This window comes from Lygodium microphyllum, chromosome 5 (assembly GCF_053477565.2).
Source record: "Lygodium microphyllum isolate KBCC chromosome 5, Lygodium_microphyllum_v1.1.10, whole genome shotgun sequence".
NCBI lineage: Eukaryota > Viridiplantae > Streptophyta > Polypodiopsida > Schizaeales > Lygodiaceae > Lygodium > Lygodium microphyllum.
Genome location: NC_141139.1, coordinates 145156291 through 145300469, shown reverse-complemented (window position 1 = coordinate 145300469; position 144179 = coordinate 145156291). Strand labels below are relative to the sequence as shown.

General features: G+C 40.2%; 1 protein-coding gene across 1 annotated transcript; it reads left to right on the top strand.

Annotated features, from left to right (window-relative positions):
• Nucleotides 1–47958: 47958 nt before the first annotated feature.
• On the top strand, nt 47959–112655 carry LOC148036493 (uncharacterized). The gene is made up of 8 exons (XM_087678485.1): nt 47959–48293; nt 61870–62019; nt 85511–85592; nt 86053–86107; nt 106250–106358; nt 107392–107595; nt 107912–107988; nt 112133–112655. The coding sequence occupies exons 1-8, from the start codon at nt 48171–48173 to the stop codon at nt 112212–112214; spliced, it is 882 nt and encodes a 293-aa protein (XP_087534611.1). The 5' UTR covers nt 47959–48170; the 3' UTR covers nt 112215–112655.
• The last annotated feature ends 31524 nt before the right edge of the window (nt 112656–144179 follow it).

Below are 144179 nucleotides of genomic sequence, written 5' to 3'. Positions count from 1 at the left end.
CCAACTATGGGATAACCACGTGGATAACCTTATTGCGCATAAGAGATCTCCAAGCAATGGTGAGATCTACCACACTGCAACCAACTCACTAGTCATGAATAATGAAGCTTTGTACATAATAAAGTATGTACCCATGACTAACAATCTATTTGGATGGAGGAAGTACTAGGGAACCAAATATCAAATAGAGATCAGCCCATAGTGATCAATGACTACAAGGACAAGCTCTCATAAACCAAAGAGCATAAAGAGAGATCCCATGGGTTCCAAAGACCAGAAGCTTTGTAATAATAAATTGCAAATACTCCCACTAGAAGCAAATTGGAGTGTCAAAGAGCAAAGCAAGCTCAATGAATATACATCATAACATCCAAAATCCCAATAATGCCAACAAGTAATACATCTAGGAGCATATAAGTGACACAAATATCCAAACGTGTAAGTGGTAAAACATAGACCAATGCAACCTCTGCTAAATATGAATGAAAAGGAGCTTGAAATCAGAGCTCAAAGCTCAAGCAAGATCTTATCCAATATAACCAACAATGATAAGTGTGTATATGATCCAAGAGCATTGCCAAGTAGCATAAAAATATGTATTTTACTAATATTCAATACATAAGCTTATTGTCCACTATTTATGACAATAATAAACCTTCCAATGTGGCTAAGAAAAACAAGCTCTACTTGATCCATAAAGCCTTCTTAAGCATTAATACATCATCCCAACATTGAATTTTCAGTGCATAAGCATCAAAGAAGCATAATAAATTAATGGTTGATTAGCTCTAATTGGAATGATGCCCCAAAATGGAGTTCAAATTGCCACAAAAGGACCCCCAAAGGCTAGGCAAAGCATAAGAGAGAGTGGCTATAGCAAATGTCAGGGAAATGAGTAGTAGGTCAGTCCCCTAAAAATGCATCGAAGAATGCAAGGGTTTCTCCAAAGGGTCTAACTAATGTGTGGCTGACCTCAATGGTCATTGAGAAATAATTGAAACACCCTCCTAGAGTTTATCAAGAAGCTGAAGAAGGTGGGGAGCTATTGTGTACCTCAAATGGAAGAAGAAATGGCTCTCATGGAAGCTCAATTGAAGCTCTCTTTCTAGGATAAAGTAGAATGTGTGCAACTCCTTGAATGCCACTCTGATACTAGCTGAAAGGGTGAGCAAGAGTGAGAGTAAGAGAGAAGCACAAGTTGACACAAGAGAGCAATGGCTATGGAGGTTTGAACTCAAGAGACCAAGACCAGTATATGTGGAAACTCCAATAGTCATAATGTGTGATGTGGCTTCCCTTTATTATTCCATAGTAAAGAATAAAGAATAAACATGATAGTGATGGACATTTGCCACCTAAAGTATGCAAGTGTGTGGGGCAATAAGTACAAGATAAATATAGGTTGCTAGGCATAGGCTGCCTAGCCTTTAATCCCCACTATTTAGTATACCTTTACAAATAAATAAATTTTATGATATCCATAAATAAATGTGAACAATCCATATTTATGTATCATTGCATATCTCTACATGTCAACCAAATCTAAGAACAAATAAGTTGGTCTAAGAATCATTATAATCATTTTCTACAATACTAAAATATAAAAGATTAAACATCAGTTGCCACCAAAATAAATAGTTAAGTAATACTCCAATAGCACCCAACAAATAACATGCCTCAACACATAGAGGAGAATCCTTTAACTGATAAATGCCCCATATGGGCAAATAAATATGCCTCCCATAGGCCAATAAAGACACCTCTTATGGGCATATGCCTCTCATGGGCTAAATAATACACCTCTCATGAGTGTAGTCCTCTCGTGGACTAAATAAATGCCTCTTGCAACATACCTCTAGGGTTAAGTTTTTGTATAATCTTGAATGATCCATAAAATCAAAATACAAGCTTTACATTTTCTCAACTAATTTAGTCCATGTTTTTAAATCCTTAACCACACAAAATCAATCTTCTTAAATTCAATAACTAACATTTTCATATTGACTTAAGCTATGTATGATTGTTTCACTTTAGCAATCATTTCTTTCACTTGTTAAAAAATCACAAAATGATTTTGCATCAATTCATTAGCAACAACTAGTATGAGATTAGATAAATGAAATGTAGATGTGGGCATACATCTATCATAAACAATCTGAAATGGTGCATTTTAAGTAGCAATGTGTCGTATATTTTCTACACAAGCTAAACTAAATCACTGTATGGGTTCCCAAGTGTCAAGACGTGATATGATGTATGCATGCAACAAACTTAAAATTGTACTATATGTGGCTTCAATTTGCCCATTAATTTTTGGATTAAATGTAGAACTAAACTCACTTTTTGTGCCTAACTTAATAAACAAAGTGATGCAAAAACCATTACAATAAAGAATCAAAGTCAGAAATGATAACCTTAGGCAAACCATAGTGGACAAAAATAGTCTTCAAGAAAAGGTGGGTACCTTTGGGAAGCAACTAATGTTTTCTTCAAGGCAAGAAATTAGCTTATTTACTCAAATGGTTAATAATAAAACCAAATCAATTAGAGATAGGAAGTGGCATAAGCAATGCATATTATTTCCCATGGTATCTTTTTACCTATTGAAAAGCTTTTCAAAAACAAAAGTGGCCATATCCTTATCCATATTTTCCCAATAGAAAACATATTGTAAGTTTCAAAGGGTGGAAAGAATAATTGGATGACCCCTATAAGGAGGATTATGCACATCTTGAAGGACAAAAGAGCTAAATGGTTGAGTGACATAAACATGGTCCTTAAAAAATAGGGAACCATAACAATGAGAAAAATTATTAATAGGGATCCCAATTATTATTTGAGATGTGCAACCAAGGATTATGGAAATCAAGATCACACATTTTTGTTTTCTTCAAAATCAAGTGAAGAAGAAGTAATCAAGCAAATTTTGTTCATAGAAAGTCCTCAGCTCTCAAAGCATCACCCATTATATTTTTATGACCAGGTTGGTATTGTATAAGTGGATGAAAAGATCGGATAAAAGCAACACATCAAATGTATCAATTAGAGATTTGGGACTGAAACAAATGGTGCTTAAGAATTTGTTGGCCAGTTTTAATCATCAATTCAAAATCCATAATATAATGCTTCCAATTGCATAACGCATGTACAATCATTAACAACTCTTTATCATATGTGCTATATTTTAACTCATTAGGTTTAAGTTTATAGTTGGAATATGCAATTGGATGTAAAAATTGCATCAATACGACACTAATAATTGAATCACTTGCATTTACAATAACTAAGAAAAATGGATTATTAAAATTCGGCAATAATAAAATAGATGCATACCTAATTGCATATTTCTATAAATCAAAATACTTTTAACTTTCACGCTAACAAAAAAAAAGGTTATTCCTTTAACTATATAGTCAAAGGCAAAGAAAATAAAGAAAAATTATAAACAAATTTGTGATAGAAGAAGGTAACTAACTTATGAAATATCAAACCTCATGTACATATTCAGGTGGGCCAATTTGGAATTGCTTCTACTTTCTTAGGGTCAACTTTAATTCCTTCACCTAAGACTATGTGTCCTAGATATTGAATTTCAATTCCAAAAAAAATCACATCTCTTAAGATTGGTATGCAATTGGTTTGTTTAAAAAATTTTAGTACCATGGACAATGTTATTTGTGTTCTTTTCATTTTCAAAAAGATATGGTTCATCATATGACCTAAAATAAAGTTGCTAGATTTTAGTGGTGTAACAAGGAAGTTTTCATTTTCTACATATGATTCCATATAGATTTTCCTTTACTTCTTTTCTTTCATTGTTTTTTGTTTAAGAAATATAGCTTTGATTTTATAGTTTGAGTGCATAATTTCTAGGTTTGGTTTTCTTACAACGTGTTTGAAAATGAAATCATGCATACTACTATCATTATTGTGAGAGCTTCTCACTCAACTGCCAAGACCCACGGACCGCTTATTGTTTCAAGTGTTTCAATCCCAAGTGCAATGACTACCTCTCACATAGCTGTATGCGCTCTGACACCTAACAAGTGTAATGAGCTTACCTCCATGGTCGATGGAGTTTCCTCCTCCCACAATAACTCTGATAGTTCCATGATCCAAGGTGCAAGCTCAAGCAAGCTCGATCCTCAAGCTCCAAGCTCCAAGCTTCATGCTCCATTACTGCACGCAAGAGAAGAGAAGAGAAGAGAATAGAATAAGAAGAGAGGAGAAGATAGAGAGCTTCTCCACCACGGTCCCTCACCCTCACACACTCACTCCCACACACTCCCTCTCTCAAGCACAAGATCAAGCAAGCAAGCAAGAAGAAGAAGAGCGCTAGTTTTAGCCACACACAAGAATGAGCTTCTTTATTCACTTTTTGCCTTTTATACAAAACCTTAATCCCCTTTAAATGCCCATCCCGTTTTTACATGACCGGCCATTTTAGCCTAGGTCATATTTTTCTATTTGTGTTGTGCCTTCACCCATGCCCTCTACATTTACAAATCGCACAGGAGGGAGCTTAGTGCTCTGTTACAAAAATTTATGGTGCACCTTTGCATTTAAATGCGACTTTCCTCTTTTACACTTGCCCTAAACTTTTAAGGTTGTCCTTGCACTTTTGGCCTTTTATCCTCCTATTTCTTTAGTCGACCCGTCTTTTTCCACTTTGTCTTGCATTTTTTTAATTTTATTTTTGCTTTCTTTGCAATAGGATAAAGATTACTCCCCTCCTAGCCAAGTGTCAGTCCCATGGCACTTGAGCGTACTTGTTGATGAGTGTTGGGGTGGTTAAAGGGTTTCCTTGTGGATCAGTGTGATGGGGCTTTGTGGAGATTGGATAGGGACAAGAATCACCACAAAATGGGATGAGAGATACCAGAGGTCAAGGATATATTTGAGTGGTTGATGGGGACCTCAAATGTTAGGCCAATCGCAGTCATTGAGTGTACCTAAAAAAGGAAAAGGAAGTGCACTACGTGGGTAGCATGGGTGTCCGTGCCAATGAAACTGGGAGTTGGGTCAAGCCTCAGGGAAGCTTGTGGCATTGTCCCACACTGGAGGACCCAGTTTGTGTATAGGGGAGGTGTTGTGGGTGTGACTTAGGGAGACATGTTTAACCATAAGTGAGCACAAACTCCCTAGGTGTGTCCTGCCCTTGATGTGCCTTAAGTGTGAAGTGGGAAAGACAAGGAGGGCTAGGGGGTTAGGCACACAGTCAACCGACTGAGGCCACAAAACTCATCTAACTTGAGAACCCCTAGGTGTAGTCTTTGTGACACTTTGATTTTACATGAGAAAGCTCTTTGTTCCTTTCTTTTTACTTCATGTAGGTCTTTTCTTTGTTTTCTCTTTTCTTTTTCTTCTTCTCTTTTTTTGTTTTTTTTCTTTCTTTTTCTTTGTCTTTTCTAGACATCATGTTGATGCTTTTTAGTAGCCACATTTTGATGGGGCCTAAGAGACTTGGTAAAAAAGGGTCTACTCTACAAGTAGCCCTTTATGTTGACACGTACATTCAAAGGTGTTGTTGATAGGAAAGGCTAGCTACACTTGGTGAAACAATTGTCGTTCATATATTTGAGGATAACCATACATCGTACTATGTTGGGCTTGGCCCTTGTGCTCTTCTTTATCTTGGCAGTTCCGTCGGAGCTACAGTGGATGGTTGAGCTTGTTGTTTTGGTTCGCCAAACCCTAATTCTTCTAGCTCCTTGGTCAAGAGTCTAGCTTGCTCAAGTATTGTCGTTGTTGGTCTATGCTCAGGTTGCTACTCTCTTTTGGTACTCTTTCATGGAGGCCGTATCTCAAGGCTAGTCTTATAAATTCTAGTTTCCTCCGTAGCCATTCCATGGTATCTTCACCCTTTGTTTGGGTCACATGCAAGGTTATGTTTAGAAAGGCCTGCTGTTGGAGCTCAAATACTGCCTCCACTACTTCTGCCCTTGTCAATGCCATGATTTGTTCACTCACTACCAAGATGAGGTGCAAGGTGAGGTCTCTGAGTCTTCCAGCAATCTGTTCCTCCCACACCTTGGCCTTTTCACTCATCCTCTCTATGCCCTAATTCTAGCATTGAGTCACCATCATTACCATACGTTCTTACTCTTTTCAGATTTCATGCATTTTTTATTTCTATTGTTTGAGGTAGTTCAGTTGCTCTGGTAGTTGTTCTCGCTCTAAAAGGCCACTTGAAGTTGGTTTTCCACCTTTGTCAGCTTTTTGGCTGACACTTTGTCTCTTTGTGCCTTAGCCTCACATAGTTCCATGAGCAACTCTTCCTTTTGTAGTTTCCCTTACTGCACTCTATGTAGGCTTGGGTTCTCTTACATCCTGCTTGTTTTGCTACAGAGAGGACTGAGAAGTTCCCCTCTTGCATCACCTATTTGCCATTGGACTCTTATGCAACCTTCTCCTCCGTTTTCCTTTCTATTGCATGTTTGGCTTCCAGCTTTTTCCTCGAGTCACTTATTTTCCTTTGTTTTGGGTGGCTATTTGGCATGTTTTTTTGAGTTTGTAAGCTAAGAATGTTTCTTTTCTAGTTTTTGGCCCTGCCAGTGTTTCCTTCCTTGCTCACGAGCTCTCTCAAATTGTTGATATTGTGGTACTTTAGCTGGTTGTAGACTTGTGTTTTAGTGGCCAATCAGTACTTATTGTGCCCTTCCCCTAAGAATGGGAGTTGGCGTGACTTCTCAAGTTTCTATTGTGGCACAACAAACAATAAGCTCCTTTGAGAGTACTTTTTGCCAAAAAGAAAAGAAAAAGTTTAAGATCGAACATTATGGAATGGTGTGATGTTCCACTAAGGAATGAAAACTTTTTATACTTCAAGCAATCTAAACATTCCAAGCACGAATTTCATAAAAGATTTTCTTCAAGTACAAGTTTTCTTTATTCATCCTTTTTTTACATTTTGAACTTTTTTTGCTTTTGAAATTCGGTTTGAAGTTCTAAAGTTCAAGTTATGTTTTCTTTTCCACCTTACCCCCTCCCCCCCAGGAATGATGGAAATCTTTTCAAGGATTTGAGGACGAAGGGTTAAGGGCATGAAGCACATGCTTGTGGTGCTTTATTTCTTCATTAGCCAAGCATAGAACTATGGGTTATACTCTAAGTGAGCATACTATCCATGTTTTGAGGCCTAATGCCTATTTGTGTAATGTAGGTCAAGACATTAGTTAGGAAGTCTCCAGAGTTCATCTTGCCAGTGTAGTTCTTCCTCAGTCATCAAGAGTTGATCCAACCATGACATGTTCCTCTAAAGGTCATTTGTGCATGATGGCCAAGACTGTGAATGAGGTAGGAGCTACATAGGTTGGGTCGTACCCGGAGGTTTTGATTGCCTCTCTCTGCTATGCATTGGTCATAATTTGTTAGCCCTCTTGTTCCCATTGGAGATCCAAAGCATGCCATTTGCACAGAAAAGAAGAGTCAGAGTCGGCTAGCTTTGTCAACTCTTCTAACTCTTGGCTTGTTGTTGAGACTTTGCTTCTGCGATAGGATGTGATTAGCCGTTGTGTGCGAGCTTGCTCTTGAGAGATCTCACTGTCAAACAAGTCGGCCATTTCGGGAATCTTGGCAAACACAAACTCATATTCCTCCCAAGTGCATGGCAAGGAGTGCACTTCCATTGCTAATGTCTCATCGAGGAGGCCTAAGTCCCAGCCATTCATAGCTCTTAGCTACTGTAGTGAATGTGGCATCCAATCATCTAATGTAGGTGACAAGGTTGTCCCTCGTGTTCATGGCAAGGTCTGAGGCCAAGACAATGATAGATCTATACTAATAGGAGGGTCTGAGGCCTGTGGCAAGTTGGGGTTTGGTTGGTGGACTGGATAACTTAGGAACTGATGCTTGCACCATGAATTGTTCAATGGGGCATTTAGCGGACACTTGTGTGATGGGTTGGTCTTGGAGCTCAAATGATGCACTACTTTCTACTTTAGGAGCTATTGGGATTGGTGCACAAATCAAATGTTGTATGCATGTGTAGTGAACGCCGAAAGGTCCCCAAGAACAAAGAACTCTACAAAAGCTCATAAAGCAAGAAGAGAGGTTTGCACGACATGAGATAAAAATACAAATTGGGTACAATCTCCTCCCATGACTTGTGTGAGTGCTTCACAAGGCATGTATTTATAAATTTATTAATCTCCAAGCTCAAAAATAGCCTATTTTACAATTAGCATGCTTTGGCTTTTGTGTTTTCTTTTTTCCAAATAAAGAATAAAGTCCAAAAAGTTGGGTTGTGTCCAAATACAATGTCCAATAATGAAATATTTAAATCAAGCGCCTATACATATACAAAAATAATAAATGTTTGTCAAGTGCTTTAATAAATAAGCACACCTAAGTAAATATTGACGCCACGCCTTTAGTGATAAGATGCACGCCCATCAAAAATAATAATTCTTCTAGATAATCTGAATACACACCATCGCCTGGTGCTTCCCAACGCCATCGGTGCCTGCTCTACACATTAGTTGAAGCATTTACAATTGTTAGAAAATAATAAGATAAAACCTACAAAAGTAAATACGTAGCAGTCTTCAGCTACAAAATAAATAAATAGGTTGGAACTCTGTCCTAACCTCAATTTAATGCGCGTGCACTCTAAACTCATAAATGTCTATTAATTTAAATATCTATTTTACGAAATCGCCCACGTGCACATTAAATTAATCTGACGCTCGAAAAGGATAGGTGTCCCTATCAACTTCTGGCACAAAAGGAATCCACCTTGTGTACAAGCCCTGGCAAATAAATATAGTTTTATGCAATCCACCAAAAAACCTCATAGAATCCATCGTGGAATAGGCATCATACCCCCGGGGTGGGATAACAATTGTCCTCAATTGCTATTAGCTCAATGTGGAGCAAGCAATGAGGGGTAAGCACTTAGGTCGCAGGTGTACATCCATTGGGCCTCTTCAACAGGATGATTTTTAAACTTAACCAAATATCTAGAATATCTACGGCCAGTTCTAGTGGTCATAAAGTTAGTGTCTAGAATAGTTTCAGGTTCAAGGATTTCAATTTCTTCTTCTAACAAAGGAGGGTTTTCATAGACAGGGTGGCCATGTAATTGGCCTCTAAAAGGTCATAGTAAACTAATATTAAAAGTATTATGGATTTTCCAATGATGGGGTAGTTCTAATTTGAATGCATTGTCCTTGATATTTTGAAAGGTCCATAAAATCTAGGTGCTAATTTAACAACAAGGTGTTTCTCAACACTTTGCAATCTTCTCTTTTCAATGCGTAACCAAACATAATCATCAATAGTTAAACTCATGGCTTTTCTTTTCTTATTAGCTTGTTTGGTGTATGATTGCTGGGCTTTCTCAATCATATCTTTAACTTTAGCAAAAATAGTAGTATGCGTATTGGCAATATCATCACCAACTTTAACTTTGTTCGATAATGATGCAACAGGTGTAGGAAATCTATGTCCATAAATGATTTCAAAATGTACTTTTTGTGTAGCTGTGTGTGGTGTATTATTGTATGTAAATTGAAGTAGATGCAAGTGTGTATCCCATGTTTGTGGTTTTGAAATTGTGTATGCACGTAAGAGATCTAGAATTGTACTATTAGTAGCTTCTATTTGCCCATTGGTTTCAGGATGGAATGCAGATGAAAAATTAATGTTAGTACCTAAATTAGCAAACAAAGTAGTCCAAAAATCATTGCAAAATCTAGAATCACGATCAGAAATAATAACTTTTGGCAAACCATGGTAAGTGAAAACAGTCTCTTCAAAAACAATTGTGGAGCTTGAGATGCAGTTAATGTTTTCTTGCATGGTAGAAAATATGCTTGTTTGCTAAATTGATCTAGTATAGTCCAAATCATATCATGATTAGCTTGTATATAAGGCAAACCAGTTATAAAATCCATTGAAATATATTCCCACGGTCGTTCAGGAATTGGTAAAGGCATTAACAAACCATATTGCTTAACATGGTGTCGCTTGACTTGTTGACAAATTAAATACTCAGAAACAAAGTTAGAAACATCAGATTCCATTTGTGGCCAATAAAAATCTTCAACCAATATTCTTAAAGTGGAAATAATACCTCTATGGCCTTGATATGGATGACAATGAATTTTGTGCAACACAAATGATCTAAATGGAACAGTGACACAATCTTTTCTCATAAAACATAAATCCATCATAATAAGACAAAGAATTAATTGGAACCCAATTATTAGCAACCAATTTGTTCCACAATCAACTTGGAAACTGGGGTCATGGTCATAGGTATCATTCATAGAAATAAGAAAATCAAAATATATAATGAAAATATTATGGATACTTGGTCTTCTACTCAATGCATCGGCAACAACATTCTCTCTTCCGGGTTGATATTGGATAAGTGGATGGAAACTTTGAATGAAAGCAGTCCATTTAATATGACGATCAGAAATTTGTGGCTGAATAAGAAGATATTTGATACTTTGTTGCCCACTTTTGATCATAAATTCAGATCCCATTAAATAGTGTTTCCATTAACGTAAGGCTTGAACTACAGCTAACAACTAGGTGGAATACATTAGTTCAAAGAGTTTAAGTTTGCAACTAGAATAGTTTCTGGGATGTGAATCTTGCATAAGGACAGCTTCTATTCCTAATCCGCTAGCATCAGTGACTACTAGAAAGAATGATCGATTAAAATCAGGTAATTGCAAAACAAGTGCATGGTTAAAGTATATTTCAATAAATCAAAAGACTTTTGTTGGTTTTCGAACCAATGATATACAACACCTTTCTTTAACAATTTCATCAAAGGCAACATAAGCAATGAAAAATTTCTCACAAATTTTCTATAAAAGCTGGCAAGACCTAAGAAAGAACATAACTCATGCACATTTTTAGGGATTGAAAAATTTAAAATTGCCTCTATCTTTTTAGGATCAATACGAGTACCATCAGAAGAAACAATGTGACCTAAGTATTCAATTTGGGTTTGAAAAAATTCACTCTTGTCAGAGTTAGCATATAATTGATTCTTTTTCAACAATTTGAAAACCAAAGATAGATGTTCACAATGCTCATTCTCATTCTTATTGAAAACCAATATGTCATCAAAGAAAACAATTACACAATTCTGATACTTCAAAAATATATGATTTATCATACAACTAAATGCAACTGGTGCATTAGTCAAATCGAAAGGCATAACAAGGAATTCATAATGACCAAATTGAGTTCTAAATGCAGTCTTGAAAATGTCAGGTGTATCCAATCATACTAGATGATATCCAGATTTGAGATCTATCTTGCTAAAAATAGTGGCTCCTTGTAGTTTATCCATGAGGTCGTCTACCCTAGGGATGAGATATCTATTCTTAACAGTGATATTGTTTAGGGCACAATAGTCAATGCACATCTTATAGGTATTATTTTTCTTCTTAACTAATAGGACAGGTGCACCAAAAGGAGAACTACTGGGCCTAATGAGTCCTCGGTTTAACAGTTCTTTAACTTGTGCTTGGATTTATTTCTGTTAAATCTGATTGTGTCTATAAGGTGCTTGATATGGTGGCTGAGAACCTGGGATTAAGTCTATTTTATGATATTTAGGATGTGTAGGTGGTAAACCAAGGGGCAAATCAGCAGCAGCAAAACAATCTTTAAATTGTGAAAGAAATTATGCATGCTTAGGATGCATCTGATTTTGCTTAGCTTCAATTTCATTCACCCATACTAAGTATGATTTGCTACCTTTTCTCGATGCAGATTTAGCTTGTGTGTGACTAAGCAATGGAAAATTATTAAAGTTGTGTGTCTCATGTAATGTAATTTTGTTTTCCGTTAGAATAAATTTTCATGGACTGTGTGAAATAATCTATGTCAAGATTATATTTGTGACACCAAGGCATTCCTAAAATAATATCACTAGCTTGCAAAGGCACAACTAAGAAATTTATGCGCTCAACATAATCACCAATGTTAATTTCTAAGTCATGAACTTCTTGTGTACCATTGTATCTAGTGCCTAAGAATGCAACCTTTATGCGATGATGAGTTGGAACGATAGATAAATTCAATTCTTTTACCAACTTTGCAGAAATAAAATCATGAGTGCTTCCATAATCATGCAAAACAATCTTTTCTTGACCATGCACAAAACATTTCATCGTTAATAATGAATGAGGATTTGGCATACTTAGTAAAGTATCTAAAGCATCGTAGATATCATCATCATCTTCAGTGAAGACTTGCATATCTTCATGGTCTTTGTCTTCAATCGCTTCCAAGTAGTTGATTTGAATAGCTAGCTTCTTGGATTGATAGTTCACTGCTAAGTATCTAGGTTATTGACACTTGTAGCAAACTATAGGCATTGCTTTGGATACATTATTGGTAATGACTGGAAATTTGGATATGTTGGGATTTGGCTAGAGAGAAGGCTTAGGGTTTGAATTTGTGTTTGATGGTAAAGCAGGGTGTCGAGTCTAGGGTTTACGGAGGAAAGACGAAGGAACAAAGCAATTTTGATTGAATCTTCGAAAGTAAGAATTGAATTGCTTTGTACCAAAATTACCATTAGTTGGAAATTGTTGCGGTCGTTTTTCTCATCCAAGAATTTTATCCTCAACATCATGTGCTAAAGAAATCACATCCTCCATATTCTTTGGCTTGAACATGTTTACTTCCACATAGAAGTGACCAAGCAAACCGGACATATACTTGCGCTTGTGGATCACCTCAAGAACATCTTCAAGCATTCGAAGTTGTAGTAAGGCACTCCAGAAACGCTTAGTGTATTGTGGAATGGATTCATGATCTTTTGTTGTAGAAGATCCCACTATTTAATTGCTTTTTCATGGAATTGAGGTGGAAGAAAATTCTGCAAAATTTTCTTTTAAAAGGCCTCCCAAGTAGAGGGACAATCAATACTCTTGCAAACAGCATTCCACCATAATGATGCTCTGTCTGTTAGATGGTTAGTGACACATTTAAGTTTATCTTTTTGAGCATATTGCTCTTCATGGAAATAATCATCAAAGTGGATGATGAAAGCAACAATAATTTTTCCATCATGTTGCCCATTAAAAGTACATAATTTGAATTTTCTTTTACTTATCTTGACTTGTTTCCTGATAGATTGTGCATCAAGGATCGCATCAATCATACATCAAATAACATCTTCAGGTTGCCCTTTTTCTTGATCAACACTGGATCATTGAAGTGTAGTCCATTGTGCTTGCAAATTTTGGCGTGCTCTTCACGCTTCTTGAAGCTGCATCATAATTAGGTCCAATTTTTGCTCCATAATTGCCTCTAGCAAATCATCTTCGCCCATAAAATCTTCCATGTTTTGATTGGACATCCTGCAAAATCTCATACAACCTCACACACTCAAAATCTCGTTAGGAGGAATGAGCGTAGCTCAAATTTGGATTTACAAGGCTTGCTTTTTTTTTTGTAAATGGCTTTTGCGATCTTGCTTCTTTTGTGGGTATGGTAATTGATGAATACGGCGGTCTTCTTCCAAGTGGGAAATAGACTGCATGTGACAGTCTACTTGTTGGAAATCGGCTCTGTCAAAGTGCAGGTGTGATCAGAGGCTTGTTGGAGTTGCGAAGTGGATTCGGGATTAATTCGATGGGAACACTCACTAAGGAGGAGATTTAAGAGTGAAATTTTGAAGCTTTAATAAGCTTAATAGCCTTAAGCTTTTTAAAAGCTTAATGATTTTTATCTAATCAACCAGGACGGCAGCATATCATGGATGACGTCAACGACCATGAGTACATCCTTGCACCGTCGACGTTGAAATTTGAAGAGCTTAAGCTCTTCCTTAAGCTTTTTAAGCTTATAAGCTCAAACTAATTGAAATTCTATTATCCGTTTCTCTAAGAAGAAACAACTTGACAAAGGAGCTTGAGAAGTGGTCCTCTGCCTCCTGGGAGTGGTCCTTGCCGATCTGATAGCACAGCAAGGGGTTCTTTATCGCCAGGAACATGCTAGTATTGACGACTCATCACGAGAATGCCTGTAGAGCCCGTTCGTTCTAGGAGCTTCGCCTTCATGCGAGATGGTAAGCGATTAGAAGCCCTTGATCTCAGTTTCACTCTGATACCACTACTATGCAAATCGGATGTTGTATATGCACGTAGTGAACACCGGAAGGTCCCCGAGAACAAAGAACTCTACAAAAGCTCATAAAGCAAGAAGAGAGGTTTACACGACATGAGACAAAAAGACAAATTGGGTACAATCTCCCCCCATGCCTTGTGTGAGCACTTCACAAGGTATGTATTTATAAATTTATTAATCTCCAAGCTAAAAAATAGCCCAATTTACAATTAGCATACTTTGGCTTTTGTGTTTGCTTTTGCCCAAATAAAGAATAAAGCATTTGGACGTCCAAAAAATCGAGCTATGCCTAAATACAATGTCTAATAATGAAATATTTAAATCGATTGCCTATGCGCATACAAAAATAATAAATGTTTATCAAGTGCTTTAATAAACAAGTGCGCCTAACTAATTATTCACGCCACACCTTTAGTGATAAGACCCACGCCCATCAAAAATAATAATTCTACTAGATAATCCAAATACACGCCATCGCTCGGTGCTTCCCAACGCCACCGCTAGCTGCTCTCCACATCAACTGAAGCATTCACAATTGTTAGAAAATAATAAGATAAAACCCACAAAAGTGAATACCTAGCAGTCTTCAGCTACAAAATAAATAAATAGGTTGAAACTATGTCCTAACCTCAATTTAATACAAGTGCATTGTAAACTCATAAACGTTCATTAATTTAAATATGTATTTTGTGGAATCACCCATGTGCACATTACATTAATCTAATGCCCGAAAAGGACAGGCATCCTCGTCAACTTCTGGCACAAGGAATCCACCTTGTGTATGAGCCCTGGCAAATAAATATAGTTTTACGAAATCCACTAAAAAACTGCACGGAATCCACCGTGGAATAAAAACCTCACGGAATCCATCGTGGTCTCATGAATCCACTATGGACTATGCCTCTTGGCATTAGGAATGCTGGGGGTGTTAGGTTGAATTGGTTTAGGAGCAGCTGATTGTGGCTCTAGTTGATAGACTCATTGAGGTTCTATGGGTTTGGTGCTTTTTGGATCAATTGATTTCTCATTTCTCTCTAGCTTAGCATTTTGTTGAGATGAGCTAGAGGGCCCATATCAAGGGGCATGTATGCCACTCATAGTCTTGGACAACCAAATCCAGGTGTTACCTTTGTAGTAGCCTTAGGCATGCAACAAGGCTTTGGGCACCCATCGTGGCTTGACCATTCATCTAATTCCATAGCGCTAACTTTGTTTCCTAGGCCTAGGGTGTGAGGATCCTTGGTTACAGGTTCGTGCGATTTGGCTTCTAAGAAGCTATGGTTGGCCATTGGGATGCCCATTTGAGCTATTGCTTAGCGGTCTTGGATGTGGCTCCTTTAGGTGTGGCGAGGGGTTTGCCTTGATAGGGTGAGACAAGTTACGACCCCCCTCCTTAGACCTTACACTTGGTTTCTCTACCAATGGCACTACAGGTTACTACAATGGAGCCACACTGCCCTTGCTGTTGAAAGCCATCACTATCTGAGCATTGCCAATGGTGAGATGAATGCACTGTGAGTCATAGTTGACATGGCAGTGTGCTTCTTTCTTGAATGTGCATCCTAGCAGTGATTCCTTACCAGCGGGCTTGGTGTTTGACATTGCATAGAAGATCATAAAAAGGATTTCAGTCTTGATAGAGACCACTATTTTGCACTTTCCCAATAGTGAGTAGAACTATCCCCCAAAATGGATTGAGTTTAGCGTTCGTAGATTGCAATTGGGGCTGACCAATGAGGGTCCAATGATCATGTGTAATGACATTACAGTCAGCTCCCTCGTCATTAAAAGTGCATCCAAGATGTGTGTTTTTTGGGCAGCCATTGATATGCATAGGTAGGCACATTTTGCCATTTCCTCATCCTCTTCCTCAATCTCAATGATGGTGAATACTCTTATGTTTATAGGTAGGTTCAACATTGGAGGCTTGTGTGGTAGGTGCAGTGATGTTGGTCGATTGCTAGAGCTCCTAGCCATCATGTAGAGTGGTGCTAATGGTGGGACCCTACTCTTTAGCAACAACTAAATGGTGGGACTTTGTGGGACTCACCACCTGCCCTCGTAGCCTATTTATAATCCTCCTCTTCATTTGAAAATATCAGATCAATGGTAGCTAGCACATGCATCCAATCTTGCTCATCCTTGAGGCAAGGAATATACTTCATTAGTGGCCCATAGGAATTGCTAACTTGTGAGTCTCCTTTCAACATAGCCGAGATGGCATCTAGGTCAACTAGAATGGTTTTCTAGGTATACATCTCGACTCTTACAGCCTCCAATCTGTTGCCTAAGAATATAGTATCGTTGCCCCAATCTTCTATTACTCGTGATTTTTGCATTCAAGGTCGTCCTAACAAGATTCATAGTCCACTCCCTTCATAACTATGAAGTTCATTGAGAACTGGACTTCTACTATCTTCAAGGGCTAGTCTTTTAGCACTCCAAATGGTATGACCTTCATTCCATTAGCTAGCATTACATTAAACCTTGTGGTCTCGACAAGTGGGCTACCCCAAGAAGCCTGCAGGACTATATGGTTGAGCACACTTACTCCAACTCCTATATCTACAATTCCCTTCCTTATAGCATCTCCTAATGCATTGACATGCAAGACTATGTGCATCTCTGTGCCTTTCCAAAAGCATTAGGAAAAAAATGAACTCGCAAACAGGCCCTTAAAAATAATATAGTTTAAGATGTGGGCCTTTTGGATTGTCAAATAAGAAGGCTAGATGTTGACATCCATGGAGGGTGAATCTTCTCTCTTCAAATCTTGGGTTTTTTATTTAAAAAAGGGGTAGTGGGAGATTTAAAAAAGGGAGGATGAATAGTACACAAAATTTGAGTTTCTCTCACCTTGTATTTCTCCCCTTATTTTGGAGAATTTTCAATTTTGGGTTTTTTCCCTCTCACGAAATCAGTTTTACCCAAAAGTTGAGCAATATACCACTTTCCCTCTCTTCTCTATAGTCGTGAATTTTCGTCTCCATTGAAGCTCCCTACTGAGAGTAATTAGGGTTTTGAGCGTTCTGCTTACCTCTGCACTTTCTTCTCCATACAACTCCAAATTTTGGGCAAAACACAGGTGCCCATCTCTCTTTGCATTTTCTCTTGTTTGCTATTTTTTCAATAGGGTTTGATGTCATTTCTTACTGTTATTGTTGTTTTATTGTAGAGGTTGTTTAGGGCAAGAGACAGAGGTGCTCATATATATATATATATATCTCTTTGTGTTGTTTCTCTTTTATGTTGTGTTTTCAATAGAATTTGATGTTGGTTCTAATTGTTATTTTCTTGCAGAGTTTATTTGGAGCAAGAGGCAAAGGTGTTAATCTCTCTCTCTGTTTGGTTTTTTTTTTGCTAATATCTTTTCAATACAACATAATGTTAGTTCTAACCCTTGTTGTTGTTTTATTGTAGAGATCATTTTGGGTGACATTGCATAAGTGCTCATCTCTCTCTTCCTCTCTCTTCCTCTCTCTTTCTCTCTCTGTATTTGCTCTTTTGTACTGTTTTTTCAATATACCTTCATGTAAATACTAACTCTTGCTATTATCTTTTGTAAAGATCGATTTGGGCAAGATTGGATAGGTGCTCATTTCTTTCTCTCTCCCGTGTACTCACACACTCTCTCTTTCTTCCTCTCTGCATTATCCCTTTTCTACTATCTTTACAATAGGGTTTGATGCTAGTTCTAACTTAAGGATCAATTGTTGTTGCAGCACTTAACACAAGGTAGAGCAGAGATTCTATAGCTCAGTTTATAGGTAAATCTGTCATATTTTGTGGTGTCAAAATTTATTCATTTAATTAGTGACTTTTATGTTTTATGGGATTGATATTTTCTTATGTCCATCATTTGCAATGGGTTTTGATTAGCAATGATTCAATCCTATCTTCAGCAGATCAACTTATAGGTAAATTGGCCCTGTTTTGTATTGCTTCTATTCATGCAATTATCTAGATATTTTTTGCTAAAAGAGATTCATGAAAGTATTTTTGTTAAAAGGGATTCATACATGTGTTTTTCTGTACATGCAGGTATTGTACAAGGTTTAGGTGAAGCATATAATTCTCGATCAACTATTTTGATGTGGTGAGTGATTCCTTTATGCTGGATGATATGGATATGCTAAAAGTCGAAGGTTCAAAAATCCTCTGCTTTATTGGTCCTATGTGTCCATTTGAATCTCCATGCCAATTGGCAATGATCCATGAAACTCTTGTATCATATTATCCATATAACACACAATGTGTTGAGTCTTAGAATATCTCATGTGTCAATCCAATGTGCCTATTAAGATTTGCATGCCATGTGGCTGCTATCCTTGTAACAACTACTCTATAATACCCACATTTCATACAATGTATTGAGTCAAATCAGACTCCTCTTCATTATAATAAAATTTATTTTGGCGAAATTCTCTGAGTTTCCTTGTACTATTCTTTTCATTATATTTCATGTAAATGGTATGATTAAAGTGATGCCTTGAAATTGAATCTATACTTTGTGTTGATGTATATATCCACAAGCATTTCAATATCGATGTTTATGTCTATTTACAAAAGTGTAAACATCTCTTAATGACATGTTGATTTGTATGGCATATTGATGATTACTAGACAGACTTAAAATGCTTATTATTTAGGGGTCAATACATACTTCTTTACATCTAATGTGTAGGTTATAATGCATGAGAGAAGAACAAGAATTCTCTCGATAGAAGTACATAACAGAAAAGATGAAGAAGGGAATTGGATCACTGATACGTATCATTGCTCGTCTTGGGTACTTATACATCCAAGTATGAAGGGAGCTTTCAGGGTGAATGCATCTGCAATTGCAGATGTATCAAAGCACTGGAATGTTGATTCTCACCTTGTAACAGAGGCGTTTATACAACATGTATTCATGCAAAAATAAATACATATTGCGCCCACTGTGCCCTTTCAACAAAACATTGCAAACATTAAGTATTTGCAACTCATTGAGAATGAGAAATTTCATGATACCTATGTAACAACTTGTCTCGTATTTACAGAAGTATACCCTTCGGATTGCTGTGAGTGGCAAAATGTTGAGAGTTTCACTAATTCTTGTAAGTGTTACCACCTCGAAATCGGTAGATTGCTCTTTGAGGGGCGTACAACTAAGTAGCTTGCAGAAGACCTTTTTTTTCTGTGACTCCAAGTACATATTGCCCAAGGGGAGTCGAGAATATGGAGCCCTTGAGTCTATGCACATATTGAATCTCAATAGCATAGAATGGCCATTATGTAGGAGTAACATTTTGCACATGTGTAGCACAAAAATTTCAGCAGACATATTGAATTCTATGAAGCCAAGCACTCGCTCAAAGAATGTACATCTAAGCTAGTTCATACCAATTGCAATTTTTGCATGCATATTCAAGGAATGTAAGGGTTTGAGACATACCAAAAGCATGTACGTCATAGAAAAAGCATCAGAGGATTATGTAACAAGGATTCTAGGTAAAACTTGGACATAAAAAATAACTCACAGTCCTGACACAGTGGAGTGTCGAGTCACAACAAGGGACATGGTTTTCAGGTAAAATTTCTCTCTTAGTTGACTATTATCTTACTTTGGGATGAATCGGCTAATTTTCATTTCCAATTATAGGTACTTTGTCACACGACAGACTTCATGCCTAGTGTTCAAGTATCATAGATGGAGGATGCTCAAGGGTAAATGGTGTTGGGGTAAAGGCGCCTCCACCGTGCCGCCTCGTGTATTACTACACTGACAGTACCCGCCACTGCACATTGCAGGTGGCGGCGGGCGCCCGTCACATCACTTTATTCTTTACATTCATTTTTAGTGACTAGTAAATAAAGGAAGGCCCGGTCACACATTGTGACTGTTGGAGTTCCCATTTCTTATCTCTCTCTTTCTTGCTCTTGCTCTCTCGCCATAGCTCGTGTGCAAGCTTCGATCCTTCTCACCTTTCAACTGGTATCAGAGCTTGGCTTTCTCTTGCTCGAGCTCGACTCGGTGATTCTCTACCTTCGCATCGACTCCCTTCACGCATTGGATCTCCATCCCGGCAACCATATCCGATCTCCCTGAGCTCCCGTCACTCCCCGACTTCCCGAGCACCTGCCCGGCCTATTGAGGCACCTTCAAGGCATTGGTACTGAGGTATTTGATCATTCTTTCAGGGTTTTATTTCAGTCTACAAGTTGCAAATAGCAAGGGCAGCCATGGCTTCAAACCCTTGAAGCTTATTCCCCTCATATTGTGCCTTACACTTATCAAGGCTCAAAGAGGCTTGTCATAGGCCTTTGATAGGCCCTTCTTGAGTCCCCCATTACCCCCTTTCAGCCCAAGTGGAGCAGCAGCAAGTTCAGCACCAACAGGGCAGATTGCGCCATTTTTTTTCAAGCTATTAGCACTCGTCTACTTCAGCTCCACACTTGGCCATTGCTTCTTGCTCTCTACCTTGATCAAGAGGGCTATTAGACTTCATGTTTGATGTCATTCAAGCTTTGGGCATTGGTCTTGATCATTCGGGGCTGATTTCTTCAAATTTGGAACTGTCAAAAACTGTCATAACAGGCTGAAAACAGGGCAGCACCATTGGCATTAGCATTTGTTGCTTACACTCAATTTCGATTGTGCTATTTGATGCCGGTATGCAGTCTACTTGATGCCCGAATGTCTTGGAAATGTATGCACATGATTATGCCATGATTTTGGCCTAAAATATTGGCTGAAATTTCTCAATTTTGACTATCAAACTTGGCTGTAATAACAGTGGGCTGAAGGTACTTTGGATGCTTTGTCACTTACCTATTGGTATCGGATGTATGCTTTGGGATTTGCCATCATGTATCTGACATTTGGGGACGACTTTGAGCTCATGTTTGAATCTATGGAATGTATTTGAGCTACGCATAAGCTCCGCCTTGGTTGGTATTCACTGGCATTTGGACCGACTTGGCATGCTCTTGGACCGCTTATGCCTCATGTCTATGCTTGACAGTTAGGCTTCATACATTACATGCTTTGGTTCGTGATATATGCCGCTTGGTTCGTCTATGCTTATGAGCTGAGTCTCAGTTTTGGATCTGCTTTCTTTTGAGCAGACACCTATTTGTGTCAGGTTTTGGCAGTTGGTTCTACATTTTGCCTCGATTGTCTGGGGGTGTGCCTCTTACTGGCAGATGCTATTTGACATCTCTCGGTGTTATGCTCATGTATTTTCATTGTCATTTGGCTTTGCTTTGTCCTCTTTATGCCGACTTTGGACCTAGCATTGTTTAGTTGACATTAGATCCAGTTTTGGGACAGTTTGCTCTCATTATTGCAATTCTGAAATTTATTACAGCAAGCATTTATTGGTGGACTGAGCAGTATTTTTTATGCTAAAATATCCTGATTTGGTGTACCGCACCTAGTACTAAGTGGGCAGCATCTTTTGGCACACTTTTCTCGCCATTTGGAGCTCATTTTAGTGGATTTTGGGCATTTTCTGCAGTAAAACAGCCAGCAGTTTTACATTGTCTGTGCATTTCTAGCCTGCATTATGGCGTCCTCTTCGACTGATAATGCCATATTTAACATCACCAAGTTGGATGGTACCAACCACTCTTATTGGAACAGTCAAATTTGGTAGGTCTTGGTGTAGAAATCTCAAATTAAGCCACTTCGGTTGAGCGGGGAGCAGCTTGAAACTATGGACAATGACGACTGGCTTGAACTTAATGAGCTATGCAAGTCCACGATTGTATTGTCTCTCACTAAACATGTACATTATAATGTATTTGAGGAAGCACAGAGTGCATGGGATCTATGGAATAAGATCAAGAATCTTTATGATAAGAAAAGTCCGGCGAGTCAGATGTACTGGTTGAAGCAGCTTATGGATCTACGCATGAAGGATAATGCGACTATGTCTGCTCACTTGAGCCAATTCCATGCTATACTGAAGAACCTGACTTCACAGGATATCACCTTTGGAGAGGAAGTAACTCCTCTTTTCTTCCTTGGGACTTTGAATGAGTCATGGGATGTATTCAGCACTGCCCTATGTGCCTCTAATGCTACTCTGAAACTGAATGATGTTGAGAGTGCTCTTTTGCAGGAAGAGGTTAATCGCAAAAACTTGGATGCCTCTCGTGTTTCACATGCTTTGACAATCTTTGGCATGCCCGTTTGGGCCATATGTCTTTGAAGGGAATGAAAATGTTATCTGGTTTGCAGTATCTTCCGCCTTTGGACTATGCACGTTTTGACTCGTGTGATCATTGTCTTTATGGTAAGCAGAATAGGTCTACGCATAAGAAATCGGGTAGGCCATGCATGAGTGAGCCCTTGGCTTTGGTGCATTTAGATGTTTGTGGGCCCATGCCGTGTATGCCTATGGGTGGCGCGAAGTACTTTGTTACCTTCATTGATGATTTTTCTAGGAAAGTGTGGGCTTATCCCATAAAGCAAAAGTCTGATGTCTTGGCAGTCTTTCAACGTTGGCTTGCTCTTGTTGAGAACCAGACTGGGTATAGGCTGAAATGCCTTAGGACTGACAATGGGGGAGAATATGTCTCACGTGCTTTTGAGCAGTTTTGTGATGACAGGGGTATTAAGCGTCAATTGACCACCCCTTACACCCCCACCCAGAATGGTTTGGCTGAGTGCATGAACAGGACTATTCAAGAGCGTGTCCGCTCTATGCTTAGCCATGCAGGCCTACCACCCACACAGAGCTTTTGGGCCGAGGCAGTTAGTACGGCAGTGCATGTCATAAACCGATCGCCTTCTAGTGGATTGGATTTCCAGGTTGCAGAGGAAGTTTGGGCTGGTAAGCCACCCTCTTATGCGCATCTCCGTGTCTTTGGATGTGAGGCATTCTGCCATGTGCCCAAGGACAAGAGGAGTAAGTTGGATCCAAAGAGCATTAAATGCATCTTTCTTGGTTATGGTGATTCAGGAGAGATGGGCTATTGCCTATGGGATCCACAGGCGCGGAAAATAGTACGCAGCCATGATGTAGTCTTCCATGACTTATGATGAGGCTATGCGCAGGGGTGACAGTCACTCCTGGGAGAGGGCTATGCAGTCTGAGATCGACTCCTTGCATAAGAATGAGACTTGGGATTTGGTTGCCTTGCCTAAGGGCAAGAAGGCTTTGCCATGCAAGTGGGTGTACAAGCTGAAAAGTACCCCTGGACACCCCAAGCCGGCATACAAGGCTAGATTGGTAGCAAAGGGTTTTAAGCAGGAGCATGGTGTAGACTTTGATGAGGTCTTTTCTCTTGTGGTTAAGATGACCACCCTACGCTCGATCTTGGCTTTGGTTGCTCAGCTTGACTTAGATCTATATCAGATGGATGTCAAGACGACTTTCTTACATGGGGACTTGCATGATGAGATCTATATGGAGCAGCCTAAGGGCTTTGCAGAACCTGGCAGGGAGCACCTAGTGTGCAAGTTGAAGAAAAGTCTTTATGGCTTGAAGCAGGCATCTAGGGAATGGTATCATAAGTTTGATGCCTTTATGCAATCACAGGGCTACAGCAGAAGTGCTATGAATCCGTGTCTTTACAGAAGAAAGCCCGTGATGGTTCATTGCTTATTTTGGTACTCTATGTGGATGATATGTTGATAGCAGGGAAAGCTCATGATGAGCTAGATGCTCTTAAATCTCAGCTGAAGAAGAGCTTTGAGATGAAGGATTTGGGACAGGCCTCTCACATACTTGGTATGCGCATTAGATGCAACAGGCATCAGGGACTCCTCTACTTATCACAGAGGGAGTATATTCATAAAGTCCTTGAGCGCTTCCGCATGCATGACGTAAAGCCTATTGGCTGTCCATTTCCTTCTTATGTGAAGATATCACAGGCCGATTGTCCGCAGACAGATGAGCAGAGGGCCGAGATGGCCCAGATCCCTTATGCTTCAGCCTGGGCAGCTTGATGTATGCCATGATATCCACTCATCCAGATATTGCCTTTGCAGTTGGTGTTGTGGCACACTATATGGCTACACCTGGTAGGAAACATTGGGATGCCGTGAAGGGTATCACGAGGTACCTGAAGGGCACAATAGATATGTGTATTTGCTATGGCAGCCAGGATACAGGGGTCGTGGGGTACACTGACTCCGATTATGCAGGACATGCAGATAGTAGGAAGTCCACTTCTGGCTATGTATTCACCTATGATGGAGGTGCTGTCTCTTGGATGTCCAGGGTTCAGAAGTATATGGCTTTGTCTACCACTGAGGCCGAGTATGTTGCAGCCACTCAGGCTTGCAAGGAGGCCATATGGCTAGTCCGTCTAGTTGCTGACCTTGGGATTGATGCTATACCTACACTGCATTCGGATTCTATGAGTGCCATTCAGTTGGCTAAGAATCCGGTCTTCCATGTGAAGACGAAACACAATGAGGTGAGGTATCACTTCATACGTGGTGTCGTGGAGGACAAGTCTATTGACCTTGTCAAGATCTCCACTGACGAGAATCCTATAGATCTGCTCACAAAAAGCCTCACTACTAAGCGCTTTGCCTTCCTCAAGAGATTGATGGGCGTTGGATGAGATGTTGCCTTTCCTCATCCCTTGTACCTATGTACAGTTGTACTGTCTTTTTCTTTTCTTTTCTCTCTCACTGGGGCAGATTCACCTTTAAGTGGGAGGTTGTTGGGGTAAAGGCGCCTCCGCCATGCCGCCTCGTGTATTACTACACTGACAGTACCCACCACTGCACACTCCAGGTGGCGGGCGCCCATCACGTCACTTTATTCTTTACATTCATTTTTAGTGACTAGTAAATAAAGGAAGGCCCGGTCACACATTGTGATTGTTGGAGTTCCCATTTCTTATCTCTCTCTTTCTTGCTCTTGCTCTCCCGCCATAGCTCGCGTGCAAGCTTCGATCCTTCTCACCTTTCAAATGGTTGTGCCTTGATCAAGACATGTGTGAAAGTGCAGCTGTGGATGTTACTGTCATTTGTGAGGGCCGTGAGCCCCGAGTGTTGCAAATGGAAGATGATTGGCCCTTGAGTATAATGCGGCAGGAAATTACAATGTTAATGTAGAATCCACATGTTAGCTTCTATTTTAAACTAGATGGCAAGAAAATTAGAAGCCAAGCTGAGGATATTGTTACCAACGAAAAGTGTGTGGCTTCACATATTTTAGAAATTTAAGAGTCTCCCTAAAAACCCCAATACCACAAGTTGTAATATCCAACACCTATCAATTTTCAGATTTTTTTGGCCAATAGAATATTGTCGCTTACAAACTTGCAATATTGAAAAATTATGTTATTTATGCAAAATCATACGCTTGTTATATACTTTCCACATCAACACATTTACATATGCATGTAAACTTTACAAAGACATAAGTAAAGCCATAACTAAATATCATATGTGAACAACCCTTAATGGTTTAAAACTTAAGGTTTTTAACGTAGAACTAGTTTAGTTTTTGTTTCATTGTTTCATTTCACACTCTCTCTTCATCTCTTTATATCCACCGCATCCATCCTACCTGCTACGATGGATACTCGCGCACACTTTGATGAGTGGATCCACGAGACTATCTTTGCCAACCAGGGTGACGAGATATTCCAGGTTTTCTCTAAGAACTTCAACTTTGAAAGCGTGCTCTCATTGCTGGATCCCCCCCTTCAGGTTTTGGAAGGCTTTGTGAGCACCATTACTACCAGCACATACTCCATTGAGGGATCCGACATGACTTGGGTGCCTCTAGAATAGCTCATGGTATTTCAAGCATGGAAGAATCACCAACAAGTGGTGAATAGGTGCCTGGCCTATGTGGATCCTTCCCACAGGGTATGCATTGTTTCCATGGGAAGTGCACCAGGTACATCACCTTTGGATCTCGTGGAGTGTGATTGCGCATTGGCAATTTACCTCCTTGCATTAGATACACCCCTAGAGGAGGAGAGCGATGAAGATATAACTCCACAGGTTGTTGCTATTACATACACAGGAGAAGAACAGATTGAAGAGCTCATAAATGTTGAAGAAGAACATCGGGTGGTGGCAAAGCAAGGGTTAGCTCTCATGGTGCCATCTTCTTCACAACAGCCACCAGTCGACAAGCCCAACCTTGCCTCCTTGAATCCCATTAAAGTAGATGGTGTACAGTACTTGCTTCTATTAGATGTGTTGCAATACTTGGAAATGAAGGAAGAAGAGTTATTTTCCATCCTAGTCACGAATTCGATGGAAAACCTGATCGATTATGATTACATGGATGTGCATCCGACGATGGTAGAGATTGGAAGATATGATGGCACAAGCTTAGATACTGTAAGTGCCATCATAGCAGTCACATGAGCATATTACCTCGATTGAAGAAGATTACCTTGTGCCGGATGCTAAATTTGAAGCACTATAGCATGATTTGTTCAGACCAAGGCCCCATCTTCCTACCAAGGAGTTTGTAGATCCCTCTGCCCAAAGAGTTGTCTCCCTGACACACAAGAAAATGAAGATACAAGATGATCTGGAGAAGGTGAGATTTCTAACTACCATATATTTTTATGCGATAAAACTTAACAGTGGGGTGCGTCGGGTCCCTCGAAGTCCACCGATGAAATGTTGGAAAAAAATGATACCTACAACAGCTGCCTTGTCCGAAGTCTGGTGTTTGGGGCCACTTTCTGGACCTGCAAAAAATAATGCTTGTGGTGTCTCGGGCCACCCAAATGCCAAACTTCGGTATCTCGGGCCACCCAGATGGTAGACTTCGTGTCGGGGTGGCCCCAAATTCCAGACTTCGGACAGGGCATGCAGGACAATCTGGCGTCTGGGTGGCCCCAGATGCCAAACTTCAGACAAGGTAGCTACAAATATCATTTTTTGCCAAGATTTTACTGGTGGACTCCGGGGGACTAGACACACCCTACCGTCAAGCTTCATCACTTTCTGATAACTCTAGGTTAGTCGCTAAATATATTGTTTGATTTGACTTTGTCATTGTCAAGATTGTGGGAGAGAAGGAAGGAGTCTCACTTGTAGCTTTCTTGCCTTGCAGAATGGGGGAATACACACATAGGTGGAGACTAAAAACAGTTTTCCTCTACTTAGTTGTGTAAGCCAAAAGAACTCACATACAAAGAAATAGAAGAACCCTATATATGGGTCTCAAACCAAACTCAACTAACTAAGGTGGCATACTAACTGAACCACAAACTAGAGTAGATAAGGATAGCTATCATGTAGCTATTATTCATGGGCAGTGTACCAATCGCATCTGCAACTAACAAGTCGGTGACATAAATGCACAACGGTCACCCTGGCATATCACGAGTGGAGCTCGATATCTCAACACTCCCCCTCGAGCTCAATCCCAATTCATGCACACCAAGCAGGTCTCTGAACTTGCGCAGCTTCGCTGCACCCAATGCCTTCGTAAATATGTCAGCTACTTGATCCTCTGTGCTAACATAAACTAGATCAATAAGACCTAGTAAAACCCTCTCCCGCACATAGTGATAATGCATTTCAATGTGCTTTGTTCTAGCATGATAGACTGGGTTATTTGCCAAGTGTATACTACTCATGTTGTCACAATAAATGACAACTGGCCCATCTGTAGGTTGAAGCATATCATAAAGTAGCTTATGCAACCAAGCTACCTCACATGCAGCCATTGTTGTACCCCTGTACTCAGCCTCTGTGCTCGACAAGGCAACTGTAGGTTGTTTCTTGCTGCTCCAAGTGACTGCAGCACTCCCAAAGGAGAAAGAACACATATCCACTGGTAGATCGTCTATCAAAAATACTACCAGCCCAATCAGCATCAGCGTATCCATGCAACTGTATCTGAACCCTAGTCTCATAAAATAGTCCATACTGCAATGTGGACTTCACATACCTGAGTATGCGTCTAGCCGCATCCAAATGCGGTTTCCTTGGAGCCTACATAAACTGACTTACCAATCCAACAGCATAGCTCAAATTTGGCCTGGTAATAGTCATATAAATCAAACTTCCTACTATGAGTCTGTACATAGTAAAGTCTTCGAGAAGCTCACCTACATCTGCACTCAGCTTCACATTCTGCTCCAAAGGAACTAAAATAGGCTTACAGCCTGTCATCCCATATTTGGACAGCATGTCTAATCCATACTGCCTCTACAAGAGCCGTATCCCACTTGGTGATCTAATCACCTCAATGCCCAAGAAATAACGCAGCTCTCCCAAATCCTTCATCTCAAACTTCTGCTTCAATAGCATTTTCACATGAAGGATATCTTCATCACTATCACCTGTGATAATCAAATCATCAATATAAATGACAAGGAGCATAATACCTTTCTCTGTTTTTCTCACATAAAGTGAGAAATCTGCCTTGAAAATCTAAAAGCCAATAGTGACAAGATATTGTTCTATCTTGTCAGACCATGCTCTAGGTGCTTACTTCAAGCCATACAAGGCTTTCTTCAACCTGCAAATAAACTCACGATGAATAGCATGCACATAACCTAGTGGCTCCTCCATATATACCTCTTCTTGCAAATCACCATGCAAGAAGGCATTCTTTACATCCATCTGATGTAAAGACCATTCCTTTGATGCAGCCATAGCAATGGCTGCTCTTACGGTTGCCATCCTTGCAACCAGACTGAATGTTTCTTCATAATGAATGCCATATGTTTGTGCATATCCCTTGACTACTAATCTTGCCTTGTATCTGTTCACAGAACCATCTACATTGTGCTTCACCTTATAAACCCACTTACAACCAATTGCATTTTTACCTTTAGGCAAAGGTACCAATTCCCATGTAGCATTTGCTTCCAAGGAATCCATTTCTTCATCCATGGCTTTCTCCCATTTTTCTTTTCCCATGGCTTGCTCAAAAGAAGTGGGTTTTGGTTCCTGTATCACTTTGACCATATATACATAGTGAATGGCTGTAAATCCATTATATTTCAGCCTATCCACAGGATACCTAGCTTTGGTAGACCTGTGCAAAGTAGGTTCACTCCCAGGTGCTCTCAAAACATCCCTGGTCTTCCTTACTCCAGGTGTAACAATAGAAGGAATACCCAACTCATCATCAATGATCTGTTCTGAGCCACTGGATTCACCATCCACATAAGAGTGACCTACATTCACATCAAACATGGGCTGATCTACCTTCTCTTTTCCTTTTCGTGATACCTGCATACCACAATCTGCATTGCTATGAGAAGATTCTCCTAATCTCAATCTTCCTGTCCATGGTGAAGAATGTGAACCACTGCTAGAGGACACTCTAGATCCACTAATATCTTGTGACTGCTGCTGTGAATTCTGTGCAGCATTACCATTTTTTGCATCTACATTATCAATCACATTTACTGGTTTATACCAGCTACTCATCTAATAAAAAACAACATCTCTGCTCACTGTAAACTTACGAGTAGAAGGGTTATAGCATCTATACCCTTTTTGCTGCAGAGAGTAACCAATAAAGATGCACTTCTCAGCTTTTGGATCCAACTTGGATCTCAACTCATCTGGCACATGAACATAGGTAATGCAACCAAAAATTTTCAAATGAGAAATATCTGGTTTCCTACCAGTATACCTCTCCTCTGGAGTCATACCATGTATTGCTGCAGTGGAAGTCATGTTCATTATGTAGACTACTATAGCAATTGCCTCAGCCCAGTAAAAATCTAACAGGTCTTTTTCATTGAGCATGGCACGAGATACCTCTCCAATATGCCTGTTTTTTCTTTCTGCAATTCCATTTTGCTGTGGGGTATGACTACATGAATATTGCTGCTTTATGCTATGCTCCTGCAAGAACCTTGCAAACTCATTTGAGAGGTACTCTCCCCCTCCATCTGACCTTAGGCATTTTATTTGCAGGCATGTTTCTTTTTTAACCATAGCTTTAAGAGTTTTGAAATACCCAAAAACTTCACTTCTCTTTTTCATAAAATACACCCAAACTTTTCTGCTATAGTCATCAATAAAAGTGACAAAATAATGACAGCCTCTAATAGATGCAGCTTTAGTAGTCCACACATCAGAGTGGATTAATTCCAATGGCTTCTTACTCTCTTGAACATGTCTAGGAAATGGTTTCCTTGCCTGTTTTTCAAATTGACATGCTTCACATATCTTATGCATTTCTACAACCTTGAATTTAGGCAATCCTGCAACAATATTTTGGGCTTGCATTGATTTAAGTCACTGTACATTAACATGACCAATGCATTTATGCCAGATATCAATATCTGCAACTACACTAGTCCCATGTGCAAACATTGCTACACTCAATTCAAGCATGTCTACTTCCAATGTAAACATTCTACCTTTCTTCTTTCCTTTTGCTATCAAGCGACCTTTATTTTTCATATCCTCAGCAAAGCATCCATGAGAATTAAATCTGATCTGCAAGCCCTGCTCAACCATTTGACCAACAGAAACCAGGTTCTTGGTGATATTCGGGACATGAAATACATCCGACATGTATTTCTTTTTTCCATCCTGCATAGACAAAGGAATTTTTCCAATCTGCACAATAGGATGTGCAATATCATCACCAGTCTCCACAAATCCTGGTTTTTTCATTTTCCTTGTATCCTCCATCCATTCTGCATGACCTGTCATGTGGTTTGATGCACCTGAGTCAACATACCACACATCGTTGCTTTCTTCTACACTTGTCACAGAATTGGTCATGTACCGCACCATAAACAAATGCTCATTTCTGTCATCACCCTGTCTACTATAATATGCATAATTCCCTTATTGCAATTTTCCATTCATGATGTCATTCTACTTTTTATAGCAGTCTTTAGCCATATGACCCATTTTACCACAGTAGTAGCATTCAACATTGTTGTTTGCATTATGGCCTCTTTGCCATCCACCACGACCTCTTTGGCTCCTCCTGCCTCTAGAGTTACCACGTCCTCCTCCATAGGACTGGTTTTCTTGAGTTTGCTGCATATCTTGATTTCTACCACGGCCTCCAGATCGGCCTCCTCTACCTCTGCCTCTACCTCTTCCAGCATTTGAGTAGAAGGCAGCTTCTTTTGAAGTTCCTCCTGAAGAAGATACACCACCATTTCTCTGCTCCTCAGAAATTAGAAGAGCAATCAACTCCTCAAAATCAGGAAACCTTTCACGGACGGAAATCGATGTTCGTAACTGTGCATAATCCTTTCCTAGACCATTCAAGGTCACAGAAACTAAATCATCATCTTCCATTGGCGACCCAATGGAAGCAAGTGTATCTGCAATCTTCTTCACCTTCATGTGGTAGTCATTGATGCTCATACATTCTCTTTGCACATTGTGCAACTCTTGCTTGAGCTGCATTTTCCTAGCTTGTGTATTTGTGCTATACATTTTTGACAAAGTATCCCATGCCTCCTTTGGCGTACTTGCATCCTGAATATGTACAATCATAGAGTCTGAAATACTGATAGATAGCCAATACATAACTTTTCTGGCTCTCTCATGCCATCCTTTAAATGCTTGCATTTGTTGTTGATTGGGAGCATCAGGAAGAACTGGTTCTTCTTCATTTCCTGCAACAAATTCCCAATATCCTTTTCCCATAAGGAAATTCTTCATTCTAAACTTCCATGCTTGGAAGTTGTTATTGTCAAGCTTTTCAGTGTAACAATCTGTGAAAGAGAATCAGATGCCATTACAGAACACTGCAAAGAATTCTGTCACTGCAAAAAACACAACTTCAGCCTCACAAGGGCAAATCTGCAAAACTAAACAAAAGTGGTATATGACCACACAGTCACTTCCTAGTGACGATTTTGCATCAATAGGCAACAAGGATGATTCTATAACTCCAAATGTCTCTACACACAGGCATACGATGAAATTTCTGTGGTAACTTTTCACCGACTTGTAGAACAGTGGTCGCACAGCAAAAATAGGGCCTTTTCCTAAGTGCGTGCAGAAAACTTCCGCCTCCAAAATAGGCCCCGAAATGGCCTCAAATAAAAAAAACAGAGCAATCGAGGGCTAAAGTCCTATCCCGCAGCATATACTTCTCTCTTGTTACACTGCGAAGGGTGTCACAATCTGAGGCAATGCACTCTTGCACTTTCCGGCTATGCTACCTGCAGAGACTTGCTCCCAAAATAGAAAAATGAAAGCAACACTGGTCCTCTTACCAAAACACCGCGAACTTGGTTTTCTTTCTTGAGCTCCTTACCATGAACAAGGCTCTGATACCATGTCAAGATTGTGGGAGAGAAGAAAGGAGTCTCACTTGTAGCTTTCTTGCTTGCACAATGGGGGAATACACACACAGGTGGAGGCTGAAAACAATTTTCCTCTTCTTAGTTGTGTAAGCCAAAAGAATTCACATACAAAAAAATAGAAGAACCCTATATATGGGTCTCAAACCAAACTCAACTAACTAAGGTGGCATACTAACTGAACCACGAACTAGAGTAGATAAGGATAGCTGTCATGTAGCTATTATTCATGGGCGGTATACCAACCGCATCTGCAACTAACAAGTCGGTGACATAAATGCACAACAGTCACCCTGGCATATCACGAGTGGAGCTCGATATCTCAATAGTCATTCAGGACATAATGTATATAGATGAGTTTTCGTCAAGGCAAGGAGGAGCTCGACATGCAGATCGGCGGAAGGATTCAGCTCTAAAGGAGTATATTGGCAACCTTGTTCCAGATTTGATGGTCTTCCATAAGAAGTGGTTACCAGGAGGGCAAGAAATAATCATGAAAATTCGAGCTTTGACCAAGTTTGGACATTTTTGAGCAATACCTATGATATCTAGCTCGGAGAAGGTGATGCTAATCAAGTGGTCAAAGCTTCTTTACTTGTTTGACCAAACACGTGGTGGAGCAATATGTGTGCTTGCTACTTTAGGTGACTTTGCTAAAGTATTAGATCCGCTTCTCCTAGAGAAAGAGTTGAAGGGGAAGCGCATCATTTTTGAAGCAAAGAAGGAACTTATATTTTCATCGGAAGCTATCCCCTCCACCGATGAAAAAGCCAAGGAACAATTGAGAGTTCTTGTTGTCTATTGGCTTTTTGTATTTACCATCACTAGCAGCCATCACATGTATTTTTATTGATGAATATAAGATACTTTACTTTGTCCCTATAAATAAATATTTATTAAGTAAATGTGTGATTCGTATAAGTGTGACGATAATGTGTGGTACGTAAATGACACATTCGCATACGTTAACATAATTCAACGCCTAGTACTACACTTGCGATTGTGTAAGTGTGACGATAATGTGTGCTACGTGAATGACGCATTCGCATACATTAACATAATTCAATGCGTAGTATTGCACTTGCAATTGTGCATAAGCAATAACATAACTTGTATCCGTATGTATTACTACTTTCGATGCATTCATATGTTAAACAAAAATTAAGAGTCATGTGTTTCAAGAAACAAAACAAAACAACCGTACTCAATTATTTAAATTTAGTACACATCGTATGAGATATTATGCATATATAAATAAATATTCCAATGTGGCAAAGTATACAAAATTTTTTGGCCTTCTAAGATGCTATGGTGCTATAACACTCATTACAAACCTTGCATCATTAATCTAGTAAACCATGACGGAGTCCCCTTGCCATGTCGAAGCCGAATAATAAAGTTTATGTCTTTGTCTGTGATTGTGACACGCTTTGCATGGATGGCCACAAGCTGTGTATCATCAAACAAGTTGATGAGAAACCCCTCTGTAGCTGTTTGTAGGGCCTCCATAGCTGCAACAGTCCACCTTCCTGTTGGTTGGCCATCCCACACTCACACCCAAAATCTTCCCATCCCTTTTAGCTCCAAGTCTTACATGACTTCCCGAAAAACCTTATGAAAAGAACTTTTCGGGATGAGAAGCTCGTATCCGCTTTGGATTCCCCTTATCTCTCGAAGGGCGATAGTGCCCGATTTCCATCTCCTCTTCTTCTGTGGTGGTCCTTGTGCTCTATGGGGAGCACCTGTTGTTGCACTACAGGAGGCTCCACCTTGTGCTCCAGGTGGCGGGCCTTGGTGTGAGGTCTTCCCGGGGCCAAAACGGCGATATGCTTGCTTGGTGCACATGCTATGCAAGCTGAAGGAGGGCAAGAGACGGAGAAGAGATAAAGGTTGGGGATGTGAAAATGGAGGAAGCAAAGAAAGCAAGATGTGAAAATGAGAAGAAAAATGAACTTCAAACCTATTTAAATCCCAAAATCTTGTGAATGAACTTTTAACCCATTTAAATCCCAAAATCGGGTTAATGCAGCTTTATACACATTGTCCATCGTGTGATCGTAAATCCATAACCTTGTATCGAAATGTGACGAAACTTTACACGTGTACTTGTTAGGTGGCCAAGGGCCCAAATTATTATTTTTTGAAAAAAAAATGCATGCAGGCCCCTAGTCCGAAGTCTGGCGTCTAGGGCCACTTTCTTGCCAGCCCTTTTTTTTTAAAATGCCTGCAAAATCCTGGTCCGAAGTCTGGCATCTAGAGCCACTTTCCTGTCAGCCCACGCCAGACTTTGGACTAGGGTTTTGCAGGCTTTTTTTTTCAAAAATAATAATAATTTGGCATGGCAAAAAAGTGGCTCCAGATGCCAGACTTCAGACCAGGGACTTGCATGCATTCCTTTTTCAAAAAAAAAAAAAGGACCCTTGGCCACCTAACGAGTGCGCATGTGAAGTTTCGTCGCATTTTGATATAGTTTAGTATTTTTTAAATTATCCCATACCAAAATTATGGATGGATTGACAATTGAGAAATCAACATCGCGACTATTGGCCCTTAGAAACTTCACACCACATAGAATATACAAAGGCATCATGAGTAAAGTCTGCAACAAGAAATGACAAATTGTTGCATGTTTTTCCTATTGAAATTGACAGTGTTAACAAAAACTGTAAGTAAGAATTGAAAATACAGCGAAGATGCACAGTCAAAGTTGAGAGTGAAGGACAAGTGTAAAATTTTAATTCATATTTTAAGGGCACATACAATAGTTTTGCATTGGGACATAGTCATATGTCCAATGCACGAGGATAACATTATGCCAAAAAAAAACATTGTAAACTGTGTTCATTCCATTAGAATGAATGCATCCTTCACTGCTTGAAGATTTCTTACAATTTGGAAGTCCTTGGGAGTTACAATGATGCGCTTAACATGTATTACACAATGTTGAGCATCAATCATCAAGTCAACTAAAAAAGCCTCTACAACACACTGTAGAGCAGGAAGACATTCTTTTGTCAAGTGATCAGGTCTATCTTGACCTTGTGCCAAAAACCACCTCCCGCTTTCTGTGTGGTAGAGGTCTTGCACAATCTCGCGAACAAGTCTCGAGAAGCTCGCCTTCGGAATGATGAGGTCAAAAGAGCATTGATACCTCCTAATTTCTCTCAAGGCCACTGTACCTAGCTTCCACTTGCGTTTCTTGTGGGGATGCTGAGGAAGATCTTGTGAGAGCGGCTTGAGGAATGTGGGTTAGGTTGAGAAGGGGGTGCATCTGAGCTAGTAGATGCTCCAAGGGGCTAAACACGATATGGGGCTCTGATCAAAAGCTTATTTGCAACTACCTTAGACCTAGCCATCTTTCCTGCACAAGAGATGTGAGAACTCAATAAATAAGATAGAAAGTGAAACCCTCTTTTATGTAACCCTAAATTCTAAGAGTCATTCGCATAGATGCACACTCTCTCTTTCTCTCTTAAACTATGAATTGCATTCACACTGAACACATTGTTCATCTTACTCTCTTAGCTCTCTTCAAACCCATTTGCTGCCTTGTCGAAGCCTTGTTTCTAGCCACTTGGCATGGTTTTCTTTGGCACTTGAGGCTTCATAACGCACTCTTTTAGTGACACGGCATAATTCCATCATGTCTACAGAGCTGATTCATTAGCACTTTCATTTGCTTTCTTTTATGTAATTTTTGCATTTTGTAAAAGAGCTAAAAACCCTTACCACCATCGATTTTCTTCTCTTAAGGCTCTTGCATGTGAATACACCTTCATACTTCATCATTTCTAATGGAATAGCATGGAAAATAGGAAGAAAATTACAAAAAGGAGAGATGCATCATAAGAACAAAAACAAGAAAAAAAGAGAGGTTTTAATTATCATTAGAAAGGATTGGTTTTGACAATATGAGAGTGCATATAGAAGAGAATACACAAAATGGCATATAATTCAATGCTCTAAGCAATCTTATGTATCTATTGCATCATTGCATCTACTTTTTTAATCATAAATTATTGAGTTCTATCCTATTGAGTCTTCCCCTACTAAAATTTTTTGAGTTCTATCCTTGATTTTCCCTATAAATTCATCAAGTAAAGTTGTTATTATTCTCTAAGTTTCCCACCTACTCTTAAATAGGTATATTTGCAAAATCAATTTATCATGTAAAGATATTACTATTCTCTTAGTTTCCCCTACTCCTAAACAAGTGTACTTGAAGAACAAATCCATTGAGTAAAGCTATTTCTATTATCTAAGTTTTCCTTGAAATATATTTGATTTTTTTAAATTTTGATTAAAAAATGTTAAGAGTTTAGCTTCATCCGCTACTATAATCCTATACCACCAAGATAGCAATTGAATCATTGGATTGCTACCTTTCACCCCTCCACCATGATAAGTTTTTCTTTGGTATGCACCACGCGCTATCCAATGTGAATTTTCCATCCCTTGTGTGGACCAAATTCCGATGCTTCCCTTTTCTACAAAGTATGGCCCATGTGCCTCAAGGATATGCTACAAAGACACATATCACACATGAATAAAATTATGCTCAATAGTTTATATAATTCATACAATTTTAAAATATTAACTTAGTATGCACCATGTAATGTGTGATAGAGCTTTTGCCCCATGCTTCTACCATGTTTTCGTAGAAGCTATGCACAGCATTGATAAATTCTTGCTTATCTTCATTGTTGAACACCATCTTGCGAAGTAAGAGAGTCAATTTGTTAAGACTTATCCAAACCTGAGCTTTGGCCAATCTTATTTTTTCTCCATTACTTTGATCAGGAACTGCAAAATGTAACTTTTCCCACCCATCATAGTTCTGCAGCCTATGAACCATGACATTCCCTTCCTCATTGATGGGTGCTAAGAGAAACTTCCTAGCCTTTGCTCCTCCAAAGCAAGGCTTTTTTGGCAAGTTACTAGGTTTTCATAATCTCTTCTCATCTTTTTCAATCATCACTTGATGCTTGTGTCACCCAATTTCTGATAGCACTTGCTCCACATTCCTACACGTTGCAATGGCTTCTTTTTCTCGTTGCATCCTATAAGCAAAGCAAATGTATTCATATATAAGTTTCTCCATGATTCTGACAAAAGCATGCAATGAACAAATGTGAATACGATCCAATGGAATGTTAAAGATGGGCTTCCAAGTGGGATCTTCTCTATTGCATGTTGATGCAGCACTTGTCACCCTTTGCCAGTTCTTCTTTTCGTCCTTTCCTTCCACCCTCTCTGTCAAGCAATATAGGCATGGATTCTTTGTATTTGCACCATTGGAGATTCCACACATGTATTTTAAAGTTTTCAAGTCTCCTGCAAGATGTCATTTAACCAAATATTGACCATACCCTTCAATCGAGAGCATCTCACCATGTTCCTAACGATCAATGATGCTTGGGATGCTTGTGTGCATAAAGAACAACTACAACACCTCAAATGTTTCCTTAGGAACTTCAAATGCAGTGAGCCACCACACAGGGCGCTCAAATTGAACACTAAAGTTCCCTGGGTTATTCTTGTCGAATTGTAAAGCTCTATTCATCAGAGTTACACTAACTCTTTCAAGCTTTACTCCTTTGATGACCTCACTTTCATCAAATTTTAAAACAAACTGTAATTTATCATTACATTCCTCAATAGACATATTGTAGTACATTACCATTTTCGACTGCACCTTGTACAAATCTAAATAGTAATTGTTGAATTAAGTGAACTTCACCTCATATGCATTTTTGGTCCCAACCTTTAGTGTTTCCATGCATTGAACATGCATGGGATCTCCTATCAGCTTCAAAACCTTTGTATTAAGTTGTCGTTTTGCCTCTATTAACTTTGAATGTTGAGGAAGAGGCACGATTCTATTTCTCTTCAGCACACGACCAAACCTAGCCTTCACGCCTTTGAATATCTTTGAGTAAGTCGTTGTGCTAATACCGGCCCTATCACAAATAAAGTGTGCATCCGCAGTTGAGAACTCATTTGACACATCTTTTAATGTGCACTCAATCACCTTTTCCTTCACAGCCTTAAACTTAGAATTGCTCAAAGTGTTTTCCAATATACTTGCCTTCAACAATCTACTAATACACGATCCAACCTCACCCTCACCTAGATTCTCTTTTTGAGCTACCGTACATGCTTTGATACGTCGCTTCCACTGGCCGCTATTCATAATCAACTCTTTGATTGGCTTGTTCTTTCGTTTGCGCCCTGTGTTAGCAGATCTTTCTCAAGTTGTCCGATTGTGCCTTTGCCTCCTCATATGAGATATCAATGTAATGGATAGTGTCCTGCATTGAAAGAATTTGATTGTTTTGTTAAATTACAGTGTCATTCAGCTGTACCACTTGTCCTATGAGTTGTTGTATATGAAGTTGACATGCAACGATCACATCATGGCAAATTTTTATGGTTTCTTGGCAAGTTGTTTTGAGAACGCGTGATCATTGAGCTGCCTACTATAACCAAGTAACCCATTTTCACCCTCGCACACATACTTTAGCAAATTTGTGATTCTTGAGAAAGTTGGAGGTCTATTGTTTAAGGGGTCAATTGGGTAGATTCCCCCATCAACCCACAAATCCACATATTTCAATCCCATTTGCCTATAACTCTACAATATCTGAGGGTTGACACTAGTACGATGGGTTCTTTTGAATAATGGGACATATTCAATCTCTAACTCAATATGCAGCTCCTTCTTTCCTGTATTCATTTTACTATTAATAGAAACGGGAATCCTACTTGGTTGTCACAGGAGGTAGAGTGGAGATGCACAGAGAGCCACGCAAAGGTGCCAAGGGAAAGGAGGGTGTAAGGAATTCACTCTGTTAATGAAGGTTGCATAAACACAGAGAAGAGGTCACAATAGAGCCATGAGAGAGTATAGATATGGGGGAAAATAGCTCAGAGAGTAGGGATGTCCAAGACTTTTCGTATTTTAGATATTTTTATTTTACCTCCAAAAACCATGAAATTTGACCAGTTGGTTTGTTTTTTGACCAAAATCTAGAATATAAAAAATCCCCAAAATATCCTAAAAGGAACTTTCAAAATTTCACCTTCCTTGTTCTCAATTAAAAAATCAATTACCTTATATCTACTAATCGTTTTGCATTGAAAATGAAGCACCACACTCCCGTAACTAACTCCTTTTTTAATATAAAATTTGGTTGAAAAAAACTTCTTGAATGAGGAGAGAGAAGGAATCTGAGTATATCTTTGTAGATAATATAAAAAAGGCAAAACGAGATTGCAAAAATGGAGAGACAAAAGTATTATTTTACTATTCTTCTCTCCTCTTTCCCTTATTTTAAGGAGGAGAGGGGAGGGGGCTAAAAGGCCCATTTGTGAGTTCATTTTTTTCCTAATGGCATTTATGTGCAAAGACTTAGTCAAGGTTAAGCTTGGTATGTGCATTACTACATCATGGTAAGGTGAGTTAGTTACTTCAAGCTCATCATGTTGTTCTACCCATTGCTTCAACCCTTGCCATAGCATCAAATTTGCCTAAGTAGCTCTCCCAAAGGTAGGGTCACAGGGCCAATATCAACATTGTGAGCAAGTTGCCAACTACCTACTTTTCATTAGGCTCTACACTCTTTTGCCAATGATCTTGGGCAATCTGCATACCTGTGGCATCTAGCTCTGTCTATGCGGTGTTATGTGTACTAACAAAAAAAATCCCAATATATAATTATCAAAAGAGAAACTAGCCATAATGAACAAGGGTTCAAGAGTAGGGGAACAAAAAGCTGCACGTGATCCACCACATTATCAAGCATCATAAGTATACCACGAATCATCTTATTGTCTTTTTCTTTCTTTGCAAGGTTGAAAAACAGAAAGAAAGAAGGATGGCGAAGAGAGGAACCAACAATGACAAAGGAGAAAGAAGGGAGTAATTATTTTTGGTTAGGGGGAGAGGAGGAGGTGAGGGAAGCTCCAACACACTTAGAACTCATCTACATTGAATGGAGACAAGGCGAAGGGGGGTTACATTAACCACTTGCACCACCTTTGTAAGGGAGGAAAGAGTGGTGCATCCATCAGCCTTAAGCCCAAAGACCACGTAGAAAGGCACAAGCAAAACACATACAATTGTTGTAATAGATTTAGCTATGTTTGGGAATTGGATATTAGAGAGACAAGGTTGGTTAATAAACTAGTTTACTACTAAACACGAGGGTTGCACTCATTGTGGGGCTCAACCCAACATCTTAGGCATGAGCTAATTGGGGGGGGGGGGGGGGGGGGGTCATCTACTTGTAGGAATAAGGCAAGAGAAGGAAGGGGATGCCTTAGTGCTCCCCTCCCTATATTTTTAAAAGAAAAGAGCGGGGTAGGGTCTTAAAAAATATTTAAAATAGAGAGAGGGGGAGGGATTGGAGGTGGGAGGCTCCCCATGCATCTATGGCTGAGTTCCATTTCTCCCTCTGTGTTGTTTATGCCTCCCCCATAGCTTTCATGGAGGAAGAAATGTAGCTTCCTCTTGAGCCATGGCACAAGAGAAAGAAGAAAAAGGAAGGAGATAAGTGTGAGAATGGTCATGGAAAGAGTAGGAGTGTGGGGAGAAGAGGATAACTTTGCTCTCTTAAGAAAGCAAAGTTCGGCAAACAAGATAGATGAGAACGGAAAGGATTTATATCTATTTTCTTTTGAGAAAATGGAGGGAAAAGGGTGTTACACGAAAATAGACATGGGTGTGAATAAGAAACTACAAAGCTGTGAGAATAGATTTTAAAGAGCAATTTTAAGGCATTTTTTAGAGTTTTTAAGGTGCTTTTGAAGGTTTTGCAACTCATTTGAAGAAGCACAAAATGAAGAAAGAAGACTCAAAGAAAGCCCATTTTATAAGGTGATCAAGGCATAAGACATGATGCATTTTAAAGTTGGAAGTAGAGTGGAGCATTAAATCAACCTTGCAGGTAGCAAAGGAGTGTGTAGACATGATATGTTTATGAATTCTACACATTTGGAGCAAAAACTCATGTCATATCACCTTTTTTGTGGGGATAGGGATGGGACAATCCATAGGACATTTAAAATGGGCCAAATTTGGCCAATAAAAAAAATGGTGCGAGAAAGAAGAAAAACAGAGAGATAAATAATAGAAATGGGGAAAAAAAAGAGATGATATTTTGCTTCTTCTCCTCCTATGATGCACCAAATCAAACATGTGAATATAGAAAGGAAGCTTACTCTTCACCCTCTATGCTATAATACCACTCTTGGAGGCTGATATGAAGTATATGAAAATCTAAAGTTTTATTCTTTTTCTCTTCAAAATGCAGATTTTCTCTCTCCTACCTCCATAGCCATGAAAATAGGTTTATATGAGAGATGGGATGGGTGAGATGAAAGTGAGATGGTTGTGATTTTGCATGAACAAAGGATTCTAGAGCATTTACAAGGCTAGAAGACTTGCATTTCGGTCAAAGGGAGCATTAGTGTGTGGCAATCAGATGCTTTGTGGAGTTCCCACATTTCTATACACAAATATGTTCATCCATTAAGTGTGTTAATGCAAGTTCTAGCATGAGAATGGCCTCAGTACACTCATAGGTGTGACATCCCATGGAACAAAGAGACAAAACATTAAAGGAATGATGAAATGAGATTTTTTTCAGTTTTCTTTGTGATTTTCAATGTATTATTAGGATTCAATTCATGGTAATATGTGTATGTTATGGTAGCACAAGATCAGTGGGCTCGAAGCCATGACATTGCAATGTTGCATTATGACAAAGTTTTGTATTCATGGAAGGATATGCTTTATGAAAGACATTATATTGATGCATTGCAACTTTTCTCCTTTGGATTGAGTGTATGTAAGGAGATACAAATTATACATAGGTTTGTGGATGTTAAGTAGGTCAAGTGAAAGGAGCTAAATGTGCATTTCACATAAAGAATGGGACCCATCAGAAACCAACCCTACCTGGTTTGAGGATACCCATGATAAAGGCCATGACATTAAGTTGAGGACTGTATGTAACATTGGGGTGTTTACACCCTTTTTGTATAGGATGCTGCTTGCTTGGAGTTTAAGACAAGGCAGTTAGGGATTGGTCTACAAAACACAATGTTTTACTGTAATGTGATATTCTCTAGTGAGTTTTTTAGTCACTCATGGTTGTAGGGCCATGGGGGGTCAAGTTGCGGGGTTTGAGAGTGGTCTTTAGTGTGAGATAGCCGTTGTTAGGTCAGTTTTAGGCCTTGATAGATGGTGCATTTTCTCGGAGTCTTTAGGATTCTTACTAAGAGCCTAAGACCCATGGTTTACTTTTATATCTCCCTATTTGAAGGTAGAAGGAGAGGAATAAGGGGTTGTTCCTAGTGGTTTCAAGTATGTATTATGGATCCTAAGATGAGTGGTTCAAAAAGTTCTAGAGATGGCATGTCAATCCTTTGTGGATTGGCTAGGCATGTTGTTAGCCAATGGACCATGTTATTAAATTCCTACCTTGCAAATGATCTCATGATCAAATTTGAGGCATTGTGGATTAAGTCGTCTTGTAAGCATCATGCAAACAAATCTAGTGAAGTGCCTAAGGTATATTTTCACATGGAGGATAGTTCAAAGTGTGACACAACATGATACTCAAGATAAGAGTGCTCCTAGACCACTTGTATGCGATGCCATAGTTTCCTAACTCGGTCACATATCATCACACTATCACAATCCCTAACTTAATTCCATTACATGACATTATTCTAGGGATATACTAGGTCATGGATGATTTGTGTGTACAAGTGAAACCTCTCCTAAGGAAGGATGAGGTATTAAGCCTTAACGCTAAACATTCCTTAAGTTGTAAATGTGTATTCCCATGTGAGCTATTCACCATTCCCACCCTATCCAATGATATTATAAACAAGGAGGCGATTGATGTGTATTCCCATGTGAGCTATTCACCGTTCCCACCCTATCCAGTGATATTATAAACAAGGAGGGGATTGATGCATATATAATCACAACAAATAAACAAAACAATCCCTATAACTAGGTGCAAACTATTGCAAATGAAATTGTTATGAGGACTTGGACAACTATGTGCTAATCCCAAATATCAAATCCAAGCAACCTCCTCTTCAATTTTAAAATCTTCCTATATTTCACGATCTTCCTGAAGAGGACCCCATGGTACACATCAAAGAGTTTGACCTAATATGCTTTGCTAGTGACTTGTGGTTCTCTAGTATCCTTAAAGGGGAAGCACAAAAGTGGTAAATGAGTTTACCTAGAAGAACCATAAAAAGGTTTTGCCTATGGATCAAGTTATTTGGAAGCTCTTGGTTATTAAGAGGCATGCTTATAATGACATTTAGTCTTATATAACTGCATTCGATATTGCCTCAAGCTTTGGCCAAGGAGGTTTAATATGTTGCTTAATGATACATTAAGAGAACTATTTATCAATGGACTAGACCTTAGTGCTAGTATTAATATTATGGCAACTAACCCAAAGACACTAATTGAGGCCAACATCCAATTGAGGATTTGAGAAATCCTATTTATTATGATAGAGATCTTATGCATTCTAATGGAGATCCTGGTTTTGCTACATAGCATGTAAATGTTGTAGAACCTTCTAGGCCTTTTAATCAAGAAGATGGGATGGAAGAATCCATGAGAAGGGGATGTTTTTGCCAAGGCAAATACCTAGTATGACCAATCTAAAGGAGTCTATGGTGAAAGTACATGGGACACATGGCATTGGTACTAATGGTTCTTCTATTAAAGCAATGAGAAACCATGTGCTAAGGAATCTGCCTTTGAAGTAAGATGCATTTATGCACTAAAAAGAAAAAGGAATAGGAAGAGAGGAGGAAGAGCATGATGTATTCCAACTCCTGACCTTCACTTGTTGCTTACCCTTGAAAACAAGTCCCCTTGACTAAGCATGTGAATGATAAACAAGGGACTATGTTTATTGCCTAACAAAAGGCATTTCCTAAATATGTTTGAAGGAGGTGAGGTTATAATGAATGATTCAAATGGTGAGCCATTAGTATCACACAAGATGGTACGAGCAAGTATGTGAATCCCACCAATGGTAGAAAAGGCCCTCTTCTAAACAATTAGCTTCATACATAGGTTTGGGGCCCAAAAATCCTCCATCATTTTACTAGAGTCATTTTAGTAGCTTACAACACTAAGCCATAGGCTGTGCTAGTATGCCCAAACTAGAACATGCTTTTAGCTACATTTCTTGCAAATGCATCACCCCATTCTATAATGCAATTTGGACTCCTCTTTTCTATAGTTGAGCAAGAGTGAGATCAAGAAAGATCATCCATAGGGACATCATTCAACTACACGCATCTCATATATGGGTTACTACATGGGTTGAGCCACTAGGGATGAAGATAGCTTTCTACTAAGTAGAAAGCGCATCTTGTCCTATTATCTCTTGATGGCTTCATTGTCCACTTGAAGTACATGGACACCTATATAACCCATGTATTTTGATGTGCTATTGGTTAGATGCACACATCCTCGCATCAACCAAGAGTAGAGACAAGCTAACATGGGGTCCCATTGACCTTGATGATAGGATATTCTAGCTATACTAGTTGGAGCCAAATATATAGAAGCACTACACATGTCACTGCCCAATATATCATTAGATTCAAGGATTATTCCATTGCCTCTTTCAAGATGTTTAAGCCCCTTGTTTAGAGTGATGGGCTTCTCAGACTAGCATAGCCATGGAATCTTTCTTATTGAGGTGTGTTGACATTGAGATCATATGTTATAATAATCAAGATGGGGGGCAAGCCCAACACACATACTAACTCTCACCAATTTCATCTAAATAGCATTGATTCTAGATACAAATGATCAATAGGTACCCAAACTTCCTCAACCACCCCAAGGAGACATACATTGATAGAGTAGGAGACTTATGTAGGGCATGACATCCACAACTTATCAAATAAAGACATGTATTGAGATACCATTAGTGGATCTAGGAAATCTTTGCATTGTATCACACAACACTAGCTCAATGATTTAGTCTATTTATTCTAGATTGAATCATGTGAGAGATCATGGGATGAGGCCCAAATGCCCCCCGTTGTATTTTTTTCTAGTTTCAACCTACACTAGATTTATTCTTGTTGGCAATTATATTTGGCCATTATCACATTTTCATGTAGTGTGTATTTTTTTCTTTTCAATTCTTGCTTTAAACTTATACTCAAGGCATTTTGTTTTCCTTGAGTTATTTGGATGTAGGTCTCACATGCCATTTTGTCCTCTTATAGATGTTAATATATCTCTCTTTCTTCTTTTTTTCTCTTTTTGTGTGTGTGTGCATGTGTATGTGTGCATGTAATGCATGTGTGAGCATAGAGCATTATATACATTAACTTAATTAATCAAGTGGAACTAAATAACAATTTAAAATTAGAGTTTTGTGTGAATGAACCATATAATCATGTTTCAACATGCTTATGTGACAAGGAGTTGTTGAATCACAATTGATACAAGGAACCATCAATTCAAGAGTAATGGAATTCAAACAAGAGTAAATGAGAATTCCATTACCTTGGAACAACATTGATGACTTTCTAGCCAACATGCAGGCTAAATACTAGAGTTTCATCATGCTGCAAAGGATCAAGCTCCAAGGAGTACTAAACACATTTTAAATGAGGTAAGGTTGGCCTCAAAGGCTATATTGAGAGTGGGAAAGGATAAGGGGATTGAAGCCCATGTAGTATATGGGGGTTGAGCATCCTTGCTCCTATACCTTGCCATCCATTGCCTAGCCCATGTGACTAGTAGGGTTAGTGGATGCTTGTGCTTTTTACAAGGGACCTAAAAGAGTGGGTTAGTATTGATGAAGAAAAGAGAGAAACAACAATTTAAATTAAAAGGCATTTTAATTCTAATGCATATGGCTAAGGGTTGCCCCATTTAGCATTGAAAATTTGGGATGTCCAAATGAACATAGTGCATTCCATATGGCTCAAAGGTGGAGCATTGGGATTCATTTGTGTGTGTGTGTGTAAGAAATGAGAAAAAAGAAAAAAATAGGTATAGATGAATTCAATGCATTAGAGAAGGTTGTGCTCAATTAGGATTATAAGATTATAAATATTTAAAAAACATAAAAAGGAAGGTACAAATGTAGTGCATTTGTATAGGGTGAATGGTGCACAATTAGGTTTCTTAATAATACAATAAATACTACCAATGCATATCCCAAAGTGTAGGTGATATAGGGTAATCTTGTGTACTCCTTTGACATCCCTACCAAGTCTTGGACTTACCCTTTGTTGACTCATACTAGGCCAAGATTCCCCATCTCATCTCCTTTGGTACCTCCATGTCATGTAGTGGGTTGGACATTATATAGAGATCCACAAAGTAATAGCAAACTCTCCTCTCATTAAGCTCTGCCCTACTCAATGAGGGCTTGAAGCATGAACGCGGGATACAAAGTAGAGTAACCTCTCCTAAACCAAGCCTATCTAGGTACCCATGTTAGCGTGTCTCTACCCACTTGCTAAACTCATGCTCTAGTATATCGATTTGCAAAGCTTGACTAGCACATGGCTAACCATGATGGTCCTTCAGTTACTCAACACTTATAGAGTCACATTCTTTTAAAATAGATACTATAGTTTTAATTGACCAATTTTGGTAGGAAAACTTTCACAAGTGACACAATTCAATGGGTGGCTAGAAGTGGTGCAAGCACGTATCATGCATGCAAAAGATGCTTTGCTACTAAAGTGTCATATCCTAGGTTTGGACATTCTCCAACTTGTTATATGTACATATCATCACATCATAATGATAAAGAAGAAGGTGGAAGTGGTGGGTTGGGTGAGGAAGGGGTGGCTATCCATGCACCTAGTAGAAAGAGGTGGCATAGTCATGCAACACCTTTGGAGATGTAATAATTATTTGTGTACCTAGTAGAAAGAGGTGGCATAGTCATGTCACACCTTTGGAGATGTAATCGGTATCTAGGCTTGGGGTATGCCAAAGACCCACTAGATCTTATTATTTTGTCCTAGGAAAAGTTGGCACAACTCATGCTCTATAGTCTTACTGATCATGCTCCCTACTTTCTTTGCACAAGGTGACAAGAGGTCACACATGCATGGTGCTATGTAGAGGACCTCCTACACTTCTTATCTGATGAGGTGAGCATATGAATTCCGATATTCATTATCATACCAACTTTTACGTGGGACATTTTTTCTTAGAGGTGTGATAGATGGGTTGGTGTAAGGCACATGGCAAGTGGAATGTTGAGGTGAGCTTTCTTGTGCTATAGTAATGGGGTAGGGCGAGATTTGTAAAGGAGTGCATTTCACAATCTTGGGCATCGACAATGGCTTTGGCAGGCACTTGCTACCGCACATACTTGCATTTTTGCAATTCCTGCTCCATCAGGGCTAGATTTCCTCATCTAGCTTCCCCCACCTATTTGTAAGTCCAATGGCTTCCACAACCATGACTTGTGTTTCTATAGTCTGCTCCACCAAGAGACATCGACTGTTAGGTATCGTCTTCTTGCCTTGTTTGAGATGCATGGATTGATTAAGTAGATGCCCTTCTCCTGCTGTCAAACTCCTTATATTGGTGGATGCTCGAGGTCAAAGACTTAGATTGTGCTCCATGTGGTTGAGGATGATAGGCCAAAGGACTTAGTGACCAGGCTTAATGTCAAGGGTGGCCTAAGGAACTTACGAGGTGCACCATCTTCAGGTGGAACATCAAAATGGTTTGGAAGGATGTTTGAACAGGCGTTATCAGAAAAAGAAGGTTCTGATGGTTCGGGATCTCAATGGCGCTCTATCGGAACGGATCCGACAACAGCAACACAACCACGACAGCGACAGCGACAGCAACAGCGGCAGCGAGGATGGACAGCGACGTCAGCTTCACCGACTTCCAAGAGGGCAATATGGTTCGACTTAACATTCTTCTGCCTGTGGCTGAGAGACGAATTAACTCTAAACGAAGAACAAAAAGTTGAAACAGCACCATCTTAAACTCCAACGTCCTACCGTTGCCTGCCCTGCATCGTTTCGATGTTCGATTTCGCATGGAAAACTTACTTATGATGCTTCAGACCGAGTTCAATACCAGTTCCACCTAGACTAAGACCTGCATTGCTAGATGAATATCGGTTCGCACTTTTACTTGAAAGGCCTTATCAGGGTCTTTCATGATAATATATAGAGATAGATAGATTACTTTCGTTCACTCTTTGGTTGGTGATTGCAGCATTCATTCATTGATGACTTCCTTGATGATGATGATGATGAGGCATATCTCCCACGATTCCAATTGCATTTTGATGATGATGCTGCTGATGATGAGGCCGTATCCACTGTGATTCCGACTGCATTCTTGGGGACTACAGTTATTGAGATACCTCTCATTAAGTTGCCCTGCACTGCATGGTGCTTGCACCGCTATTGGTGGCTCTTGATGACAAATGACTGCACAATCAACCCAATTTCCTGAAAGATGTCCAGTTGCTATCCTCAATGGCTGCTTAGGCACTATCATCTCCACCTGCTCATTGTCTTTTTTGGTGCACCCCTTGTGAGGATACATTGTTGATGCTGGATCTGTGGATATATTTTCCTTGAACAATCGAGGGAAAGCCCTTGCATGACTACTAGCATCCCTGCTCAGAAGGACATTGAAATCTGATGATATTGGCTTCTTAAATGGCTTTGTGTAGCCTCTGTAGGTGGAGCAGATTTACAAAAGGTATATAGGTAGTCATTTCTTTGGTCATCTTTGTGAATATGGAGTAATATGGATTCCGGGGAAGGATTGTAAACAACGTCTCCCTGTGCTTCTCTCATGGTTGTTGATTGTGAATTGCGTCAGCCATAGTAATGATAGGGAGTGGATTGTGTTGTGGATTGGGTTGCTTGTCCCTAAGTGTTGAAGTGAGGTGGGGTTGTTGGATTGTGATTGAACTGAAGGAAGCAATTGGAGCTTGGATTGAAGCTAATTGGGCCATCAGTCCCTTTATAAGGGGCTGTAAGGGGTTGATGCAGGGTTGTAAGGGGCTGTCAACTCCCTCTTAATGCCATGCATCACACAAAATCTTTTAAACTCATTAAAGATATACTCCCCTCCATTATCCATTCTTATAGCTTTTGCATGAAACTTTTTAAAAGCATCAAATACTTCCTTTTTGCTCTTTAGTACCAACATCCATGACTTTCTACTGAAATCATCAATAAAAGTGAGAAAGTATCTTGCACTCCCATGTGAATTAACAGACACGCACACATTTGAATGTATTAAGTCAAGAGCATTGGACTTCTTAACAACACCAGAGTAATAAGGAGACTTCACATGTTTTTCATATATGCAATCATTACAAAAGTCGAGTCTAGAGCCTTTTATATTAAATCTCATTCAAAAACTTGCCAAGTAATGCTTTACAATGTAAATAATACAAAATCTCTTTTTTGCTTCCTTTAATAATCAATATAGAGTCATTGTGGATCTTTCAAGTTCTACCACCAAAGGTAGTAAAATACCCTCTTGCATTAAGCTGCCCAATTGATAGTAGTCTTTTTCTTTATGCCAGGTATATATCTGACATCATGCAAAATCAGCTCTTGATCATTTTCAAGGGCCAAGTGAATGATATCTACACTCTCTATTTCACATGTATAATTGTTGCCCAAGTAAACCTTGCCTAGACAACCTAAAGTGTATTCAGAAAATGACTCTAAAGAGGGAGTGACATGAAAAGAGGCATTGCTGTTCACTATCCATGATTGAGACAGCCCATCATAGGTTGAAAGTAAGGTATCAATTACCTCCTTTTTAGTGATGTGCATATCACCTGCTACTGCCATAATATCTATATCATTACATAAGGTTGCAACAAGTATCTCTCCAATGTCAGAGAGTTCTTCAATAACCACACCAGAGGCAACATTTGCTTTTGCAACTTTTGAGGGAGAGCTGTCATCATATTTCTTATCATCCTTATTTTTCTTTCCTTATTGTTTCTTTCTTTCTTACTCTTTCTTGTAGTAGCGACAATCGGGGTTTTTATATCCTTTACGTCCACATTGATAGCAAGTGACATCTTGTTGTTTGCCCTTGCTTTTACTTCTGCTTTTGCCTTTATTTCTTGCAGTACCTTTCTTGCCTCTCAGATGATAAGCTGAACCATTGATTTCTCCATTGGACTTTCTTCTAATCTCCTCATTGAGAATAGAGCTTCTAATACCATCGAAGGTTAAAGTAGGATTGTTGCTTAATGAAACAACCAAAGACTCCAAACTATCAAGCAAAGTCAGCAATAAGAAAATGACCTTCAATTTATCATTGAAGGGTTGCAAACTAGAGTCTTGTAATTGGCTCAAAATCCCTGTGAAAGCACTCAGATGCTCTGATGCGGGCTTAGACTCATCCAACTCTATGTTTACAAGCTTACGCATAAGGTGAACTTGATTTACTGGAGTTGTATTTTTATAAGTGTCCATCAACTTTTTCCATATGGCATAAGCTGTATCAAGATGCTTAATGTTTGTAAGTACATCATCAGATACGGCCATTTTAATGTATGCAATGACTTTCTTGTTGAATCTAGCCCAATCCTCATCTGTCATGGTTGTAGGCTTGACTTCCAAAAGAGCATCATCACAATCCTTGAGAAACAAAATGCCTTGCATCCTGTCCTCCCACAAGTTAAAACCAGTGCCATCAAATCTCTTGATTTCAAGAAGCGATTTAGTGTGATTGCTGCGTGAAGCATTTGCAGCCATGGTTTCCAGCAATGTACCCAAGAAAAATACAGCAATTTATAACATCAAACAATGAGCTGAATGTTCGATTAATATCAGCCAACTATTTCAAGCAATGAGAGCAAGGTTTAGTCCAAGTACATGTATAGTAGTGAAACTGATGACATTGAGCAGTATAACTGAAATTTCAGCATATACGCAAAGCATACATCACCACTAGGTGACTCCCACTTCAACAGTATCACCAAAAGTACATTTGCAATGATCCCAGATTTGCAAATGATCACTAAGACTGTTGCAAAATGACTATTTAGCAATACATCAACTCAATCGAAGTTGCCCAACATATGTATTGTTGCGTGTGTGACCAAGTACTTTTGATATACAAAAGAAACCAAGATCCTCTGTTCAATGTTTTATAAGTGGGGAATGAATCTCATTGCTTACAGCACCAAGATTGCATCAACAATGTTTCCAATGTACATTTCAAACATTATTTTTACCAAAATTTTCAAATTTAAGCAAAACCCCCAAAATTTTACTGACAAATCTGAACCGATTGCATCAGTACATCTTCCCTAGCATCAAGTGCAAGCAAATGTCGCAGAAATTTCACAAATTCTGCAAAAGCCCCAAATTTTAGGGTCCAGGAGTGCACAAATTTCCAAGAAATTGGCTCAATTAAGCAAAAATTTCACTTGCATCTGAAAATCCCCGAAAGTTTTGAGACCCATGCACTCAATGTCTGCAATTTGTGGATGAGGAATCACTAAAACATGTGTCTGGCACCAAATCTGGGAAAAGCCCCAAATTTCGAGTAACAGATTTGCACAGATTTGTGTTCTGTGCTTGCTCGCACGAACACTAGGAAGAGAGGGAATAAATCAGACTGAAATTTTTTGATTTTAAGACAAAAAAAGGGGGCTGTTGACTTGTCCGTCTGATGAAGACAGGCGCCTGTAGCTCGTCGTGTTGTGCTGACCTGAAGCCTACATCGCCTCGCCACATGCAGCCTCTGTTTGTCATCCGTGCGCTGGTCGTCAGTCCTGTTGACTGTCTCTGTCTCCCGTGTGTTGTGCGCACGCTGGTCCCGTTGGTCCCTGTCGATTGTTTACTCGCCTTGTGTGCTGTTGACTGGTCGTCCACTCTTCAACAGCCCGCCAGACTGTTATGCTTGCAGCAGACGTTACCTGAGCTATTGATTATTGGTCCCAATGATGAAGAGAGAACACTGTTTGCAGTGACTACCACCTTGCACCATCGAGCTTTGATACCGGTTTGTTGCACACAAGTGCTAACCTGAATGTGAGCGTGGAGTGAACAGAGGTCGAGCAGAGAGTTGAGAGAATCGAGTAAGAGTGTATGAGTGTGTTGGAATGTACACAAAGAATAAAAGTGTATTTATATGTTAGGGTATGAGTAAAGGGTGTGTTCACACCCGTAAGTTTATACACATTGGATAAATGGGAGTTTACACCCGAAGGGGCTTTACACCCAACAAAATATACCCTAACTTGAAAAAACAAAACACTAATCTAACATGAAACACTCAAGTATGTGTCAGAGTGCAGCGAATGCGGAAGCGTATGAACAAGATTGAAAGAAATTGAAGAGAGAGAAAGGGAGAGAGAAAAGAGGTAGAAGAACACATAAATCTGTAGTCAATGAATGTTGAAATAAAGAGGGAAGATACACAAGGGCTGTAGATGTATCTCCTGGAGCTGAATCTCTCCCACCAACACCTAGAAATAAAGTGTGGGCCGATCACTGCCCGGTTCTCCTGACACTTGACCCCCCACCATCTACCCTAGACATGTGATCTTGTCAGATTCCTAACTCGATCTATAGGAGGGAGGAGGTGACGAGACAGATAGAGCAGGTTTGGACCAAGGAGTGGGGTAGGAGGGACCAGATCGCATAGGAGATTGCAGAGGCCCTAGCCGAGTCGAGCAGAATCTGCCAAGAGGCAGCCTTACAGGCCAGGTAGCAGAGTTGGGAGGAGGAGAGAGCACTCTGACAGGACCTTGCAGCCACACAGAGATTATTACAGGAGGCACCAAGGGATCCCACTCTCCACGCACAGGAGGTGCGCGCACGAGCAACCATTGCTGGCCTAGAGGATAAGCACTCGGAGATCTCTTTCCGTACCTCAGCAGCTTTCTGGGCGTGGAAGGGAGATACGATGTGCAAGGAGTTCTTCCAGGTGCACCAGCCTCACTCTTGAGGAGAGCAGATACATAGCCTTCGAGATTAGTATGGGAGGACTCGTTCTAGCCCAGATGAGGTGATGGAGATCGCCACCAACTACTACAGCCACGTGTTCCAGCAGGAGACATCCTTGGTTAGAGGGCAGCGATGTAGACAGCAGGTTTGGGATCACGTCCTGTCCCTCGTCTTAGAGGAGATGGGACACTCCCTCCTAACCCCCTTCACAGAGAAGGAACTAGAGGAGGCTTTCCATACACAGGATGGGTAGAAATGCCCGAGAGAGGATGGTTTCTCTAAGGCCTTATTCACTACCTATTGGGAAGTGGTGAAGGACCCCCTGCTAATGGCCTTCCAAGAGATCTTCACTTTAGGACAGATGCCAGGGAGTCTTTCGGCAGGCCTTATCAGTCTTCTCCCCAAAGGGGGAGACCGGTTGGAGCTTTCCCAGTGGAGACTGTTCTCATTATTGTCAGTGGCCTATAAGGCATTGGCAAAGATGATTGGTAGGCGACTACACCTCGTGCTTCCAGACATCATTCATGACACATAGACAGGCTTTAGGAATAACCTTCTTTGAGGCGACAGAGTGGGCTCAGCACAATGGGCAGAGACTGGCCGTACTACTCTTGGATTTTGAGAAAGCTTATGACAGGGTGGACTGGGACTTGCTAGAGGGCACCATGGTGAGGTTGGGTTTTCCCTAGGCTTGGATTTGCGGGGTCTCCGCACTTTACAGATCGGTATGACAGGGGTCTCATAGGTGGTAGATGTGGGGAGGAGTTTTGGTTTGAGAGATCGGTACGGCAGGGCTGTCCCTTGGCCTCGTTGTTCCTACTCTTTGCAAAGGCGATGTCCCATTTCCTTAGGTCACATGTGAGTGGATTATGCGGCCTCCGACTTCCAATGAGAGAGGCGACTGAGCTGTTAGACTCAGAGTATGCAGATGACACAGCACTCTACATAGAAGACGACGAGTTGATGCTGGAGAAAGGGAGGCTGGCTCTTGAGGTGTTCTGTCTTGTAGCAAGAGCGAAAATCAACTGGCGAAAGTCGGTTGGTCTCCTCACAGACCCAGACTCTAGTACGGAGTGGGGCGTCCACCTAGGATTTAGATGGGTGAGCAGAGGGTAGACCGTCCGATACCTAGGGTTCTAGGTGGGACTCGACATCACCCCCGCCCAGTAGTTTCTTCCTATCCTTGATTCTATTCAAAGGAAGCTGACTTATTGGAGTACGGCTCGCCTCTCACTAGCCGGCCAAGCCCTGGTGGTTAACCAGGCCCTCCTAGCAACGGCCTGGTATATCGCCTCGTGTTGGTGCTTCTCCTCATTCTATGTAGTGCAGCTTCACCGCCTAGTGCAGAACTTCCTTTGGTCAGGGTCAGATGGCTCTAGGGATTCCAAGGCCAAGTGTCAAAAGATGACGTACTAGTGAGACAGTAGGGTTGGCGGGGAGGAACACGGAGTGAACTCGGCAAACATGGAGAAGAGAAGAGAGAAGAAACTCTGATGAATGGAAGGATGAAGTTCTAAATCATGGAGTGAATGTGATACAAGGGAACAAGGGTACCGTAGCACAAGGAAGATGATGATGACAACCACGAACCACGAACTGCAATGTCCTTCTGAAGGGGTGTGAGGGTAGTGGAGAGGTTGGAGAGAAGAGGTGACATACTGAATGAATCAGCTGTAAGGAATGAATGAGAGAGTGGCCTATAAATAGGCATAGCTAGTCTAGGATGGTGCCCCTTTTTGGGGCTGCAAACCCTAAACGCAAAACGCAGAAACGCGAAAACGCAAACTGTGGGTGAAGGGTTTCTCAACACCCCCTCTCAGACCCAAAAGAGGAAAAAGAGAAGAGTGAGGTGGAGATGCAATGCTACATGCTCAAGAATGCTCATGCAGCAGGTGCCACTTGGACAGTGTCCCTTGTGGGAAAATTGTTCACTTGTACAAGTGCCCTAGTACAAAGATGATGAAAACATGCAATGCATAGGAGGAATGTCGGACTTTGTGTGGTGCCGAGAACCATAAGGATATGCCCGTACTCGATTTCGGAAGGTGGCTTCATGCTGAGAAGGGACGAAGGCAAGAAGAAGACGTAGAGGATTCCTAAGATCCAAGATTTCCACCAGAATGGGAACCTGCAGTAAAGAACAGTAGACAGAGTGAATTGGAGAACCCGAAACTCAACCTCGGGAGAGAAGCCACTAGCTCCATGCATCCATGTTGGAAGGAATACGAAGGCCTCGTCACCAAGTCATGGCTGAACCTTCGAGGTCCCGATCTAGGTGGTACCTGAAGATCCTGGGTATCAGTAGAAGAGATGACTGGTCGAAGACAGCCACCCCGAGAAAGTAGAGGATGGGTGAATAACTTCATGTGGAGTAGGTTCCCCCTTTGAGGTGGGAGGTGGAGGGGCCCCCGCTGAAGTCGAAGAAGAAGTAGATACCCCCTCTGAGGGCAAAGAAATAACATCCCCTTCTAAATCCCCCTCGGAAGTAGATAGGGAATTCAAAAACTCATGGATCACGGACTCCGAAATGTCTGATGACGAAGGAAGTGTTGTCGGTCGTGCTAAAGAAGGTATCTGGGGTTCCAAAGAGCTCCCGGAGGTAGTCTCTCGAACCTTAGTCGAGGGTGGGGAAGGGTGGGGCTCAGAATGAGCAAGAGGTGGGCAACAGTCGTTGTCGCTCAGTGGAGTAGACTGGGTAGCCGAAGAAGAGGAAGGAGTCGAGTAGTCACTGTCTCTCGAAGGAGCAGATTGACGAGGAGATGGTATCAAACAATCATTGTCTCTCGATGGAGCAGATTGTTGAACCGCAGGCCGTGGTAGCCACTGCACCTGAAAATAGGTGGGAGAAGACTGCCGCTGGCATTGCAACGATCTCCAGGAGGTCGTAGCGCCAACTGATCCTCCATGTGCTCGAAAGGACTTAGTGCATATTGGATGTATCTTATTGCCTTGAGCATAGTACTTTGATAGTAGATGTAGAATGATCTGTGTGGCCCAAAAAGGAGAGGTGGCACAAGGAGTGCCTGGTGGAAGACGCATATACTCCGGGGGGGTGGGGAGTAAGGGTCGAAGTTGGCAAGCATTGGTGGTGTGTCCAGTGATGCCACAGTAGGAGCACCCAGTAGTTTGGTCATCTATTGGTAAAGAAGCCATGGATACCAATATGCCTTGCTGAAGAAGGAAGAGGTCAGCCACCATAAACCACGAACTGCAATATCCGTCTCAAGGGGTGTGAGGGCAGTGTGAAGCACAAACTGCAATGTCCGCCTCAAGGGGTGGAAGGGTAGTGGAAGGGCTAGAAGTGAGCTGCCAGCGGAAGGAGAATGTGACCAGCAGTAAGAGGTTGCAACCAGTAGAAAAACAGAAGTGAGGAGAGAGAAAGACAAAAAACGCAGGCTGCAGGAGAGAGAAAGACTAAAAACGCAGGAAAAAACAGTAGCAGTAGTCAATATGCTGAAATCAGCTTTGAACAGTGTGTGATAGGTTGGAAACAGGTGCCAGACTGTTGTAGACAGCAATGGCCAGCTTGGATCGCGATGTCCTCCATGTTTGGGGTGTGGGTAGCAAGCTGAAATACCTGAAATCTGCAAAAACGAGATTGTTTTCTAAATGGAGAGAAATCAGCAATAGTCAGTCTGCTGTAAACAGCTGCAAACTGTGGGTTGAAGACTGAAATAACTAGAGAGCTCATTAGAAACAAATTCACCACCCTTATCCGATTGTACTGTCTTCAATTTTTGGCTTGACTAGTTCTCCTCAAAGAGTAACCAATTCTTAAAGTGGGAGAACGCCTTTGACTTCAACGGCAAAAAATAAGCCCATGTCATCCTGCTAAAATCGTTCAGCATGAAATACAGGCTCCCCTTAAGGGACTCTGTCCTCATAGGTCTTCATAGATCTATAGATACAAGCTCCAAGGGTGCTGAAGACCTCCTCGAAGCCTTGCTGGGAATCGCATCACGATGTTGTTTCCCACGAATGCAGGATATACACGGCTGCTGGCTCACCACAATGTCTGACAGACCTCAAACAAGCTATCCTTTAGAAGCCTTTTGAAGGTAATCATAATTTAGGTGGCCAAACCGAGCACGCCAAAGCTCAGATTATGTTTGAGAGGTAAGAAGAAGAGAGGTCAAGGCGGAAGGAGACTTCAACTTTAGACTCCGTTCTCCTCATAATTGGAAGTAAGCACCTGTCTCGATCCACGATCAAAAATCCGAAAGGAATCCTTGTCAAACTCAACCAAGAGGTCGAGAATACGAATCTTGTGTACTGAAAGCAAATGGTAACCCAAGCTTGGCACATAAAGTATCTTTGAAGTATGAGCACTACCTTGCCCATTTGGAATAAGCTGTATATTAACCCTCCCTTGAATAGGGACAAAAGAGTTATCACCGATGAGAATTTTTCCATGCAAAGACTTTAAATATGCGATACTGGTTGTAGGAGTCATGTGCCGAGAGGCACCATTGTCAACAATCCATTCACAAGAATGTGGAGCTATCAATGTAGCATCAGAAGCCCTAGGGATTGATGTCTCAATTACTTCCAAGTGGAGGAAGGCAGCTGATGAGGGAGCAGCCACCACTCTTGAATCCTTTGAAGACTTCTTCTTCTTCTTCTCCTTGTCGGGGCAATCCTTCTTCTAGTGACTTGTCTTGCCATAGATGTGATAAGTGGAACCCTTCTCTTTGTCCTTCGATTTGTCCTCCTCCTTTTGGTCATTTTTCTTCTTCTCCAAATGAGAAAGCACTTTCATTCCAGTTCGACTCATGTGTCCCCACCGGCTATGCCACAAAGAAACACTTGGTTGCTCGGTTATGGCGACTACATGGTCACGTATGCTAGATACATACAAAGGATACAAAGTATCACTTTTAGAGCCCTTAGCAACGATGCGAGAGCCCTTACAAATTTTCCATTTGCTATCCCCCCAAAGGTGGTATGATAGCCTTCGTCATCTAGCTGCCTTGTGCTTATCAAGCTCTTATTGAGCTGAGGTACATGCCTCACATTATGCAAAACAAACACAGAGCCATGCTAAAATTCCAATTTCACACTGCCAATACTTGCAATTTTACATGCATAGTTATCCCCAAAGCGGACAACACCACGTGCACCACCATTGTAGTCGGAAACACACTCATGATGCGGTGTAACATGAAAAGACACACTTGAATCAAGTATCCAAGTATGCATGTCATCATCAAAATTTGCAATCAATGCATGTGCACTTAAAGAAGAAGCAAGGAGTACATCATTGTCATTGTCATTCTCATGAGTGATTACATTTGCCTCCTCTATCTTCACATTGCTTTTCTTTGGCTGTTCTTTTTCTCAACCTTGTTGTCGTTAACGTTTTTGCTTTTGCCTTTCTCTTTCTTTAATTGAAAACAGTTTGATTTGTAGTGCCCTTTCCTGGCACAATGATGACACTCCATAATTCTGCCACGAGACTTACAGCGTGCTCTATTTTTAGAACTGTCCTTTTGTTGAAATCTATCCCTAGTGTGCAATGCATTAGAATACTTGTTTGCTGAATTCTTTTGCATGTTGAGTTCTTCTATCAGCAAAGAACTCTCCACATCAGAATATAATAGCTAAGCATTTGAGTTACTCAAAGCTGTCCTAAAAGTATTCCAACTTTCAAGCAGAGTGCATTGCAAGAAAGTAGCCTTGAAGTCATCATCAATGTGGAAATCCAAAGCAATTAGCTAACTGAAAATTGAGTTGAACTCATTCAAATGTACAAACATGGCTATACCTTCCTTCATGCGAAGATTTATCAACTTTTTGAGCCAATAAACCTTGCTAGCTGCACTTTTTTGAGCATACAATTCCTTAAGTCTTTGCCACATTTCATATGCAGAACAAAATTCAGCTTCTCAATGTTAAAGAGCAAGTTGTCTGACACTGAGAGCTCTATGGTAGAGCATGTAAGCTCATTTAAATCATCCTACTCTTCTTGTTCCATACCTGCTGGTTTTATTTCCTTCACTTTGATGTGCTTCACCTATTTCTTTTGCACCAAGACATTGTAGCACTATTTTTTCCATATTGCAAAATTGTGTGTACCCTAAAGCTTCTTGATGTGCAAAAGGTTGCTGTCGTCACTGTCTCCAGCCATGATTTGCAGCACTAAATTGACTCAAATATCAGCAAATGCATGCCCAAATATCACACAAATGACCATGGCACACTGCAAGTACCAACCAATAGTGAAATCAGGAAATTGCAGAGATTTCAGATCTGCAAATTGATTTCCTGAATTAGAGAATGTCTGCTACTACACTCCACAATCAATTACAGCCACTTTTATAGGCCAATGCACCAATTGCATGTGAAATCCCCAAAATTCTGCTGCAATTTTTGCTCCAAATGCATTCTTGGGCACAAATTTGATGATTGTGGTTAAAAGCCCCAAATTTTCAAAGGCAAATCCGCCCAAATTGGGTCAATACATGTACCCATGTGCATATACCAGGAATTCTTGCACAATTTGATGAAATTCTACAAAAGCTCCAATTTTCTTGGGTTTGGTGTGGACAAATTTAAGTGGAATTGACAAAATTTCACTAAAATGTGAAAAGCCTCAAAATTTCTTGGGTCTGGTATGCACAAAATTAAGTGAAATTGACAAAATTTCACTAAAATGTGAAAAACCCTGAATTTCCTGGGCAAATGTGCACCAAATTTGCAATTTCTGAGTCAGATTGTCTTGTTCTACATCAAAATCCACAAATCCGGGAAAAGCCCCGAATTTTTGGCTCAAAATTTCACTGTGCTTGCTCATGCAAACGGCCATCAGTTGGGGGGGGGGGGGGGGGGGGGGACAAATTGCAGAAAATAATAAAAAATGATGAAAAATGTCAGTTGAATTGTGACCCAGTGACTGTGTTGACTTGACGCGTGCCGCCTGCTTGGTTAGGGCTGACCTGTCCAGCCCGTTTCAGCCGACGGCCTGCTCACCAGGCCCGCCTGCTTAGTCACAGCTAACCTATCCAGCCCGTTGCCTGCTCGTAGTTGACATGCCACTTGACCAGCCTGCTGCCTGTCCAGCTCATGTCCGATTGTGCCTCGAGAAGTGTGCACTCCTTGCCTGTTCTAATGCCAGTTTGTTAGCGAGTGTGCAAGGATCGAGACATGCGAGGTTGAGATATGCACAGTGAGAGAGGGAGTGAGTGCAGAGTAGAGAATGAGATAGAGAGTAAAAGACTCAATGTGGGTACAATTACGAAGTGTACCACTTTAGGTTTTTTTGATAATATATATGTGGCACATGTGTAAGGGTGGGTGCACACCTGAACACCGTAAAAGGCACAGTGACCCTTTGTTCCCGACAAAAGCCTTTAGGCTTTGGCAAGGTTGTAGGCTTTCTACCATTTGGGGATTGATATGCTGTCATACCTTGTATATGTTAACATCATTCACTTTAGCGGCATTTGTTATACTTATTGTGTTACTTCGGTTGTTTTGGTTTGAACCCTCCCATGCACACATGCACTTTTTACTTTATTGTTGGAGAAGGGTGTTTTCCTTGTGTGAACACCCATTAAGAGTGTGGTACTTAGGGTTGTACTTTCATATTTTTCATTCACATTCGTGGATGTGACATTCCAGCACCAAGCACTTGAGTGCATGTGCCCCCCCCTCCCTTCCACCCCGAAGCAGGGGGCCCTAACTCACTGTGAGAGAGAGAGTGTGTGTGTAGTGATCTCCTACCCAATGAAGGTATGTGCATGCATTAGGTGCAGTCATTCAGTCACCTGCAACCTGTTTCACACATGTTCTCAGCCTGTTTTGGATGTATATTGCTGGTCAAACCATCATGCTTCATGGGTGGCAGTGTCTCTCACTTGAATAGCATCTTTTGGTGGCTGGGTGGCCCTTTCATGGGAAGCAGGTTGGACAGCAGTAGGTTGGCCACCTTTGGCAGGTAGTTGGCCATCATGACATGGAGGTTGGCCATCATGACATGGAGGTTGGCCATCTTCCATGCCATTGCCTATTAAGGCAGCATTGTCAGCCTCCAGCAACATCTTCTTTCTTCCACCTCATCATCCTCCCATTGACTGAATTCCTCACCATCCTGCCCTCAGTCTGGCATCCTCATTGACACTCACACATGTAGGGGCTGACTGTTTGCAGCCTTGCATCAGTTTCCACATCAGAGCGTTCCTTATTTCTCTTGCATTCATTTCGTCTCTCTCTTCTCTTCTAACTCCATGCTTGAATTCTTGCTTCCATTGTGCACTCTCATAGGTTTTACTCGAGGATGAATGATTTAAAGAACTTCCATTAGTTTCTTGGCGTGGAGATTCTTCATAGTATAATTTCTTTCTTTCTCACTTGAAATATGTTGGGAGTTACTTTATGCTTTTGGCATTGCTTCTCTTTTTCATCATCACCTTAATTTATATTCACTAAGTTTTCAGTAGGTTCTCTCTCTCTCTCTCTCTCGGTTCACCTATTTCATGTCATGCATAATTTGATTGGAACAGAATTGAATAGACTGACTGCTTTTGGTAGGTGAAGATCGACCCATCAGTTTCCAGGGAAATTGCAGCTGGAAGAAAGGCAAAAGATGACTTTATTGGAGGCAGGGACTTCTCAAGAGTCCGCCGCTTTGATGATAATGCTCGAAAAGCTCGCATTTTTGCTTCTAATGCTGGAATTGCAGTAAGTGATTGCACATCTTGCTTTGGTATTCTTCATCCTCCGTTTTGGCACTTTTCTTGGGGCTAGGTTACACAATGGATAATGCTTTTGGGTGTGTGGTTGATTGTCTTTTTTGGCAATTATGAACTTAACTTGACAATGCTTCTCTTAACCACTTGCAAAATGTATATCAGCATGAAACCTGTGATCCCTTTGTTTTTCTTCAATTTTTCTTATTTGGAAGGGGGATGGATTCTTTTGAAGGGGTTTTAGCTTGTTTGTTTGTTGGCTCGGTGTGACACATTCTTGGCTGGGGTTGGGAAGGTGGCGAGTGATGTTGTATTGCCATTATATTTCTGAAGCAGGTTGCCATGGCAATGAATTGCACATGGCTGCAGGGAGACTCCTGTGATCTGTGATAACAACTTGGCACTGACTTTGTGCTTGTAGCATGGCACTTGTGCTTGAGATCCTCCTGGTGGCATTTTCTCTCCTCCTTTGACAGGTGCCATGCTTTCTTGGTGCTGCCTTGCTTTGGTATTCTTCATCCTCCATTTTGGCACTTCTCTTGGGGCTAAGTTACATGATTGATAATGTTTTTGGGTCTATGGTCGATTGTCCTTTTCAGCAATTATGAACTTGATGATGCTTCACTTAATCACTTGCAAAATGTATACCAGCATGAATCCTTTGATCCCTTTGTTTTTCTTTGAGTTTTCTTATTTGGAAGGGGGATGTATTCTTTTGAAGGGATTTTAGCAGATAATTTCTGTGTACCAGTGATGATTTGCATTGTGTTCTGTAGGGATGGTCTCTTACAAAAGACTTTCAGGTGTTGGCTTTTGTGTGCTGTCGGCCAACCCTAGAGGGCATTATTCCCTCAGGCCAGCTGAAGGTCTTTGGACTATCTTATTGTAGCTGATCTTGATCTCACATATCTATTTTGGTATTGAGATCTCATCCTTGGAGTTGGTCCTTTCATTTTTGAACGACTCAAGGGAGAAAACTGCTGATTTTCTTTTCTAGAAAGGTGTGAACTTCATGAGCACCAATGTTTTTTTTCCTCTTGTGGCTCCCTTGTTGAGATGTTGGGGGGTTTGTTGGAATTTTTGGGAGCATTCTAGGCATTTCTATGTGTGAGCCCATGAAAGTTTAGGGGACATCAAAGTGCCTTGGGATAGGGTTTTTTCTTTTGATCACTTTGGCTGGTTGTCCGTCCGGACTCCAGCCACCCATCCTAGGTGGTTACCCTTGTGAAGATATGCTAGGGTTTACATTGAGAAAACATAGAATGTAGGAACACAACTAAAACACAATAAGTTAGACAATAACCCTGTTCTTAGATGGAACTAAAGACACCAAAGAAACCAAACCCATGTGGGCATTATTGTTTGAGTATCCACTTTGCACTAGGGTACTGTGTTTTGGTTTTTGCTATTGTCTCAATATAACTTAGACAATAATGACTAAATTCTTGCTTACAATGTACTAGGGTGCAGAGTGGTATTCACATGTGGGTAGCTAACATGTTGTGTAGAAAAAGAAAAGGTGCTAGGAAGTGAAATAGATGATCCAAATCCTAGTGTGTTGGATGCAGACATGGAGTGCAATCCTAAGTTATTGAAAGCAAAAAGAAAGAAAATCTATGTTTTGATGAGAAGATTGACGGGTGGGAGGAGTTTGAGAAAAGTGACTACCAACACTAAGCTCAAATGAAATAGAAGTGTCAAATATACCTGCGGAAGTACGTCTGCTTTGAGAGCCTCCTCAATTAACATTTACATACTCAAACCAATCATTAATTGGGTTTTGCATACCAAAAGGAAACACGGGGGAGGGTTTTGATTTGAATGACTCAAATGGGTTTGACAGACTTGATATTGGGCCTGGCGGTAATGAAGAAGATGGATCGCCAGTCATTCCAAATGTTGTATGTTCTCCTTGATTGGAGAGGTAGCCAATATTACCAACCTATTGGGATGTATTAGGAGCAAGGTTTCCAAGAGTTGGAGAGCGCAAGTATTCTTGGAACTCCTCGTTTGCCATGACACGTGCATTTGGCCAAGAAGAAGAAGGTGAAGGTAAAGCATCATCTTCTTCATGGAGTCCATAATGCCTCATCAAGGCCTTCAATGATGGAGAAGCCTCCTAAGTCGTAGTAGGATCCCAAGGAGGAGTTTGAGACATTGTGAATTCGTTATATGTGGTTCATGTATCTTGCACAAAACCAAGCTTTTCATGGTAGCCATAGGATACGCTTTACAAGAGCACAAACTTTGATACCATGTAAATGTATGCTGGGGTTTGCATTGAGAAAACATAGAATGTGTGAATATGACCAAAACACAATAACTCAGACAATAATGCAAAAATACAAAATGCAAAACCTAGATTGAAACATACAAAAAAAAAAGAGAAGAAAGAGAACTTTGAAGTGAACAAATCAATGTTGTAAATTATGAAAGGCTAAAGGAACAATTGCTAGCAGCATTGGATAGCTGCTAGGGGGACTGATGATTCCGTGGAAGTAGTTGCTTGGGGTTGGACAGCCACTAAAGAAGGGTTGATGGCTGAGAACCTGCAAAACGAGATAAGCTAAATGGTGTGCACCTTGTCTATTTATAGATAAGTGGATCCTTCCAAATTAGGGCTTAGCTTATGGGATATAGAAACTCTCTAGGAACATGCTTCTTTTTAATGAAAGTTTTAGTAATGACTTGTTTTGGGGATGTTTAAAAGAGCTATTTAGTTTGTAATGCATTTTCACCTCATTGGTGCTTTTGCTTGTTTGTTCTTTCCAATAACCCTCTTCATGTATTTGTTCCTATGGCTTCTACTAGTTATCACTATATAAATCATTACACCATATTTAAGGATTTTCATTACTCTTCTAATGAAGCAGCCTAGCTCCTTTAGTGTCATTACCCAATTCTATAGATTATTACAAAACATGGTTTGAGCAAAAATATAGAAATGAGCTATGGAGGAAAGTAGAAGAACAAGTAGAGAATCATGATGCTATGAAAAAGACTCGATTTATTTGACAGTTGAGCAAGCACATTCTCTTATAGCTTTCTAGCTTGGACACGCTTTTCTCTCTTTGCTCATGGGATACAACACTTTACATGTGCTTGTAGCTCACCCTTTGAGCACCATACATTTTAACACCCCCTCCCTGATGCTAACTCACCCTCTAGATAAGTGCATCTAAGGATATAGGTTCTCCCTCTAAATGCTTGCAAGGTCTTTAGTTTATGCAGTGTCAACCAAAGTGTGAGTAATTTTACAAAATACTTTTAGAACATTCTTCATAAGATGGCAAAGGTGTGACGAGATTCTCTAAACATAAAAACATAATACCAATCATATGACAAAGCACAAAATGATAACATAGAATACAATTAGAGTTAGGGTAACTCAAAGACAATGAACACAAATAATAATGAATAATGCTCATGTAGCAAACACACTATGCAGAGAGTGAATATTGTACCACAAACTCCTGTATATCGAGGATTAGGATAGGGGTAATGAGCTAGAGAGAGTATTATACTCCGAACGGATTCTGAAACACAGCAAGGCAGCCTTCGAATGTCGAACACCAGCAAATACAGCCAAAGGAAGGTTGGATCAGCAACAACAGTCAGCAAGCTGAAATTAGCTCCGAATAGTGTAGTAGGCTGGAAATAAGTGCCAAACTATTGTAAACAGCAATGGCTAGCTTGGACCGTGATGTCCTTTGCGTCTGGGGTGTGGGCAGCAAGCTGAAAGACATGAAATTTTCTAAAACGAGATTAAGGGAGAGTGGTGGGTTGTATGCCTATTTATAGAAAATTTGGGGCATCCAATTTAGGGTTTTGTATGTGGGACACAATAACTCTCTAGGATTGTGTTTCTTTTTAAAATAAAAGGTTTGCTTTATTAATTAATCATATTTTGGGGCTGTTTAAGTCAAGCTAATGCATTTTTAGCTCAACACCCCCTCAGGCCCAAAATAGAGCCATGAGAAGTAAGCCCTTAATATATATAGTTTTTTACCGCAAGGCGTCCCGCTCGAAAGCAACTAGGGTATCAGGCAAAGGATGCACGTCAGCTGCCTAATGACTGATGGTTATCTTACCAAGGGAGCCCAAGTAATCATTCCAGAGAGGGCAGGGCATCGGACTAAGGGTGCGCGTTGGTTGCCTAGGGGCCTACTAAGTCTTGCAAAGGGCGGATGGAATCAACAATGGACTTTTTTTTTTAAATAGGGGTTTTGGTGTGACTTGTTTAAAAGATTTAGCATTAAGTGATGGTTTCAAATCAGTTTTCATCCTATTGAGTCATTGCGTCCTGAAGTATGGGAAAATAAGGATGGATGGCTCTACTACCGTCATATAACAAGCAAAGAAATCCCATACACTACTAGGATAAGTGCATAGGGAGGCCTATGTGTGTTTGTGTACCAATCATATGAAGAAGATGTAGAGAGAGAGGTAAAACGGATAAGCAAGCAAGACAAGCAAAGCCATCATGCAAGTATAGGAAGAATAGATTCTTCAGAGATTGCCATATGTAATGCCAGGATTATGGTTGGCCCGAAGTTGACCACTCCAAGGGTGACCGAACGGGATAAATGCACACATGTATATGTTTATATGAATAGAATGCCGATGCATGGGGTAATGCAAAGGGGTATGAAGGATTTCATGCTCATGTAGAATGTGATGCAATGGTGCCACTAGATAGTGCTCGCGTAGGGTAATTGTTTACTTGTCCTAGTGCCCTTTTACAATCATGTCATTCTGATAGTGTGGATGAAGTTACAAATATCCTTAAGTATAATACAAAGAATAAATGTTTGAAATGTCTAAAACTAAATTGTAAACATTATCATTGTCATTGAACAAGAGAAGAAACCGCCCCCTTTCAAATTGGAGGGAGAAGCAAGAGGAAAGCATCCTCTCCCCATCAAGTTGAAGAAGTAGAGGAGGGTGGACCCAAGCCAATCCGAGGTAGGATGTATTGTAGGATCGGATAATTGACCGCTTTGGTCAAAATGTTTGCAAAATTATTGCTTGAAGGCACAAACTCCAAGTGAATAGTGCCTAGATTAACTTGCTCTCTGGTGAAGTGGAAGTGAACTTCCACATGCTGTCCGAGGGGTGATGATTGGGTTGCATGCAAGGGCAATGGCACTCTGGTTATTGCAGTAGACAACTGTAGGAGAAACACAAGGGAATTGAAGCATAGCTAGCAAGCTCCTTAGATAGATGGCCTCAGTGATACCATTAAAGAGAGCCTCCGTTATGGAAGCTACCACTGTCTCCTGCTTATGGCTTGACTAAGAAATGGGAGCCATGCCCAAGGAAAAGAGGTAACCGCCATGGGAACATTGGGTGTAAGGATCTCTTGCCCAATCAGAATCGGTGTAACTTTACAAGCATAAACCATGTCAATAAGTCAATTCATAATGAAAAGTACACTGCAAATATCTCAACACACAAAGACAAGCAATCCAATGTGACATCCTAGCTGTTGAAAAATATTGATTAAGGACAATAATTGAGTATGCTAAATCTGGTCTAATATGAATCAACCAAAGAAGCTTCCCTACAACAAAGCGATAGGTGTGTGCATTGAAGGGTTGACCTAGGGTATCCTTTGACAGATGGACAGTGGGATTAAGAGGTGTGATCACAGGCCATGTTTGATCCGTGTAATACTATTCCATGAGCTGAAGGGTGTACTTGTGCTCTGAGACACAAATACTTCCCCCAGAACAAACTAACTCCATTCCCAAGAAATAAGATAATAGACTGAGGTCAGTCATCTCAAAGGCAAAACAAAGCTTGGCCTTAATTTTGGCTTTGGCAGTAGAATCGAAGCCAATGATAAGTAAATCATCGATATACAACAGGATTGTTGACCCTTGTGCATGTAGTGCACATGTAGAGATTTGGATCATAGGAGGTAGAATGTGTGTGTAAGAGAGAGAGAGAGAGGATAGCTCGAAGCTCAACTGAGAGTACACAATTGATAGTGAAGAGAGTATGAGAGTGAAGATATGACTCCCAATGCAATAATCAAAGAGTGTAATGTGCAAGTACAAAGTAAAACCCTTAAACCTTAGGGTTGCTAATGTGCGTTCACACTTGAAAGGTGTAAAACATGATAAGTGTCCGAACTGTGTAACATAAGCACATAAAATAAAGGAGAATAAAACTGGAGGAAAAAACCCCTCATGAGGAGAGTAAAAAATTCCCCAGTGTTCTATTGAGGATTAGTGGCACTCCTCTATGAGTGTAGGCATGAGTCAAACCCAACAAAACCCCTGGAGTGAAGAGTGATCAACATACAAGGATCATCCACCAAAGGAGATCAAATTTAAAGCATTGTAGAATGCTTTAAGTTTGTCACGAGAAAGAGCTTTGGTGAAGATGTCTGCTCTTGTGTGTAGCCTCTCTTTGACAAAGTGATAGTGGATCTCTATGTGTTTTGTGTGTGCATGAAACACTGGGTTTCCTGCCATTGCAATGGCACTCAGACTGTCAGTAAACAAAGGAGTAGGCTCCGTGATAGATACATCAAGATCAGCCAACAAATGTCTCAGCCATACATGTTCAACTATGGTAGTGAAAGTTGACTTGTATTCAGCTTCACAAGATGATGTGGCAATAGTGGATTGTTTCTTGCTAAGCCAAGAGATGCAAGATGAGCCAAGAAAGAAACAATTTCTACTTGTAGAGTGACGTGAATCAAAATCGCCAGCCCAATTTGAATTACTGTAAGGATGTAGTTGTAGTGGTACCCTCGTGGTATAAAGCAATCCAAGAGTCCTAGTCATCTGCAAGTAACGAAAAACACGCTTCACAGCTTGCGAATGTGACATGCGTGGGTTGTGCATATATTTGCTCAGGGCTGAAACTGCAAACTGAGTATCTGGCCTTGTGTTGCATAAATAAACAAGACATCCAACTATTGAAGCATACGTATGGATATCAAACAAATCATTGTCATCATGCAAGGACGGCTTGAGTCTAGTCTCTATGGGTGTGCAAATTGGCTTGTAGTCCTATAAGCCAAACCTCTCAAGAAGTCTACCAACATATCGGGACTATGACAATCCCATGCCTCTAGCATCATGAATGAATTGAATGCCCAAATAGTAGTGCAAAGGCCTTAAGTTTGACATCTCAAAAGTTTGGGGCAAACTTTGTTTGAATGCTGAAATCTGATCAGCATGTGTCCATGTGAGTAGAAGGTCATCTACATAAAGACATATGATAGGCAAGGATCCCCCCACTTTACCTACGTAAAGAGTAGACTTTGATGAGATGTTAATGAACCCTTGGTTGAGTAAAGAGGTATCAGTTTTTGCATACCAAGCTCGGGGAGCTTGCTTCAAACTATACAAAGCCTTTTTCAATTTATATACCGAGTGTTCAGATCCCTCAACTGCAAAACCAATGGGCTGCTGCTGTACATACACTTCTTTCTGCAGTTCCCTATGTAAAAATGCAGTCTTAATATGAGACTGGTGTACAGTCCAACCGTGATGGGTAGCCAAAGCAACCATAGACCGACTGGTAGTCATACGGGATATAGGAGCAAATGCCTCCTCATAGTCAATACCTTTCTTTTGTGCGTAACCTTTGGCCACAAGCTTGTCTTTATACTTGTCAATGGATCCATTTGTATTTCTTTTTAGCTTATAGATCCACTTTGTACCAATGGCTTTCTTCTCAACAGGCAATGTCACTAAATCCCATGTTTGATTCTTTATGATAGAATCAAATTCGGCTTGCATTGCTGTCATCGAGCACAGACTTACTAAATTTCTTCTATTTTTCTTCTTCAAAAATACTATTTTTCATGGGTCTTTTCATTTATTTGAACATAAATTACTTTGTGCATCCTCAAAACGTTCAGGCTCCTCATCATCAAGTGTATATGCTGCCATAACAAACTCCAATGTATTAGCACGATCATGCAGATGAGCTTGTCTTCTAGTATGACTAGCAATAGGAGCATCCAAATGACTATCTTTTATAGTTTGCAAGTACCATCTAGGCATCTACCTAGCTTCCTGATTGTGTACAAGCTCCTGTTGAATCTCAAATTCAGCATCTTACTAAATATTCTAATCAACCATAAGCTGAATTTTTGCATTAATTAATGGAGTAGTTGGCTGAGCATTATGTTCATTTGTTGAAGCTCCAGCTGTATCACCAAAAGAAATGGGCAGCAACCCTTCAAAGACATCATTGACAGCCTGATATGTATCAAAACCAGCAAGGGATCATTCTAAATTTTCATCAAAAACCACATTCCTACTAACAAATACTTTCTTGGAAACGGGATCATATAATCTATATCCTTTGCTCTCACTGTTGTACCCTCTAAAAATGCATTTAAGAGCCTTGTTATCCAACTTCTTTCTTAGTACCTTGAAAATATGAGCATACGCAAGACACCCAAAAGTACGAAAATGGCCAATTGAAGGTTTCTGGCTGTTCCAAGCCTCAAAAAGCGTAATATTTTTTAATGTCTTGATAGGGCACCTATTCAAAACATGGCAAGCACACATAACTGCTGCCATCCAAAAACCATGTGGCAAAAGCACACATTTGGCCATCTCCATGAGTGACCGATTCTTTCTCTCTGCAATCCCATTCTGTTGTGGAGTATATGCAGTAGTATATTGATGGACAATGCCTTTTTGCTTCGAAAAATTATTCAGTGTGGAAGAATGTAATCTCCCCCTCGGTTCGAACGGAGAGTCTTAATCCTACAACTAGATTGATTTTCAGCAAGTGCGACAAAAGCAAAAAATGCATAATATATCCTTGACTTTTTCACCAATGAGTAGACCCAACAAAAACGAGTAAAGTCATCAATGAAGGTGACAAAATGATAACAACCACCCAATGACTTTGTTTGTATAGGTCCATATACATCTAGCAACATCATGAGGAAATGAGAATTGATGCATTTTTCCAAAAATGCATCCCTCAATATATGCTCAAGAGGTCTCTCCAAGGAAGGCAAGCCATCTAGCATCTATGTACGCTGCATAAGTATCAAACTGCAATAGTTGAGATGTCCCATGCGAGCATGCCATAACTCTGCCTATGACATAGCAAGAGTAAGAGTAGATGTTAAATACATTGAGTGATCAACCGAAGAAGCATCTAACTCATAGAGTTCATGACATAATGTGCTAGTCAAAACCAAAGTCATGAATTCTTTATCCTTGACCATACATTTGTTATCATCAAATGTGACTTGCATACCACACTTTGCCAAAGAAGAAATGGAAAACAAATTTTTCTTTATGCTTGGCACAAATAATGCATCCTGCAAATGGAGAGTAGAGCCATCAATGGCTATCAACACAATCTCTTGAATACCTCTAACAGGGTAAGATGCAATGTTGACACACTGCACAGACTTGCCAACAAGAGCTGCAATATCGGAGGAAAATAAATCCTTGTGGGATGTAATGTGCCTAGAAGCACCACTGTCAAAAAACCAAATGCTAGTATCCTCAATAGAGTTGAATGCTCTATCAGCCCTAGAAGAATCGTAACTGCAAGTGTAGAAACGGTAACCATGGTCTACAATAAAAGATGCGGACTTAGTAGCAGTAGAAGGAACATAAAAAACAGACATCCTTGACGTTATATCACTTCAGTTATTTTCTGTGTTCATTGTCTTTGAGTTACCCTAATTCTAACCGTGTTCTTTTATCAATCTGTGCTTTGTTGTACGATTGTTATTTGTGTTTCTGTGTCAGAGTATTTCTTTACATGGTATCAAAGCCTTGTACTCTCTGAGAAACCTAGGCCTTTGATCTGAAAGCTCTCCACAAGAAGCAAGAACAACAGTAGGTTCAAATGACTTTGAACACATCAACACCAATTCAGCCTCTAGAATAACCTATGGTGAGAACCAAGTGAGAGTGGGCGGAACAAGTTGCTCCATAAAGTTCCAACATGGTGGAAGACACTTCTGACAACACGGAAGAAAGGCTAATCAAGCTTTGCAGTGAAGAATATCATGTGATCATGGACTTTAGACGAAAGAAGATTGAGGAGCTCGATCGAAGGATTGCTCTTTAAGAGAAGCTACTCATAAATCTGATGATATCGCAGGACCATCGAGACCTCCCTCAGGGATGGGCCCCCTTGTTGGAGAAAGAGATTTGGAGTATGTTCTATTCTTTTATCCTCTTCTGTCCACTCTAGTACAAGATACTTTAGATTCGTCTTTTGTTCCTTCGTCTTTTACCTCTTCTGCTTTGCAATATGTTGGTAGAAATCATGAGGAAGATAGAGTACAATCCGTTGACTAAGGAAAAGATTCTCTTGAGGACCAATTCTTGTATGTTAACACACACCATGGGGATTATAAGAAAAAGCCAAGTACCTCTTCTTCTAACCTTCCTTCTTTTTAGTTTACTTCTCAAAATCAGAATGAATTTGGTGTTCCTATTTCTACATTGCATGGTGCATCATCATTATCATTTCATTTTCAATCATTAAATGGTAAAAATGAGCAAAATTCATTTGCATACTAAAAATTCAAAACCCATCCATCCCACCATATTCTTCCGTTACTTTCGCAGGAGTTCTATAGCACAATCATATGGCTCGTATTTGGGCAAGAGATTTGCATTCTTTTTTTCAAAGACATCTTGGAATTCTTGATACTAGCTTGGTAGCTTGATTGACTCATCCTTACTAGATTCTTGAGCTGGTATATAATATATTATATAGGTCGGTTTTTGCCTTGCTGTGTGCATAAAGGCTTTGGCTCCTAGATATACAGACTTTTTTTTATTGTCACGATGTGTAATCTTTTGCTTAACCCAATCAATTTCTCGGTTATGTTTCTTTAGCCAAGGCATCCCAAGGATGATTGGATTTGTGGATTGGATATGACATTAAAGCATACACGAGATTTGTGATCCAAGGGTCGCTTACATAGTGTTTAGTAGGGCTAGAAAGTAGTCTTGCCAAACTGTTATGGGAGCACTAGACCATGCTCGAGAGACTAGACTAGATATAAGACTTGTCACAAGAATTCTCTTTGCAAGATAATCCCACGTAGAGGCACAAGGTACAATGATAACTTAACAAGATATGAAAAATCCCACAACTTGGGACCGTAGGTATAGACAACATGACTCCGATGATGCAGGCAATGACATGGCATACTTATCTTTTAGAAGGTTCTATGATGACATGGCAAGGTTCGGTTCTTATGGTTGACTTGAGGATGTCTTTTTAAGGGTGCGTCTACATGGAGTGTGGATTCATATGGCATGAGGAAGAATTAATTTGTACACTTAATCATGGCATGTTCATGACACATGCCACAACTTTGCTTGTAACATAGCAGGAGTAAGAGTAGATAGTAAATAGACTGACTGATCAATCAAATAAGCATCTAACTCATAGAGTCCATGACATAATGTGCCAGTCAATACCAAAGTCCAGAATTCCTTATCCCTGACTATTCATTTGGTATCATTAAATATGACTTGCATATCACACTTTGCTAAAGAAGAAATTGGCAACAAATTCTTCTTTGTCCTTGGTATATAATGCATCTTGTAAATGGAGAGTAGAGCCATGAATGGCTTTCAAGACAATCTCCCCAACACCTCTAGCAGGGTAAGATGCATTGTTGACACATTGCACAAATTTGCTAACAGGAGCTGCAATAATAGAGAAAAAAAAATCCCTATGGGATGTAATGTGCTTAGAAGCACCACTATCAAAGAACCAAGTGCTAGCATCCTTAGTAGAGCTAAATGTTCTATCAGCCCAAGAAGAATCATAACTGTAAGTATAAAAACAGTAGTCTCAGTCTACAACAAAAGACGCGGACTCTGTAGCAATAGAAGGTGCATTAGAAACAGACATCCTTGACTCCTTTTCCTTGGCGATGCGTTTTTTTATATTCCGTGATGTAGTGACTGGACTTCTTACAATAATGACACTTGCCCTTCTTGGCTTGCGTGTCCCCTGCTTTTTGTTGCTTTTTGAAGTAACCAAACTTTCAGAACTTTGCAGAGCATTTCTAGATTGGCTGCCCTTGCCTTACTATCTCGCCATAAAAGCTTGTTTAGAGGCTACAACATCCACCCTATTATTTTTTCTTGTTTGCTCTTCTTCTAGGAGCAAACTAACCAATTGAAGAAAAGGTAAGTGGTTGTGGAGAAATTCTCATGGTGAGATTTAAGGCTGTGAAAGGCCAAATAAGAGGGTGGCAAGGAATTCAGAGTAGTAGAGATCATCTGTGCATTAGAATAATACTCATCTACATTCATTAACTGCTTACGTAATCCTGAATTTTGTTAAGATGATCTTGCATGGCATCATCTTTATCTATCTTTACATTCTCAAGCTTCTTTTTCAAGAAAGCAATGCATGTCTCATTTTTTCCAGCAAACATCTGTTAAAGGGTGAGCCATGCTTCTCTTGAAGAAGCAACAGACCTTATATGTGGTATTACGGACCATTGAAGTGCCAATGCAATCAGTGACAATGCTTGAGCATCCCATGTGTCCCAAGCCTTTTGCACTACTGATCTTTGGGGAAGTGGCTGAGCTGGAGTGGGCCTTTGACCATGTTCTCCTAGGGGAGGTGTTGCAGGAGCCACAACTCAAGGACAGACTTCTTCACCACACATAATCCCAAAGAGTTTTTGCTATCAGCACATTCTTCATCATGAAAGACCATAAAGAATAATTATTGCCATCCAATCTATCCTCCTTGGATACATATGTGAATATATCATTCTCTCCTTGATTGGCCATGGTAGATGTCACTGTTTCAAAGAACACAAAGGCAAGAACCAAAGCTGGAACAACCTGGAAATCTGCAAATTTCAAGAAATTACAGCATACACCAAGCTATAATTGGCAAAATTGTGTCACGCTTGATCACGACCATCCAATGTACATGCTGTTCAATGCACAAACAGTGCTCAGCAGCACAACAAATGCAAAAGACCCAAAATTTAGCTATCCAAAATGTGCAGTTTCAGTCTATTTCAGATTGAATCTTCGGTAAATGTGCCAAGGTTTGCTAAACATCCAAAAGCCCTGAGTTTTCTGACCCGCTTCCCAAGAAATTTCTGCAATGTGTGTGTCCAAAAACACTTCCAGGAGCAGAAATGCACTCCTCGGGCAAAAGCCCTTTGCTGTAATTCAAAATTTTGAAGAAAAAATGAGTAAATATCTCTTTTACCTCTAATGTTGGCTGTCCCAGGCTTGGTGGAACTGTGTCACAGCTGGAGGAGCTGGAAGAGGCGTTGGCGGAGCGGAGGTTAGGTGGACTGAAAGCACAGAATGACTAGGGGGCGGTGCTGGTGTTTGCAGGGCAGTGGCGCAGGCAGGTGACGACTGTGCTGAAGGCTGGTGGTGGGGGCTGCAACTGGATCAGGGCGGGAGAGCTGCAGACTGCAGGAGTTGTAGGTGGTGGCGTGCAGGTGGGCAGTAACTGGGCAGCAACTGGATGATGGTGGTGGTGCTGCAGGCGGCAGCTGATGGGCCGCTGGTTTGCAGGGTGTCTGTCCTGTTGGTTGGCTAGGAGCTGAAACTGGAGTTGACTGAGATCTCCGAGAGGCTGGGATGGACCGTGCAAGCCCGTAGCTCTGATACCAAATGTGAGAATGGAGATGGAAGCTCTCAGCTGAGAGTACACAGTTGATAGTAGAGTGAGTGAGAGTGAAGACATTGCACGACACCCAATGCAATTCCCCAAGTGTGTAAGTGAAAGTACAAAGTACAACCCTTAGACCTTAGGGTTGTTAACGTGTGTTCACACCTGAAAGGTGTAAAGTATGGTAAGTGACCGAATAAACACACAAAATAGAAAACAATGTGATTGAGGGAAAAAACCTCTTGTATGGAGAGTAAAAAGTGTCCCAGTGTCCTACTGTGGATCACCGACACTCCTCTGTGAGTGTAGGCATGAGTGGAACCCAACAATGACGAGGATATGAGGAGGCACATTAGTAGCCGTAGCATGGCGTAGATTGCAGGGGCCTTGTCGCCCCACACCCATCAGTGACCCTGAGACATGGCATTCCTATATAGAGGGACTATATAAAGTGCCACACCAACCATTGATTCCCCACCACAAGAGCCCCGTGCTACCACATCCACCTTCACACATAATATGGTGAGAAGAGCGATCGAGCATCTACAAGATGGATAATTGATGAATCACAAAGGAATAGAGGGTGAGCACTTCATTTATGCAGTGGAAATTTTGCCTCTTCTCCTTGCTTTTATGTTCAAAATGGCTCTAGCAGAGGGCTTTCTAGATGAGTGGACCATGCATACCATTGTGCCCATCGACAAGTCTAGAGACCCCCTAGATCTAAGTAAATATAAAACCATCATGGTGGGCCATACGTTGGCAAAGATATACGGAACAATGATAAAGGTAGAGCTTAGTGTATATGTAGAGAGAGGGAGATTGAGGGCAGTAGGATAGGCTAGTTTATGACGGGGGTTCTTCACATTTGATGATGTCTTTCACCTTGAGGAGTGTGATTGAGCAAGCAAAAATGAGAAAGAAGAGACTTTATTTTTGCTTTGTGGATTTTCGAAAAGCCATTGATATAGTTCCATGAGGTAGACTATTACAGAGGTTGTAGACACTGGGGATCCCGTCAAACATGATTTGTGGCATCTATGCACTATATGAGAGGGTAATAGGCCAAGTGAGATGCCCAGGAGGACTTTCCAACATGGTCTCTAGTACCATTGGATTGAAGCAGAGATGTCCTCTCTCCCCATACTCTTTGGTCTCTACATTGACAAGATAGAAGATCATTTCACACGAGGAGGCAACAATGGGGTGGAGATAGTAGGTATACTTGTCTCCATTATGGTTTATGTTGACGATATTGTTTTGGTCTTTGAGTCATAGGAGGGTCTACAACAACATCTCCATGCCCTTCATGACTTTTGTATACATTGACAGTTAATCTTGGGAAAACCAAGATCTTGATCGTCCACACATTAACCCTAGGTTGGAGGACATCAATCTTCACCTTATGAGCCGAACAGGTGGAGGTTGTGGACTCATATGTCTACTTAGGGATCATTTTCACTACATCTGCTAGGAGATTTAGGAATGGCACAACCAGGTAAAGACTGACTCACACGGGGGTACGTAGCATTGGCCATGATGAAAGATAGGGCCACCAGGCACACTTCTAGGAGCCTCACACATGGAGATGCCTATTTGACATATTGGTCAACACGAGCCATGATGTATGGTGCACCTATTTGGACCTGTGGCTTGGCTACATACCTATGGATATAGATCAAGAGACCACATATCATTATGCTCTCATGGATGATCTATAGCAAACCATCAGTACCACATTAGATTATTAGAGCCAAGTTTGCTGCACCCCTCATGATGATGGAGACCCTTTTGTAGGCCATCAACTTCATACACAAAGTATGTGACATGCATTAAGATAGACTACCTAGGAGGGCCTTCGAGGCCTCTAGGCAGCTAACTTAGATAGGGGAAGAGACTTCATGATATGCACAAGTTGAGTAGTGGCTTACAAGATATGGGATCAACACAGACCATCTTCCTCCCTTTAAGTTTGAATTTGACTCCCCCTTCATACACCTCTCCTACACAGAGAGGAACTTGGTTAGGCAACATGATCTCTACTAGTTGTACATATAGTATACATGGCTATCATGTAGGCAACCTCTCCCCCCGAAGATGTTCTTACTATAGAGACCACTTCATGAAGACTACCATGGATGGCTTCATTGAGAGACCTGGATGCCTAGATGTATACATGCCACATGAGAGGCGCATAGCCATTGGTCACCTTAGGGCATCCTCTCACTAGCTCGAGATCGAAGCCCGAGAGAGCAGCCCACATCCCTAGAGTTGAGCGGATCTGCAGATTATGCTAGGAGGAGGTAGAGAGTGAGGAGCACTACACCTGCAGATGTAGAGTCTACAGCACAGTCTAAGCTAGATACCCCATTCTATTTAGAGGAGACACCTTTTTCAAACTAGTTATGGAGTCCCCACACCAGTGCCACTTGGGCTAGTTCCTAGTTGAGATTTAGAGGCTCCGCATATCACTACTACAGGCTGGCACTACATAGGCGAGTCATAGCGTACTGATTTCTTCCAGATAGTGATCACATACACCGTAGCTACACAGAGAGGGGTGACAGTCCAGAGAGCAATGAAGATTGAAGCAACATGCCGCCTGTGGATATAGAGGTACCAGCCCACAAATGCTACATCAAAGAGAGATGAGGGAGATTTGCCAACGACACGAGCAAGAGTTGGGAGAGTTGAGGGCCTAGTCCAAATGCTACTCCCATGCTATTTCATTTGAGATGTATGGCATACTCTATCCATTGATTTTGATTGGGTGGAACTAGATATAGGAGTATCATTCAGCCACACAGCTAGACATGTACTATGTCTTGTACGCCACCTTGGCGTCTTTATAGTATATCACTGACCATACTCCAACACATCACATTTTGATGTCTAGTGACGATCAATGTTGTATGTGATTTTGTCTCATAGGCCAATTTGGCCTTAGGAGACATTAATATCTTTCTTTCTTTTTAACTCTGACATAGAATCAATCCCCTAGTTTATGGTAGATAATGCGAAATTCCAGCAAATAGAGCTTGTGCAACCTTTCCGATGCCTGCCATTCCTCTTTTTCTTGATCAATCTCCACACCAAGATCTTCTTGAACAGCAGTACCTCCAATGCTTCAGCTTCTTGGATCTCATGTGGAGCTTATGGATGTCAAGTGTCAAAAGCTAAAAAGTTCAGACAAACAGAAGAGGTTTCAATGTTCAAGATGAAATCAGCTTGCAAAAATGTGGATTATTCATCAGGACTCTAGGTCAGAGTATTAGCTCTTGATGTTCATCTCTTCTCTCTCTCTCTCTCTCTCTCTCTCTCTCTCTATGTTTTTCATTCTTTTTCAGTCTTATAGGCATGTTTTTCATCTTTTTCTCGTTCCAGATGAGAAACACACCATCATTGTATGTACTGCTTTGGTCTCATAGGCCACATTGGCCTTTTAGAGACGTTAATATACTCTCTCTCTCTCTCTCTCTCTCTCTCTCTCTCTCTCTCTCTCTCTCTGTTCGGTACCTGGCATGAGTGATGGGATGGTGACGAGACGTGCTTGGCATGAGTGACGGGATACTGGCGTGATGAGACGTACCTGGCGTGACAGATGTGTCTGGTGTGAGCGACGGGATGCTAGCGTGACGAGACGTGTTTGGCGTGACGGACATGTCTAGCGTGATGGACGTTTCTGGCATGACGGACATGTCTGGCGCGAGTGACAAGAGCTGACGTGACTGTCATGTCCCCATCCTACAAGAGGTAGCAGTCTAGTGGGAGCAACGGTAGTGATAGTAGTCTGGCGGGACTGTCGTGAGTGTTGACCCAAAGGAGCTGCTCTGCAAGGTCACGTCTCTGCACAGGGAGACAACCACTGTCTTGCAGGGACACGAATGTAATTAGAATGACATGAATGCTGGCCTGTCTGTTGTGTCCTAGGTGAATGTATTGATGTACTGGCCTGTGGACTAGGCAATGATGCATTGACTTTGATTTTGATCATGTCATGGAGTATGCAGTCCTGGAAATTTAGTGAGGGTTTACGAAAACCCTGGAAATTTGTAGGAATCACAGAATTTGCTTTGATTTTGGTAGTACAAAGTACAAGTTGAGTGGTTTTGCACACAGTGTGTGAGAGATGGATAATGTAGACAAATGCAAGCATCAAACCGTGGAAAATGAATATTTGGGAGACGAATCTGATCAAGAACTAACACAACTGTCCATGGAAGCAATGTTCAACACCCCTTCTAAGAACACACGGTACAAGACGTATGGCCGTAGGGGCCATGATTGGACCGTCTCCCCAGCATTTGACAGGCATGGAAAGACCTCACACACCATGAATGAAAGGAAATACGAAGAAATTCATCTCATGATTCGCTCTGAACTACGAATTATGAGACAAGAATTGGAGAAAGAAATATGAGAGCCGAACTAATAGTAAATCAGAGGGCAGAAATGCAAGACATGCAGACAAAGATTAAGAATGACTTACAGGCACAAATGCTGTCCGAAATGCACACACTGAAAACTGAAATGCTGAAAGTGGTAAATGCCTACAAATCTGAAATCTTAGAACTGGAGAAAGAATTGAATACATTTAAGAAAAAAGAAATGAACATGCAAGAAGAACTACAAAAAGAGAAAGAGGCTTTGAAGGCATGTGAAAGGGAGGTTCACTCATGGGCAGAAGTGGCAAAGACAACATAGAAGCAGATAGAAGAAGCCAGCCCATGGATTGAGGTAGTAAAAAAGAATAAGGGAACATCTGTGAACAAGACCGAAGTAATGAATGCTACCTTGGAAGAAGAGGCTAGGGTTTTACACGTACGGGTAGTAGGATGGGAGGAGAAGAGCAGCCCACAGGAAGATGCTAGGACACTTGCTGACAAAATTGGGTCTTCAGACATACCTATCATTAGTGCTTGGAGAATGGGGAAAGAGGACTCTTAAGTCCAAGGCTCTAATTCTTCGCTTTGGAGACATAGAGAAAAAAAAGGCCTTCCTCTCCAAGAGGAGAGTCCTCAAGGGTGAGAAGATTTATTTGGATAAGGACCTTACTCCAACACAAATAGCGCATCGCAGAGAACACATGCCCAAGGGGTATTGGAGGCTCTCAAAGAGGGAAAGTGGGCTGTTTATAGGGATGGACAAGTCATCATTACTGATAAAAGGACTTTATGATGGTACGAGGCCTATGAGACACTTCGGATGTCAATATGGAACTCTAATGGAGTCCTATGCTTGGATGCTGGTTACTTTGAAAATAGCTTCCGAAACATAGATATAGCAATGTACACAAAAACACAGCAATGTAAAGATAGCCGACTATCAGACGTGTGAGGATACAGGTGGGAAAGTGCATTTCGTCTAGCACCTAGAAAACCAGGAAGCACTAGGGGTTCTAGAGGTGTGGCCATACTATACCGGGAAGACCTCAAAGGGATAGTGCAAGTAATGAAAAGAGATGATGATGCATGATATTTATGGATTAGGATACATAAAAGAAGACCACGGGATATATTCATCACAATATGCTACTTTCCTCCTACAAATTCTACCTAGGCTGCACGAGGTGGATCTCCCTTTGATGTACTTTATGAGGATATCATGAGATATGGTAGCATTAGGGACATATTATTAGTAGGAGATTTCAATGCACGCAATGGAGATAGACAGAGTGACTTTTATATGCATGATAATGCCATGTTCAAAGAGATCGACATAGATGAAATAGGCCTACGTAGGAGAGTCTAGGATAAAGAATTGAGAACCTATGGGACACACCTATTGACTTTGGGAAGTGCACATAGACTAGCCATCTTTAATGGTTTGCCACAATGGCCAGGATCTGACAATTTGACATGCTAGAATCACAGAGGGGCAAGTACTGTGGACTACTTGATGGGCTCGCCAGCATTGATACCAAACATCCAAAACTTTAAGATACCTAAGAGACCAATTGGCATAGCAGCAAATCATGCTATTTTGACATTCATGCTCTCTTGTGTACATATGAAATATGAAACACCATGCCTCCCTAGACATCCCAAATACTACTTTACAGAAGACACCTCACACATCTACAGTGGTTCTCTACAGACCAGTTTACATACATTGGACTTGAGTAGATCGTTGGAAGAATGTACAAGGGATTTAGTAGAGGGCATACATGGATCAACCATGTATGCATTCCCACACACCTTGCTCGGATGTAGATCCACACAATCTATTGCTCCCCAAAATAGCTGGTATGATGATGAGTGTAGAGTCACCTGAGCTCGCTTACAGAGAGAAGTGGAGCTAGACACTCAGACACATCGCCAAGCAAAGGCATTCTTCAAATGCCTTGTGCGGAAGAAGAAACGAGACTACTTAGTGAAAGCAGAAGCAGAGATATATCAACTATTTTTGGGGCGGGATAACAAGAGCGCATGGAAGATGTTTCATGAAAGACAGCTCCCCATACAGATTACATCACCAGATGCTTGGCTTGACTACGGGAGATAGGTGTATGATTTGCTAGGACAGCCACCTATGCAGCCCCCACAAACGTTGTAGGCCAACACAGTGGTCTTTCTTCACATGGAAAATGGTTAGGGATGCAATTTATAGATTATAAAATGGGAGGGCACAGGATGAGGGTGGACTAGTAGCAGAACATTTCTCACATGCTTGTGACATATTAGCACCCATATTAGCACATATGTTCAATAGAGCAGTATGTGAAGGTTTCCCTATGAGTTGGTCAGACAATACTATAATCCCGCTATTTAAAAGTGGTGATCCCCTGATTCCTAGCAACTACAGGACTATCATGATTGGTCATACTTTGGCCAAGATGTATGGATCTATATTGGAGCATGAACTTAGTGAGTGGGCTGAAATGCAAGGCAAGAGAGCACAAGGACATGCAGGTTTCAGACGAGGATACACCATGCTGGACCATATTCTCACACTTAGATCCATTATTGAGGAGGGTCGAGCCCGAGACAAGAGGATCTATTGTTGCTTTGTAGACTTTTGCAAAGCTTTTGATACAGTGCCTAGTATACGCATCTAGTACATGCATCATGCAGAGATTGCAAGACATTGGAGTACCAGAGGGTATACGATGGGGTGTCTATGCATTATATGAGGCAGTGACAGGTCATGTACGAGCACCTAGGGGGCTATCAGAGAAGATTGATAGTACCATAGGAGTGAAACAACGATGTCCACTTTCACCCACATTGTTTGGTCTATACATAGATGAAGTGTCTGATTACATAGATCAAGGAGGAGCTGGAGCCAGCTTGGCAGGGGTATTGATACCGATATTACTGTATGTAGATGATATTGTTCTCATTTCAGATTCACCAGAGGGATTGTAGTGCCATCTAGACACTTTGCACATCTTCTGTAGATATAAAGACCTCACAGTGAACCTTGGGAAGACCAAAACCATGGTTTTCAATACTTCAGCAGCATGGGTGATTAGATCTATGTACTAGTTCACATTTGGGAGAGACATACTGGAGCATGTGAGAGAATATGTTTATTTGGGAGTCACCTTCTTTGGCCAACGTTTTTCGTTGAGAGGGGCATCAGAGGCACGTCTGGCACGTGGATACGCAGCACTAGGGGCACTCAAGAGTCAATGTGCTCACATACAGTTCTAGGAGCCCTGCACCAAACTCTGGTTATTTGGCACCCTAGTCACACCTACATTACTATATGGAGCAGAGGTATGGGGTTGCAGCTTGTACCACAGGCGTCTTAGCCCACTCACTAATCAGATTGGAGTAGAGAGGGATTATTATGATGGTTGGGATAGCATGGAAAGGCCATTGATCATGATGATAGCACGCATGATTAGGAGTAAGCCCTCCACCCCACATCCCATTGTCAGAGCAGAGCTAGGGGCAACACCCATAGTTATGGAGTCACTCCTCAGGGCAGTGATCTTTTGGCACAGACTATGGGAATTTCCATGCCATAGATACTCTAGATTGGCACTAACCTCATCTAGACAACTAGCAGTAGGAGGCGAGAAGAACTGTTGGTTTTCACAAATGGCTATTTGGAGGAGCCTACATGGTTTGGATATTGACCGTCTTCCACCTTTGGATTATAGCCTTGACTGCCCTACACTTTCTCTTAGCTGATCAGAGCTGAGGAACTAGGTGATCAGAGCTGATATCTTGAGAATTGAGATAGCAAGGACATGGATCCATCCTGCACTCCCTCTAGGATCGAGGATGGAGTTCTACAAGAGTCATTTCTTGTGTCTCTCTGATGATGGTTTCACTATTCGGCCAACATATATGGACACCCATCTCTCCCATAGTGTACGGGTTGCTATCAAACAGATTCGCATCTCCTCACATAGGCTTCAGATGGAGATAGGTAGATGGACAAATACCCTAGCAGAGGGTAGGACTTGCCAGCTTTGTGGTTGAGAGCCTGAGACGGAGGAGCACTACATATGTAGATGCACAGTATACTATGACATACGAGGACGGTACCACTGCCTCTTCCGTGATGGATTTGGACCTCTTCATCGCGTCATGGAGTACGAGGACCAGAGATGCCTAGGTCTTTTCCTCCTGGAGCTCGAGAGGCGCCGAACTGCACTACTACAAGACAGGAGGCTAGCTCATCGAGAAGGACACACAGAGAGCAGTGAGACAGGCTTCTTCTATAGAGCCGACCCTACTGACACTACTAGCCTAGCAGAGATAGAGCCACCCCACAAGATACCTTAGAGGCCATGCCGTGGAGTCACATTGGATAGAGCCATTTCCCTTCGTCGAGCATGACGACCCTGTTTACTAGGACCACGTCTGAGGAGGCCACACCACAGTCGGATTAGAGCCATTATCATGAGACACCGAAGACTCACCACTAGGTATATCAGTGAAGCAGCTAGGGATTGCATCATAGTTGAGATCATGTGCACATCTTGAGATCAGCTACAGCCCATAGTCTCCGCCACACTTTTGTACATGGTTCTATTAGATCTGGTTCTCCTTTCCTTCCTTTTCTTTTCTATCGATAGAACAACACTACACATGGTTCAACCCTAGTATAGTCCCATTGTATAGTTATTTTCAATATATTTTTAGTATTGTTTCATAGGCCACCCACTTATTTGTAATGTTATCTTTACCTTACTGATGAGATGACATTAGACATGGATGTACTCTGGATTTTGTCTCATAGGCCACATTGGCCTTATGTAGATGTTAATATATATATATTTCTTTCTTTCTTTCTACCTCACCAACCTCAAGGATGAGGCTCTAATACCATGCTATAAAACATGGTTTGAGTAAGAAATGGAAATGAGCTATGGGGAAAAGTAAAAGAACAAATAGAGAATCATGATGCCATGAAAAAAACTTGATTTGTTTGATAATTGTGCAAGCAGATTCTTTTATACCTATCTACCTTGGACGCACTTCCTTCTCTTTGCTTATGGGATACAACACTTTACATGTGTTGGCACAGCCTCTACACCATACCTTTTAACATACACAGACCTTGTCTTTAAAGCGACATATTGTGAAAAAGTGGGGCTATACTTGAGCTAGCAAGACAACCATTTCATACTCAGATACATTAAATTCCTTAAATGTATTGATGATTTCCTACTATCACAACTAGACTTTGTGAATTGCTATCTAGGCTTGTGGAAGTTCTACACACAATAAAATTGTATCAATCTTGATATTAGCATATTAGATTAATAACTTTGTGATCTATGTTTTCTACTTTATGAATGTTAGGCCTCTGTGACTTTTTCAACCTTGTTCTACACTAGTCGTTTTTGTTGGTATTCAAACACCTGAATACTAATCTTTTCTTTGTAAACACAAAAGGTTGATGTTAAAAAGCTGGAGCAGCAGTTGAAGGAAAAAGAAGATCAGAGAAATCTTGAAAAAATGCTAAAAGAAGAAGCTGGTAGGGTTAAAGATATCAAAGCCGTATACAAATAGTGTCACTTTGCCTATCTATGGTCATGGCCCTTTTGAAATTGGAAAAGGCACATAATCGTAATTCTATGTTGAGCCAAGTGCTTAGTTTTGCTGTCTGTGAATGCAAAATTGTTGTTGTAATTGTATATCTGATAGAAGTAAATTAAGTTGGATGTAAATAGGTTTTTAATGTTGTTTTTTAATAAAATTACAATGTAGTCCACAAGAATAACAGTATTGAAGAAGTCAATGTGTGGTCTGCTTTGTTATTACATTTGCCTCATACGTTTGCAATATATTGACATGAATAATAGTGCTGTAGGTCTTCTATGATCAGCTTGCACTATTAGATTTGACTTGTGTGCTTAATGTAATTCATATGCTATCAAGCAGAGCATGAACCTGAAATCAAATATTTACACTGATCAATGAGAATTTGATGACAGAAAAGCAGGAAGATTGTGAAAGGGAAAGGTGGAATAGAGAGGACAAAGAATTAAGGTGATAAAGAAAGAACTATGTGTTTTTGAATGACATATAAACAGGAAAATATGAAAAGGAAAATCTTGTTATTTGTGGCCTGAGTGGAGAATGTAGCCATAAATTTTTGCACTCTTTTTGAATATCACCACTGCCTTTGTTAGTATTATGCAAATGAAAGTCCTCAATATGAACACTACTCTGCAATTCAGAAATTGAGAATGAAAATTGTAACTGCAGCAATGGTAACGTATCTGTGCTGTAAAATCACGTCAGTCAAATAGCAACTCACACTCCTTGTAAATTGTCCTTTCTATTTGTTTACTGGAAGAGATGCCACGAAGGTGTCATCCCATTATGCCTCCCCCTTTATTTAATAAAGTTATGGGATCTTCTACTTTGTATTTTCACCTAAGTGGTTATTCTGACCGAGTTGTCCCTTTCAGTGGAATTTCCTTTTTGTGGATAACAAGATTTATTGTCACTTTCTTGTTATCTTATTCTCTCTCCTCTCTTTCACTTCCCTTAGGGCATGGAGTTTGATCCTCCACCAGCTCCACCATGCACTCTTTCACCCTGATCGCAGTGCTTGGTTTTAGAGCCAGTTGCTACAAGTGACCTGAATCTAATGTGCATGAAGCTCACTAATTGTGGAGAAGACTTTGTTCTAATCAGTGTTTAGAAAAATAAGAGAAAAGAGGAGGAAAACACTTGTTTTCCCATCACAACAAGTCAATTCGCAGTTGGAGTCTTGTGCTTGTGATAAACAGAACCACTTGCAAGTCCTGTAATTGACTTTGGTAAGGTCTTTAAGTGTGTCTGCTACATTATCACCTGAAGGCAGATCCATGTGGGCCAACAAACTGCCTCGACAGTCTTGTCAGTTTGCTATTGCACTAGTCGTCTTGTTGTGTCATCCACAAGTTGAGAAGTATCTGCTCCCTAAGTTCTCATGTGTCATTTCTTCTTGTACATTCACATATAGTCTTTCGACATGTAAGTATATTTTATGACTGAGCCTCTTCCCTTGTCAAGGTGGATTCAGTTTGCACATTCTTTTTCACCTTGCACATTCTCATATAGTGTTTGAACATCCAGGTTTATTCTGCAATGTTTCGTGAGGTCTGGCATTGGCATTAATGGGCTCTCTATGGGTGTCTGCCACATTCTGTCTTGAAGGCACCTCCATGCATCTGTTCAACATGCCAGTTTTGTTAGTTTGCTGTTACATGAGGCATCCTGTTGTGTCATCAAGTAGTCAAGTCATTTGTATGCTGGCCCCACATGCCATTGATCCTCTTTCCTTGTCATCTTTTTCTCCCCATCAACAAACAACAACAACCCACTGAAACCCATCCACCACAAGTAGGGGAAGAAAAGCAGCCCATTTACATGAATATGGAAAATAAAGGTTTTATGGTCCACTTCAAGCTTTGATAATTCTTCATACACACATGTTTTTTTCATGGGTTCCATGGTACTCAAAATTATCTTCAGGTTTAGCATTAGAGATTCAGCTCATGCATGCTTTTTCCATGGGTTCCATGGTACTCGAAGTTGTCTTCAGGTTTGGCATTAGAGATTCAGCTCATAAGTCATGACATTGTAGAAACATTGCCACAAGAGGTCTGCCAACTTCATTGATGTCCAAGAGAAAACACTTTTTGTTTTACCATGGGTCATCTCCCCAAGATAAAGTTTTAAATCCATTTGTTTTGCTCATTCTACATTGACTTACTGAAGTAAGGGGGCCTTCTAATGAAATAAGCAAGGTACTTCTTTATCACTTATCTTTTCCAGTCAAACCCCTATTATGAGGCTACCGTGTCTGTGCAGTGTCAGTGTGATTCCTCTTTTTTCCATATGACACATGAGGCGTGCATTGCAGAGTAGTCTGACAGCTTACATTAGCCTTTTAGCTGCATACAGGATGTGGCTTATGTGGTAATTTTTTATGCCACATCAGCTCCTTGACTGTGCATGTACACATGACAACAGAAAACCCCAATTGAGATGTATCCTTGACTGTGCATGTGTACATGACAACAAAAAACCCCAATTGAGATGTATCCTGAGCCCTATTGCCATGCTGGTGTTGCCTTGTCGAGGATACAAGGGATACTACGCCACCACCAGAAGGCCCTGCCCCGCCGATTCAGCCTAGACCCATGCGGGACATTTTAGGATGACCAAGCTCCATGAGCAGTTCCACACCATACTTGGAACACATGAATTGTACCTAGCCTATATACCATTTTGTACCTACTCAATTAGTTTATCATAGCATTAGATGGTAGCTTTATTGGGACCTGGAAAGTTTCCTAGACATTTTGTATGTAAAGTTTTGGTCTCATAGGCCAATTTGGCCTTTCGTAGACGTTAATATAACTTTCCTTTTCCTTTTCCATGTGGAGCCTAAGAGACATGAGATGATGGAGAAAGATAGGAGACAAATGGTTTAGTTGATATATATTTCACTAATAGAGTTGATCTATATATACATTGGCTCAAATCCCTTGGGGGGTGGTATGCCTAGTGAACACTGCATATTGTATTCACAACATCTTTTTAAAATTAACCGCAAAGACCCAATTGAGTCAAATGAACAAACAATCAAGCTAGTAGATGTGTGTGCCTAAGCAGCTAAATGATGTAGTCATTGATATGATCTGATGCCGTCTTCTCCTACATCCTCCTGATGATGCCGGTTGTCTCCATTACTGATGCCTTTGCCCTATCACACTCTTACATAAGTGATGATGCTTTGCAAACTAGCCACCTTGCCACATATAATTGTCATGCGAAATGCATAGGGAAAACTCTCAAGATTCTTTGCTAACGGCATAGATTGTTATGTAGCCCTTAATCCCCACACAGTCACACGGTTACAAAAGCAATGTGTTTGCATTCTAAAAATACAAGAAACCACACTTACAAGTCTACCCCCTAAACTCATGTCTGCTGTTGTAATCATCTTTGTCCCCTCAACTCCTGTATGATGGTATGGAGTAGATGGAATCCCAATATTATAGGGTTTAACCTTTCGGTTATATTTTTTAGAGTTTGCCCATGCCATAAACTGATTAGACAATGAAAATGCTGACCATGCATACACATTAAAACAAATAAATGGCACTTGACTTTTGAATTCTTATGTTGCTTTTTGTGTTTTTTAAGTTTTCTTGAGTTCTGAGTTTTGAGTTTTATGTTTTCAATTTTTCTTCCTTAATCCTAAGCTATCCTATTTAATCTTTCTCAATCTCAATCCAATAAACTAATATCTCATCAATCTAGCCTTCCTAAACTAGCTACATGTGTTTCAAAGTAAGCAAGTCACAAGCATAGGACATTGATTCACCATTGTTTTAGTAGACCTTCTTGCAGGCAACACTAATGTTGAGCATGGCACTTACTAGGGGCAGCCTGTATGGGCTGACTAGGCATGGCATGGACAATGGGTGGCTTATGCATGATCATGGAGTTTGATAGCGGCACGAGGGGTACAAGCATCATTAGGAATATTGGATGGATAAAAGGTTCGGTGAGAGGACAGCTCTTTTTCCAAAATACTGGTTGGCACTGATTTTGAAGGAACAAGGCACTGATTGTAGAAAGCATCACATAACTTTTGATGCTACCAGAACCTAATTGTATAAGCTTCTAAGAGGCTTTTCCTTCATGTCTACACATATTTGTTTATTTTGAGGCATTAAAACATTATTTTGCTTGTGCTAAAGTTGGTGGCCCTAGAGATATGGGTAACTAAGTTATACAGCTTTTGAGGAGCATAGGATTCTAGGGACATATCTAACTTGCCAATCTAATGGAAGGAAGGTGTCTGGCATAGTACTAATGCTTTTTGAAGTGTCAAGGATTCTTTATCTAGATTATTGTTACTTCTCTTTCATGGCCACTCAGGATGCTCTTATTCACGAAGAATAGTGATTCCACTTTTCTTGCTTACAAGTTAACCTCTCATAAACACATGCTACAAAGTAACTCTTTAAACTCAAATCCATCTAGCTCCCCTTGCTTTGTAAGGCCAATGAGAGAACAATTTCTTTAGCTTGTTGCAAACCTTTCCCCTTGTAAGAAATACTTGAACACAGAAGATAAACACAGATGTAAGAAAACACATAGAGTGATAACAATAGAACTTAGGGGAAGAGTAACTCAAAGACCATGAGGATGCAAGAAGAATGAACAATGAATAATGTCAAATGAACAATACAATGCTGAATGCAGTAAACACACTATGTAGAGTGAATACAAAGCCTCAAACTTCCATGTCTCTGAAGGACCAGGGCAGCTGCCAAAAAACGCAGGTCTGGCTGAAAATGCAGATCAGCCTGCAGTTGCAACAGCTCTTGGAGAGAGAAAAGATGCTCGGTGGTAGCAGGCAGCTGCAATTGCAGCCTCTTGGCTGTGAAACTAGTGGCTGTTCATGAAAGAACTGCCAGGCTGATCATAGTGGCAGCATGCAGCAGTAAACACAGATCTGAAACAGCTCTAAGTGCATTAGAAGTGATGATGACAATTGCTAAGGGGTGCTTGAGATTGGGGAAGAGCTGGCAGTACCATGAACTGAAGTATCTGCTGAAGAAGGGCTGTAGACAACAGTGGAATTTGGGTGCCCACAATCTGGAAAGATAGGATAGGGCTGAGTGGAAGGGCAGCCTCCTATTTATAGATGTGGATCCTCCAAAAGTAGGGTTTGGCTTATGGGACATAGAAGCTCTAGGAAATCTTGGTAATAAACATGTTGTGGGGTTGTTCTAAAGAGCTAAGGAGTTTGTAATGCATGTTTTAGCTCAACACTCCCTCTTAGGCCCAAAACTAGTACGTAGGAGGGATTACAAAGCATAGCTTAGTCCATAATACCTTGAGGTATCTAACCCCAAAGTAGCCAGGGCATTGAGCAAAGAGTGCATGTCAATTGTGCAATGGCCTACTAAGACCATAGAGATGATTGTTATCTTACCTTGGGGGCCCAAGGGTTACCCGAAAGAGGCCAAGGCATTGGACAAAGGGTGCTTGTGTTTTGTCTAATGGCCTATCAGGACTTACAAAGGCAATGGAAAATTGCTTTGAACATTTGCTTTGTTTTTGTTTTTGTTTTGGTCCTTTCAAGTACCTGTGTTGTTGGGGGAAAGTAAGGGATGGTGGATCCAACATCACAAAACATTAAAGCTATTCCAACCACTAATGGGTGTCGGTGATGAGGAAAATATGGAGGGTATATGCCATATGCTACCGCTGAGAGAAGATTGCCATAGAGACGTCTATGTAAGCTATTGCACATATAGTAGATCCAATTCGACCACTCTTTGACTGAAAAGGGATAAGTATACACAAATGCATGTTTACAAGAATTAAATGCCAATGCATGGGGTAATGCAAGGGGCAATATAGAATGCCAGGATTAAGCAAAATGCTATGCAATGGTGTCACTTGGATAGTGCCGTCATGGAGAATTGTTCACTTGCCCAAATGTCCTTTAACTATCATGATCATCAAGATGTAAATGGATGATGATACAAAGTACAAATGTCATTGAAGCAATGGTGGTCAAAATCCTATAAGCATCAAGAGAGGAAGCCACCCTCTCTCACCATCGGATAATGAAAGGGAAAACTAGAGGGGTTCCCCTCTCCCCATTAGGCTAAAGTAGATGGGGAGGAAGCACCAAAATTGATTTGTGGAAGTAAGTACTGCAAGTTTGGTTGATTAATCAGCTTGATAAATGTTACGGGAACAGGAAATTTTGAGATGCTTTAATCTTGTCGATAACATTTGATTGAGTTATTAATCCAATGTGTAACATTGTTTAGCACATGGAAGTTATTTCATAGTAATAGGCCAAGGACTCTGAGGATGCAGTGGATGTCAAAGGCAAAAGTTGTAATAAGTTATACTTGACAGGTACTAGGAGGTTAGATTTGGACCTAGTCCAAATTGGCCACTAATGTTAGTGGTGATATTAGAGACGAGGCATTAATTACTTAATTAAAGCCAATCTAAGGGTATAATAATTGCTCAGGGATACTTGAAAGACAAATTGGCCTAGGAAATTTAATTATTGGCTAGTGAAATTAATTTTTTGAATACTACAATAATTATTAAATTAATTTTCAGAATTGGTATTCTGATAACTAACTTAATAAGCTGGATAATGCTAAAAAATAGGATTAAAAGACTGCCACATGGTAAAAGTTGCCCATACAAGTGGGAAAAACGTTTTTAGGGGCTGATGGAAGTCTCTTCAAATAACCATTTAGAAAGGCACTATTGACATCCATCTTATAGATTGGTCGTGATGAGTACGAATGGAATGATATCAATATAGTTGCCTTTGTATGATATACCAATAGATTTGTACCATATGATATGTTAGAATATGTGATAAACCAGAGAGATAATAGGGTTTACGGGGAGAAACATAGTGTGTATGGCAAACACTAAGAGAGAAGAGAGACTTTAAAAACATAGAAGAAGAAGATGATGAAGCACTAAATTATGCTTCGTGAAGAAAAGCTGATACAACAGAGTCGAAGTTTAGAAGATAACTGCACTGTCCTGTCTAAATCAGATGGTAGCACTTCAAGGAATCTGCATAGTGAGAGGAGCGAACTGCAGTTCTCCCAATAGTGGGCTATCTAAGTAATCGCTAAAAGGTGAAGGATGACTGTTGAGGGAGCAAAACACAGTTCTCTGATGCCATCAGGGATGAAGAAGATAATCGCCAATTGTCGAGGGAGTGAAGGGAAGTCCTTTGATGCTAGGAAGAGGACCAAGGCTGCAAATATAGATGCTTGGAAGATCCAAGACTGGAAATGCGAATGCTAGAGGCTTGTAGATGATGATGCTTGTGTGGGAGAAGGTCGCAAGTGGAGTAGATGTTGCAAAGTGGCAAATGCAAAGTGGTAGAGCCTCTTGACTGACAAACACAAGTGGCAGGGGCTGCAAATGTGATGCCTAATGCCTAATGGTGATGCTAGCAAAGAGGAGCCCTCTAGATTGCCAAACACAATGATGAGTGATGCTTGAAGGGAGAGAGAGCTGAGTCCAATGCTGTGGATGTTGACGCTACGCTGGGGGAAGCTGCAAATGCATGACTAAATCTTGTTGCTAGATGTGGGGAAGATGACGCAAGGCTAGGGGATGAAGGAAGGTGGCCACGAACTGCAATGTCCTCTAGTAGAGATATGAGCAATAGTGGTGAGAGGAGAGGATTGTTGGAATGATGAAGAGAGAGTGTGGAATGAATGAAAGAGATGGATGATGAATGAGAGAAGAGGTGGCCTATATATAGGCTTTAGTTGTCTAGGGTGGCGCACCATTGTGTGGGCACCCATTGATAAATTGCCAAAATGAGGGCACTAGCCTTGTTTGGGGCTATGAGTGTAAAACCCTATTTGAAATGAATAAACTGAAAAAGTGGTTCCTCAATACCCCCTATCAAGCCCAAAAAGGAATGAAGAAAGAAGGGTGAAGAGAGGTAAGAAGAAGATGTAGAGGATCCCTGAGATCCAAGATTTCCACGTGAAAGATAACTTGTAGTAAGGAACAATAGACATGATGAACTGGAGAATCCGACTCCACCTCAGGAGAGAAGCCACTAGTTCCATAACTCCATGCTGGAAGGAATATGAAGGCCTTGTCACCAAGTTGTGGCCGAATCTCCAAGGCCTCGATCTAGGTGGTATTTGAAGATCCTAGGTATCAATAGAAGAAATGATTGCTCGAAGACAACCATTCCCAAAGAGTAAATGATGGGTGAAGAACTTCACGATGAGGGTGAAGATTTAGAGTCCTCCTTTGAAGTTGAAGAAGGAGCCCTCTAGTATGACAAAGAAAGAACATCCCTCTGCGAATCCCCCCTTGCGAGAGAGAGAGAATGTGAAAACTCATGGATCACGGACTCTGAATTATCTGACGATGAACTGCTATTTGTTGTGTCGAAGAAGGTTTTTGGGGTGCCAAAGATGTCGAAGAATTCCCAGAGGTGGCCTCTTAAAATTGAGTAGATGAGGGTGGGGAAACGTGAGGCTCATACTAACCAAGGATGGGTGATAGTCATTGTCTCTCAATGGAGTGGATTGCGGAGTAATGGAAGGCGTCAAATAGTCATTGTCTCATGAAGGAGCGGATTGATGAGTAGAAAATACCAAAAATCACTCTCTCTTGGAGGAGCGGACTACAAAAGCAAGGGTTGTTGTGGGGCAACCATTGAACCCTAGAAGCAGTAGAAGAAACCTTTGTAGCGCACTGTAGTGGTCTCAAGGAGGCCGAGGTACCCGGTGATCCTCCTTTGGCTCGAAAGGACTTAGTGTGCATTGGATGTGTCTTATTGCCTTGTGCATAAAAATTTGAAAGTCGGTGCAGAATAAACTCTATGGCCTAGGAGGAAGAGTTGGCACAACGAGTGCTTGGGGGTAGACGCGTGTGTTGCAGTGGCGTGGGGAGCAAAGGTCAATGTCAGTAAGCATTGGTGGGGGGTTCGATGATACCACAATGGAAGCACCCACTAGTCTATTCATTTGCATGTGGAGAAGTCATAACATCCGAAGGGGAAACTTGTGAAAGGGAGGTTGGTAGGGAGAGGAAGAGAAGGGTATCTCTGTCTCCTAATGATGTGGAAATGAAGGGGGAAACCAGTAGATGATGCCGAACCCACAACATTTCTTTACCTTCTTTGATGGATAGGATCTATAGCTCCATGAGCTCTTGTGCTTTGAGACCATGTCAGAATGTGTGACAAACCAAAGAGAGAGTAGGGTTTGAGGGAGAAACATAGAGTGTGTACAACAAAAATTGAGAGAGAAGAGAAACTCAGATAACACAAAATAAGAAGATGATGAAGCACTTAATCATGCTATGTGAAGAAAAGCTGATACACCGGGGCCGAAGCTTAGAAGATGACTGCACTGTCTTGTTTAAATTAGGCAGCAACACTTGAAGGGAACATGCATAGTGAAGGGAGCAAACTGCAGTCCTTTGGGCAACAGGCTATCAAAGTAATCATTGGAAAGTGATGGAAAACTGTCGAGGGAGCGAAGCACAATCCTCTGCTATTGTTAGGGATGAAGAAGATGATCGCGAGTTGTCGAGGGAGCGATGCGCATTCCTCTAATATCAAGAAGAGGGCTAGGGCTGCAAAGATAGATGCTTGGAAGGATCAAGGTTGCAAATGCAAATACCAAAGGCTTGCAAATGATGACACTTGTGTGGAAGAAGGTCGCAAGTGGAGCAAATGTTGGAGAGTGGCAAACACAAAGTGGTGGAGCCTCTTGACTAACAAATGAAAGTGGCAGGGTCTGTAAACTTGATCCCTAGTCCCTAATGGTGATGCCAAGCAGAGAGGAGCCCTCTAGCTGCTTGAAGGGAGAGGGAGCTGACTCCAATGCTGTGGATGTTGATGCAAGGCTGGGGAAAGCTGCAAATGCAAGACTAAATCCTGTCGCCACATGTGGGGAAGATGACACTAGGTTGGGGGATGAAGGAAAGTGGCCATGATCTACAATGTCCTCTCGTAGAGGTATGAGCAGTAGTGGTGAAGAGAGACAAGGGTGTTGGAATGATGAAGAGAGAGTGTGGAATGAATGAAAGAGATTGATCATGAATTAGAGAAGAGGTGGCCTATATATGCCTTAGTTGTCTAGGGTGGCACACCACTGTGTGGGCGTCCACTAATAAAGTGCCCAGAATGAGGGTGCGAGCCATTTCTGGGGCTGTGAGTGCAAAACCATATTTGAAGTGAATAAATTAAAGAAGTGGTTTCTCAACTTTGTACTATCCGTATTTGTATGGGTTCGTATGAAAAAATTGGCTTGTTTTTGCTGTTGTGTGTGGGCATGTTCTCATGTCACTAAAACTTGTCTTGACTGTGCATTTTTTAGAAGTTGGCACTGGCATGGTAGTTTAGGGAGTCTCTAGGCCTTGGATACCACATTTTTCACCCCCTTTCCCAATTGTATTCACCTCCATTAGTCCCCTTGGATTCCAACTAACTTTTCAACTTTGACCCTTCTTTTAACTTTGACTGTTTGGCTTCACACACTTGAAGCTCCAGCCTTGGCCCTTGGATTCCGGCCATGATCTATTTATGCTCTTGGGTCTTGGATTTCTCTCTTCTCTCACATTCTTCTCTAGTCTATATAAGGTGCTCCTCTCCTCCATCTTTTCACACCAAATCAAAAACACTCTCATCTCCCTCTCCTAAGTGTCACTTGAATCTCGATAGTCAAGCTTTCACTCTCTTCTCTCCCCTTACATTTTCCATCTTTCAACATCAGTCTATTAAGCCTCTCCCATCCCCTCTCTCCAACTTTCAAGCTTTTCACTCCCTCTTTCCTCCAACCTTCTCCCTCTCTCTCAAGAGTCAAGCCTCTCACTCTCCCCCTCTCTATAGTCTCTTACTCTCCCTCCCTCTCTCAAGTCTCTCACTCACTTTTCTCTCTCCCATTGGAACTTCGAAGCTTGAAGCCTTTATTGGCATCATGGCTTGTGAGAAGCATGAGGCCTTTATCTTGCATGCCATCCATGTTGAGAGAGACACAAAGAAGTCCAACTCCCACCATTGGACATGCAAGTATCACAGGAAGTGCTACACAAGTGGTGCAACTTGACTTCTTCAATATCTTTCCAAGATGGGGGCAACTTACTCCATGCAAGGAAATCCCTCAAAGAATTGTGGATGAGATTCTTGCTAAGATGAGAGGGGGATCTACTAGAGGAGGAGGAGAAAGTGGCGTATTGGCAGCAACACGTATGGCTTCTCATGAGGAAGCCTTGAATGTAGGCTTATCTTCAACCGATCCCTCCACCATTCGTCGTGCCAACTTTGCATCCATGTCCGGCTTCCACAAAAGATGAAGAGTGGACGCTCGTGCAGCACCAAAGAGGAAAATCTCTCTCTCTTAAGCCCTAGTTCATGTGTGGGTTGGTTACCTTTCTTAGAGAAAGGCAATGACTTGTGGACATTGAGATTGTACGCATCCTGATTGAGTGCAATCTTACATTCAATGGCCTAAAGCAAGAGCAATGGAAGATGGCAAAAGTCATTGCCAATGCAGGTCCATGTAAAGGATGGATTGGTGTCACCCATAATGAAATGAGGACCAAGAAGATTGATGGAAGAGGAGAGGAATAGAGCTCTCAATCCTATTGAGGTTGCATGGACAAAGTAAAGTTGCTTTATTCTCACTGACACTTCAGTGATCATAAGAAATGGGGCATCATCATCATACACGTCTCATATCCACTTGGCACATACATTTTGTATGTCATAGACACCGGCAAGAGAGGGAGGAAAACAATGGGCACTTTCATCTACCACCTAATTTGACAAGCCATCATGGAGGTGTACATTGTCTTTTTAAAGTTGTTACTTTTAGAACCTTTTAAGTTTCGTATTATCATTTATTAAATGATCATGTTCATGAAGCCTCTCTCTATATCTCTCTCCCCTTCAAGGCGCTCTCTCTTTTTTTTTCGTAATCAAGGCGCTCTCTCTCTCTCTCTCTCTCTCTCTCTCTCTATTTTTGAATCTTTCAAGGCTCAACTCTCTTTTTCTCTCAAAGCAAAGTATTGTGGTCGCAGATGGGCCCCTTACATGTGATGTAAGTTGTTTACTTACCATGCATCCAATTGTTGGTGCACAGATCGCTTGCTTGAGGCCAAGTTTTCTAGGTTTGTATAGACTCCATGTGTAGGTCATTGTTTAGACTTACTCATGGAGGACAATCAGGAAGCTCAAGTGGGTAAAGAGGGTGGTGTGTAAAGCTACATCAATGGTCATCTTTTTCATAGCAGTAAAGGTAAAGGTGCTTGCAATGTATCGCAAGTATAGCACATTTAAGTTGAAGAAGCCTTCTTCAACTTGATTTTCTTTTATGTGGTTATTCTTGGAGTGTCTTTACAAGGTATGGTTTGCCTTTTGCTAGATAGTGGTGTCCACTCTATGGAATGAGGGTGATGAGTACGAGACACAGGAGGCCAAAGCCATGCAATGCTTGCTGGGTGTAAAGCCCCTTCCGGTGTAAACTCCCACGTGTATAAACTTACAGGTGTGGACACACCCTTGTACCCTAACATATAAATACCATTTTATTCTTTGTGTACCGTGCAACACACTGATACACTCTAACACGATTCTCTAAGCTCTCTGCTCTATCTCTGCTCACTCCGAGCTCGCATTCTGCCCTTGGTTGCAGCATTCGCACTTTCCAAGAGTGTCATAGTTCGCGACACAGGATCTAGCCAACGGAAAGCACTCGACGCGTGAGGGACGTTGAGCTGAAGTAAAGAGCTAAGGAAGAAGCAATCAACACAGGTCGCACAGGTCAATCTGAAGAAATAGAGACCAGCAACGACCAACAGACACGATGGGGACCAGCGGGCGACCAGTTCGGACCTGACATGCTAGGCGACGACCAGTGGACACGAAGAGGACTAGTGGGCGACCAGTCGGACCTGACAAAAGCACGACGGGGATAGGCGCAGTCAACCATGTCACCTGTCAAGTGACGACCAGCAGATTATCTTTCAATTTTATGGTGAAGTGGCTTATTCTAAGCCTTGGTTCGCGTGTTATACATAATAGGACAATTTGACCAGAAATTTGGGGGCTTTCCCATATCTAATGCTGGTTATACAAAATAGGACAATTTGACCAGAAAATTGCAGAAATTGTACACATCGGTTCCAAAATTTTGGGGCTTTTCTCATATCAATGAAATTTTGCTTAGTAGAGTCAAATTCGTTGAGATTGATGCACAATTGACTCGAGAATTTTTGGGGCTTTTGCAAAATTTTGGCAAACTTTGCCAAATTTTCCCATTTTATGGTCTCGGGTTTATGTAATGATGCAATTGGTTCAGATTTGTCAGTAAAATTTTGGGGGTTTTGCTGAAATTTGAGAATTTTGGCAAAAATGATGTCTGAAATGTTCATTGGAAACATTGCTGATGCAATCTTGGTGTTGTAAGCAGTGAGATTCATTCCCACTTGTGAAATATTGAAGAAATTGCAGAGAATCTTGGTTTCTTTTGTGTATCAGAAGTACTTGGTTACATATGTATGCAGTATATATGTTGGGCAGCTTCCATTGAGTTGATGTATTGCTGAATAATCATCTTGTAGTAGTCTTAGTGATCATTTGCAATTTTGGGATTATTGCAGTTGTACTTTTGGTAATACTGCTGAAGTGGGAGTCACCTGGCAGTGATGTATGCTTTGCGTATGTGCTGAAATCTCAGTTATATTGCTGAAAGTCATCAATCCTACTGCTGTATATGTACTTGGATTAAACCTTGCTCTCATTGCCTGAAAATTTGGGCTGATATTAACTGAACATTCAGCTCATTGTTTGCTGTTATAAATTGCAGTTTTTTTTTGGTACATTGTTGAACAATGGCTGCTAATGCTTCAAGCAGCAGTGACACAAAATCCCTTCTTGAAATCAAGAGATTTGATGGCACTGGTTTTGATTTGTGGAAGGACAGGATGCAAGGCATTTTGTTTCTCAAGGATTGTGATGATGCTCGCTTGGAAGTCAAACCTGCAGCTATGATAGATGAGGATTGGGCTGGACTCAACAAGAAGGCCATTGCATATATTAAAATGGTCGTATCTAATGATGTACTTACGAACATTAAGCGTCTTGATACAGCTTATGTCATATGGAAAAAGTTGATGGATACTTATTTCCAGTAAATCAAGTTCATCTTATGCGCAAGCTCATAAGCATGGAGTTGGATGAGTCTAAGCCTGCATCAGAGCATTTGAGTGCTTTTACAGGGATTTTGAGCCAGTTATAAGACTCTAGTTTGTAGCCCTTCAATGATAAATTGAAGGCCATTTTCTTTTTGATGACTTTGCCTGATAGCTGGGAGTCTTTGGTTGTTTCATTGAGCAACAATCCTGCTTTAACCTTCGATGGTGTTCGGGGCTCTATTCTCAATGAGGAGATTAGAATAAAGTACAGTGGAGAAAGTAGTGGTTCAACTTATCATCTGAGAGGCAGGTCAGAAAAGAGGGGTAATGCAATAAATAAAGGAAAAAGCAAGAGTAAAAGCAAGGGAAAACACAACAGGATGCCACTTGCTATCAATGTGGACGTAAAGGGTATACAAAGTCCGATTGTTGCTACTACAAGAAAGAGCAAGAAAGAAAGAAACAGCAAGGAAAGAAAAAGAAGGATGACAAGAAAGACGATGACAGCTCTTTCTCAAAAGAAGTTGCAAAAGTAAATGTTGCAACTAGTGTGGTTATTGAAGAACTCTCCGACACTGGAGAGATACTTGTTGCCGCCTCATGTAATGATGTAGATATTATGACAGTAGCAAGTGATATGCACATCACTAAAAAGGAGGTGATTGATGCCTTAGATTCAACTCATGATGGGCTGTCTCAGTCATGGATAGTGGACAGGGGTGCCTCTTTTCATATCACTCTCTCTTTGGAGTCATTTTCTGAATACACTTCAGGTTGTCTAGGCAATGTTTACTTCGGCAACAATTATGCATGTGAAATAGAGGGTGTAGGTACCATTCACTTGGCCCTTGAAAATGGTCAAGAGCTGATTTTGCATGATGTCAGATATGTACGTGGCATAAAGAAAAGTCTACTATCAGTTGGGCAGCTTGATGCAAGAGGGTATTTTACTACCTTTGGTGGTGGATCTTGGAAGGTCCATAGGGGCTCTATGCTGATTATTAAAGGCAGTAAAAAAGAGACTTTATACTATTTGCATTATAAAGCATTACCTTGCAAGTTTTTGGCTATGGCTGAAGTTCATTCACAGATAGAACTTTGGCACAAGAGACTTGGTCATATGAGCCAAAAAGGCCTTCAAGTTCTCTCCCCTTCAGGAAGATGTGATGTAAAAGACTCTGGACTTGACTTTTGTAATGATTGCATATATGGAAAACATGTCAAGTCTCCTTATTACTCTGGTGTTGTTAAGAAGTCCAATGCTTTTGACTTAGTACATTTAGATGTGTACACTATGCCTGTTAATTCACATGGGGATGCACGATACTTTGTTACTTTTATTAATGATTTCAGTAGAAAGTCATGGGTGTATGTATTAAAGAGCAAAAAGGGAGTGTTTGATGCTTTTAAAAGGTTTCATGCCTTTGTTACCACACAGAAAGGGCTCAAGTTAAAAGCTATAAGAACGTATAATGGAGGGGAGTATATCTCTAATGAGTTTAAAAGATTTTATCAGATGTATGGCATTAAGAGGGAGTCAATAGTCCCTTACAACCTTGCATCAAATGGCGTGGCTGAAAGATATAGTCGTACACTTTGTGAGAGAGTCAGATGCATGCTGTCCATAGCTAATTTCCTGCAATAGTTTTGGGGAGAGGCTCTTAAAACTGCAGTTCATGTGTGCAATTGCTCTCCATTCATGCGTTGAAAAATGGCATCCTGAAGAGGTTTGGTTTGGCAAACCTGCTTCATATGACCATTTGCGTATCTTTGGTTGTGATGCTTTTGTATATATTCCTATAAATCAGAGGACTAAACTAGACATGAAATCCATGAAGGGCATCTTCATGGGATATGGAGATGAGGGAGAGATGGGCTATAGAGTTTGGCTTCCTCAGGATAGAAAGATAGTACATAGCCGAGACATAGTATTCAATGAGGCAAATTTACGGAAAAATACTATAGATGGCGACCTTGACAAAAAGAAAGTCAAGTTTCAGCATGAACAACCAGCCATTCAGCAACCATTAGTTGAAGATACTGTCCCTTTTGATACTGAAAATGAGCAGCAACCTATTGTGCTATAGCTAGAAGATAATGGACAGCAAATTGATGCACATGATGGAACAGGACAACAAGAAGAACATGCTAAATACAGGTTACATCAGCAAGAAAATGATGAAAATCAGCCACCAATTGATGGTGTGCACATACTTGAGGATGTAGGTCCATTGCCTATCAACACATATCATTGGGTAAGGTCTACACGGGTCAGAAGGCAGCCATAGAGGCTTCAGCCATCTTTGGATTGTATTTTATTGGGTGATGAAGGCCAGCCTTTGACATTTAAAGAGGTAGAGTCATGTGAAAACAAGAGAAAGTGGGAGCTTGCTATGCAGGAAGAGATGAAATCTCTAAATGCGAACAACACATGGGAGCTTGTACCTTTTCCCAAGGATAGGAAGGCTATTCCTAACAAATGAGTTTATAAGGTGAAATGTACTAATAAGAAGCCCAAATACAAGGCATGTTTGGTTGCCAAGGGCTATACACAAAAGGAAGGCATAGACTTCCAGGAGGTTTTTTCACTGGTGGTGAAGATGACTACACTCCGTGTTTTGTTTGCTCTCATTGCATCCTTGGATTTAGAGTTCGATCAGATGGATGTGAAGATTGCTTTTCTTCATGGTGACCTGGATGAAGAGCTGTACATGAAACAACCTGAAGGTTTTGCTATTCTAGGGAAAGAGCATTTAGTTTGTAAGCTGAAATGCAGCTTATATGGGCTGAAATAGGCTCCTAGACAGTGGTATAAAAAATTTGATACCTTTATGCTCAGCCATGGATTCAAACACAGCCATGTAGATCATTGCTTATACACTAAGAAGGCTAATGATGGAAGCTATGATGGAAGCCTTGTTGTGCTGGTTTTATATATGGATGACATGCTGATTACAGGAAAGCATAAGAGCACTTTACATACCCTTAAAAGGCAGCTGAGTTCAGCCGTCTCAATGAAAGATTTGAGAGTAGCTACACATTTGGGCATGTGCATTAAAAGAGATGAGGATAGCATTTATTGTTCCTCTAACAAGACAAGTACATTAGCAAAGTACTTGATAGATTTAATATGGGTGATGTTAAGTCTCTTGGTGTGCCTTTACCACCATATACAAAGCTTAGCAAAGTTGATTGCCCAAAAGATGATGCAGCTACTATTGCGATGAAAGGCATACCTTATGCATTAGCTTGTGGTTCTTTGATGTATGCCATGGTTGCAACTCGTCTAGACATTGCCCATGCAGTGGGAGTTGTTAGTAGATTCATGTCTAACCCTGGCAAACCACATTGGGAAGTAGTGAAATGTATCTTTAGATACTTAAAAGGTACACAAGACAAATGTATATGCTATGGAAAGGGCACACTAGAGCTGTAGGGGTTTTGTGATTCGGACATGGTAGGAGATCTTGACACTAGAAAGTCTACCAGTGGGTATGCATTTACATTGGTTGGTGGAGCTATTTCTTGGTGTTCAAGGTTGCACAAAATTGTAGCACTAAGTACTATAGAGGCTGAATATATTTCAGCTATAGAAGCTTCTAAGGAAGCTATTTGGCTTGGCCGTTTGGTCAAGGATTTTGGTCTTTCTTCCCATACTCCAGTGCTTGGTTGTGATGGCCAGAGTGCGGTATGTCTGGCTAAAAATGCCATGTTTCATGCCTGTATCAAACGCATAGATGTTCGGTATCATTTCATTTGACAAGTCTTGGATGATGGCACTTTGTCACACTGACTAAGGACAAAACCCAAGATAACCTTGTAGATGTTCCCACTAAAAGTCTTGCAAAGGCTCAGCATGAGCATTGCATTCGACTAGTGGGAGTTGGATAGTTTACAGGCACCACTTTGGGCATTTAAGTGGGAGGTTGTTGGGTGTAAAGTCCTTTGGGTGTAAACTCCCGCGTGTATAAACTTACGGGTGTGAACACACCCTTTACTTGTACCCTAACATATAAATACATTTTTATTCTTTGTGTACCATGCAACACACTAGTACACTCTAACACGATTCTCTAAGCTCTCTGATCTATCTCTGCTCACTCCGAGCTCGCATTCTAGTCAGCACCCAAGTACAACAATGCTCGTCCCTCAATGAGCAGTTTCGGCAGAAGGTTCGTGTCATTGTGATTGCAATGACTCCCTTTTATAGGGTGTTGTGTATGAGTGATTGCGAGGGGTCCAATATTAGTAGTAGAGAGGAGATGGGCATGGATCCATAAGCTCATCCATGGTTTTGCAACTTTGGTACATTTGGCCTATAAGTTGCTGGGGATCATGGATGATAGAGATCAGCTTGTATATTTGACTCGTGTGCTACTCGTGGATGACCATAATGCAATGTTAGAGGAGCTTGGATACCATGCACATCAGACAGTGTGCATGTGGTATTTGCTTCTTCTGCTTGTTGGAGGAGAGAGCCACTTTTGAAGCCTCTCTTTGGTGGCAAAATTTTGGATGTGTTGGATACTTTTGAGCCCTTGGTCATGAGAGTCCTTGCCTAGAATTGCTATTCGGGTGCTGTGAGAGAAACTGGTGTGTCTATTCTCTTATACACATGAAAATTTGCAATCGACTTGGCATATGATAGTTGTAGATTATGTAGGTGAATATTGAAACCTTCAAATTGAAGGGCAACACTCTTTGGAGTGTGTATTAGGAGGTTGATGAGGAGGAGCAGTTGATTTTTGCGGAGCTCTATTGAGAGCTCATGGTAGGTAACACTCTTGACACTTGTAGTTAGTGTGCTCATAGGTGAGGAGTTCAAGTAGTTAGTGGTAGGGATGTCGTCATTCGGCACACTCCAATACCCACAAGGAGTGGTTCAAGTGATTTGTAGACATATGTCATGCGGGGCTTTAGTAGCTCTCATTGTGTGCCTCATGATGACATCCTCCTCTTGCTTACATAACAATTGCTTAGGGAGTCATCATTTGATGATGAGTACAAGACTGTCTCACCATTTGATTTGTGAGGAGTCATCTTCAGAGTCTCTTGATGAGTACTTAGATGGTCTTGATGATGATGATAGTGATGCCTCACTCTAGGCCCCTCTCTTTTCTGTATGATTGTCTCCACTCCTACTTATGATCTAGATTCTATCTATGCATATTGTTGTACTGCATGTTGTGCATGCGACTGCTAGGGCCTAGCATATGCTAATTATGGCTTGTCACCTCATGCATTCATCTTATTTTGTAATGGCACTACTATTTTGATTTCAAACATGTGTTCTATCTTTTGTATTCAAGTTTTTTTTTGGGTACTAATAATGTATTGTACCTTATAAAATCTTGAGATACCATTTAGTATGGTATTTTACCATACCATGCCATATCGTACCTTTCGTACTTGACAACTATGGATGTCAATTGCACAGTCAACATAAAGGTCTCATAGTCAATCCCTTGGTTCTGTCAAACCGTTGTACCACAAGGCGAGCCTTGTACTTATCCAATGTTCCATCAGCTTTCATTTTAGTGCAATCTCCAAAGAAGCAACTTCTTCCATGGCTTCTCTCTTGGAAGAAGTCCTTCAGCAATAGGCTTTACTAATACAGCTCCAATTTGACACTCTGGATCAGTAATGCCTAATCTTTCTCTAGATTTTGGATTGTTAGACTTGTTCTTGGTGATTTTAGCTTGCTGGGCTCTTGTTCCTTCTTGAGCATATGAAATCACAGAAGGGCTTCTTCACCTTCCAATACAAGATTTTGAGAAAGCACGGCAAGAATTGTACTTTTCTTCTTGCTAGAGAGACTTAGCAGTGCTCCAACGTTAAGCTTGTGTCTGATGCTCAAAAATAGTTGGGCCAGCCATTGCTTTGAAGAAATATCTATCCCAACATGGCAGCCAAGCCACATACCTGAAGTCCCATGTGCTACCCAAGTGAAGTGATCATGACAGCTCCAAATTGGCTGAGAAGACTTGCAAACATAGAACCATAAGATCTTGCCAGTTGATGAGGGCACCAAAAGCCTGACAGAAAACCTCCATGGATGAGACAAAAGCTCTGAACTTGGCTCCATATCGCAAAGTTGCTGTATCATCTGAAAACTTTACATCTGAGAGCTCATCTTGATCTGAAATGGTTGAGCTGATACCTCTGCTGATGGCCTTAGCTACAAAAGGGAAGAGGAAAGTTGCTAGGGGGCATTCCTGTTTAACTGAGTGCTAAATGCTGAATCTCTGACACCTGTGCTCCATCTCCTCTGATAAGAAGCTAGTTATGGTTCAAAGAGTATAAGGCTGCTGCCCCTTTGACCCATAACTCTAAGAAGCCCATCTTGAGCATCTTATGGATGTACTTTGAGTTTCCTTGCATTTACTTTTCCAACTTTATTTCGCTAATTCAAAAGGATTTGTGACTGATCTTGCTTATCTTATGCAGGAGCCAGAGGGTTCAGGAGAGATCTGCATTAGAAGAGTATTGGCGGAAACAAGATGAAGAGTTTAAAGAGAGATGGAAACATAAAACTGCTGAACTCATTGAAGGATATGTATGTTCCAGTGTCCTTGACGTCAAGTTTCTTTTCTGCATATTCTGGTGGTGGAATGATGGGTTTCAGGTTCCAACGTTTCCTGTGCAGATCTAGTCAAAAGAAAAAAGAGAGAGTAGTAACACGAAGTCTCAAGGATTGTTTTCGAAACTAAAATTGGCCAAAAATGTTTGACAGCGTTAATATAACCTCTTGCAGATGAAAATCTTTGTAGTGGACTATGGACATGGATGGAAATCCTTAAACTGTTCCAATTTCACCGGATTCCTGCCTTTATACATGATTTTATGTCTGCTTTTACCATAGTTGCATTTGTACTACATACAGACTAGTTCATTCTGTATGGTTCATACCATACTGTAAGTCTGTATGGTACTTATCTGTACCAATTGGTACCAAAAAACAGGCTATTTTTGGCCTGTGAAGACTAGAACACACAATATCTTCCAACTCCCAAGCCTTATGTTCATTAGCATAATTTCAAGCCTCTCTCACTCTCTCTTTCCCACCTTCCAAGATGAATATGCAATTCCAAGCACATCCCTCCCCCCTCTCTCTCTCTCTCTCACACACACAAGAATGAAGAGCCTCTTTGTCCATCCACCCTACACTTTACTTTGTTGTATGATGTATTATGTATACACTCCTATCTATCTTCTAGTAGCCCTTTGCGCATGAGGTTTTGCCTTGTTACCCTCATGTTTTCATCCTGTAACTCAAGTGGCATTGCTATTTTAGCTCTAAACATGTGTTCTATTATCTGTAATCCAAAATAACTAAGTTTTTGTTTTCTTTTCCTACTAATACCATAATGTACCTTATAAAATCCTAAGGTACCAATTAGTACCGTATTGTATCATACCGTACAATATCATACCTTTAAAATCCTAAGGTACCAATTAGTACCGTATTGTATCATACCGTACCATATCATACCTTTTGTAACTGAGAACCCTGGCTTTTACAGCTGCCACTAATGATGCATGACTGTTGAGTTTCTATCATAACCCATGCTAGGTAATTTGGTCTGCAGGTGGGTATTATTCCTGCAAAGAGGTATCAGTTTCAAGATGAAGAGTGTTTAAGGGATGCTGAAGAGAATAGAAGAGTTTGTAACGTGCGAGATTGGCAAGTTGAACGTCACAATGCAAGGCTGCACCAAGAACTTGAGGACAAGAAAGATCAGGATATGAAGGATGATCTTGCTCGAAAACGATGGGAAAGGGAGCATGAAGAGGTGATTTCAAGCTATGCTGATGCTAAGATTAAATGTCCTTACAAATGTTGACTGCTGTTTGTTTTCTCTCTTTTCAAGGCCAACACTTTCCTCTGTCCAAAGTCTTATAAAATGGAAGAAGTATCTGACACTGACATTAGTGACAGAAGGCAAATATTTTATTATAAAAGGGTTAATTCAAGAGAAGCTAGAGGTTTTAACTGGTCTAGAAATAGTATGTCTGTTTTTTTGAAAATCAAGGCTTGAGAATGGTCTGGACAATAGCTTGTGGGAAATTGCTGATAAAAACAACATGACATGTTTAACTTGTGAACAGATAGTGAAGAAACTACGGAGTATGAATATGGACATGGCAAATGAGTACCTCCGGCAATTTTATGAGAAATGTTCAAGGTTTGATGTCTTTCAAGCAAGCTTTCCTTCTAATTGAAATGAGCATCTGTTGATAAAGGTGGAAAGACAAGAAAAGTAAGTTGAATAGTGGCCCAAGTAGATAAGGAGTTGACATGATCTTTTTACCACGTCCACATGACCTTGCTGCAACTTGTATGAGCCCTCCCCTCTTCTAGTCTACCCTTCTCCTTGCCTTACTTGTTGCCTGTGCCCTTTTTCCTGCTGTTCATTTCTCCTCATTGCCTTGTTTTGCTGGCCCCTCCTCTCCCAATTGTTTGGAATAATTTACTTTCAGTAGAAAGGAGGATGTGGCCATCCTCCTATATCTGTGGAGAACATCATAATCATGGGTCAAATGATATGGAGGCTTCATTGGCTGACTCCTTCGATACTCTTGGGGCACCATAGGGGCATTTTGGCTTCTCAATCCATAATGACGGTTGATTAGTAGGTGTGTTGTTGGGTCTTCTGCGACCCCTGGACTCAGCTCTTTATCAGTCAATGGTCTAGGGGAGCCATTGTCTTTGTTGGTGAACCTGTAGTCTGAATGAAATCTAGGTAGTGGCTCTTTGTTTGAGTCCTCTTTAGGTACTGATAAACAGTGCCACAGCAGAGCTCTCTATGTCTGCAGACCTCTATAAGAACCGTCCCAAGACTTTGAACCATGATCTTCGATAGTGATCCAAACCCATCTCTAAAGGGGCGATGCTATTTTCCCTAATCTCATGATAACATATGTGCTGAATTTTGTAGTGCTTCTTGGTCTATGTCTGTGTGATATAGTGGGCACATTGGGTTCTCTAGTGCTGATGCTCATATTGAGGCCTAGAAATCTCAACGAATTCATATTTATGAAATTGATACGTGTACATATGCGTTGTGAAATAAAGACATCCAACAGTAATGGCTGTTTGGACATCATTCTCATGCATTCAATTCGCCTAAGATGTCTGCTATGTTATTCTTTGTTTACGATGTGTGCTTTCTTTACTTTGGTTGCTCTTTTTGGTATGTAGAATCCACTTGTGTGCCATGTGTCCTTCTAGCATCCATGCAATGATTTTTTTCACCATGTTGTTTGTAGTGAAGAAAGAGGAGTATAGACAGTGCAAGCATTAGACTCAATGAACACGAGAGAGTTGGATACCCCCTTGTGGGAATTTTTAATGAAACAATAAACATAATGATTTATAGAACAGACTGGCATTTTGTCTCAAACATTTGCTGTCACCCAGCCTGATCTGGAGCCACCCACCCGATTGCCACCACCTGGAGATAGTCACCAGCTGCTGCCCCTGCAAACATCACTATCTCCTGCTGTGTTTTTTTTCAGCAGTCTGCTTTTAACTCTTTGGAGGCTAGCCTGCCGTCATTGTTGTTATCTTCATCCTCTGCTGCCCATGGAGCTGCCATCTCAGCCATCAAACCTTGCATTTTACTGCCCATAGTCATCACCAACATCCTACTTCTTGGAGGACTGTTTCACTCCCTCCACTGCCTCCCACGACATCATCATCATCATCATCAGTGGACTGCTGTTGCTGCTGTGTTTAGGGATTCATGAGACGAGTATGACAGGCTTTGACATCATTCTCCATTCACCTCTAACTTGGTTCTTGAGCCGCATGAGTATCAAAGAAGAACCATCTCTCGTACCTAGCACCTGCAACACATGCCCCCATGTATGCCCCTCTCACTAGTAACATCTCATACTTTGTAGCTTGTGTGAGATAGCAACTTGACATTTGATACCAATGATGTGTCCCCTAGGATCCAACATGCACATAAGACAACACAAGCCATACCCATGACACAAAACATGAAGGGGATGGACATCAAACTCACCTCCTAGCTATAGAGCCAAAAATGCCTAGAGCTAGTAGGATGTTGGGCCACAATTGCATCCCAAGAGTTGGCATCCCATACCATCAGCCCACTCTGTCCTAGTGCATGGACATGTTAACCATTGGGCCCAAAGTTAAGGGTGGTGATCACACAATGAATGTGCACAATGGGCCTTCAGTCTTGTAAACAGGTTTTGGTTGCCCTAACCCTAAAGTGATCCTAGTGCAATGCACTAGATCACTTTATGACCCAAGAATGACTAATGCTGCTGGTGTCATCCAGATGTCCCAAAGATGTAACAGGGGATCTCCTAAATGTGCATGTAGTGCAATCTTCTTTAGCAATGTAGCTTCACTAACTACTGAAAAGATAGTGTTTGTCATACATTGCTTATTTGCCTCCGTTATTTCAATTTCCTTATGTACCTTTATTCATGACTGCTTTGGTTTGAGCACGTGTATTGGCCTTTGCATACACCACAGCCCAAACGGACTAACAATACAGCCTTGACCATGAAATTGTGCCATTCCCTATAGTTCATGGGGTTGACCAAGGGGCACTAAGGTTTCGGGTAGGTATGTGTATAAGGCTACCCATGTGAGTTCCTAGGTGACCACATAATTACAAATGTAGTCTTTCTGGCTGGCATTGGGGCTGAGCACTGACTGCCCATCAATGGGGCTGCACAAGGCCAACCATCCATGTGCTGCCCACAAGTGCTGCCAGGTGGCTGCAAACAGGCTATCCTTGTTTTGTGCTCACTTGGCTGCCCAGAGTGTTGTCCAAGGATGCCACCAAAAAGCCAATACTTGCCTTTTTGTCTATTGCAGGATGCCCCACACTAACCAGCAGGGACTGCTTCCCAACTGAGCATTTGCATTGGGGTCTGACCAACAAGGGGGACCACCCTAAACTATGGACTTTTGTCTGGGCTGCCCAATTAGTTGCCGACCTAGTTTGTGCACTATGACCCACAAGGGCCTGTGACGTGGCCAATGGGCTGCGGAATGGGCACGAACTTGCCCTATGGTGTGGCAACCTCATATGTCATGGTTCGAGGCACAGTATCCTCATGCAGCCCATTGGGGGGCAGCCTTACGGTGCCTGAGTAGGCCTGTCTGAGCTTGCCTGTGTACATTTGCCATGCTGGTTGTCATGGTTCTTGTGGCTGCTGGCAGCACCACACCAAACCCTATGGCCTATGGCCTGCAAATACAGTAATAAGAAAAGGAAAATAACACTTACTTTTCCAGCGTGCACCTCCTCCATTTTGCCAGTTGGCCATAGACTTGGAGTGACAGCTCCTCAGACTACCTTTGCCTGCACCTTGGGTGGGAAATAGGAGATTTCATGCAGCCTACCAAGTAATCATGAAGCTTCAGCTAGTGCAGCCTCCACTAAGAAAATATCACTATTTTTGCCACCTGCTTACTAGTGTTTCCCATTCCTACTTGTGCTAGTAGCAGCCCATACCACCCTGTTTGTGAGTGGTGTAGACCCATCAAGCATGAACCATCACTGCTCCATTACATCCAGTGGTTTTGTGCATGTCATCATGGCACATGGTAGAATGCAAGTTGTTTCTTTGACACTGAAATGCCCACATAGATCACCAACCTGCACATGAGATGGTACAAGTCATGTAAGCATGAGGAGACAGAATAAGGATGGACATCAGACTCATCTCCCATTCATGGAGCAGGTATGGGTTCACCCTTGAGTCTAGGACCCAGCAATCTGCTGCACCAAGCTCCCATAGAAAGGACTGGTGTCCCATACCATCAGTCGCACCATGTGTGTGTGTGGATGGAGCTGCCAAGGGTCTAGAGTCCAAGTCTAAGGATGCAATGATATATCTGCTTTCTAGGCTTGCACAATTGGAGTCAGGTTTGACAAGCATAGCTACTCCATGTACTTGTATTGCAATCCCATTGCTCTTGAATCATTGTTCAATTAAGGTGTTTGTATTGAAAATCATCATTGAATGGGACCTTTCAAATTGTCTAAGCAATTGCTTCTTGCAAGAGTGAAACAGTTCTCTGTTCTTCTTCTCAAGAAGTTTTTTCTGAAGAAACCTTGTATTCTTGTGGGCATATGGGTGTGATTGTGCCATGTGAGTGCACATCTGTGTGTGCGTGCATGAGCGTCACAAAGTGCACAGTAAAAATTTTAAATATGCCCCATGATGCTAATGACTATGGGAAAAATACCTCATGAATTGGCTTTTGGTACTTTTATGTATGGTTATTCTTAAATGTTGTTCTGCATCGTGTTCATGCTTTGCTTTATGATGAAACAGGGACAAAAGGAATCATGACGAAGAACATCACTACGAGATTTCAAAAGCATTCTTTGAACAGTTCAACACAACCAGCCGTTAATATCCAAGGAAAAAGCACAAACCAAAATATGCTCTCTGTTTTGGCAAATGGTCATATCAGATACCTATCCACCCACACAAAACAGGATGGCAAACACTTCAATCTTTGTAGAAGATCTACGAAGGAAGAGCTTATCCCCAGATGATTATGTAAAAGTATGACAGTCATTGATCTTCCCAAACCTGCAAATATTTGACATATCTAGTTTGCATCCAAAATTTGAGAGGGTTCAATTCTATGTTTACTCACTTTGATTGAAGTAGCTTACAGGGCCTGATCATTGAGACCACAATATCTTGTTGATAATCCAAATTGTACAAACTTTTCTGCTATAAACTTTTAGGGTTTGAAAATTTGAGAAGGGTTTCAATTCCATGTTTACCCACTGTGATTGAAGTAGCTTATAGGGCCTGATCATTGAGACCACAATATAATGTTGATAATCCAATTTGTACAAGCTTTTCTGTTTTAAAGTTTTAGGATTTGATAATTGAGACTACAGTATGTTGTCCATAAATTTTTTTTAAATAATTACTGCACAATGATCCAATTGTACAAGGTTTTCTTTTTTAAACATTTAGGATTCCTTTACACCCCCAGCAGCGTCCCCCCCCCCCCCCCCCCCCCCCAAAAAAAAAAAGAAGGAAAAACGGAAAATAAAAGTAGCGTAATGAGTATAATTGTGACATTGCTCGAAGTTGCCATTCATTGATCATATATGATTTCTTGTTATATTTTTTTAATATAATCCTACTAGGACTCCTAACACACCAAACCTTGCATCCACATGATGCTCGGGGATTCTCCTGGAATAAAGGAAGGTTTAGCAAGTTCTTTCCATGTAGAAGACAATGGAGTCCTAGCAGCATCCTGAGTGGAAGTTAATGGCTGATTTGATAGTTTTGGGGAAGAGGATCTGTCTCATCAAGTATGAAGGTAACATTGTGGCAATTTATTGGTTTGTTTGAGGAGTCATCTTGTCAATAATTGATTATAAGCCACTAAGTCAATGTCAAGCTAGTATTGTGGTTGGGTAGAAATACTACCTTTTGACATACAATGTTGAACCCCACCTAGATTAGCATGTAGAGTATTCATGCACTAAACAAGTGTTTTGGCATACTTTAGTATTTAAAGCATAGGAATTGAACTAATGTGAGCTAATTTGAGTGGATGCACATTTTTGAATATCATATATTTTGTCATAAGAAGACATGATACCGCAATCTCTAAATGTTTCAAAGAGATGCTATGATTGTGAGGTATCATAAATTTAGGAGTATTGTTACATTAAGCACCTCATGTTGCATTGGAAGGTTTGCAAATTGAGAGGTGATGGAAATATTAATTCTTATCAAAGAGAAAATCATTGTCATGGCAACATCCATTGACATGCCACAAGAGTGAAGATTTTGTATTTCACCATGCTATCTAGTGGTGTGCTTACACTAACTTGTTGCTTGTCTACTTATATATATATATGATTGACAAATCGTATGTCCATGTCTACAAAGATTGTGTTTGGACCATAATTGGATCTTGTGGACATTGAATTGGACTATAGAGTAGCCAAGGATCCTACTAAAGATTTTAATACATAATATAGGCAAAGTCCCTTTGAGTAGTCGTGGAATATGCTAAAAATATGTTCATCAATTTTGGACAAGTAAATTGATATTGTGGCTCTTCTTAAGCAGTTATTATCATTAGCTATCACTAATTGAAAAAATATATTATATAAGAAAATTGCAAAAAAATAAAAGACCAAACAACTTATATTTGAGAAAAAATATTATTACCTTTTGGTTTCATCACCTTCACATTGGGAGGATGTCCATAAGTCAAATGTTGCATGAGTGTTGGTAGCTTTGACATGGACTCTACTCTCTTCCATACTGGAAATCCAGAGAGTCAGTCTTGAAATTGGTTGAACTCATAAGATCAAAAGTTGCTTCTCTTCCTCTTTTTCTTTCCCACAAAGGGATAAGGCATTAGGTTCGTCAATGAACTTATAATCAAAAGGTTGGGTATCAAACTTAAGAAATTCCTTCTTTGAGTTATCCTCAATATCAATGATCCCAACAATAGCATAACAAGTCTTTGCAATGATTGCTAAATAATAGCCTTTCCTTAACTTGAAAAGTTTTTGTATATTTGTAAATTGGTAATAAGTACTCATTGTCCTCGATTGGAAATCTTGGAAAGCTAGGAAGAATTATGCTTCTAGATGTCTCTTCAATGCTTGTATTAACATGTTTTTAATCAATAAAGGCAACAACTTTGAAGTTTGTCACATTTGATGGTTCCATTGCCGAAGTGGCCTCCTCTTCAAGATCAACTTCTCTTACAAGATCCTTGACCTCCATATCACTAACTAGAACACATGTAGAACGTTGTAATAATCCCTCTTGCTCAATTTTAATGGGATTCTTCATAGAAGTAAAGATAATAAATGGAAATACCTTATTCACAAACCTACATTTTCTTAAATGTAGAGACCAATCTACATCTTGGACCCAAAACTTTTCAAGTGACTACATTCTAACTTTTCATGAAAATTGTGATCTCTCCACAAGAGAGCTTCTAATTGGTGTATGCACAAAATAATCAGAATCCACATGCATAGATATTGCCAAATCCTCAAACTTAGCAAAATCCTCCTTACAAGAGAGACTATAATGATAAAGAGTTTTGTCAAGATTCCACTTTGGATTGAACATGCCATTTGCTATTGGAATGAAGGAAAATTCAATAATATTATCCACAAGAAATTCAAGTAGTTTCTTTGAGGGAGAGACATTACTAATCTATGTGAGGCCTAAGACCCTTCGTGATGAAAGTTTCTTTGGTGACTTCTTCCCTTTGCCTATTTCTAATGTGACTTGGAAGAGGGGGTAGATTCCACATTGGGGTCATCTTGGAAACCTAAGGGATCAAATTGGGATTTGGTTGTAACCTTATTTGTTGACTTCTCTCTTTGGCTTGCTTATGATGGACTAGGAGATGGGGTGGAATGTACCTAAGAGTGTTCTTGAAGGTCTAATTTTTCGAGACACCAAGGAAATAATCTAGTGCAAAGAAACATCTCGTCTTTGGGAAAATTCCAGAAGAGCAAAAGCAAGTTGAAGACTAGGATTATTTATATTTTATTAATTCAACAATGTATGCATTGTATTGTATTTATTTCGATAGTCCACTTAAGTATAAATTACCATTCAGTACTTCTTCACATGTATACAAAACATCTTTGTAACTTATAATGAAATGGAATCCTTTTGAAAATGTGACTCATGCTTCACATGTATACAAAACATTTTTGTAACTCATTATGAAATGAAATCCTTTTGGAAATGTAATCAAAATACTATTTTTGTAGATCATATTAAAAAATTGTGAATATTTTTGGGCCAAATGTTTCTCCAAAACATTTTATTCTTAATTCAAAAATACAATAGTTGAGATCTATGTAACTTCTATAAGGCAAAAGTTATTTAATACTTATTCAAATAGTTAGTGCCATAGAGACTACATGGTTCACTGAATAAAATTTGAGCAAGGACTAGAGAATATACAACAAATATGAGAAGAATAGAATCTATTTTTATTTTAAAAAATTGATGCAAAGATGGCTATATCCACTTGTGCGCTTATATATGAAAGCTTAGATGGTGATCTAGACATATGATAGGTGAAAAGCATAAGTTTAGCTAGAAAAACTCAGATTGGGTGAAAGACATATTGATGATGGCTTTGGAGAGATCTTCCTTTTATAGCACGTGAAGGTAGTCTAGTCGGCATGTTTGACTATATTATGAACCTTTCCTAGTTTGCTAGGAAATATTCCAAGAATATTTCCTTTGTCCTCGGGTTGGGGGCACTTCCTTCTACAGACCCCCACAAGGGGGCCGCTAGCACTTTGAGACCCCCTAGCCAAAGGCCACAAAGGGCATCTTTTTGCCATCAGATCACATAGATCTCAAGTGGCATACAACAAGACCTACCGGGCTCATACATGGCTTCTCCTCACAATGGGGGCCTTACAACTTAGAGCACCATGGATAATTGGTGGCATCTTATGAGGTTGGGGGATTGAGCATATCTAACATGTGCCACCGAATGTGAACTTATATTCACATCTTGTGTTGCATTGTCGCGAAAGCAAGTATAAAATATTATCTACTATCCGCTTAGGAGAAATTATATCCTTTATTTTTTCTTCGTGTTAAATAACCTTCATGTACCTCAAGTATCAAATGTAGCCAATAATAAATGGGAATAATAAAAATAATTTAATGCATTTATGGTTCAAAATTTACAATAGTAGAAAGTAAGTAACTCATACAAGATAAAGAGCATTAAACTCTTTTTACTATATAGCACCATTGACATTAACTTACATGAAGGAGTTGTATAGTCAAGAAATTCTAAGGCATCTCTTATATCCTTTAATGTCCAATGAGAAATAACATTGATCTCATATACTTCCTCATCTAGAATAATCTGCACCTTAATCTTGAATGGCATGCAATCCACATTAGAATTTAAAGGAACGCATGCCCCCAGTCTAAGTCTATATCTCCTATAGTCAAGCTATTATAGAATATTGTTGTTACTAATTATTATAAGATAAAGCCAATGATTGAGGATATACATTGCACCTTATGAAGTCACCCTTATGCTCTTTCTCTCTAGATTTCCAAAAAAGTTGTATTATACTAACCAAATTTTCTTTGGAAAGATTTCTACAACGCCATGATACCTTTACCTATGTAAGTTTGTTGTTTTGAAGCAATACACAAAGACATGAAGGGGAAAAAATCATAAGAAATGTATTTTTCCTGATAATAAAAATACATTCATTACTTATAACAAAACTTACAATGTGTTTATAGAGAAAATCGTTCGATTGGATGCAAACACATATCAGTGTGGCCATGTAAACATACTAAACTTGATTGAACCATCCTTGAGGTGTAGCTTTGAATATAACAATACATTCCTTTCAATGACATTTTATATCCTCTCTTTTACTTTTTTGACCTTGTGGGAACCCTTAAAGGAGTGGCATCATGGTAACCCAATCATTTATAGTATGTGTTTTGGACTTCGACGTTCCATCTCTGCACTCTTATTTTATAGACATGAGTTCATGGAATAAAAAGGATACACAATTGAAACAAGAATATGCTCTGAGGATGCTATTGTGCAGAGAGGTAAAGAGCATGAGAAAATAGTAAGAAAGCATACAAAGAGAAGAAGAAAGAGAAAAGACATCAAAGAAAAAGTAAAGAAGGAGCTTTCGGCTTAAAAAAAGGAGAACACCATGAAATAGTCTCTACTATCTCTAAAATAGAGGAGATTATGCACATGGTAATCTTTATTGTGTTGTTTTCTTAATCTAGTGATTAACAAAGAGCCCTTGTTTGAAGTCTTTGTCATCCTAATATGCTATTATCCTGAGTGCCTTATCATTTTTTCTTCTCCAAGTTGGGTCATTACGACTTCAAACATTTCCTAATGGTCATTTGAATTAGATGATACGTGGTTTTCAACTTCCATGTGTGAAAATCATTACCATTGAAATTTTCCATTACTTCAATTTTTGATATTAGGAATGGACAAGTTTGAATGTGTTAGTGTGAACAAGGTTTAGATCAAACTTGTTTGCTCTAAACAAATGTAAAAATGAGTACTTTATTGAGACTTTCTTAAAGCCTTAATTCAAAGGTTACTTGAGAAGAAGATTAAAGATGGAATTCAAAGAAGATAAAGCATAAAATGGGAGGTGCTTTTTCCTAGTCGCATTAATATTGAGGAGAATGAAAATATACTCATTTGGCTATCGAGATTGGTGAGAACCTCCTCACACATCTCCAATGCACTTTGTGCTCTTACAAGCCTTAAAATTCTAGCCTTGAACTTCTTTGAGTAGCACCTTCTTCCTTGTCTTGAAGTTCTTCAAACTTGTGTACATTTATGGAAACCTCTCTATCTGACAAGCCTCAAGGATAAGACTTTGATACCATGTTACAAAATGTGGTTTGAGCAAGAAGACAAGAATGGACTATGGGAAAAAGAGGAAGAACAAGTAGGAAACCATGATAAAATAGAAAGATTAATCGTATCAATTGTCGCGTCAAATTACATTGTTGTATAATTTTGTAGATGGGATAATTTTTTTCCTTGTTAATGGGATATAATTTTGTCATACATTATTTATTTCTATAGCACTACCTCTACCACCATCCTATCTTAACAAGCCCACACATCCATCTATCATCTAGCTTTCCATTGTTGTTGTGCTTTGCCTTCATTTTGGGGTGGTTATATTGCTATGCTCATTGGATTCAACCTTCTTACTACATTTTTGTTTCTAGCCTACTATCTTTCCATTTTTGACATCATCTCAACTCCAACTAGTGGTTTCAATCTTTGGGATTCATCTCTCCACTAGACATTACACATTGACTATTTTGATTGCTCTACCTTTGAGCATCTTGTTGTAAGCAAGCCAATTTCTCATAACCAATAAATACAAGAAATATGCAAGAAGATATGAAATAGCCATGATCAAGACAACATAGCTAATACTCAGATTTCATATGATAGAATTACAATGGTGGAAAATATAGTTGGCAAATAAGGAACTCATCCCTTGTAATGGGGTAGAGCAAGGTACTCACCCCTTAACTATGGTAGGAGATCCACAACAAGGAAGTCTCAAGAGAGGATTTGATTAATTGGCAAAAATATATTGAGGCATGTTACATTTCAACATTTTATACCCCCTCCTATCCTAGGTTCTTACTTATTACAAGGTTAAAATTTCCTACATTACAATCCATCCCTGCTTGGACAAGTTCTAATCCCAAAACTGAAAATTACATAGAGTACAAGGATAAGTCATATGGATTTGGAAACTTGAACTACATGTTGTCCTGAATAGGGTAGTTGTAGAAAATTAGTCATGGATGGAGATGTCCAATTGAGGTATACAAGGTATACAAATAAAGTAGGTATGACAAGATATCCATCCATGTCATAAAAGTTGAGCTTCGATGAAGGTAAGCCAATTATTTTTAGCACAAATTTTTTTAATAGCAAGTTGTTCCCTATTTTGTGACATCATGAATCACCCAAAACATCCACCCAGATCGAAGGGAATGCTATCATAAAAGTCATCTCATCCAATGGTTGTCATTCTCACTTTGGATCAAATGGTAACTCAATATAATGGTTGTCAAAGTTGAAAAAATGATTACCAATCATATGCTTCCAACCACCTAGATTAAATGGACATAATAACTTATCCCCATAGTTTCCCAAATTAAAATGAAACATGGGTCCATCATCATCCTCATATGTATCCACATCATATCATCATATGCACCCAAAGTATAATTTCCATGATCAACCAATTGGAATGAAGCATCCAAGGAAGTATGAGACTCTTCTCTAGATTGTCGTATGCCCTAATGCTGATACTACATACCATCCATATACTCATCATGAGGATACCCAAGGTCTTCAGTACACTCTTCTTCAACATAGCCTTCAATATAATCTTTTTTGGTCATAGAGGACTCATGTGGTTCTTCAGTTATTATGTCATCCTCTTGGTCATCTTCCTCTTCATTGTTCTCTCCCTTAGCTTCTTACTCTTCCTCCTCCTGCTCCTCATCATCATCATCTTCTATATCAAAACTAGTCCAATCAAGTAGTGGAGTTGGAATTGGATCATGTTGGTGTGGAATAGGGTCAACAATAGGTTGAGGTTCCTGCATTTTGCTACCCAAATCTTTTATGACATCAATCAACTCAGCAAACCTAGTGTCCATCTTTGCACCATGGATTTACTTAATAAATGGATGACCTCAAGAATCCCCACATTCATGCTATTTACTTCCTTGGCTAATTTATGGTAATTATTGGATGCTTGAGACACATGCACTATTTCATCCTCTTGATGAATATTTTGAGCATTTAATGCGCTCATGCCTTCATCGTCTTGACATGGTGCATGGTATGCATGTTGCTTAAAAGAAATAGCATGTCTACATGGTTGGCCATATTCACTAGCATAATGTTGTGTGCCCATATCCATGGCCATGTCCATACCCACTAGCATAATGCTACCCATGTCCATGACCATGATCATATGCATGTTGTTGTCCATAGTATGCATGCTGCTCTCCATGAGAGTAAGAATGACCATCATATGCATACTACTAATCATACCAATATTATTGCTCATACTAATGCTCATTGTTCCCATTATCATAGTGATATTGCTGCTCATACCAATGCTCATTGTACCCATTACCATAAGAAATCCCATTTCTCATAACCAAGAAATACAACAAATACATAAGAAAATATGAAATAGCCACAATCAAGGAAATTGTAGCTAATACTTGAAAATAGATAGGAGGCAAGAGAGGTGAAGAACCTAAGAGCACACACACAAAAGCAATGGAGACCAGAGAACAAAGAGAGATAGGGCTCAAATCTTCTTCTTCTTCCACACAAGGAAACAAGTCTACAACTTGATAAAAGACTAATATGAAAGTACCACAATGTATGTACACACGGTCACTAAGTGTGGACCCACTTAGGAAAGAAGAGGTGACACAACGAATATGTCATAACTAAGGATGGACTATGTGGCTGTAGTCTTGCTGTAGAATCACTCGCATATCCTCATGTTGATCACCTAACATGCTAGTGAATAATATCCTACCACATCACCAAGACAACTAGTTTGTGCCAGTTCATATAGAGCTTGACATCTCAATACTTCCCCTCGAGCTTAGCATGAGCTCATGAACTCCAAGCATAGTCATGAAGCATTGAAGCTTCTTAGCTCTAAAGGCCTTAGTGAAAATGTCAGCAATATGATCCACTGTGCTTACATAAACCAAGTCAATATCACCACATCTAGAACTTGCTCTCAAATTAAATGGTAATGGACCTCTATGTGTTTGGTCTGTGCATGATACACTAGGTTCTTAACCAATTGAATGCTACTAAGATTATCATAGTAGATGATAATCTTCTTGTCTACTTGCATCCCCAAATCACCAAGTAGCTTGCATAATCAAGCTAGCTCACATGCTGCAATTGCAACACCTCTATACTCTGCCTCTATACTAGAGAAGGTAATTGCATACTATTTCTTGCTACTCTACGTAATAGAAACACTACCAAAAAAAAACATAAAACCATTGCTAGACATCCTTGTCTGAAACACTACCAGTCCAATCTATATCTATGTCACCATGCAAGTCCAATGGTACACATTAACCATAGAACAAGGCATAGTCCAATGTGGACTTGACATAGCATAATGTGCATTGCACTACATCCAAATGTGGCTTTCGTGGAAGGTGCATAGACTGACTTTCCAAACCAACTATGTAGTTTAGGTCTAGCTTAGTGATCATCAAATAGATAAGCTTTTTCACAATCTTTAGATACATAGTGACATCCTCAATCAAGTAACCCTCATGTGTACTAAGCTTAGCATTAACATCCAAAGATATATAAATAGGTTTGCAATAAGCCATGCTATACTTATGCAATATATCGAACACATATTGTCTCTATGACAACCATATACCCTTTGGAGTCTTGATTATCTATGGCCAAGAAAACAACGTAGCTCTCCCAAATCCTTCATTATGAATTCAATCTTGAAAAGACCCTTCACATTATTAATCTTTCTCTCACTATCATCCACATATATAGTAATGACCACAATACTTGCATCACTCTCACATTACGTAGAGTGAGTGATTAGTATGTGCTTTACAAAATCATATGTTGATAAGGCATTCTACAATCTTGGCATGCCATACCTTGGGTGCTTACTTCAACCCCATACAAGACCTTATGAAGTCTGCATACATAATGACTCTCATCTACATAATCAGCTGGCTCCTCCACGAAACTTCCTCTTGCAACTCCCTGCAAAAAGGAATTCTTTACATCCATTTGATGCATGGTCCAACCCTTTGATGCATCTATTGCTATGATAGCCCTTATAGTGGCCATTTTACCCATTGGAGCAAAAGTTTTCTCATAATCAATATCATGAGCCTGTGCATACCATTTGGCAACTAGTTGTGCCTTATAGTGCTAAATAGATCCATCCACCAATACTTGACCTTGTAAATCCACTTGTAGCCAATAGCTTTCTTGCCTTTAGGTAAATGTACTAACTCTTATGTGTCATTATCCTTAAGTGCAGCTATTTCTTCATCCATAGCATGATTTCAACACTCATTACCCATTGCATCCTTGAAATAAGTAGGTTTCATATCCTATACAACCTTAGCCATGCATGCATAGTAATGAGCTACATAGCTATCATATGTCAATCGCTATGTTGGTTGTCTTACTCCACGTGATGTCGTGGACTAGAATCACTACTAAATGCTTTAGAATCCTCATGTGCCTTTTGCACACCAGGTGTTTTAACACATGGAATCCCAAACTCCTCATCCAATCTCTACTCAAAGTCATTTGAATCAACATCAACATGAGAGAAATCTGATAATATATCTGTCCTAATAGGTGAGTCTCCAACTTGCTCTTCACCTTGACATCTATGATGTACTTGGTGGAGTAACCTATAACCTCAATCTATCACTTCAAGGTCTATCAACAATAGAACCATGACTAGGAGAGTCTTGTGGTCCACTCAATGCCTTTGACTATTGACTTGGTTTTTGCATAGGCACACTCTCATTCTCATCAACCCCAACTACATTTTGTGCATTACTATACTAGCTATTCATTTAATCAAAGACAATATCCTGCTAGCTCTAAGCTCATGTGCAATAGGGTTATAATATCTACATCTATTTTTCTCAAGAGAATATCCAACAAATATATATATTTCTACTTTGGGGTCCAATTTTTTGTGCAACTCATCAAGAATATGCATATAAGCAATACATCCAAACAACTTTAGATGGAATTTTTTTTTCTTTCTATCCATAAACATTTGTTTTGGTGTGATATCATGTACTGCAATAGTGGGTGTCTTGTTCATAATGTATACAACAGTAGCAACTACTTTAGCCCAATAATAATGAGGCAGATTTCTTTCTCACATCAATGCATGGGCCACCTTTGCAATATGCTTATTTTTCTGGTCAGTAACTCTATTTTGCTATGGAGTATATCTACATGTATACTATCTTTGTATACCATTTTTTGATAAAATTTTGAAAAACTCATTAGAGAGATATTCTCCCCCTCCATCTGAACTTAGGCATTTAATATGCAACCTTGTCTCCTTCTCAACCAAAGCCTCAAAGCTTTTAAAGTGAGTGAACATCTCACTTTTCTTACACATAAAGTAAAGCCATACTTTGTGAGCATGATCATCAATGAAAGAAACAAAATTCTTGCAACTACTCAAAGTTACAATCGATGTAGGATCCCATGCATCAGAATGTATCAATTCAAGTGGCTTTTTATATATATGCCTTTCATGTGGAAATGCATGCCTTGCTTGCTTTCCAAATTTATATGCTTCACGTACTTTATGCATTCCATCAACTCTAAACATGGGCAAACCATCCACAACTTATTTTGATTGCATGCATTTTAGTTGCTACATATTCACATTATCAATTCTCTTATGCCAAATTTCAATATCAATCACAACACGAACCTTATGCAAATATGACAATATCCATTTTAGGAAGACTTACATGAAGAGTAAACAATTTGCCATCATGTTTTTCCTTTGCAATCAACTTATAATCATTTTTGAGATCTTCTACATAACAACCATTAGATGTGAAGTGAACTTACAATCCTTGTTCTATCATCTAACCAATAGAAACCAATTTTTTTGTAATATTAGGTACATGCATCATATGAGTCAAGTACTTAGTTTTACTATCTTGCATACTCAAAGGAACATTTCCAACATGAGTAATGGGGTGAGTTGTATTGTTCCCTTTCTCCACATAGCTTGGAGACTTGAGATTGCACATCTCTGTAAACCACTCTCCATGAGAAGTCATGTGGTTAGAGACATTTGAGTCTATATATTGTACATCATTCTTTGATGAATCATCAATACTCATAGTATTCATAAAGTGCTGCATAACAAACAATTGTTCACTTCTGTCATCATTGTTTCTGTTGTAGGATGCATAATTTCCTAACTACTTTTTTCAATTTCTAATTTCAGTCTTCTATTTTAAGAAATTTTTAGAAAGTGGCATTTCTAACACAATGCCATGACTCTCTACTATTCTACGATTTTGTTGTCTATTAGAATATGTAATTTACCCTCTTTAACTCCCCCTTTCTCATGACTGTCCTCCTCTATTTTGTTGTGCATCATAGCCTTGCCCACAACCACTACCTTGGCCTTTGCCACAACCTCTGCCTCTACTAGTAGAGCAAAATACCTATTCAAACTTGTTTTTGCTTTAATAAGAAGAGGAATCCAAGCCAAGGTTCTTCTCCTCAAGAAGTAGCATAGAATTCAAGTCTATTAAATCAAGGATATTATCCCTCATAATCATAGATGACTTGAAGCTCTTATATTCATCTCCAAGTACATCTAATCATGCACACATAATATCATCATCATCAACTACCACACTAATAGATCCAAGAGATTCCACAATACTCTTGATCTTTAAAGTATAATCATTAATGGATAGATTCCCTCTTTTCACTTGGTTCAGCCTTTGACTTGAGCTATAGCTTTCTAGCCTTTGTGTTTACTTTGAATAGCCTTGCTAGATTCGTCCATGCAATATTAGGTGTATTAGATTCTTGCAAATAGGCCATCATGCTATCTACGACACTAAAAGACAACCAATACATGACTTTAATCTATGTCTGCTTCCAATCTTTCCTAGCCTTGACCTACTATATAGTAGCATTTCTCATAGAACTATTAGAATATCAAGCTCCCGTTACTCTTCAGTCAGTCTATCTTTATGTGTGTGACTGACATTAGCTGGATACAGCTGTACATGTATGTGACATTCAATAAGTCAGTGTAGTCAGTGACTTACCACGATTAGTCTTGGTTAGTCATACCTATGTGTGTAAGTCTCTTTCAGTGAGTATGATGGAAGAATAATGGAAGAAGAACAACAATGAGTTGATGCTCATCTTCTGCTTCACTCTGTCTCTCTCCCTCTCTTCCAACATGGTATCAAAGCATGAACACTTGAAGCTTGAAGACTTGGTAGTGGCCATTTGACATCAAGACATCATATCTGAAGAAAACGTCATCAAAGGAGACTATGCCTGTAGCCCGTTTTTTTGCAAAAGTTATATCTTACTATAGAAATGGTTTTTGGAAAAACTACTTGAGCTACATGACCGTTTCGACGTCTATAACCTTGCAGGAGAAAGTTTTTTCAAATTCCTCCAGATTTTGAGATATTTAGCATAGACCTGTGCAGACTGGTTGTTTACTGCAGTAAACAGCAGGTGATTCCAAGGCACTAGTGGCTTTCATTCTAACAATGTATATGCCCTTATTATCATGCATTTGAGCATGATATTGGAGTGTTAAATGCTCAATTTTGGAGCTTATTTGTAAGTTGGAAACAGTGAACTGGTTGTTGTCCTGAATTTGGAAATAATATATCTACATGGATGAAGTATCTCTGATGCTTATTTGCTACTAACAAATGCTTGGATCATACCACTTGAGTGGTAGATGTTTTTTGGGATATTATGAGTGCTGAATGTCCAAATTTTGGATTGATTTTTTACTGGTTATACCAGGGTATTGACTGGTTATTGTCTGTAGGAAGGATACGTATCATCTTCACTTGACATACATGCAATATATTCTGACCGATTGGATATGTATCAACTCCTGCACAGAGTGGCAACTGAATGAGATGTTTTGGGATTGTTTTGAGGTCTGAATACTCTTATTTTAATAGAGAAAATACTGCTAGTTATAGTAGTGGGATGGCTGTATTTGGTACTACTACTTGCATACAGTACAAACATTGATACTTGTATGGACATAGTTTGCTGTTGTGATGTTTTTCCACTACCGTAGAATGTTTTGAATTGATTTTAGCTTGGTTTATGCTTAGTTGACTATTTTTTTTCATTGTTGGAATACAGTTTACATCGAGCAGGTTGTTAAAAAATTTGTCCTGAATTGCAGAAAATTGTCATGAATAGTAGAAAACAGGTCCTAAACTATAGGAAAAGGAGTCATATACTTACAGGTTGTATACATCACTAAATACCTAAGCTGCAACTATGGAAAATGCTCAATGCACTGACAATATCACTAAAATTGTGGGAGAAAAGATGGACAACAAAAATTTTGCTTTATGGGATTTCCGTATGAAGAATTTTTGGGTTGGTAGAGGTTATTGGGACTTATGTATAGGTGATGAGGTTGAACCTGAAATGCATGAAAGGAGTTCGAAAAATGATCAAAAAAGGGCTCATAAACTATGGACTGAGAGAGAATGCAAGGTGTTACATTGGTTTTTCTTATGTATATCAGATGCTATGGTTATAAGATTACTGGATGTAGTTCTCCAAAGGATGCATGGGACATGCTCATGAAGAATTATGGAAATGTAACACATGTAAGAAAGATTCAACTAAAGCAATAGTTCAATAACATGTCTAGGAATGATAGAAGCATTCAAGCCTACACTACAAAGATCAAGAACATAGTGCATCAGCTTACCACCATTGGATCTTCAGTGTCTGAGGATGATATGATTGCAATGACATTGAATGGACTTGGCAAAGAGTATAAAGCATTTGATACGTCTATTTCTATGAGAGCTGAATCCCCTGATTGGGATGAGGTGATTGCTTTGCTGCAGCATGTGGAAGTTAAGCTTGGGCTGAATACGTGTTCTAGTACGTCTCAAAGTGGAGACATTGTTCTTTACTCTAGCCAGCATGGTAGAGGCGGTAGAGGTCATGGCTCTTTTCGAGATCAAGGAGACACTCGAAACACTTATGGATAGCATCAATAGAATTCCTAGCATGGCACAAATACACAGGGCTAGTGTGGATCTGGCAGCTTTAGAGGCAGGAGGAGATCACACCATGGTAGAGGTGGTGGATCTGGTTCATGGCAGTCAAATGATCAGTCAAATAGAGATAAGGACTGTCATTACTACAGCAGATATGGACACATTGCAAAGGATTGTTACAAGAAGAAGGGAGATATAAAGGCAAAGAGCAAACAGCATGGGCACTATGCTTCTAGTGGTGCTCATGATGAGTAAGTTAACAGATTGTTTGCCATGCAGCATGTGTCTAAGAATGCATCTAGGTAGAATAGAGATGAAAGATGGTACATTGATTCAGAGGCTTCAAATCATGTGACACCCCATGGAGAATGGTTTGATGAGATGGTTGAAGGTTCACATGGTTATGTGTGTACTGGGGATGACACCCAACATGATATTCAACACATAGGAATTGTTCCGTTGTTGATGCATGATGGCAAGAAAAAGAGCCTACATAATGTACTACATATACCTACAATAACCAAGAATCTTTTGTCAATTGGACAGATGGTAGAATAGAATCTGTAGGTGAGATTTAATAGAGATGGATGCTTTGTTGAAGAATATGGTAATGGCTGCAAACTGATTGCTAGAGGCCGAAGAGATGGTAGAATGTTTACTCTTGATGCGTCAATTTCGGAATCGAAAGCAACCATGTTTGCACATGATGATGGTGCTATACAGGATGTTGAGATATAGCATAAGCAGATTGGCAATGTGAATGTACAAAAGCTAAAATCTATGCAATAGAAGGAGATTGTGCTTGGACTGCCTAAGTTCAAGTATCATGACTTTGGACATGTATGTGATGCATGTCAGTTTGGAAAGCAAGCACAATTTCCATCTATGAGACATGTATGGAATAGCTCACGACCCTTGCAATTGGCACATTCAAATGTATGGGGTCCGTCTCATAATGCTTCGTTTGGTGGTGCTCGTTACTATGTATCTTTCATTGATGATTTCAATAGGTATACTTGGCTTTACATACTAAAACATAAGGATGATGCATTTGATGCATTCAAGGACTTCAAGACGAACACTAAAAATGAGTTGAACTATAAAATTTCATGTCTTAGATTAGATGGAGGTGGAGAATATGTCTCTAATTACTTTGACAAGTACCTTGCTAAACATGGGATCAGAAGATAGTTAACTGCAGCTATACACCGTAGTAAAATGGTGTAGCAAAATTAAAAATAGGGTATGATGGAATTGGCAAGAGCTATGTTGAATGAGAAGAGTTTACCAAATAGTTATTGGGTTGAAGCAGTAGTGATTGTTGTCTATGTGCTGAATAAAATCCCTACAACAGGGATTCATGATGTAACTCCATATGAGAGGTTGTATGGTCATAAGCCTGACATTTCACACTTGAAGGTATTTGGCAGCATTGCATATGTACATGTTCCTGATGAAAAGAGGAAGAAATTGGATCCTAAAGCTGTCAAGAGTGTGTTCCTTGGTTATGCATAAGACCAGAAAGCTTACAAGTGTTATGTGCCGTCGACACATGAGACATTGATTAGCAGAGATGTTTTTGATGAGTTGGCCGTGGTATGGTAATTCTGTGGTAGTGGCTACTGATGGATCAGCCAGCACTAGTAATGTTTAAAATACACCTACAGTGAGTACATCTATTAGTGGTCCTACAGGTGATGGATCACCTACAGTAAGTCCTTGGTCAAGACGCTTGTGGAGTCGTACTCCTACATCCACTGACACGGATATGGCAGTGAGGGGGAGATTGGATAAGGGAAAAGAAAAGATGCTTGAGGATATGACAGGTCCACTTACAACAGGTTATGAGTAATCTAACAACAACAGTTTGGATAATGAGTTGGGCATTCCATCTATTATGATGCTTGGAGAAAGGCAGTGTCGTTATGTACCACCTCATGAGAGGCAAGCTTAGAGTGAGCCACAGTTACAGAGATTTGAGAGAGTCGAAAAACCAGTTGACGGGTTTACATACACTGGTTATTCAGCCCGCCATTATGCATATATGGCTAGTGTGACAGATTACAAAGAACCTACAAAGTTTGATGATACAGTGACAGATAATAACTGGTGTGCTGCCATGGATGAGGAGTATGCAGCCCTGGCTGAAAATGAGACATGGGAATTGGTTGAGTTGCCTAAAGGCAAAGTCCCCATTGGCTACAAATGGGTGTACAAGGTTAAGTGCAAGTCATATGTTTTGTTAGAATGCTATAAGGCCAGGCTGGTTGCAAAAGGGTATGCGCAACAGTATGGCCTTGACTATGAGGAGACTTTCAGTTTGGTGGCTAAAATGGAAACAATTAGAATTGTCATTGCTTTGGTAGCATGCAAAGGCTAGAAGTTATGGCTAATGGATGTTAAGAATTCTTTCTTGAACTGTGATTTGGTTGAGGAAGTATATATGGAGCAGACTGAAGGTTATGCTCACCCAGACTTTCCTACATGTGTGTAAGCTGAGAAAGGCTTTATATGGACTGAAACAGGCACCTAGAGCATGGAATGCTCGGATCAACAAATATTTACAGCAACATGGATTTAGATTGGGTGATGCAGATCATAGTCTTTTCACAAAGAAGACCGATCATGGATATGCGTTTCTAGTGGTTTATGTAGATAATCCTATCATCACTAGAGATGATGAAGAGTGCATTGTTGAAATTAAATCATGTTTACAGGCTGAATTTATAGTCAAAGACCTTGGTGAACTAAAGTATTTTCTTGGGATTGAGGTAGTCTTTACGCCTCAAGATATATGGCTGCTATAGAAGCAGTATGCTCATGACATGTTACAGGAGTATGGTATGGCTGAATGCAAGCCTATGGAGACACCTCTTGATCAGAATGTCAAGTTGCAGATTGATGTTGGAAATGACATAAAGAATGCGACCATGTATCGACAAATGGTGGGCAACTTGATATACTTGACTATTACTCGTCCTAACTTATGTTATGCAGTGGGGATGATAAGGCAGTTCATGCAGAAGCCTCGCAAACCACATCTAGATGCACTCAGAAGGATCATGAGATATGTAAAGGGTACTACAAATTATGGGCTGTTTTATGCATATGGAAAATCTCTTGACTTGATAGGGTTTACTGATGCTGATTGGGTGGTTGTGCCTATGACAGGAGGTCAACCAGAGGTTATGCATTTGGATTGGGCACCAGTATGATCAGTTGGCAGAGTAAGAAACAATCTACTATTGCATTGTCCAGTACAAAAGTTGAGTACAGAGGAGCTGCCTTATCAGCTTGCGAAGTACTTTGGTTAATGAAACTACTAAAAGACTTGGGAATATAGCTAGAAAGCAGAGTGAGATTGCATTGTGATGACCTTAGCAATGTTATGTTGGCTAGCAATCCTGTCTACCATGCTTGGTTCAAACATATTGAGGTTCACTACCATTTCATCAAAGAAATGGTTCTTACATGGCAGATTGACTTGATTCATATAAAGATTGAAGACCAAGTACCATATATATTTACCAAGTCTCTTGGTAAAGAAAAGTTCATATATTTCAAACAGCTACTTGGAGTTTATCAGATGGTTTGAGCTTGAGGGGGAGTGTTAGAATATCAAGCTCCCATATTACTCTTCAATCAATCTATCTTTATGTGTGTGACCTGGATACAGTTGTACACGCATGTGACATTCAATAAGTTGGTATAGTCAGTGACTTACCACAGTTAGTCTTGGTTAAACACCATATTGGGGAATATGGGAATTTCCCATAAGTTTGGGACACGTGGTCAAATCTTTGGATTTGTCATAACTTGAACACTATAACTCCAAATAGAGCGCTCTATAGCTCAATAGATTCCATTTTTAAAGCTCTTTCCAATGATAGGTCACATCATATTTTTTTGAGAAACTTATGGGCGTGTTATCCGAGTGCCACCTTTTTAGTATTCAAAAAATGGAAATTGGGAGATTCCCAAACTCACTAATAATGTGTTGTTAGTCATACCTATGTGTGTAAGTCTCTTTCAGTGCATATGATGAAAGAATAATGGAAGAAGAACAACAATGAGTTGAGACTCATCTTCCTCTCCACGTTGTCTCTCTCCCTCTCTTCCAACAAAAACTTCGAATGCTACTGCTATGTCTCCTTCAATGCAATTTCGAATATCTTTTTCCTTCAAAAAAAAATTCATCATGAACTTCCATGTAAGATAATTTTTCGTATCAAGCTTCTCACTTGTTAAACATTTTGACAAAACAACCAACTTACAAAAAACTGCAATTTGCAAAGTAAGTTGATACTAGATGCACCACATATAAATACACGGCCTTTTTCAATGACTGCACAACAATAATCACAATTTGCAATCTGTATGCAAATGCCTTCTATATATGCAACCCAACAAACACTTTGAAATCTTACAGATTCAAAATCTAGAACCTGTAGATCTGTAAATGGCTAATACAATCGATACTAATATACCCAAAAACTGATGTCAAACCACTTGTAAGTCTAGACTGCAGATTGAAATGAACTCACATGTCAAAAAACATAGTGAAGAGCCCTAAAGGGCATGCCTGCAATATATACACTATTCTTCTTGCTCACCAAGTTTCACTACAATCAAAGACTGAAGCATTGCCAACCTTAGGAGGCTCATCAACTATAACCCCAGGTGAATCAAGCAAGGTAGAAAAGGTTCTTACCTATTTCTTGCTTACTTGATTTCTTGCTCCAATGCCTTCATGTTAGCCTTCAATCAAGCTCCATACAACAATGAGATGGTTGTAATACCATGAAAATATACAACTTGAGGGAAGAGAGGTAAAGAACCCGAGAGCATATACACAAAAGCAATGGACCCAAGAGGTGAAGAGCTCCATGCAGCTATGAGATGACTCTGATATAATGAAAATATACAAGAGGAGAGAGTCTAGGTGGAGAACCCAAGAGCACATACACAAAAGCAATGGAGACTTGAGAAAATAGAGAGATAGGGCAAACATCTTCTTCTTACTCCACTTAAGGAACTAAGTCTACAATATAATAAAAGACTAATATGAAAGTACCACAACATATGTACATACAGTCACTAAGTGTGAACTTGCTAAAGAAAGAAGGGGTGGCATAATGAATGTGCCATGCTTTGACCAAGGATGGACTATATAGGTGTAGTCTAGCTATAGAATAACTGGCTATCCTCATATCGATCACCTAACATGCCAATAAATAATATCTTACCATATCACTAAAACACATAGTGGATGCCAGCTTATGTAGAATTTGATATCTCAATAATACTCATTTTTCATATGAGAGAATTAGAATGGTGAAAAATGTGCTTGGCAGCAAGGAACTCACCCCTTGTAATGGTGGAGCAAGGTACTCACCCCTTAGATATGGTGGAACATCCAAAACAAGGAAGGTTCAAGAGAGGATTTAATGAATTGGCAAAAAGATATTGAGGCATATCTTCACACCCATATTGATTTACATCAATTATAAATTGTTATTATGGTCTTATCCATTATATGTCATTGGTTGTTATAGTTTTACCCATTGCATGCCTTCTATTGTTAAATCTCTATGCAAATCTCTCTGAGTTGCGGCTATTGCTATTGTTACTTGTCACATATTCTTTAGGCTCCCTCCAAATGACAACTCCTCATCACCTAAATCGGGTCAATTGTGTGAATGGTCAATACCTCTACCTCCTCACCCCAAGTCCCATCCTCCTCCTCCCAATGATAATGATGATGTTGCTTTTGCAAGGGGTTTCTACATTCTTTTACTGGTAACCTAAATGCATCATGTGTGACAACCATAGAGGTAGCTTTGTAATGTCCACTCATTTCCCCCACTCAAAATAAAAGAAACTATCAATTTCCATCAAAATTTGTGATTTTTCGAGTTTTGAAAATTTATAATTACTGTAAATCAATATGGGTTCTGCATAACAGTGGTTGTAGCCCTCAAACATAATGCAAGGAACATTCAAATAAAATTTTAGCTCATGTGCACACCATTTAGACCATGAACAATAAAAAAACAAGAAAATTTCTTTCATAAAATAAAGCATACCGCCTTTTTGTGTATTTTGGGTTTTTTGAATATTTAATTGGGACTGTGTATCGACCAACCAGCCATGGATTTCAGCATAGATCTTTAGCCTTTAGCCCCCTCAGCCTCTTGGAACAATCTGGTGCCTCCTCAGCCTCCTCAGCCTCTTGGAACAATCCGGTGCCTCCCGGACAAGCATCCATCTCCCAATTCTCTTCTTGAATCTTGCCACATGAAGCACCTCTATGCAGGAGAGAGAAATACTGAAACTGCATCTCCACAACCGGGCAACCATTCCACGTGCAGAGACAAGCGATGAGGAGTGAAGATAGGATGCATCTCAGGCATGAGATCAATTGGGGGTTGTTTGCAGGCCCCATAGTTCCCCTCTCCATAAATCGTAAAAAAATGGCGCCTCCTCCCTATTCACGCCGAAAAAAATGGACGCCCCCTCCCCCACAATTTTGAGTTTAATTGGGGCCCCAAAGGGAGCCCCCAAAAGGTATGACTTTTGGGCTCCCTAAAGCCTATTCCCACTTGCCATTTGGCCTTGGCCTCTCGGACATCACCATTTCCCCGTCCGGTATCCTCGTCATCCAAAAAATCCTAGGCGTCCATCTTGAAGTCCTGCTCTGCCGGGCATCTCACAGGGTCTCATCTGACATGCAAAAATTTATGGAAATTCACCAACTATCGTTTAGTGGGTCTTTTAAGCACTTTCGAGCATTGCTGCTTAAATTCGTATTGATTGCAACCGCCACCTTCGACAAAGTCTATTTTTCCCTTGAAATTTTATATTTTTGGCTATTTTTAAGCACTTTCAGTCATCAAAAATCATCGATCAATTCCTTTCTCTCGGAGTGCTCCTATGCTGAGGCTTATGCCTCATGGGAGCTTCCAGCCTCTAATTCCTCACCTGATTCGCTCGAACTTCTTCCTGAGGATGATGCATTGAAAGGATCTAAAGCAGTACATTGGTGGGCTGCTATGGAATCCGAATTAGCATCCCTTCGCTCTAACCATACGTGGTCCCTTGTACCCCTTCCTCCTAATCACAAGCCGATTAGTTGTAAGTGGATTTTACACCGTAAACTTCATCCTGATGGTTCTATTGCTTGGTATAAAGCACATCTTGTCACGCACGATTTTAATCAGGTTGAAGGTCTTGATTATCATGAGACCTTCTCTCCAGTTCTCCGTATGGCTTCTTTTCGTGTTCTTCTGGCACTAACTTGTTGGACTTTGAGCTCCACCATCTAGATGTGCAAACGGCCTGCTTACATGGTGACTTTCTGAAGGAGATCTATATGGAACAGCCCCCACACTTTGTTGATGCCAGTGCTCTGCAACATGTATGCCATCTCCATCACTCCTTGTATGGACTTAAGTAGTCTCCCCAACTTTGGTTCCAATGCTTCAATGCATTCATGCTTCAATCTGGGTATTCTCGTCTCCTATCTAAACCGAATATTTATATTCGTCATCAACCTACTACATTTCTTCTAGTTGCTTTATATGTTGATGATATCTGTGTAATTGCTTCTCATTCTTCACTCAATACTGTTGCCAAAAATGAACTAAGCTCTTCCTTTGCTATTACCGATTTAGGTCATCTTTTCTACTTTCTTGGCCTACAGGTCACTCGTAATAGGGCCCATGGTTCACTTCACCTTCATCAATCAAAATTTTTTTCTCAGCTCTTACAACAGTATGGGATGGCTTCCATTAAACCTGTTGGTACACCTTTATCGGTCCCTTGTAAACTTTCCATGTTAGATTGTCCTACCTCTCCCATAGATAAGGCATACATGGCACAATATCTGTATAGGCAATTACTTGGTAAACTCCATTATCTAGTCACTGGATCACGCCCCGACTTGTGTTTTAGTATAAACTTTCTTTCACGCTTTATGCATAATCCCAATCTTAAACACTGGAAGGTCCTTGTGCGTGTTATTCGTTACTTATCGCGCACCCGCACACTCAGTTTGGTATTCACTCGCACTTCCAACCCAATTTCCTTGACTACCTTGGTTGGCTTGTCTGACTTGGATTGGGGAGGGGGGGGAATCTAATACTCACCGATCGACTACGGGATTTACTTTTGTTCTTGCAGGAGCTGCCATAACATAGCAATCAAAGAAATAAGTAGCAATCACACTGTCATCTACTGAAGCTGAGTTTGTGGCCATTGCTCTTGCAACAAAAGAAGGATTATGGTTACAGATGCTGATTGAAGAACTCAAGCTTATTCCACGTCCATCATTGAAGTTATTTTGTGACAATATGTCATGTATATACTTGGCCAAGAACTCGAAGCATTCAAAGAAAACTAAGCATGTGGATCTTAAGTATCACTTCATCCGAGAGCTAGTGGAAGACAATAAGTTAGAGATTCTGTACACACAAACAGAATCTATGTGGGTAGATTTTTTGACAAAGTCTTTAGCTGGATCTAAGAATGATCTTTGTTGTAATAATCTGGGTCTCAAGAGTATTTAGTGTTCAAGGATTAAGGGGGCGTATTAAAATGACTAATCGCTTGAACATCAAAATTAGCATAAACACTTTATGTTATCTATTTTTATTACATGACAGACATATTTACAAAACGTCACATTTGTGATGAAACGTCACAGATGTCTCGACATATTAAGATGTATATACCAATTCAGATTAATATAATTGACAACTTCTGCATCTGTTGAATAACAGCAATCTCTGTCTGTTATTACTGCAACCAACTTCCTACACACACACACACACTCTCTCTCTCTCACTCATGTGTACTCTCCCACTCGTGCGCCGCTACACACACTGCCCTCGCTCTCATGCATGACATCTTCCTTTCCACCACTATCATCACTGCGACAACCAGAGTCGAATGATTGCAACAAACCAGAGCTGGCCATGAAAGTTCTTACCTGTGAGGATGGATCAATTTTTCTTGAGAAAGAGCATTCTCATATAAGCAAGCAAACTTGTCATCGACAAGAGTGATTTCACTGTCATGTAACTCAATCTAGGTGGCAGATGCAACAAGTACGATAGCAACATTATTACAATAACCATACAAAAGCTATGATGTAGAGGAGACCACAATGCACAAGCTATAGCATAAGATTGCAATCGATGGGTCTCCCCAAGGCTCTCACTAAGAATTCCATCGATGGTCTCCTCAAGGCCCTTGGTGTATGATGATCAACTCTTTGTGCACCCAATAATGGTTTTTGTTTCACACTTGTATCATGGCTGCTCGCACACAATATTTCTCTTTACACACCCCCAATTGAAGGGCTGTCCCCTCATTGCCCCTTGGATGTCTAGCTTGATCAAAGGATCTTAGGGCTATTGGCTGGATGTCTAGTTTGATGAGAAAGACCAGCCCTACCATACGGTTTTATTTCTTACATTTGGAGTCCTACGCTTTTAGGGTTGTTTAGGTTTATAAACTTATGTTTGGAGTCCCACATTTTTAGGGTTGTTTAGGTTTATAAACTTTTCTTCTATCAATGCACACACAATCGATTATTTGTGACTAGTACCATGCAACAACAATCCATAACGATGTCACACCAATGGTTCAGGTAAGAATAGTTCGAGTTTTGCATTTTATGTTTTTGAGTTATTAAGGCTTTTTGTGTGTTTTTGAGCTTGTGTTTTTCTAGTTTCTCATCCTCTAAAAAATCCAATCTTTCCAACCTCAATCCCACAAACCAGTTATTCTGATTTGGCCTTTTCAAACTAGTTGCATGTTTTTCAAAGTATGGAAGTCACGAGGATAGATTATCAATGCCCCACCGATCTAATCCACACTCAAGTGGACAAGCCTCCTATTCCATGACACAATAGGAGTATAAGAATGTCGGTGCTTTCATCATCCTTGTCTCAATAATGTAACCAAAATGTTAGACTGAGTATACACTAGTCAAGACATTAGATGGACTTCTATCCTTTCAAAGATACAAATTTATTTGATAACAATCTCTCATCCTATCTCCTCAACACTTTGCTCTAACTAACCATGTATCCTTCTGTCCAACCCTAGAAAGCAAAAATACAAGACTAGCTTTAAGGTATGGTGAACTCACCTATCTCACCTTTTTGCATTGTAGTCTGAAAGTTTGAAGGCTCAAAGATGGTTTCATGATCTAAATAACATGAGCTAACATTGTTTCTCCTTAGCATCTATTACCAAGTACACCTATAGTGAGAAAAGACAGAGAAGAGGAGGAGAAGAGCTTGCCCACAATCGGCTAGTCCTTGGCATAAGAAACAAACATAGGCTAAGTCATATCCTATGTACGCATAAATAAAGTAGAAGCTATGTGTGAAGTGACTTAAATATCCAAAGGTATTTATCACTTTTGGGAGATTGTAATCGGGTCCGAGTACTATTGCCATAGTGAAGTGTGGTCATACTCAAAGCTGACACAGGTAGACACCGACAATCGACTCTATAGTCAGCATTAGGTGTGCAGAGCTCAACATAGTCACAACAATGAAGATAGATGCCAAATGTACTCAACAACATAATAATCTCGAATGTATATTGCTATATGAAATCAATATAATTGACTTAGCAAAGATGAAAGTGATGGTAACATAATACTTGATTGCAGTCAGTGCGAGGGATCACAAAACCTTCATGAACTCAAGATAACCAATGAATACAATGATGATGGTAGTACTACTAACTACCAAATGTTGTGAGTGAGGACAAAACAAGTGATAGCTTTGCTACTAGATATCCTTCACGATGCCAGTCAAAGGAGTGGTCAAAGGGACACATGAAAGATCTAATAGTCGAGCATGCAAGTCCTTTAACATTTGAATCCTAATATCACTTGGATACTTAATCTCTTTTACTCTATGTGTGTGAGTGTGTAATCCTTGATCTCCTCCTTCCCTTATATAGCTTGCTACTTGCTGTGACATTCTCTCTACCCATGTGTTGCGCCAAATGGTCTTCACTACTCTTGCACCCATTGACTCATTAATATGCCACTAGTAGCCCTAGCTTTAAAGTCTGCTAAATGCCACCACCTTTAAGATAGATACTTTGTGTATACTTAGTTGACAATGAAATAATGAGAAAAATGAAGAAGAAGAATAAAAAGATTGATTGATCCTCCATATCTTGTGCCATTCTCTCTTCCATTGTGTATTTATATCCATTCTTTTCCATTGGTATCAGAGTAGGAGTATGGGATTGAAAGATTGGATTGAGGATCGAGGTCTACATCCAATTGAAAGCTTGTTTTCCACCATTAAAACAATTACACGTCCTCATCTAATCTACTCAAAACATGTAATATATTCAAGAACTATTGTGCCTCAAATTTGGGAGCTAATGAGCTCACTTTAATGAATGCATTTTGGGAGCCAACTAAGGCTACAATTGGATGTATGATAGTAAGGTTTTGATGGTCTTCATGTTCGAATAGAGCCATGTATTTGGAAGCACAAGGATTACTTAAGCTCAAAGGAGTAGGGAACTTGCTTGAGCCCAAAAGCATAAGGCTGGCTTATGTGGCGAGAATCTGAGGGGTCATGTTGACTATCAGAGATAGAGAAGAGAAAGAGAAGAATTCTCGGAAATTGTTTTTGGTTGTTATAGAGCTTTAAGCTCAATATCGAATAGACTAGGACATGAGTGGTGGGTGTTAGCCATCATCGAACAGTTCAACACATGTGATAGACCTAGATGAAATTGATGTTGTCACAACAATATACAATAGCAACAGATAACTCTTATTTAAAGGGTTTTAATCCCCCCAAAGTACTCCCTTGCATACTAGCCAAGGTATTACATTGGTTCCACTTTTGGACTATTCACATTGAAGGAAGAAGAACTAGTTATTTGGAATTTGAGTTCACACTTGTAGAAGACTAAAATGATTATTTGGTCAAACTAGTTCACAACCTATCCATTCAAACTATAGGAAGCTTGAACTAGCTTTTTCAAGAAAAAAGACAGTTTCTATATCATTTTCGAGTGTCAATTTGAGGGGAAGAAAGTGTCAAAAAAATTCTAGAAAAACTACTATGGATCGAGCTTGTTTGGAACATTCTTGGCATGAAAAACTACATAAAAATAGCAAGGAAATTGCTCAATTCTAGACCTACGTTTTGATACTTTTTGCATTGTACACACACTATTTGAGCCCCGTTTTCACCATTTCTTGCTAGATAGTTGATGTTTAATATATGGGCATGATGTATGGATGCATGTGAGAATAATTGGATACATGTATGATAGCCATAGAGTGGAACTCAATTTATATGTATTTTCTTGGACATTTTGAATGTTTTTTTGTCTTAGTTTTGAGCGGTTGATGCTTGGACTTGTTCACATGCTTGGATAGTGATTTGATGCATTACATTCTACTAGGTTTTCTAAATCTAGACCTATCATTATGTGAAAAATTGTATAGATTACACAAATTGAGGGCGACAAATTGACTAAGGACAACTATAGTGTATAATCCTACCGTATGGAGAATTTCTTGATGGGGAGAGGTCTATTGGATCTCATTATAGGTGAAGATTCATGCCCACAACTTCTTGATGAGAACATAGAGGAACAAAAGAAGAGGTAAAAATAAGAAGGTCTTGCATTTGAGATATATGTCCATCTCAAAGACATTGATTCGATACATTAAAATGGCTAGTACATGCAAATATGCTTGGAAAATCATTGAAAAATGTATGGCACTTTCATGGAAGCTAGAAAGATACAATTAAAGTAGAGATTTCATGGTGCATGGCATGGAAATAGAAATATTAGTGAGTATGTGGTAGAAATAAAATAGGTCACAGAGGATCGTTCTTTTATAAATGTAGTCGTTGATGATGATGATTTGGTATTTGTAACTTTAAATGGATTTGGACTTGCATATAAGTCAATCGAAACACCACTTCTATGAGAGGAGGCTCTATGCCTCATTTTGAAGAGTTGACTGATTTGTTGCTTATGCAAGAGATTAAATTAGGCCTCAATGTATCTAGCAATGGAAAGAATGCAAGTCAAGATAGTGTCTTTTAACATAAGAGAGATTGTGGTAGCTCACCTAAAGCTAGAGGATTATCATATGGCCATGGAGATAACTTTACACGTGACTGTAGTACTTTTGGATGTGGTGATTTTGTGTCTAGAGGCAAGAGGAGATCCTACTCTAGAGGTAGAGGACACTTTATGTTGGGGGTAAAGGCACCTTCGCCTAGCCACCCGTATATTACTATACTAATAGTACTCGTGCCTGCACACACTGAAGGCGGCACGTGCCTATCATTATCACTTTATTCTTTATTCTTTGGTGGCATAGTTATAGTGCCAATCAATTAGTATAGTTGGTTATACACTACTTGAGTTAGTAGGCCATGTTCCTTTATTTTGTATGTCATCTATTGTGAGAGAAAATAAGAAGAAGAAACCAACATGAAAATTTTTTGGCCTCCATCTCTCTTCTTTTTTTCTTGAGTGAGCTTCCTTTTGTATATATGGTGTGTGTTTGGTATAGTAGCTCAAGCACGTCCCCCCAACCATGTGATTCATGACATAGTATCAGAGCAGCACCATTAAGAGAGGTTGGTTTTGAAGTTTTAAGTAAAGGAGAAGAAGTGAGGATTCGACCAAGTAAGAAATGGATAAGAAGCTCTCCCATTCTTCCACTCTTTCTCTTGGATAGTGCCTGTGGAGGCAACAAAATAAAGTGAAAATCCAAGATTGTTGTGACATTGCTTTTTTGGCCATCTGAGGCTGTTTCGGAGCCCTTTTTAGAGCTGCAAGGTTGTGGACAATAGTTTTACGGTATACTATGATTTTGGTTGTGTTGACCGAAAGTGGATGCACATGTTACCGACTTTGAATCTATTAGTCTTGAGGTGTTTGCTAGAAAGCAAACACAAGTCTTATCTGCAACACAAAGTGGAGCTCAAAACTCCTAAAGTGGACATGAAGACCCCCAACATGTTTGCCTAAAGTCCCTAGAAAGGAAAAGTGGAGCTCAAATCTGTAAGAAGATGAGAATAAGGAATTAGTGTAAATAATATTGATATTATGCCATGTCACACTGACATTGGTATAAAAGGAGAGGATATGTAATTTTACACATCTTTTTGACACATTAATACAATTACAGACTTTCTCTCCCTTCTCGCTCACAGCTTCTATGGCTTCCCCTTCTTTCTTGTCTTTCTCTCTCTAAATCTAGTCTTTCTCTCTCCTCGTCACTCTTATTCTCTCTCTTCCTGCAGTCTTTCTCTCTCCTCTGCAGTCTTCTCTCTCCTCTTTCTCTCTCCCTGGTTCTCTCTCTGACAAGTGGTATCGAAGCTTAGCTTTCATATCCTTCCTTTTCTCTCTCTTTCTTTACATTTAATTTCTTGTCAGTTTCAGGAAACCTTACTGTGCATAGGTACAATATTGAAGAACCACAACAGTCAAGAAGTACTAGACATGGCAGCTTTCTTGGACTCCACACAAGCTATGCCAGGAGGTTTGATCAAATTTGAAGGCATAGAGACAAAATGGTAGCTCGTTTTTCAGCTTTGAAGTAAAATTTTAGGGGTTTTGGGTGAAGGAGGTCACTAAAAACTTGACAGAGGTTTAAATGGGGTTACTCTCCAAAAGTGAGTCCTCTTCTTCTTCAACTTTCAAGCTTCTCTTCAAGCTTTCATGGTGCAACCAAGATCTCTACTTCATTTCTTGTCACGAGCTTCATCTCTCTGCTATAATGGATAGCATGGGACAATTCCCTGCTTGCTAAGCTTCAGATCAAGCACCATATGTAACAGTATTCATAGCTTTATCTTCCTTGCTAATTGATCTTCATCTTGCTGAAGGGAGTAGCCATGGAACTCTTGAACTTGAGGACCTGGAATCCGACCCTTCCTTAGTGCTAGTGTTCTCTTTCTTTTTGTCTCGTTTCCGCTTGACAATGATCAGGCTTTTCAAGAGTTGCAAGTGGAGCATCGTTGATTCCAGAACTTGAATCAGGAGAGCCATTGAGAATGCCTTTAGGCTTTTCAAGGGTAAACAAGGGGTTGATCTGGTAGCATCTGTTTGAAAGAATGTCGGCTCATTGACCTCTCGCTTCCACCTATCTCTATACACTTCAGAATCCTTTACGACATGTACACCTGCTGAGGATACTGCACGGATGCGCGGTGGGGTGGTGGAGTAATCACTAGATCCATTGCTTGAATCTCCATCTTCAAGCACAGTATTGTTGGTGGTGGAGAAATCAGGCTTCGGAAGAGTAGACGATCTAGGCTTGCGCAAGCTTTCGACAACCTTCATCGATGGCAAATTTGTGACAGGTTCGAGCTCCCAAACGGGAAGCGATCTTATACACTTTAGCAGGCGATGTACTTGTTCCCGCTTCTGCTGGGCCCCAACTATTCTGGTGTAACTGGAGACAGAACCGATGCAGGATGCTCCACAGACTGCTCTAGAGAGGGTGTTGGTCTTCCACTTTACCATGGAATTCCTCTACAAGCTTTGTACAACCTCTCAAGTTGAGCTTTATCACCTTCAACATCTGAGAGGAACTTATACTTTGTCTTGCTAGCTTTATCTGTGATGTACAACACGGGGTCTAAACTCATAAATTTTGGCTCCTCTATATTTGCCTTGGCAAGGCGACGTACTTGCGTGTGGTGTTTATACACCGACTGAAGAAGCTGCATCGCAGGGCTTGTTGTTCCTGATTTTCATGGTGCACGACGACAGAAGCTTCCTGCAGGATCCAGTAATCATGGTTTTGGTCCCAGTCTCAAGATAACTTGGTGGACCACCTATTTTTCCATACCTACTGGGCTCTAACCCTGAGTGAGGAGACTGAAAGAGAGGAGGTTTCTCGAGATGTGAAGGCAATTTCATGCTGCTAAATCCGTTCATTAAAAATAACAGAAGATCAGATACTCTAAAGTGCTCTCTGTTGCGATATCTGTGACATGACCAGTAGGAAATGTTGGGATCCTTCTTGATGCCTTGTTTCCATCAGAGAAGCTTTCTTTTATGACATGGAAAGATTTTTTATCAAGTCTCGGGCATCAACAGATGGACGCTCTAAGAGGAGGACAGTAGCAAGGATGTATACCACACACGATGGATTCTTAGGATGGCAGAGAGTGAAGGTGAACTGTTTGGTGGAAGGCTGTATTTGCAACTGATCAACAAGCTTGCAAAAGACAGAACAATCGCTGGATGCCTTGAAAGGCCATACGTAAGACAACAAGCAGGTTAGCCAGGAAGCCGTTAACAGAACGTGTGGGCATATGAACGTCTGAATGGAAGTCTCAAGGTGAACTGTTTGGTGGAAGGCTGTATCTACAACTGATCAACAAGCTTGCAAGAGACAGAACAATCGCTGGATGCCTTGAAAGGCCATACGTAAGACAACAAGCAGGTTCGCCAGGAAGCCATTAATAGAACGTGTGGGCATATGAACGTCTAGAAGGAAGTCTCCGATCATTTACTTCCATTTAGATCTATCACGTGAACTTGGCTAATTATATGAATAGCAGTATCATCATGAGAAGGATGCCATTTCATAGCAAGCCTTCGAATCAGGTTGCCAAAGGCATGATGGACAAACTCTGTAGTTCCAGTCTAGGTCCCTGGCAGCCAACTTCATGAAGGATGCCATTTCATAGCAAGCCTTCAAATTAGGCTGCCAAAGGCATGATGGACAAACTCTGTAGTCCCAGTCCAGGTCCCTGGCGGCCAGCTTGTTGGAGTTCCCACATTGTGAGTATCTCTCTCTCTTGCTCTTGCTTTCCCACCATAGCTCTCCCGTGCAAGCTTCGATCTTTCTCACCTTTCAACTGCTATCAAAGCATGGTTGCTTGAGCATTTGAGCTTGTTGGGGGTAAAGGCGCCTCCG

Coding starts and splice junctions, on each gene's coding strand:
- LOC148036493 (XM_087678485.1), top strand. CDS start 48,171: ATGGCGCTCTATCGGAACGGATCCGACAACAGCAACACAACCACGACA. Junction 106,359..107,391: donor CTGAACTCATTGAAGGATAT/GTATGTTCCAGT, acceptor TTTGGTCTGCAG/GTGGGTATTATTCCTGCAAA. Junction 107,989..112,132: donor TTTTATGAGAAATGTTCAAG/GTTTGATGTCTT, acceptor ATGATGAAACAG/GGACAAAAGGAATCATGACG.